General features: G+C 42.3%; 1 protein-coding gene and 1 long non-coding RNA gene across 6 annotated transcripts; both read left to right on the top strand.

The window, feature by feature from the left end:
• Positions 1-19,486: 19,486 nt before the first annotated feature.
• On the top strand, positions 19,487-101,711 carry LOC121862364 (BUB3-interacting and GLEBS motif-containing protein ZNF207-like). Of its 4 annotated transcripts, XM_042360608.1 has the most exons (8): positions 19,503-19,611; positions 33,734-33,860; positions 34,093-34,557; positions 45,808-46,014; positions 56,705-56,902; positions 57,061-57,430; positions 76,897-76,943; positions 94,492-101,711. In XM_042360608.1, exons 1-8 carry the CDS (start codon positions 19,571-19,573, stop codon positions 94,525-94,527), a joined length of 1,491 nt encoding a protein of 496 aa, XP_042216542.1. In that variant the 5' UTR covers positions 19,503-19,570; the 3' UTR covers positions 94,528-101,711. The 4 variants fall into 4 exon arrangements, with proteins under 4 accessions (XP_042216541.1, XP_042216542.1, XP_042216543.1 ...); XM_042360607.1 differs by lacking the exon at positions 76,897-76,943 and having other exon boundaries at positions 19,487-19,611; XM_042360609.1 differs by lacking the exon at positions 76,897-76,943 and having other exon boundaries at positions 19,504-19,611; positions 56,705-56,815.
• LOC121862365 lies at positions 82,361-83,072 on the top strand. 2 transcript variants are annotated; one of them, XR_006088217.1, is made up of 3 exons: positions 82,361-82,416; positions 82,485-82,513; positions 82,638-83,072. It is a non-coding gene; the product is annotated as an uncharacterized LOC121862365 (long non-coding RNA). The 2 variants fall into 2 exon arrangements; XR_006088216.1 differs by lacking the exon at positions 82,485-82,513.
• Positions 101,712-144,179: the final 42,468 nt, after the last annotated feature.

Here is a 144,179-nt window from a genome sequence, read left to right on the forward strand (position 1 = left end):
GTCCCACAAGTGATACATACTGGGCAGGTGTACGTACGACTCGGCCGCTGCGGGTGACAACTCCGTCTATTGACACAAAACCTGTGGGAGAATCAGGGGGAGAAAGAGGGTTTTGGATTAGAGGAGGTTGTACAGGCAATGGTTGTTGTGCTTCTGTCGCGGCAGGAGCAGCATCATCAGGGTCACTGGCTGGGTTGACTGGGTCAGGGGCAGGGGCCACATCAGGAGGAGGGGCCATGACAGCAGCAGGGTCTATGACAGCAGCAGGTTCCACGACAGGAGCAGGGTCCACAACAGCAGCAGGGTCCACGTCAGGAAGAGGGTCCATGACAGCAGCAGGGTCTATGACAGCAGCAGGTTCCACGACAGGAGCAGGTTCTACGACAGCAGCAGGGTCCACAACAGCAACAGGGTTCACGACAGCAGCAGGGTGCAGGACAGGAGCAGGGGGTACCTGAGGGTGAAAAGAGGGTGCCCAGAAATTTCGTGGGCGGGGTGTTGCTGCAGGTGGTAAATGCGGGTAGACTTGTGCAGGCGTAGTTTGTTAGGGGTGCTGCTGGGCCGGGGGCCCAACGGGTAAGGTGGCCGGTTTCACTCGGTCTATGCTGACGGTGTCCTGTCTGCCATTCCGGATAATCGTCAGGAATTTTGCTGAACGGGTAACAACCTGGAAGGGTCCATCGTAGGGGCGTTGTAGTGGGTTGCGGTGAGCATCATGCCTGACGAAAACATACTCGGCAGTGAGTAGTTCAGGAGAAATGTGTTCAGGGCGCCGAGGAGGCTGGTGTGGAGCAGTAGCTCTGAATGCAGAAACTGCTTGTCGTAGCTTTTGGAGTAAGTCGTGACGAACGGCAGGAGTGGATTGGTGGAGGTCAGGAGGGAGTAAGAAATCTCCTGGTTAGGCGAAGGGGCTCGCCTATGGTGAGATCTGCTGGGCTACAGTCCATGTCCTCCTCGTGTGAAGCACGGATACCGAGGAACAATAAGGATAGCGCATCCGTTCAGCTGTAGGGGTCATGCTGTGCCTTGAGTGCGTCCTTCAGCTGCCGGTAAAACCGCTCTACCATGCCGTTGGATTGAGGGTGGTATGCGGTAGTGCGTTGCTAGAAGTGCCAAGGAACTGTAGGAGGCTGTGCCAGAGGCTGGGCTCCTCGGTCAGTGATGACGGTTGCGGGGGGGGGGCCGAAGCGGGAAACCCAACCGGACATGAAGGCGCGGACGGCAGACTCTGCTGTAGCATTGGGCATGGGGATGGCTTCTGTCCACCTGGTGAAACGGTCGATGCAGGTGAAGATGTAGGTGCTACCGCAGGATGATGGAAGAGGTCCCACGATGTCGAGGTGCATTACTTGAAAACGTCCTTTGGGTATAGGGAAGGTTTGTAAGGGGGCCCGTGTGTGACGATGTATTTTGGAGGACTGGCTAGCCAGGCACTGGGCAGCCCATTTCTTAGTATCGGTCTTGATGCCGGGCCAGACGACACGTTGCGTGAGGAGGCGCTGGGAGGCCCGCACACCCGGGTGGCTGAGACCATGGATGCGGTCGAAAACAGTGCGGCGGTGGACGTGAGGCACGAACGGTCTAGACTTCCCACAGGATACGTCGCACCACAATTTTATGTTCGTGCCAGGAACAGGGAGTTCTTGGAGTGTGAGGCCTGAGGGAGATGTCTTGTATGCTGCCAGGTCTTCATCATTCTCTTGAGCCGCGGCGAGCTGCCCGTAATCAATGGGTGGGGATGAGGGAAGAATGTTGGATATACAACGAGAGAGGGCATCAGCGATCTCGTTGTGGCTGCCTTTAATGTATTGGACATCCGAGATGTAAGCCAAGTGGCACAGGACACAAGGTGTATGTGACTGGGAGGCTGAAGCAAAGGCGTGGACGAGGGTTTGTGATCAGTGAAGATGGTGAACTGACGGGCCTCGAGGAAGTGCTGGAAATGCTTGACAGCCAGGTATATGGCCAGAAGTTCTCGATCGAAGGCGCTGTACTTGAGTTGTGGTGGTTGAAGCCGTTGTGATAAGAATGCAACGGGCATGAGAATTCCGCTGATCTCCTGCTGTAAGATGGCGCTCACTGCAGTAGAAGAAGCGTCTGTTGTGAGAGTGGTCTGGGCGTTAGGTGCGGGGTGGGCCAGGAGGGAAAGGCGTGTGATGTGCTGTTTGATAGCGGTGAATGCAGTAACAGCCTCTTGAGTCCACACGAGAGGCTTGTGAGACGTCTTTGGGAGTCCCTTGAGAAGGTCGTAGAAGGGGACTAGGACGGTGGCAGCGTTGGCAATGAAGCGGTGGTAGTAGTTGACTAAACCCAGGAATTCTCGGAGTTTCTTCACCGTTTTTGGTTTGGGGAACTCCCTAATGGCAGTTATCTTCTGTGACAAGAAGGGCACGTTGGGGATTGTAGGGCGCGGTGCGTGAGTCAGGAACAGGCCCAGCAGCAGGCATGGAAGAGCAGAACTGTTCAATGGTGTCCATCCTGCAGTTCAAAGTTTGCAACAGGTCCCTGATATCTTGTGAGGTATTGCTCGGCTGAGGGGTGTTGACCCGGCTTACAAGTTCGGAGATAAGTACTGGTGTGGTTGTTGGGTTGTCCACGGTGGCAAGGCGCGCAGCAGCGCACTCGTTGAATATTCTGTCTGCCGCGGTTGCGTAGAGTTCTGGTGTCGTAGAGTAATCTACTGCGGACAGGGTGATGCGTACTTGTGTGGGGAGTTTTTGTGCATGAAGCTGGTGCAGGATAGAGTCGGGAAGTCTGTCTGTGTGCCGGGAGTTCAACCTACACATCTCCTCCCAGAGAAGTCCCGGAGTTGAGTTTCCAAGGGAGATAGAGGATAGGTTCTGCAGGAGACTGGGGTGGGTCCGTTGATAACGCGTCTTTAAGACATCCCGCAGGGTGGCGAATTTGTTGTTATCTGCTCGTCAGTAGCTTGTGAGCCGATGAGGGTTGCTTCCACATGAATTAACCAGTCCTCGACGTTGTGGCTGAAGGTCGGTAGAGATCCGTCCGTCCATTCTTGCGGAAGTGTGTCACACCTGTTGGGGAAAGATGAGGGATGGGTGCTTGTTCCGACCCCCTTCGGTGTTCATGATCTCCTGGGAGGGAGGTGAACAGTTGCAGTGGGCACTTCGGGACGAATACACCTTTTAGGGTGCAGGTCCTTAGGCCAGAACTAAAAAAAAACAAAAGAAAAATAGGAGAGTAGGCAAAAAAGCTTAAACCACGTTTGGAATATCGCACAATAGTTGCTCTCCGGCTGTGATGTGGGTCACTCACACCGCCAGTGGGGAGAACAGACTAATGCGTTATAAACCTTACAGTCGTGAGATGGTGTCGTCGTGGAGTAGCAAGTGATGTAGGTAGGGCGGTTGGCCTAGGCTGGTAGCAGACAGGGCGATCCTCACAGCTCCCCCTGGAGTAAGGCAGCAGAGGGGGTGTGGTGTTCACAGCTCCAGGGGTCACCAATTGTGGGGTTTTGAGATATTGGTTCACACTCAGGATGGGATGGAGAAAGGGAACTCACAATGTGCTCTCTGTATACATATTGTATTGGATGTACAATGCAGCTTGGTTCTTGTGAGTGGCAGCGTGGTTACAAGCATGGAGGAGAGAGAGCTGGTTGGTGAGGGGGCTCAGAGGAGGTATTGCTTGCTGCGGCTGTAGCTAGAAGAAGGGCAGGTCACGGCCAGGTGAGGTCTCATATAGCGGGGGTAGGCGTGGCTTGATAGTTGACCTGCGCTCTGTTAGGCGGCGCTGGTTGCCGACCTTAGACCACGAGACGTAGGTTGGGGAATTCGAAGAGGGGTCGGCTAGTCAGCAACAAACGGCAGTTGTAGTTGTAGGGGAGATATCCACTACACTGTCTAGGTGAGGTTGAGAAGGAATTAGACAGACTTGTGAGTGAGGGAATTATTGTGAAAACCGCCAAGAGCAATTGGGCTGCTCCTATAGTAATTGTACCTAAAGCTGATAAATCTGTTAGACTATGTGGTGATTATAAAGTTACCATTAATCAAGCTGTTGAGGACGAGCAATATCCCTTACCCACATCTCAAGACTTGTTAGCTGCATTAACAGGTGGAACCATTTTCACTATGTTAGACTTGTCCCAAGCATTTGCTCAGGTCTCTGTTGATGCTGAAAGTCAACAGTACCTTACCATCAACACTCATAAAGGATTGTATACGTTCAAAAGGTTGCCTTATGGAGTTAAAAGTGCACCAAAGTTATTTCAGTGCATCATGGACAAAATTCTTGTGGGTTTTCTCAATGTGTTATGTTTTCAGGATTATGTCCTTAATGTTGACAGTGACATCCACAATCATGTCAAAACCCTAGCCACAGTATTCGAAAGATTGTTAGCACACAATGTCAGGCTCAACAAGAGCAAATGTTCATTCCTAGCTAAAGAAGTAACTTATCTTGGCTACAAAGTGAATGCAGAAGGGCTGAGACCTATAAAAGACAAAATAAGAGCCATAGTAAATTTACCTGCTCCAAAAAAGTCAGTGAATTGAAAGCTTTCCTGGGTATGATACAGTATTATTTAAGATTCTTGAGTGGACTTTCATCAGTTTCAGCCCCTCTGCATGAACTGTTAAAGAAAGGGCTTCCATGGAAATGGAACAGTGCAACTCAGAAGTCATTTGAAGATTGTAAAGCTGCTCTGTCTTGTACTGATGCTTTGGTCCACTATGATACCAGTAGAACATTAAAGCTTGCTTGTGATGCATTAGGCTATGGATTAGGTGCTGTCATAAGTCACATAATGGATAACGGTGAAGAAAGACCCATTGCATATGCCTCGAGAACTCTTACCCAAAGCGAGAAAAATTATGCACAAATAGAGAAAGAGGCGTTGTCTATCATATTTGGAGTAAAGAAATTTCACTAGTATTTTTATGGTAGTAATTTTGTCTTAATAACTGATCACAAGCCTCTCTTGGCAATTTGGGGTCCTAAATCACCTGTTCCTACACTTGCTGCAGCAAGAATGCAGAGATGGGATTTAATATTGTCTGTATATGACTATGAGATACGGTACAGATGTTCAGGGATCATTCCAATGCAGATGCTTTGTCCAGGTTGCTATGTAGTGGATCAAAAGATGGAGTAGAGCCTAAGGTTTATGCTGTAATCATGTTAGCAGAAGATTTTCCAGTCACCTCCAGAATGATTGCTCATGAAACTAGGAAAGATGTTGTGTTAGGAAGAGTCCTGGAGTATACACTAAATGGATGGCCAGAGATTTGTCCATCCTTAGACTTTCAACCGTATCATTTAAGGAGATGTCAATTATCAGTAGAACAGGGATGTGTGCTGTGGGGTATGAGAGTGTTAATTCCACAGTGTTTTAGAGGGCAAAGTTTGAATGAACTGCATTTTGAACATCCAGGTATATGCGCTATGAAAGCATTTACCACAAGTTTTGTATGGTGGCCTAGACTGGATGGTGAAATAGAAATGATGGTACGTGAGTGCTCTGTTTGTCAGAATGTTAGGAGTATGCCACCCAGCACACCTTTGAAAACCTTCAAATGGCCTACCCGTCCCTTCCAAAGAGTACACATTGACTTCTGTGATAAGGGAACAGACAAATTTCTTGTATTAATTGACAGTAATTCAAAGTGGATTGATGTTAAGCACATGTACAGTACAAATGCTGGTAGCACCATTGATGAATTAAGATTAATATTTGCTGAACATAGAATACCAGAAGAGGTAGTATCTGACAATGGTCCTCCATTCCAATCATTAGAGTTTAAAAACTTCATGAGACTCAACGGTGTAAAGCATGTACTGACCCCACCCTATCATCCTGCCTCTAATGGTGCAGCTGAGAGATCAGTTAGAATTGTAAAGGAAGCACTTTCCAAGCAGGTAATTCAAGGAACTGTAGGAAAATCAATGAAACACAGACTAGCAAATTTCTTACTTAGTAACTGTAACTGTTCACCTCCCTCCCAGGAGATTGTGAACACCAAAGGGGGTTGGAGCAAGCACCCATCCCTCTGCCGAGTTTTCCCAGGAAAACCGTGATCGTGCGGGTCCACCTGGCAAGAGGGTAGCAATCCTCATCCTTACCCAATAAGTGTGACGCACTCTCACAAGAATGGATGAGAAACGAATCACTCTCCCAGTCTTTAATCAAAACATTGAAGACTGTCTAATCCACATAGAGGCAGCTCTCATCGGCTCAACAGATACAGACAAACAGAAGTACATCGCCCTGCTCTGTATCTTGCCCACAGAAGTCGTCACGCAAGTCTCAGAAACCATCATCAACCCTCCAGCTGACAACAAATTCGCAGCTCTACGAGATGCTCTCAAGAGGCAATACCAGCGGCCTGACACCAGTCTCCTGCAAGACCTAACCTGTCTCTCCCTCGGCAACTCAATGCCTCCACGTCTCTGGAACGAGATGCGGAGACTGAACTCCCGCCACACAGACAGGCTTCCTGATACTATTCTGCGCCAGCTTCACACCCAGAAGCTCCCTGCAGAAGTTTGTCTCGTCCTCTTGGCATTGGACTACTCTATTACCTCGGCGACCTATGCAGCCATGGCAGACAGAGTATTCCATGAATACACTGCTGTGCTCCATGCTGCCGCGAACAACTCGGCGGCCACACCGTCACTTTCCTCTGGTCTTGTCAACCTGATCAACGCTCCCCAGATGAGCAACACCTCACAAGATATGAGGGACCTGCTACAGTCCCTACACCGCAGGATGGACACCCTCGAGCAGCTCTGCTCCTCCAAGCCTGCAGCTGCTCTTGTTCCTGCCCCACGCACTGTGTCCTCCCGACCCCAATACCCCCATCCTGCCTCAGATGCCGTCGCCAGCCCCCAGCACAGTGTACCTACCTTCTGTTGGTACCATCAACATTTTGGTGCTAACGCTAGATGCTGTGAGGCTCTTTGCAACTACACGAGGAAGCGACATCGACGGGGATTGGTAGACGCCATAACCTCCAACACTATCAAGCAGCACATCACACGCCTTACTTCTGACCTTGACCATTTCACTCCTGCTGCCCATCACGACCTACTACAAACCCTACGACAGGCAGTTTCTGTATTCAAGGATAGTACCCCACACCAGCCTTCCCATCGCCCTGAACACATTCATCCCGCACCTCCTTCGCCAGTCTGCCCACCATTGCCACTTACAGCACCACCTCGCCCACAACATTTCTGGGTACCCTCTTTTCATCCTCAGGTACCTACTGCTCCTAACGTGGATCCTGCTTCTGATGAGGCTCCTGCAGCCGGCCCTATGGACCCAGACACCACATCCGGCCCCCCTTTGCACCACATTCCTCACCTGTTCAACCTTCTCTCCTCTACAACCCTCCTTCTCCCACAGATTCCGCGTCACTAGACAGAGTCGTCTCCCGTAGTGGCCAACTGATCCACACCCCCGCCCGTTATGTCTCACATGTGGGATACAACCTTGCCGATAACAAGTCTCCTGCAGCGCTTGGAGGGGAGGGGGAGTATTGTAGTGGATACTCTCCCCTACAACTGCTGACTGATCACTTGCCGTTCGCTTACCAGCCAATGAGCAGCGAGTTCCACAGACCAGGTCTCACTCCCAGACTTGCGTGTCAAACTGCTGACTGATCACTTGCCGTCCGATACCAGCCAATCAGGCGGCCCATTCGGTGGTTCCGGCTAGAGCTCCTGGAGCAGCCAGACCGGATTGGGATTGGAGGTGGTCCTACCTGCAGATATGGAAGGACACTGCAGGTTGCAAGTGTGAGCGGACCCCCGATCAGTGGACGCTTACCACCAACTCCCACTCTTGGACGTGGTCAGTTTCCGAGTGGCGCGCCCCCCGAACTGGGGTCCGCACTTGCTGGGAGAGGATAATTTCTAAGCTATCTGGGTGGTGGGTATCGTGTGATGACCCGGAGAAGGTGGTGAATGTGGTTTGTTTGGGCCTTTCGGGTTAGAGCGGCCGCTGGTGTTGTGTGTGCTTCTTGGAAGTTTTGAGTTCTGTTTCGGAGACTTTGTGTGACTTTGCAGTCGAGGAGATAGTGTTCAAGTGGGTTGGCTGCTGGCTCCTGACAGTAGGTGCATTCCATAACGTCATTTCCGATCATCTGCCAGGAGCACTTGTACCCTAGTCGTAGTCGATGAAGGCTAACTTGGGTTTGTCTTGGTGTTTTCTTGTCTGTGAAAGGTGGTTCCCCTTTTGTAGCCGCCAGGTACCATTTGGCTGATTGGGAACCAGCGTTGAATGCGTGAAGGAAGCTCTTTTTGATGTGGAGCTTGCTAGTCTTTCTGAGGTGATTCTTGATCTGTTGCACACTTGCTGGAACTTGAATGTGTACGCTACTAGAGCGTGTGGCTGCCTTGGCTGCTTCATCTGCCACGTCATTTCCCCCGATCCCTACATGACTGGGAAAAGAGTGTAAGACGATTCGGCGGTTTTGTCTTTGGAATTCCTGTAGCTGTGCGAGGATCGAGGTTATGATGTGGACGTTGTCTCTTGGTTGACTGTGTTGCAGCGCCTGCATGGCCGATTTCGAGTCCGTGTGAATTATGATGGACTTGTTGTGTTGTGTTGCAGCGTGTTGTAGGGCCTTTGAGATTGCTACCAGCTCTGTTTGTAGAGTGGAGCAGTCATTAGAAAGTCTCCATCGGAGGGTCTGACCTTGGGTGTAGAAGGCCGCTCCGGATGTATGATGTTTTGGATCCACCGAGCCGTCTGTGAAGTATGATGCTGCATCAGCCGGTGTCTCGGTGGCTATGGCTTCTAGAGTTATTTTTTTGAGGTCCTCCTTCTGGAGGTTGGCTTTACTATCGCCTAGGTCGGTAATTATGAATGTGGCTGGTGGAGGGCTCCATGGTGGAGGAACTACGTAACCATTGTCTCGTGTGTCTTGGTTGTTCTTGACGAGTGTTTCTGCTTGCAGGTGTCGGATGACCTCGCGTGCCTCGTGCGACCAGGTGGCCCCTCGCTCTCTGTGGTCGAGGTGGAGGGAGGCACTGATTCGCGTTTTGGCAGCTGTGGGCTTATCTGATCTACAGATTTTGGCGAGGAGACCGGCTGTCACCTGCTTGACTCGTACTGCCAGGGGTGGTAGTTCAGTTTCCATTTGCAAATTGCAAATTCTGGTCCACGTGGGTGCTCCGAGCATGGTTCTGAGAGCATTATTTTGGATAACTTCTAGCTTAGCTATCTGGTCTTGTCTTAGTCCAATGAGTGCTGGAGCACTGTAATCTACCAGCGATCTGATGGCGGCCGTGTAGTAGGCTTTGAGCACATGAAGGTTTGCCCCTGCGGTTGTGCTGGTGAGCGACCTCATTATATTGTGTCTGCTCTTCGTCCTGTGCCTGAGATACTCGAGTTGCGGCTTGAAAGTGAGTTTCTGGTCAAACCAGATTCCAAGACACTGGTGGGTGTTGGTCCAGACTACCGGCGTGTTTTGTATGGAGAGCATCTTGTCTGGTGTGTCTGTGCAGATGGCCATCGCTTTCGACTTGGCTGGATTTATCTTGAGTCCAAGTCTGTTGCACTCCTCTTCTATAAGTTGGAGTGCGTGTTGCGTGTTGGCTAGTCTGTTTGATCCTCTTACTATAAGCTGTAAGTCGTCTGCATAGCATAGGAGCTTGGCTGTTTGTCTGAAAGGAAGTTTGACAAGATTTTCCATCAGGACATTGAACAGCATTGGACTGAGGATGCCTCCTTGTGGGGTTCCGTTTTCATGGACCCTGTAGCTTGAGGTTGCTCCCTGAAAGCGTACTCGTGCTTGTCTCTGTGTGAGGTAGTTCTGGATCCACCCCAGCAACCTTCCTTTGACGCCTTTTTCAGCGAGCGTCGTTGTAATGGCCAGTGGATTTGCTAGTTCGAAGGCCTTCTCCAGGTCGAGGAAGACCACCATAGCTGGTTTGTAGTCCACTGTGCTGAGTATCTCGGCGATCTTGTTGCCTGTGCCGGTGTTCTCGGTGTAAGCAAAAATGTGAGGGTGTGGGCTGCCTACTTTCCACTTGAGTCGGTTGAGAGCCATTCTTTCTCCCGTCTTCGCTATGCATCTGAGAAGGGAGATGGGTCTCCGTTTGTGTGGTTCTCTGGGCTTCGGAATGGGCTGTATATCTGCCTTCTTCCATTCCGATGGAAGTCTTTGTGCTGTCCATGAAGCATTGATGACTTGTAGCAAAGCCTCGTGTCCGGCTTTTCCGGCATGGGAAAGCATGGAGTAGGTTATCCTGTCGGCCCCTGGTGCTGTGTCCTTGCTTCGTTTTAGCGACTTCTGGAGTTCTTGCTGGTTGAAAGGTCTGTCGGTGTCATCTTCACTGTTGCAGGCCTCTTCGATCATCTGGAGTCTGACCTGTCGCAGACGCCGTTGTGTCTCCTCCGCCTGTCTCGGGAGGTTTTTCGTTGCTGCTCGGTCAGAGAACAGTTTTGCAAGTCTCTCGGCTTCCTCTTCTGGGTTGGGATGGGTTGGTGGTGGTGGTGTTGTCTTCCCAAATGCCCTTTGGATCTGGGCCCACATTTTGCCAAGGGAGGTGTGCTCGTTCAGTTCGGAGCACCACTTGAGCCAGCTTACGTTTTTTATTTCTTCCTTCTCTCCCCTGGTCTCCTTAACTATGACTTGCAGGAGATATCTGTTTGTTTCCGTGGGATGTCTCCTGTAGTTTCTTCGGGCCATGTTCACTTTGTGGTTGAGTTCTTTCACCCTGGGACAGTAGTACCAGTAATCATTGTACTGTCTTGATGTGGGTTTTGTTTTTGGGATAGCCTCTTCTGCCGCTTGGTGAAACGCCTCGACCAATTGTTGGTGGAGAATTGTCTCTTCCACGGGTGCTGCGCCGGCCGGCTGTGATTTTTCGCGCCACTTAACCAGGTGTTTCTTAAAGAGTCCCCAGTCTACCTTTTGGGTATTGTATCTCCATCTCGGCAGGGGTGGAGTGAGGAGCTTGTTCACCTTCAACGTTGTTAGGGTGGCGAAGTGGTCGCTGGTCAGCGTGGGGTGTAGCTGCCAGGAGGCCGAAGGCTGTAGTGCACTGGAGACGAAGGTTAGATCTAGCCTTCCTCCCCTAATGTGGGTGGGCTCTCCGGTGTTCAGGAGGCAGATCTCGGGTGTGTCTTGAAAGGTGGTGTATAGGTGAAGGCCGTCTTCATTTGTGGGGCTTACCGAGCTTAGGAAGGGATGATGTCCGTTGAAATTCCCTCCTATGAGTGTGGCGTGGTCAGCGGCTGAAGCAAATAATTGAGTCACCTCCAGTGAGCCCCTTGGGTTCTTGTAGATGTTGTGAATAGTTAATTCCCGTTCTTGGAGGGTTACTTTGACGGCCTGTGTCTCGATGTTTTCCCCACATGGAAATTGCTGCATGACCTCGGAGGAGGGTATGCTTGACTTGACCAAGATCATACATCCTCTTGTTGACGCCTGCGTGAAATGCCTCCTGTATGTCTTGTAACCACTGAATTTGAAACAGTGGTGTTCTTGTAGAAGTGTTTCTTGTAGCAGTATAATGTCAAGCTTGTCCTTGGCTGCTGCTTCTTGCAGGAGGTGTTTCTTGTTTTTGATGCCCTGAGCATTCCATGTAAGGATGTTCAGGATGCTGATGTTTTCCACCACTGTTTCATCGGGGACTTCTGGTTGTCCTCAATGGAAATATTCAGGTCCGATTCCAACTGGTTCAGGTTCATATCTTCTTGTTCTGTAGTTTTTGCCTTCTGGGCTGTGGTTCGGTTCAGGGGAGTTGAAACATCCAATTTCTTTCTGGGGGCTGTCGGTATCTTTGGTTCTCTGGTGGCCTTTTTCGGTGTAGAGTGTACCTCGGCTGTCACTCGTGTGGGGACCAGCGTGGCTTCCTCCACTGAGGTGGCTGGAGCTGTGGCGACTTGCCCGAGGATGCCACCCATGAGTGTTTGGAGCTGTGTGGGTTGGATCTTGTGGCCCAGTAGTCCGGCTAGGCCCTCCACGAAGGTTGTCAGTACCTTGGCTAGGTCTGATACGTGTATCATTCCTTCTGGTGCCTTGGTGTGTGCTTCTTTTGTCTTTTTCGTGGTTGTCGTTGTCTGCTGCTTGGGTGGCTGAGGTGTGGCCGTAGTGAGGCCAGGAAACTGGGCTGCACTTTGGGTGTTGACCGGCTGAGGAGGTTGGCTTTGTTGTTTTGGCCTTTGGGTTCCCCACACGAAGGTACTTGGTGGGGCTGGTGTGCAGGCGGTGGGGGCCGGTCTTGCTGCTGGTCGGTTTGCCTGGACCCTCTTTGTCCTCTCGGAGCATCCAGGGTTCCAGGCGTGGTGTTTGCCCCCGCAGTTGGCACACTTGGGGGCAATTTTTTCTCCATTTTTCAACTTGGTGAGGCAGGAGTGTGTGCCGTGCTTCTGTGCGCAGACTGCGCAGATTTCCTTGTACGTGCACCTTGTCTGATGGTGCCCGTATTTCTGGCATCTGAAGCACCGCAGGGGCTCTGGGACGAAGGGCCTCACTTCGTAGATCCCCCAGGTTTTGAGGTCTATGGTGCTGGGGGGTGAACCGTAGTGCGTTATGAGCACTTGTTTTGTGGTGGCCGTCTTGTCGGACAGGGGAGAGCATCTCTCGGCTTTTAAGATCTTCGGGTGGTTCTCCAGGGGTTCGAGGGGTAGTTCCTTTGGGTACCGGAGGACTACCGACTTCATCAGTTTCTGGGCGGGGTCCAGCTTGGTTGATGCAACGGTGGTGGTGTTTTGCAGGTAAGTGTCGAGGGTGGTGGCGGAGTCCTTGTCTTTGGGGTGAATAATCATCTCCCCCTTTAGGTTGGGCCGCACTGAGAACTTGGCCAGTGGATTTAGTTTTTCCATCTCTGTGATGGCGGCATATGTCGTTTTCGTGTCCGTTTTCGAGATCCGGAATTTTGGCAGTGTCGTTGGGGGTGAGCTGGTGGTGGTGATGGGTGCCTTTTGGGCTGCTTGACGGCATTCGTTTCCCGAAAAAGCACGTCGGCGTTTTTTGTTTTCAACCTTCGTCCAGTTGTCGTCCTCGGTGGCGGTAACAGTGGTGGTGGAGTTGTTGAAGGCGGTGGCAGTGTTCTTGCTTTTCAGGGCTTCGTTGAAGGCGCGTAACTGGTCCGCTTTCTCTGTGCGGAGCCTGTCGTGGTTCGGGTCGTCAGGTTGGCGGTTCAGGCGGGGGTCGAGGTTAGGAGGACGTACGCACTCCATAACCGGTGGTTAAGTGTTTTTTTTTTTTTTTTTTTAGAGCCTACCTATTCCGGTTGAGTAAGTAGCAGAGGAATTTCAGCACTCCCCACAGGCAATGATGGCCGGGTGGTCGTAGAGTGGTTCCTGAGCTTCTCTCCCGGAGCCCCGTTGGGGAAACCTACTTCCTAGTGTATGTGACTGCTCACTTATAGACGTGAGCTAAGTGTGCCTATTGGGGAAGGATAAGGATTGCTACCCTCTTTCCAGGTGGACCCGCACGATCACGGTTTTCCTGGAAAGACTCGGCTGGGATGGGTTCTTGCTCCAACCCCCTTTCGTGTTCACAATCTCCTGGGAGGGAGGTGAACAGTTACAGGGGGGACCGCAGGACGAATACACTTTTGAGGGTGCAGGTCCCTAGGCCAGAGCGAAAAAGGGAAAAATAGCAGTAGAAGGAAAAGAGCTCAAACCACGTCGGGAATATCGCGCTATAGCTGCTCTTCAACTGGAGTGTGGGTCACTCACACCACCAGTGGTGAGGGCAAGCTAATGCTCGATAAACCGAAAACGCTTGTGAGTTGTTGTCGACGATGTCAGTGGTGGATGGTCCAGTCCAAGAAGATGGCCAACAATGGCACCAGAGAGAGGGCGGTCTTCACAGTTCCGGGTCCAGCAGGAGGTCTTGTTGAGAGGTCTTCGATCTCCACGGCCAGCCTGCCCTGTATTTATGTGATTCTGCCGGATCCGGAATCGAGGCACGCGTAGCGCAAGAACCAATCACGGGGGAGAACGCAAAAGATGTGAAACTCCCTGATCCTGGCGAGCTGTGGAAGGTCGGACCTCTTTCGGAGTTGCTACCCGTCAGTCCACATCTGAGAGTAGGTCGGTGGACCACGGACACAGACAAAAACCAAATACGTGCACCATGTGCTAACCAAATAAACGCAGTCGTGTAAAGCCACGGCACTATCTCTCCCACTACAAATCCCTTCCTAACCTCCTGCTCTTTCCTCTGTCATCTTCCCCGCTCTGACTTTCGCTACCAACAACTTTTGGAGCTTCTAAACTTGAACTTGAACCGCTACACCGTCTGCCCTAACACAGTGAAAAAATGCGCTGTCTGTGGCAGCCCACATTCCTCCACCGATTGGACCTGCCCCAAATGGAAGGAGGAATGCAGGATAGCCAAGGCTCGACTCGACAAGAAACTGAGCTACAAAGAGGCCCTCCTTGCTGTACGCTCCCAAGACAAGAAAAAACTAGAAGAAAAGAAAAATCAAGAAAAGAAAACCCAAGAAAAGAAAACACAAGAAAAGACACACGTCACAAAGAATCAAGAACACTACGAGGCCCCAGGAGCTGAAGCCCACGTGGTCAACCTCACCGTCTCCGACTTCTTCCACACCTATGAGGACATAAGACACGAGGAAGACGAAGAACAATACCCAAACATGAATGAATGGACACTTCAAGAGAGAAGGAGGAGGAGGAGGAGAGAAAGAAGAAAATCAACTTCAAGCTAACAAGAATACCAAGACAGAAGACCAAGATATTTCCTCCAAACAAGAAAACACCACACCCAATCAAGCCGACCAAATACTGAGAAACAATTGCCCAACCCAACACGCACCTGACGCTTGACCTGACGCTCACCTGACTCTGTCCTGCCACCTCCTCGCCACGTCCAGGCGAGTTGCTGCTGCCTCCAACTTAAATCCCCTCACGCAAGCAGTGTTTAGCCACGGCACCTTTCTCTCCTTCTAAAATTTACTTCAATCCTCCCTTTATCCTTCCCCTGAACCTCCTTCCCCCCTGTCACTAGCATTTAAGTCAAGTCAAGGCTGTACACTGATTGGCTGGTAAGCGGACGGCGGGGTCAGTCGGCAGTTGTAGGGGAGAGTATCCACTACATTACCACCCCGTTCCAGAATATGGGTCCAAATATCTAATACCTTGAGCAATTGTGTTTAGCAAGAGCGCCGATCAGTGGTGACGAGGATAAAAGAGAAAATTCCATACCCTTTCAGTTTAATTTTCAGCCTTTTATGTATACGCTGTTGAAAGCCTTGTCAAAATTTAGGTAAACTGTATACTGTATTGTCGATATTGCCACCCTGTTTTGGAATTTGAGTCCAAACATCCAGTACCTTGATTATAGTGTCAAGCAGGAGCCTCCTGGCATAAAACCGAACTGGCAGTTCTTTACCAGGGTTGTTTCTTAAACGTTCCATCATGCAGGGGCGGATCTAGGGGGGTTCGCACCCCTTTTCATTAGATAAGTCTAATACTTTTCTTTAGTGGGTTTTTTGTACAGTAAAAAGTAATTACACTACTATTGACTTCAGAGTATCTCCTAATATCAAGTGCACATGGCTTCAAAATGGCCTCAAAATACCTATGATATTGGTCAGATTAAAAAAACAAAAAAATCTGGCTGTGTGGGTTCGCTATGCTCTCCATGTCACCCCCCACCTCCTCTAGTAGGAGGCCATTATTAATAAGGTAAATAAACAAGTGGAAATGTGAAATGGAACTGACCACTACACTGACCTGGATTTTATATTTGGGAGATAACAGAACTTACGGATCAGCTTTGACTTATCTAGCCATTAGAAAGTTCGTGCGAAAAACTTGGTCAGATGTTAATGTGAGAAATAATTAATTAAACATTTTGGTAAATATATGAATGCAACTGGAATTCCCCCCCACCCTCGTATTCTCATTTTTAATGACGGTCCAAAGTGTCCTCGACTCCCCAGTAAATATCATGTTAATTTAAGTGTCCAGTTTCACAGGATAATGTCCGTTAACATAAAAATAATGCAAGAAATAACAGCGTGATATAGATGGATTACATTAGCCCCGCAGGCCTGCAGGGAGTAACACTATCAGGTAATTTGATGACAAGCAACACATGGAATTATTAGGTACATACACATTAAATGTAAATATACTTATATTCATGAAAATGTTTTAGGAACTGGGAAGAATGTTTCTTGTTCTTGAATGGTGATATACAAACAGGGATGGTCTGAAAAATGGCAAATGAAATTCAACACCAGCAAGTGCAGCATACTTAATATTAGAAGAACAAATACTGTCAATGTATACAGCCTTAACAACATCAACCTAGAGAAGTCGACTTGTGAAAGAGACCTAGGGGTACTTGTAAGCCCGGACCTACGGCCTAGAAAACAGTGCGTTAATGTTCGAAATAAGGCAAACAGAGTATTGGGTTTTATATCTAGAAGTGTAAGTAACAAGAGTGCAGAGGTCTTATTGCAACTATATCTTGCGCTAGTCAGGCCGCACCTCGATTATGCGGTTCAGTTCTGGTGCCCCTATTATAGAATGGATATAAATTCACTGGAGTCGGTGCAGCGAAGAATGACGAAAATGATTCCGGAACTTAGAAACCTTCCATATCAGGATAGGTTAAAGAAACTTAACTTGCATTCCCTAGAAAGACGAAGAGTGCGGGGAGATATGATAGAAGTATTCAAGTGGGTGAAAGGAATCAATAATAGTGATATAGATAAAGTTCTTATAATATCCGAGCAGGATAGGACTCGGAGCAACGGATTCAAGTTGGATAAGTTTAGGTTTAGGAGGGAGATAGGGAGGAACTGGTTCACAAATAGGGTGGTGGACGAGTGGAACAAGCTTAGCAACTTTGTAGTAAGTGCTGGAACTCTGGAAAGTTTCAAAAGGAGGCTAGATAGATTCATGGATGATAGAGAGTGGTAGTAACTCTCGACTAACTGTTACCTAGTTCAAGATAAGGCCAGGCCAAGGTGCAAATATTACAAGGGAAATTACAATGGGATGAGGGAAGAGATGAGGGGTATCAACTGGCCTGACTTATTAAGGTACAAGAACGCAGACGCTACGCTGAATATCATAACTAGTAAAATGACCCATTTGATCGATAAATATATACCCAAGACCAAACCCAGTGCTTCTAGGAATACGAGGGGATCCCTACACATGAACCATGCGGCGGTCGACAAAATTAAGAAGAAAACCCAGAAATTCAAGACGTGGGTTGGGTCAAACGATGAGCAAGACAGGAGGATGTATGCAAGAGCCAGAAACCAAGCAAAGATAGAGTGTAGGAGGGCTGAAAAGGAGTTCCAAAGGCTGGTTGCACGCGAGGTCAAGTCAAACCCAAAGGCGTTTTACCGCTATGCAAAGTCGAAATTGAAAACGCGAGTAGGAGTATCAGACCTGAGGCTTGAAGATGGTAGTTACGCAGATTCTGACCAGGATAAAGCTGAGGCATTGAACAGCTTCTTTTCCTCAGTGTTCACAAGAGAGGATGCAACTAACCTTCCTGCGTTTGAGGACAGACGGTTCGACACAGCACTGACCCACATTGTGTTCACAGAAGAGGGTATTAGAAATAAACTGTCCAGGCTAAAGGTCCATAAGAGTCCTGGACCTGACATGGTGCATCCTAGAGTGCTAAGGGAGCTGTGCAACGAGCTTGCAGAGCCCCTGAAGATTCTGTTTTGTAAATGCCTGGATGAACAAATGGTCCCCAGTGAATGGAAAGTGGCTTATGTGAGTCCTATCTTCAAGAAGGGCGATAGGCACTCCACGAACAACTATAGACCGGTGAGCCTGACCAGCATAATATGTAAAGTACTTGAGAGTATTATCAGAGATGCAGCGATGGAACATCTACTACGAAACAACCTTGTAAAAGATTGCCAACACGGTTTTATGCCGGGGCGCTCTTGCTTGACACAATTGCTCAAGGTATTGGATATTTGGACCCATATTCTAGAACGGGGTGGTAATATCGACAATATTTACCTAGATTTTGCCAAGGCTTTCGACAGTGTACCCCACGAAAGGCTGAAAATCAAACTGGAAGGGTACGGAATTCGGGGAAATGTCCTAGCGTGGATAGAAGACTTTCTACATGACCGCAAGCAATGTGTGGTGATTAATGGCACGAAATCGTCATCTGTACCTGTAACAAGTGGGGTACCGCAGGGTAGTGTATTGGGCCCGCTGTTGTTTGTTTGTTTCATAAATGATATGCCTGACGTTGTACACTCCTCCATACAAATGTTTGCCGATGACGCCAAGTTATTTCGGGAAATTAAGAACCAAGCGGACTGTGAAGAGCTGCAGAAGGACCTCTGTGGGCTCCAGGAATGGTCGAAGGAATGGCTGCTGAGATTCAATGTCACGAAGTGTAAGAGGATGCACCTGGGGCGTACCAACGGTAAGGAGGCGTACCATATGTCCCAACGGGATGAAGAAAATGTACTAGTTGAGACTGTGTGTGAGAAGGACCTAGGTGTGTATGTTGACAATGAGCTGAAGTTCTCGGGCCATTGTGAGAAGAAGGTAAATCAGGCAAATAAATTATTGGGTCTTATAAGAAGGTCGTTCAGATATCTAGACGGTCCGTCCCTCGTGACGATCTTCAGGAGTGAAGTGCTTCCCCATCTGGAGTACTGTCACCCCATCTGGTCCCCGAGATATGCTAGGGACTGTCAGTTGGTTGAAAATGTTCAAAGGAGGGCCACCAAGCTGGTGCCTGCACTTCGGCATCTCAGCTACCCTGCGAGATTGGAGCGCCTGAACTTGCCTAGCTTATACTACAGACGGGCAAGGGGGGACCTAGTTGAGGTTTATAAGCATCTCAGGGGGCACTACTCAGTTGAGTGTCCTTACTTGGAGCTGGCGGACGCTCGCCCCACAAGGGGTCACAGCTCAAGATTGAAGAAGCCGCAAGTCCGGAAAACCGTGAGGGCAAACTTTTTCGGAGTGAGGGTTGTAAACTCTTGGAACAATCTACCAGAAAGTGTTGTGACGGCACCGAGTGTGAGCTCTTTCAAGAGAAGACTTGACCAACACTGGAGCGGGTTCAGGTACATTCAGGAGCCGGTGCATGCCCAGTATTTGCCAACAGTGCGTGACAGAGACGTGACCGATCGCCCGGGCGGCTAGCGAGCCGACCTTTTGGTGAAGAATATAAAGGAAAAGAGTCGTGACCGATCGCCCAAGCGGCTAACAAGCCGATCAGTGGCGAAGAGGATAAAAGTAAAAAAAAAAGACAGGAGCTGCCATGCACAGGCCAACCGGCCTATTGCAGACTCCTTATTTTCTTATGTTCTTAATGTGGTGGATATATTGTTGTTGCTGTAACATTATTATTGCGCTTCTGCGCTTCAGCAATGAAGGTTTATAAGTGCGTAATAAGGTTAGTAATTACTCTATTTTAACAACAGTTAAAAAATTATGAGATAAGACTTGTGGTGGACATAATTATAAGCCAGGTTGGTTTCATATATGGCGCCGCGCTGGAGCTGCCATCTGGCGCTACACCCCGACGCATGCGTACTACAGGGGTTAGTACGACGCAGTCTGCCATATTGTTTTCCTGAGGATAATTGTGCGGTATACATATACAAAATGGGTCGTAAAAAGAAGAAGCAGACTAAACCTTGGTGTTGGTAAGTGAGTGTGTTGTTGTAATAGTTACTTTAAGAAGGTTAAAACAGCTACACTGAAGTGACGAAGGTAATAGCGCTATTCTCGGGATTACCAACCTCATCTTAGACGACTCTAGCCCGCGCGATCGATGGACTGATCACGCTAGTTTTGTATCGTAATTAGGCATTTTAACTTGTTTTGTTAAATTTAGGTTTGGTAATTTGCTTATAGTCATTTTATACTCATAAGTAAACGAGCCTACTTAGTGGGTTTTAAGTAAAGATTTTCGGTGTTGATGTAGACCCTGCTGGGTGTTGAGGGTTGATATGCTATTTTTATTCACATGATGTCCTCACGGCTCTAGCCTTTCATTCATTGGTGCATATCTTTACCACTTTATATTATGGTATATCCATAAAGCTGGAAAGCTTAGCAGTGTTCCTTTGGTACAGTAATATATTATGAAGACAACATGAAGTCTTTGCATCTCATTCCTTGAAACGACCTCAGAACTTATATACGTTGGAACTTTTTTATTATCTTTATCCAGGTCTTTCAGCTGTTAGTGAGGTTAATGTTAACATGATGTATTAAGATAAACAATTAGTTAGCTGACAGCTATGGAGAAAAAATGAAAGGTGTTGCAAACCTCACACAGCCATGGTATACCTTATACGAGGATTCTAATGTAAATAAGGGGGTAATGTGTGGTAAAGTTGCTCTCGTTTCTCATTTTAGTAGCACTGAAGCTTTCATAGCTAAAAGATATAGTAAAATTATATTTTTGGTCATCCCTATATTTAGATATTCAAACTAACTTAACTTAGTGTAACCTAACCAGAGGTCTCCCCCCTCCCCCCCACAGATTCCCCGGATGACCGAAACTAAAATAGGTAAAGGTGTAGATAACGGCTACCACTAGAAAGAATTATCCGAATTGGTTGAATTTATTTCTACATACTAATATATTAAACACAAAAATGGAAACGACAATGCATAGAACCTAATAGAGCCTGACCTAACATGACATACCCATAGGTTGGGTATGTTAGGACAGGTTTTATTATGTTCTATTTATTATCGTGTTAATTTATGTGTTGAACAACTTACCTTAATATTGAAGTTGATATACATCAGCAATGGCGAGGAGGGATTCGTGGAAGTGTTCACCATCATTTAGGAAACTTATCTTGAAGAGGGATTCAGCGAGGTAAACAACAAAAATGGCGCCGGGAGGAGAATTGTGAAGCTGGATAGAGTAAATAAAAAAATAAATTAAGTTAAAATCATAATAGAATGCTGTCGTTTCTTTTAATATGCTTAAAATCACCAAAACAATAAGTACAGGAAAAATAAAGAAAATCAACAAACAACTTCTGGTGGTAGCCATTATCTACACCTTTACCCTAAAATAAGGGTTAGGGTCATCTCGTACCCAAGACAATTCACGAGATAAGTCGTACCCAAGATTACTTGCACCCAATTCAAGAGATAATCCATACCTATTAGTATACTGTATATACCATGTATTTTAGCTTTATCTATGATTAAATTTTTTTTTTGTAAATATTGTACGAAAGTGCAGTGAAATAGAGAAATGTAACGCAGGCTTTAAAATGGTTGCATCTCAACATAAGTATGTTATTCCGTTACACAAACATTGCACTACTAGTACTTATTTCACACTGCTTTAGAATAACTTAATTGTAATTTACAGATTTCAGGCTAATAGATTTGGCAGTTTGAAGCTATAAACCGAGGGATGTAAATGTTTAAAATGGTCATAAGTCATTAAAATATAGACATGCATAAAAACATTGATTTCCAGCTCCAGCTTTTTGTAAATAAATCGGTTAGTGTACAGTATGTAATTCGGGTTTCCTCTGTGGCACCTCTTCCGGTATAATGAACTTGTTCTACGTAGTGACTGACATGTGACATCGTCGGGAATTTCTTCTGACATGAAATACAGTAGTAATAAGGATATAAAACAGCGAAGAGTGAGAATATTTGCCAAGACATTTTCAGAGTTGCTATTTTATCGTGAGTGCGCTCTAATTGGCTAAGTACTGTACTTTCTGTTAAAGATAGTTTAAAAAATCTTAGAGAGGGATGAAGTTAGGGCAATGGGGCGATAGTTGAGGGATTGGAATGGTCCCCCTTCTTCTGGAAGGGCTGAACCGAGACATGCTTCCAAGAAGAAGGAAAATTTTGGGTTTTGTGGCAAAAGTGAAAGAGGCGATCAAGCACAGGGTCTAGAACTTCAGAACACTCCTTCAGAACACGAGGAGGGGTATTCTGTCCAGTCCATGTTTCTTACTCACATCCAACCTGGATAACACACCAGTAACCCTACGAGTGGAGATTATAGGAAAGTGCATAGGTTCATTAGCAGGAGTAGAATGGATAGAGTTGGAATCGTCTAAGGTGGAGTTAGAGTTGGCTATAGAGTTATCAGGTCGGAAGAGAGGAGGAAAAGAGGGAGTGCAGAAGTTATTACAGATGTTTTTGGTTAAGGACCAGAAGGATTTACTAGAAGAAGAGTTAGTCAGGACACGGGTCTTTCTTTTTATAAAATTCCGCTTGGCCCTACGAAGAATAGCCTTGCAACAATTCCTATTAGTAATGAAAGAGGAGTGGGTAATAGGAGGAGATAGTTTCATAACTTGATACGCCCTATGTCTCTCGCTACATGTAAGAGAACAGGAGCGATCAAACCATGATTGTAAAGTGAAACTTTTGGTAGAAGATGGGATAAATGCACTCATACCTCCAAAGGTGGGCAGTTGCGCCGCACATTTTTCCAGAGAGTTGCGGAACTGGTTGTGGCACAACTTTTACGATCATTTTCAAGCGCAATGCGCAAATTTTTTTAGCAATAATTGAAAATTGGAATATGACCGCATAAACAAACGGGCATCCCTAGACCTGCGCATTACGAAAATTTCTGTTTCTGACGGAATGATTCAGCATACATCATGATATGGGTTGGGTAGCATATTTCTGAACTGTAAACCAGATGAGACCCCCCCCCCCCTCCGTCGCTCCCCTTCCTTCGCTGTAGTTGCCAGATTTTTTCACATAAACTCTAGTTTCTAGAGTTAATGTGAAAGATTAAATCTGGCAACTACAGCGAAGGAAGGGGAGGGAGGAATGATTCATATTATAACAAGTCAGGCAGTCAGTGGCACTGCAGTTAAGGCGTCAGTTTCTTGTTATTACTGGTATTATGGATTGTTTTGTGAAGAAGAGGAGTCTGTGGTCGGCAGCAGTGATCCTGCCGACCAGGACATGGACATGGAAGTTGAAGTGACTGAGACTGTTGACAGCCAGTCCACTGAGACTGAGGCCAGTGGCAGTGAGGCATTTTTTTTTAAATTTTGTAATAAAATATTGATGATATTAACTTTTTTGTATCAATTATATTTTGTTTTACTTGTAAATAGGCAAATTAACTTTTTTGTATCAATTATATTTTGTGTTACTTGTAAATAGGCAATTTTTTATTTTAGTACAAGGTATTTATTTATTTTTAAATTTTTTTAAGTTGCGGTTTGCGGCGAAACTTTTTGAAAATGGTTGCGATTGCGGCGAAACTATGTCAGCAGAGCCACGGTTGCGGTGCAAAAAAAAAAGTTGCGCGTGCCTACCTTTACATACCACCCTGTATAACCCAACAATGCTCTCAGCAAATACCGAGGCGTCTCGAGTGGAAAAGCAACATTCATCTCGAGGAAAGTCGGAGAAGAATTCTCGCAACGATTGCCAGTTTGCCCTCTGACAGTGTCACAGTTGGCATTAAGAGGGGGGTGGGGGAGGTGGTCGTGTCCAGTTTGATTTAATAGAAATAAGATTGTGATCCAAAGACCCTAAGGGGGCAGAAATTGAGTATGAATAATGTGAGGGGTTAGAGGTAAAACAAAGATCAAGATTGTTAGTAAGTTGATTGTGTCGATCAGGAATGAGTGTAGGGTGTTTAATTATTTGTTCCAGATCCTTAAGTAAGGAAAAAGAGAGTGCCTCAGCTCCACCTGGGTCATCCCTTGCAGAGCCAAGCCACGCTCTGTAATGTACAGTAGAAATCCAAAAATCTGGACTGCTTGGGGATTGGATCGGTCCGGATTTTCGGATTTTCCTGATTCTCAGGCAGTACTTTTAAAATTCAAATTTAAGGAGGAATAAAGAAGAGATGAACAGGTAAATTTTGATAGTTTATTCATTAGCAAATATAGCATGCTTCATTTATCAAAACGAGCAGTTTTAAAGATAAAGCTGTTAATTCTAGAATTTTATTCTTTGCGTTTTTTATATCATAAATTGTAGACTTTCCAATGTCGTATGTTTCCATTAGAACAGTATTGCTCACACCACGTTCTAGTTTCTTAATTATTTCAAGTGTGTCACTCAATTTCAACGTGTTCTTCTTCCTCTTCACACAACGAAGTTTATCTACTTTAGGAGCCATTATTATGGGCTTGTACAGTACTCTGTAAATGGAAACAGTAGGACTCAAAATTACATACGCTGTCACAGTTTGATTGCTCGTTTTAAAGTGGCGACCACATGGTCGCTTGTTGTTGCTGTGCAGCTGTGGCGGTCACGCATGTGCACATACACACAAAAGCCACAAAAGAGGTACAACCTGTATTGGTTTGACAGCTGACGCTCGTGGTCCCTCAGCACTTAGCAGCTATTTTTAGCTCACCTATGTGTCCGAAGTGGCCAATAATGTATGTATTTACTGATCTTAATACTGTACTTATTTGCTTAAAATAATTCATTTCGAATATTTTATTTGCATAATTTTTCACAAAAAAGTGCCTGGCAACAATCACCAGTGGGTCGCCAGTCTGTCTGGCTGTCTTTGTGTTTGGTAGAGCAAGTAATGCATAAAATAATAATAATTCTACAAATAAAAACATTTATGACATAATCATAGCATTGTTTTATAGTAATACTACACTACAATACAATTACACAACTTTTATCAATATTACTTTGATACAGCATGATAAAATGGACAAACAATGAAAATGAAACAAACAAAAGTAGGTAATTATGTTCAGGAAGCTTCCCTGTGGCCGAGCGTGTGGTGTGAGAGGCAAATAGTCACACTGGAACCTGATAACCCACGGTGGGCATTTAAACAGTGGCGGGAATAGGCGCCCATTCTGGAACGTCACCTGGGGCCTAAGGGTTAACACTGACCATTTGCAGATGCTGGCTGAGTCACACGTAGCCTCCCTCGAGCCTCACCATTGTTACCCAGCCCAGCTGGGGACTTCCCTTAGCAAAGTTCTCCCTGTAACTGATTAAAAAAAATGAAAGTTAAATTTTTCTACTGGAAATTACGAGTTGAAAAATAACCATTACCTAACTCCTGCTAAATTTTGCTGGCGCCTGAAGAAATGGTTACATTCATTCTGTGTTTTTTTCCTAATTATGATTTTGTTGTACTTTATGTACTGGGTATGTAGGATTGTGTGAGCATGTAACTGAATAAAAAAAATAAATATGGAGAAAGTTATGTTTATCTACCCAAAATTATGGTTCTTAACCTTCTTAGTATTCCTCTTGATTGAATTGTTCTTAAAGAAACCACTCCCAACAGAGTGGGCGGACTGGTCTCTCTCTAGTCGTAAGAATGTCTTACTTTGAGCATGATGAATAGGCATTTAAATAATAATAATAAATATACTGTACTGTACTTAATGTAGGTATGAAGAGTATAAAGAGTGATGGTGTTGTAGGATGTTGGTAGGACGTTAGCTTCCAACAAATGGCGGATTGGTCTTGCTCTAATCATTGAAGAATGTCTAATTTGCTCTCTAGATTAACTGTGGTCCTATTCTTCTTTGCTGGAGTGTTCATAGGCAGGGAGACATTTATAGAACGTTTAGGTTGAGCCATGACGACGAAAGTCAGCGGAAAAATTGAAGCTAATCCAAGCAAAGTTTTGTTGTGATTGGGCTGAGGGCCAATTGCAAGAACGGTTATGGGGTGTTCGACGCCATTTACGATGACCTTCTTGCCCTGGTCTTTTTCAGCAATATTGCCTTTAACACATGGAATTCTGCACTTTTCGAAGCTTTGGAGGAGTCTCGAAACAAGTTTTCTGGTGGGAATTGTTAGCTAGTGCTGTACTCAAAATATCGAAACTTCAAGATCTCTCCAGAGCTTCAAAAGGGTGGTATTCCTGAAACAAGATCAGGGCAAGAAGGTCATCGTAAACGGCGTCGTACACCCCACGACTGTTCTTGCAATTGGTCCTGAGTCGCGCGGCATGGGGACGCTACCCATGGATTGTAATGAACTTGACCGCTGGCCTGCTGGGACACTACCCATGGACTGTAATGGACTTGACTGCTTGCCCGTGCAAAGCATTTTTACCTGACAACGTTCGGCCAATTTTTCCTTTGATAGCCCGGCTCAACCTGCATTAGAGCAAATCTTAGCCCTGTGTTAAGCGATACCGATTAATATAAATAAAGTGTTTGGGTGCATCCTCGAGGGGGCAGTGTATACTACTGTTTATGCAATCTGGAAATACAGTGTAATACAAGGTCTGTCCGGAAAGTATCCAGCCATTTACTATTAAAAAAATATTGCTTACCTAGGACACTGGCACCTTAGTCCCCTTCAAAGTACTCCCCTTGGGACCTCACACACTTCTCCCAGCATCCCTTCCACTTTTCAAAACAGTCTGCAAAGTCCTCTTTCGGGATCTCCATCAGCTGTCTCGTCGCATTCTCCTTAATGTCGTCCACGGTCTGAAACCTCCTCCCTTTTGCATAATATGGACACGAAGTAGTACCTTAAGCTGTGTATTCATATATTACTCTATTAATTATGTATAATAAAGTATTACAGAACATGTATTAATCCTATGTAATATTTCCATTTATTATGCACCATGTTATGTATGTGAATTATCATATTTACATATTATGTATTCAGCTTGTGAATGCTGGCATCTGTACATGCCAGCGCGGAGTGATACAGAGAGTGGAGATCGCTAGTCCTTATGGTGTGGAAGCCGACTGTCTATTACTTCCTCTGTATTTATCTCCCGTACGAGAATAAGAACCGATTTTCAAGATAACAAGTGTTTGCGTATACCCTCCGTAGTGTAGAACATTTTGGGGGTATCAAAGACAAACATAAATGACGCAGTGAGATTTCTCAGTGAGATTCAGAGTGAATTCAGCCTTCCCGCCGGACTGTGTTAATGGCGTCTCGTCTTCAGCTTCGCCAAGGATTTACAGCCAGACTACAAGCCTCAGGACTTAGTGTTGTGAAGTGCTATGCTGTATACAGTGCTGTGCTGTGAAGTGAAGTGTTCGGTGAAGTGCTGTGTTGTGTATTTTAATCAGAATTGTCTGTGCAAACTGCAGTCAGATGACTGAGGGAGCTGCCCAGCAGTACATCCCTTCCTGTCTATAGTCATTGGGTAACTGAGCAGTGTGCATTAAGACAACTTTGGTTCAGTTGCGACTTGCACCCAGCTGCCTCTACGTCTGGCAGCGTACCAAGCCTCCCGGCAACGAGCCATACACACACACGCACTCACAGGCCCACTTTATATTAAATTCTTGCGTATTACTTTAGGCTTCTGTAATTCTGTGCATAGATTACGAGGGGTTGACCCGGTCTCTTGCACAGATAGAGTACAGAAGCTGTCAGCATGTCTCACAGGGATCAAAATGATACCCTGGACGATGGGGTTATGAGTTTAAGCTTGGGAGATCTCTCCCCACTCACACCCCACGCTCCCCACAGTGACAACGCCCAATCACCCACAGAATCTCCTCGTTCGTCGCGAGCAAGCTCTCCTGCGGTGCCTGCGTCCAAGGATCTCCTTCAACTGATAAAGTGGATGGAAACTTCTCGACGCCAGGACTATGTTGCAAGGAGAGAAGAGGAAGAAATTCGGTACAGAGAGTCTGAAAGACGATGCCACGAGGATGAACAAAGACGCAGAGAACTAGAAAATATACGTAGAAGTGAGGATGACCTGAGAAGGAGAGGATCAAGCCAGATTTGAAGCCTTGATTTCCCTGTTAGCCTCCTCACAACGATCTACTCTACAAGATTCTTCTGCTACTACTAATGCTGATACGACTAGAGGTACTGGTACCTCATCTCCCAAAGTCGGTTCAACAACACCTCAAAAGGCTGCAGCACAAACGCCTCCCTCTCTGAAGTCTGACGCTTCTTATCAGATATTTCGGGAATGGCGTCGACGTTGGCAAGACTATGCAACAATGGTTGACCTGTCAAGTTTACCACAGCCTAAACAGATGATACAGCTTCGTATGTGCCTGTCCTTGGAGACACAACGTACTCTCGAGCACACACTTCAAGTGCCTCCTACGACAACCCTGACAGTAGAGGCCGTGCTTGACAAGTTACAGGAACATTTTAAGGAACAGCGCAACGAAGCACTTAGAAGAAGAGAACTCCTCCAATGTAAGCAGCTTGATGGAGAATCTTTTGATGCATTTTTTGTAAGACTGAAAAGATGTTCAGAGGAAGTTGATGTTTGTCCTGGAAATTCTCAAGACAATCATTTTAACGGGTATTCGAGATGAAGAGCTAGTTCAGCGTCTCATTTTACTTGACCCCACTTCCTCCCTTCAAGATGTTGTTACAAAATGTCGAGCGTACGAGGCCGCCAGGTGTGCAACTTCAGCTTTATGTTACAACCTGACCAGGTGAGGGCGGTGTCTTCCTACAGAAAGGGTAAGAAGCAGCAAAGTAACCCCACCCCTCACCCTCCAGCTACACCTTCAGCAGCAGCTTTGTGTAACAGCTGCGCGAGACAGCATGATGCCTCCCAGTGCCCAGCTGCTCAAAGCGTGTGAAGAAGTTGCGACCGCCAGGGTCACTGGGCTTACACAGTCAAGTGCCCTGCTAGCAAAGTTCAGTGCAGACTTTGTGGTCGTGTGGGCCATTATGACAAATGTTGTCGTAAGAAGACACAGAGAGGACACCACCAAGGATCCAAGAAGTCATCCTCAGGTAGTGCTGGCACGCCCCCTCCTTCTGGCAAGCATCTAGGCGCTGTGTCCAGTCGTTCCTGCCGTCGTGTACATTGTTCCACAGACACGACGCCCCAGCACATCAGTGTCGTCATTTCTCACGGTAACTTGTCATCCAGTCTTCAGATGTTACCTGATACCGGTGCTGACGTCTCAGTAATTGGTCCAAAACACTTAGCAAGTTTGGGAATACCCCAGAGCAACCTACAGCCCCCTCCTCAGACAACGAAACTGACAGCTGATGGTTCCAAGATGGCTCCAGCTTTGGGATCTTTCTGGGCTACTCTTACCTTTGGTAAGCAGTCTTGCTCAGCCCGGATTGATGTTCATGATGGGATCCCGCCTCCTCTTCTATCATATGGCCATTGTCAAGAGTTGGCCATTATTTCCAAGGAATTCCCCAAACCTATTTTAAAGGTCACCCATGTCAACAGGTTGAAGGAACTCCCTATCTCTACTAACACGTCCCCTTCCGATGCAAGAGCTTACCTTCTCAAGGAGTCTGCTGACGTGTTGGTTACGAAGAAATCTTTAGGATCCACACCACTCAAGCTGATGTTGGGTCCACCTATGAAGATTCATCTTAAGGATGGTGCCACACCTTTTGCCATCCACACCCCTCGTTTGATTCCTCACGCCTACAAGGAGCTAGTTAGACAAGAGCTTGACTCCATGGTTGCTCAGGGAATCGTCAAGCCGGCCGGAGACGAACCTTCACCTTGGTGCCACCCTCTCGTCCCAGTCGCCAAATCTCGTGGTGGAGTACGGATCACCACCGATCTATCAAAACTTAACCAGCAAGTTTCCCGTCCAGCCCACTCTTCACCCACACCCTTCGCAGCTGTTCGAAATGTGGACCTGAAGGCGAAGTTTTTTACAACGATGGACGCCTTATGTGGTTATTGGCAGATCGAGTTGGCCGAAGAAGACCAGCATTTGACTACATTAATCACACCATATGAAAGGTATCAGTATTGCAGAGGCCCCATGGGATTTGCCTCTACGGGCGATGCATTCTGTCAACGTGGTGACGCGGCCGTTCCAGGAGTCACGAATTGTGTCAAGGTGGTTGATGATATTTTACTCCATGACGAAGACTACTGTGCCCACCTCTCCCGAATATATGAAGTTCTCACCAGATGTCGAAAGTACGGGATTACCCTCAACGCTGACAAGTTTGTAGTCGCTGCACCATCAGTGAACTTCTGTGGGTACACTCTCTCAGCATCAGGTATCGCAGCTGACCCGGAGAAATTAAGTGGAATCAGGGATTTTCCAACCCCTGCCAACCTGACAGACCTCTATTCTTTTTGGGGTCTGGTCAATCAGCTGGCTGAATTTTCACCTGACATCTCCGCCGCAGCCCAGCCGTTACGCCCCCTGCTGAGCCCCAGGAGAACATTCCTGTGGACCCCAGATCATCAAGAGGCCTTCCAGCGAGTCAAGCAGGCCCTCTTAAGTCCACCTGTCCTCGCCTGTTACGACCCAGCCCTACAAACCGTCCTCCAGACTGACGCCTCCAGACTCTACGGCGTTGGTTACGCCTTTCTGCAGGACCATGGTGGTGGACAACTCCGTTTAATTCAGTGTGGATCCCGGTTCCTGACGGACGCCGAGACCCGATATGCCACGATTGAGCTGGAGATGTTGGCTGTTGTCTGGGCGATGGCGAAGTGCCGCTTCTACCCGATAGGACTTCAGCACTTCACCCTCTTCACGGATCATCGCCCTCTTGTACCTATTATCAATCACTACTCTTTGGATGCAGTAGAGAATCCTCGCCTTCAACGTTTGAAAGAGAAGCTCTCGCCTTATCTCTTCACGGCTGTGTGGCGTGCGGGTAAGCTGCTGTGCATCCTGGATGCCCTGTCCCGCGCCCGTCAGTCGCCCCACCCCAAAGGACGAGATTTTGTGTTCTACAGCTGCTGCATCCCTCAAGTCAGTAGTCTCATTGAAGGCCGTCTTCACATCAGAAGAGTCTACAGCACCGGATGCAGACAAGACCCTTGAAGATCTCCGCACCGCAGCCCGGGCCGACCCTTCCTACATCCGGCTCGTCGACTGTGTGTCCCAGGGATTTCCATCTAACCGATACGACCTTCATGAATCGCTACTCCCGTACTGGAAGATACGCGAGAACCTCTATTGTGACGGAAACCTTGGCTTGTATGGCCCACGAGTAGTCATTCCTGCTGCCCTACGCTGCCGTACATTGACCCGCCTTCTCGACAGCCATCGAGGAGTGGAGGCCACCAAGCGACGGGCGAAGCAGACTGTCTTTTGGCCCGGAATCGACGCGGACATTGGAAGTACCGTGCGTGCCTGTGAGCCGTGCCAGATTCTGCAACCCAGCCAGCAACAGGAACCTTTAATGTGCGACGATATCCCTTCAAGACCCTTCGAGTCTGTGTCGGCCGACTTCTTTGCAGTGGCAGGGAAGTCCTTCCTCGTCATTGCCGACCGATTGTCTGGATGGCCTGTTGTCGTCCCCTGTGGTAGTGATACAACGGCTACTGGTACCATCCGGAATTTCAGACATTACTTCAGAGAAGTTGGTGTTCCCCTCCGCCTCAGGACTGATGGAGGACCCCAGTTCACCAGCCATGAGTTCCGGCACTTCATGGACCGTTGGGGAGTGCGTCATGTCGTGACCTCGCCCCACTACCCCCAGGCGAATGGACACGCTGAAGCCGCAGTCAAGACTGTTAAATACCTGATCCTTAAGGTGTCACCCTCAGGAAGTATTGACTGCGAGGACTTCGATCGAGGTTTGTTGGAGTTACGCAACACCCTGAACTTCACCGGACACTCCCCAGCCAAGGTTCTATATGGACATTAGCTCAGGTCTTGTGTTCCTGCCCACCCGAAGTCTTTTTCTCAAGAATGGCAAGCCAAGACTGAAGAATGTGACCGCCGTGCAGGAGAACGAGCCGCAGATGTCGCTGCTCGGTACGACTGTCATGCCCGCCCCTTTCCCAGGTTGAGTATCGGTCAGCAGGTCAGGATTCAAGATCCGGTATCTCACTGCTGGGACAAGGTTGGGGTTGTCATGGGTATTGGCCGGTCCAGGGACTACCAAGTGCGTCTTCCTAGTGGTAGAGTATGGTGGAGGAACTGTCGTTTCCTCCGACCTGTGGAGCTGCCTAGTGTTGACCCCTCCCCAGTAGAGTCCCCTAATGTTGATGTCTTTACAGTAAATCCATCCCCACTTTGTGTTTCTGCCCCGGTACTCCGCAGGTCCGAGCGACTCAGAAACAAAAGGTCCGCTCAAGATGAAACTATGAGCGTATAGCGGGGAGGGAGGTGTATAATATGGACACGAAGTACTACCTTAAGCTGTGTATTCTTATATTACTCTATTAATTATGTATAGTAAAGTATTACAGAACAAGTATTAATCCTATGTAATATTTCCATTTATTATGCACCATGTTATGTATGTGAATTACCATATTTACATATTATGTATTCAGCTTGTGAATGCTGGCATCTGTACATGCCAGCGCGGAGTGATACAGAGAGTTGAGATCGCTAGTCCTTATGGTGTGGAAGCCGACTGTCTATTAGTTCCTCTGTATATCTCCTGTACGAGAATAAGGACCTATTTTCAAGATCACAAGTGTTTGCGTATACCCTCCGTAGTGTAGAACATTTTGGGGGTATCAAAGACAAACATAGACAATTCAACGGCGATTTTAGCTTTGAGAAATGCCAGAAGTCGCAGGGAGCCAAATCTGGGCTGTAGGGGGGTTGAGAGACCTGGGTGATGCAATGTTTTGCCACAAAACCCTGCACGAGATGTGAAGAATGGGCAGGCGCGTTGTCATGATGAAGCTGCCAGTCACTACTTGCCCACAGCTGCGGTGGTTTCTTCTTACTGCATCCCTCAGCCTGCGAAAAATTTCGATGTAGTACTCCTTTGTTATTGTTTGGCTTGGACGAGATTAAGGAGAATGCGACGAGGCAGCTGACGGAGGTCCCGAAAGAGGACTTTGCAGACTGTTTTGAAAAGTGGAAGGGACGCTGGGAGAAGTGTGTGAGGTCCCAAGGGTAAGCAATATTTTTTTAATAGTATATGGCTGGATACTTTCCAGACAGACGTCGTACACCATTTCCTGGTCATTACCATTACAGGAGCTTCAAAGGTCCTGTAAAGTTATGGCCTCCAATACAATATGTGATGTCACAAGATGGCAGATATTTTATTTTGAGTATTTCTACAGAGCGGTCTTACAAGATCAAGGATCGACTTACACAGTGAACTGGGAAATGCAATATTGTAAATACAGTTCAGTACTTTTGAGTATCCAGGCCCTGAGCTGCTTCCATGTGGAAGTGAAGCAATTGACAAATTTTGTTGTCCAGCAACCAAAGGGCAATGCAGTACTGTACAGCATCTTTTTATTTATTGATATTATTTTTTATTTATTCATCATCTTTATTGGTACTGTTTGTTATTTTATCTTATTTCTCATAGTACAGTAGTTGGTAACTAGAGGAAATTAAGTTTTAGAGATGGTAACACTGTTAACTCTTAGGCCCTGGGTCAAGGTGCTACTGACAGTAAACACACACCCCCTCCCCCCGGTGCCCGCCCGCAGGAATAAATCTATAGAAAATCAACTTAAAACAAAACACCAGTGGCGGGAATAGGCGGACGTTCTGGAATGTCACCTGGGGCCTCAGGGTTAATAGTGTCAGCTGTTGCGGTGAACACAACCAAGACTCATTGGTGTTGTCTTGCTACAAATTATGTCAAATTAGACTTGGTGTTTCTCAAAGGTTAGGGTTGAATTACTGTATACGTTGATATAACAATGAGTAAAAAGGATTAGGTTCCAATACTTTGTTGTTCTATTTTATGATGCAGGCTTGGGGGGGACCGTGTGGTTCCACCCGATTCATTCCATAACAATAACCTTCAAAAGCCCTAGATATTTTGTTTTAATTAAATTTTTTCCCCATTACGGGACAATATTGTAAACATAAATATTTTGTTGGAATAAAGATCATGCAAACTTTCACTTCTAGTGGCTACTGCTTAGTTGCAACTTACTTTATATGCAAAAAATTTATGCTTTTCCTTATTTTACCCTCTTAGGTACTGCAATCGTGAATTTGATGACGAAAAGATTTTAATACAACATCAGAAAGCCAAGCACTTCAAATGTCATATATGTCACAAGAAACTATATACAGGTCCAGGTTTATCCATCCATTGTATGCAGGTAAGTTGTTTTATTGTAATCTTGCAAAAGTATTATAAAACCCTTTTATGTTGAAGTGGAAGTTGCATCTAATAATACCACAACTAAATAACAAAATTTTCTGGGAAACAATTATAGTATCAGAACTTTTGTGATTGGATTTTTTTAACTAGTAATTTAACATTCAGGTAATGCTTAGGTCAAGTCACTTTTATTGACTTATGCTAAAAAAAATTTTTCACTTATCGAACAGGTTCATAAGGAAACAATCGACAAAGTACCAAATGCCCTCCCAAATCGAAACAACATAGAAATAGAGATATATGGAATGGAAGGTATACCTGAGGAAGATCTTAAGGAACATGAAAGACAACGTGCAGGGAGAATGGGTCCTGGAGGCCGGCGGCAAGATGAAGAAGATGACGATGACTCCCAATCTAGTCTCCCTGGCCAGTCAAATCCACCACCCCCTGCTGTGCCTTCTCAGGGACCACCAGGACCCATGGGTCCCATGATGGGTCCAAATGGACCAATGATGCCAATGATGGGACACATGGGGCCAATGGGTCACATGCCTCCTTATATGGGTGGACCGGGTATGATGGGTGGCCCAATGGGGCCTTTAGGTCCCATGCCTCCACCTGGTGGACCTCCTGCCAACAACCCACCCAGCACATCTCAGCCACCTAATAAACCACTGTTCCCATCTGCTGCACAGGTATGTGTTGTTGATAGAGATCAGATGAATAAGGACTACATAAATATGATGGAAAAATGGATGGTGTAATATAAATCTTTTTAGCTTGAAGGTAAAAATTTATTGTCAGGTGTCATTGGTGTGGTATACATTGAGGAAGAAGCCTTACCTGGAAAACATTTATTAGTTTAGTGTATTATTGAACATTAACTTAACCCATTAAGTTCATAATACCTGTAAAGTTGGATTTTCATAAAAATGCAGTGCATTACCTTTTTGGATATTTCATGATGTTAGAATACCGCCAGCTCTAATCTGCTACTGAATTATCTGCAAACTTTTCACAAATTTACAGCGTGTACTACCTTACTACTTAGTGCTTAGAAAGACTGTCAATATACAATACAATTGGTAAAAGCTCTCCTATTTTGATATAGGTCTCTCAAGTGAAGAATTTGCCTGTTATTTTATTTCAAAATAAGATTTATAAAAAGATGTGGAGCACATGATAAGTTTGGAAGCGGGAAATGATAATGATTATGTAAAACAACATACAGAAAATTAAATTTATGGATTTTCAAAATCAAATTTTTCTGAATTATGGGCTGTGTTTATTTGGCTGGAGGCAAGAAGTAACATTGCAAAATAAGGACATTGATCTTTCCTATAGTAGTGGCTGAAATTAGGTTCTAATTTTCTTTTCTAATTGGTATAATGTGTGCAGGTCATATTCATATCCATAGAGGATGAAATTATTTGTATTGGTGCATTTGTTTATGCATTTGTTATAGTTATGGTATAAACTACGTTACAAAAAAATTTTCCAGGCATTTTATGGGCAGACTACAATTTGTAGTTGAAAGATCTAAAGCAGCGGTTCCTAAACACAGGGTCACGACCCCAAATGGGTTTGCATAGAAGTCATGCAGTTGCATAAGCTCTTAGGGTCGCTGGGCCCCCATAGCTCATGCGGTCGCTGGTGTTAAGGACTGAAGGGCAAGGCCGACAGGTGCTGTCTCGTAAAGTCAGGACCATAAATTATGGTCAAGGGATGAATGCAGTTACTCTCCTTGTGTCAGGTCAGGTTAGGCTTGCCCAGATGACACATTTTGCAACAGAAATTCACACTCCTACTTTTGAACTGTTCTCAGTTCATTCTCTACTTCCCACAGATCCAGACAATGAAAGCAACTTTGTTGAGGTGTCATGGTGTAATTTATTTTTTCTGTGGACATGAGAATATGTTTGGACTGGCCATTGTAAACAAACAGACGACACACAATGACTCTTCAGATTTTTCAGAGTTGTAATTCCAGTAAATAATTCATTTATATGTATACAAAGCACATAAATACATAATTTTATTGTCATATGATCTGTTTTTCAGTGTTTTACCCTGCATTTTCTCCCATCCTTCATGCCCTGCCCACTACAGGTGATTTATGATCGTAGATAGAGAAAAACTAATTACCAAAAAATACTGATAATTAAAATTAAAAGTTTTTGCTTCTTTTAAAATACTTTCTATAATGATAAGATCTGGAAAAAAAATTAACAAAATCGAACAGCCCCTTTTGGTGGTAGCGGTGTTTTCAGAAATTACCATTAATACCTGTACCCTTCTTACATGGGAAAACCTTGATAATTCGGCACATATGGGGCTCTGGCCTTGCCAAATTATCCCAAATTCTGACTTATCGAGCCCCCCTCCAGCCCCCATCTAAAATACAACACAAAAAAAATTGTTGGCTCATATATGTGGACATGTACAGTAATTATAAATTTTCACAAAATAACACTTACCATCACTGCAGGCAAAGAATGAAGCATTGTAGTAGGTGACACAGGTATGGCAGGTGATGGAGGGCAATGCTACATAAACCGTAGACAGTGCGGCATTTATATATGCTACTGTAATTTGGTCACTTATACAAAATAAAGGATAAATAAAAAAAAATGTATAAAAGTTTCACTACGTACAAGTCAAGTTTGAGTATGTAAATAAACATGTAACTTAAATCACACAGGATATTATAGTCCACCCTAGTAAAACTGTTAAAACTGTTTTCTTTATTACAGAGCAAAAGGGTAAAAATTAAAATACTTTGAGGCTTAGAAATAAAGAAAATCTAATATAAAACTATAAATAATAAAAAAAGAAGAGCTTAGGTGTTTGTGAGGTGAACGTATGTGAAGGCTACTTAGTCAGCTGTACTGCTTGGCTGACTCACCTGCTGCCATTTTATTACCTTAAAATTAATATCCTATTACAAAAGTAGCTACCCCAGCTGTGTTGAGTTAGTTGAGCTGCAGATCTATGCGGCATTCAGTGACTTGCCTCATAGTCAATATCTGCGACTGATGTCAGCATTTGGGTCGATGCTCTCGTAACCCTGAGGCAGAGCAAAGCAGACCTAAGCGGAGAGAAGGACAGTCAACATCTCAACCAGGCTGTAACATAACTTCTGGACTGCTGCTTCCATTCAGATAACACCTTTGCGAGTCTGGCATAGAAGCATCTTGCACTTTGTCCCATCCCACCAGAGGTTGTGACACCAGAGGAGTGAAGCTGCCCTGATCAACATTTAGAATTCTCTACCCTTATGCCCTGATCATGTCATTCTTGTTCTTCCTGTGTGCAGCATCAAGAGCTAGGTTACGGTGACATGCCGCCCAGGGATAAAAAATCCTTATGTCGAAGAAGGCTCACTGTCCCCGCATCTAGAATCCTCGAGCACTGACTTCCACACGGGCTTCGTTTGAAGTGTTTGAAGTCATGTGATGGAAATTCTCACCGTTCAATGGAAGGAGGGGCAGATTTACCGTGACATCATGACAAATTTCCTTCAACATATTTGCTGTGAGATCCCTTACTTCATCATGCCTCATGCATACAAAGCCCCCTTTCTTGCACACCATGGTGTGGTCGATGTTATAGGAAGAGCCACACAGTTCGAGGCACCCACCTCCTGCGCTATAGCTACTTTTTTTTTTTTTTTCAAATTCTCTGCCACTTGCAGGATCAGTTGCTGCAGTTTATCACTTTTGGTGTGCTGTCGTTCTGTCATAATGGACTGTCGAATCTTGTTTTATTCGTTAGTATCCACTTCACTTGTTGCATTCTGAGCTATTATGCGCTCTGTGAGGGCTGCCGTGAGCTTGACCGAGTTCTGATGTTTGGTGGCAGCAAGCTCCTCTGGATTGGTCAATCCCATTCCTCCCATTCTCTGTGGTAGTGCAAGGATTGACCTCTCTGCTGGGGTTAAGTGAAGGTGTTTCACTAATTTGGGAATGAAATTGGCGCTGATAGCTTCTTCCAGAGGGTGGAGGAGGGGACCAATATCAGGGATAGTGCCCATCAGGTAATGCCAGCGATGCTTGACTCCGTGGACGAATGCTGCAAAAGCCACATGTGGCTCTGTTTTAGCAATGTCTGACAGCTTGGATTTCCTTGACCCACTTATTTACATTTACCTCTCCCGTTACGTACTTGGTCTTGAAGTCCTTCGTGCTGATTACCGCACCTAGGTGTCTTTGGCTGTCTTTTGTTATTTTGACTTCACTTCCACCGAACACCTCCACTGCCCGTTCATAATGTTCAGGCTTCACAATGTGGAAGTACTTGCTGGCATTTGGGTGGTACCCTATTTGTGGACCACGTGGTGTTATCAGGTCCCACCACTTTTTGATGTTCTCCACTTTTCCTGCTCCTGTAAGGTCGTCAGCATAAGCCACTTGCTTGACCACAGTTGTTTAAAATTTTATTGTGTATTGGAGCACGGGTAGGCCTAGTCACCCTAGTGCTTACATTGCCATGGCAACAGGGTCCCCCTGCGTTGTTCCCTCAGTTTACTGTATGGTGGTATCTCCTCTTAGAGCCTTGGATCTTTGTTTTATAGAGGTCTGATGGGTTCCTATAGGTGTTTTCAACATACAGTATATTGCAAAGCTTGGACACTTGAGCTTGTGCAGTATAGCCTTGTGGTTGATTTTGTTGAATGTGTTGGAAGCATCAACCAGGAGAACTGCCTCACAATCACGCTACTCAAATATCTTTCTCATGTCGTGAATGGCAGCTTTCCCTTCAGCCTGGTGGCCAGCACATACTTGCAGGTTCCCTGCAGCTGCCCTGACATCATCATTTGCCACCTCCATTATGTATTTTCCAATGATCCGTCTCAGCACTTCCCCCACTCTTATAGGCAGGCCGTCAGAGCATGTACTGTAGGTGATGGCAGCACGAGTTTGCTAGCGTTCTTGCAAGGGCGGTGGTGGCATTGCAGAGATCACTTGCTACGGCACCAAACTTGTTAGTGCTGAGGATGACTCCAACTGTTAGCATCCAGGCCTGAAGGGCACCCTAGAACCTGATGCCTTCCTCTTCACTTGAAGGGGGATGTTTTTCCTTCAGTTGTTGTAATGTGTCTGTGTTTATTGGCTGAACACCACCGGAGGATTCCTCTGTGAGAGAGCTTACTGCCAAAAACACTTTCCCTCACACATCTTCTTTCCAAACTTTCTGGCAACATCATCGGTGTTTTGCTTTTCATCTCCTATGAATTTTAGTGTCTCCTGCAGTGTTCTTGCTTCACTTAGGAGATCATCAAGGGCCCCTTTCTGTCACATTGTCAATCTTCTCTTCATTGCTGCCACATTTTCATTGTACTTAGTCCTTGCATGTGTCCTCTGACAGAATAGATGGGGGTATTATTGCCAATACAGTATTTGAAGAGCTATTGGGGCAAAAAAGCTGTCTTGAGTGTACTCGATTATGAGGCAAGTCATCTCCTGAATCATATCTTCGGTGTCCGCACACTTGGGTGGTTCAAAAAGGTTAGCTGGCGACAAATTGACAACTTCTGAGTAAGTTTCTTTAACCCGTTTATCTGCATTTTCCATCGACATGCCATTCTTCTGTGGTGGCAGTCTGTCGTTCACCTCGTGGACATCTGCTTATGTTGGAGCAGAAATTATTCGCACTACATTTTCAGGCTGAGTAGACTCACTGCTATCATTCAGGATATCATCGGGCGGTGGTATCTGGGCGATATCCACGGTGTCCTCCTGTGACAGCTCCCTGCCCTGGGGATTCCGACAATTGTTCCCCTTTCTGCACCCCACACATTGGCAGTTGTTTCTCTCACATTCACAGCCTGTGCAATTTTGGTTCTAGCTAGCATGGATGCATCAAAACCAGTTGCCCGGCATAATGCTCCACACTTTGGGCAACGGTAATGACTGCCACTGACATCTGCTTTGGTCTCATACGAAGGAAACTAGTTCTTATGAGAAAAGGGCAGAGGGTGACAGGTTGGGCTGCAGTGTCCGGGTAGTAGGGACATACGTGCGCACATGGGTGTGTAGGCCATCCCTGGGGGATGAGGGCGGTGATCTACACAAAATCGGAATTATACACTGGGAGTAGGAGTTATCACACCTGACTCTTACTTGTATATCTATGGCAAGAATAATCACTATTTCTATGATTGCACTGATCTAAGTATACTAATAAAGACTTACTTGGTCGGGTGTAGAGGGTGGCTGGCACTGCCCGGGGTGTCTGTTACGTGTGGAAAATGGCATCAGGCATAGAATGGTTGGCCTACTGTCACTGACCTCAGGGGCAGGAGTCCCGAGACTACTACTACTACACCTGCTGCTTTTTTATTTTTTAAATGTGGCCTCCAGCCTCCCCCAATAGCCACACCTTTGCTGCCATTTTATTGTTTAAAATTAAATATCCTAACACGTAGTAGCTACCATAGCTATGTCGACTTAGTTGAGCCGCAGATCTATGCGGCATTCAGTGACTGTTGCCTCGTAGTCAATATCTGCAACTGTTGTCGGCTTTGGGGCTGATGCTCTCGTACCCCTGAGACAGAGCAAAGCAGACCTAAGCAGAGAGGAGGACAGTCAACATCTCAACCAGGCTGTAACATAACTTCTGGCTGCTGCTTCCATTCAGATAACACCTCCGAGAGTCTGGCATAGAAGCATCTTGCACTTGGTCCCATCCCACCAGAGGTTGTGAACACCAGAGGAGTGAAGCTGCTTTGATCAACATTCTGGATTCTCTCCCCATATGCCCAAAACTTGTCTTTCTCGTTCCTCCTGTGTGCGGCATCGAGAACTAGGTTACAGTAACACGAGGCAGTCTACTGTTGTCCACGTGGGTAACATGGCCAGCCCTGCGTAGATATTCATGGATAATGGTAGCCTCAATGCTTCTGCAGTTGGTGTCAGCAAGAATACTGGCATTTGTTTTACTTGTCTTCCCAGCGAACTCAGAGGTTGGAACGTAGATGATGTTGGCAAAAGCTTTCAAGTGCCTTGAGGTACCTCCTGTATGTGACCCATGTCTCACTGCCATATAGCAGGGTGGGGAGGACCACTGCTCAATATACGTGCAGATTTGTAGATAATTCCAGCTCTCTACAGCTGAAGACACGGTTTCGGAGTCTGCCAAACGCTTGATTTGCACATCTGATCCGATGTTGAATCTCTTCATCGATGTCTGTGGTGGTGGACAGGTGGGAGCCGAGATACTGATAGTGGGTAACATTAGAGAGGGCAGTACCGTTAAGCTGGTTGGATGGTGGAGGTGTGGCTGAGCCAGGGGCAGGATGAAAGAGAATCTGAGTCTTAATTACATTCACCTCAAGGCCGAAGTGCGCCTACGCATCTGCGTGGGTGTTCACTGTGAGCAACAAGGATGAGGTCGTCTGCATACTGCAGTTCAGTAATGGTACCACATTGAGATTCTGGGAGGAAGTTTTCTGCCTCAGGTATTAGTCTGTTTCGGAGGACTCGGGCGATAATCTTGCCAGCTATGGACAGCAGCGAGATACCACAGTTTGACCAGTCTTATTGACAACGGAAGCATCTTTTACGAGCTTGGGGGATTTCCTCCTTTTCCCATATATTCTCCAGGAGAGAGTGGAGACGGCTGGTAAGCTTTGTTATTTTTCACTTGTTTGATGGCGGTAGCTACCTCATCCAGGGATGGAGGATAGCTGGGGTGGGTCAGCTCTGGATGCTGAGGGACCTGCTGGGTAGTCAGGTCATCCACATCAGTGTTTCGGTTGAGCAATGAATGGTAGTGTTCTTTCCAGTGCTGAAGGATGCCTTCATCGTCCTTAATTATGAAGTTACAATCAGATGAGTGGAGGGGGGCTGCGCCATGAGTGATTGGCCCATAAAATGTTTTAGTGGAATTGAAAAATTCGCGCATCTTGTGTTGATCTGCAAATTTTTTTGTATTTCGTATGCTTTATTTTTCAACCAGTTTAGATTGTGAAGTTCGTGTGCTGGACCACCTCTTTCTTCTTGCGGAAGGTATCAGCTTCGGTTCGAGACTGGGGGTTGTTCTGCCAGTCAGTTAAAGCAGCACGTTTATCATCAACGAGTACATTGATTGCCGGGTCATTTTCATCAAACCAATCGTGGTGTATTCTTTCAATCTGGCTGAGGGTCTCGGCAGGTTTTTGTCATGACAGTGTCGAGAATATCCCATTTGGCATTGGGATTATAGATGTTTGCTGTTGGGTTGTTTATTAGCCCGTGGTCGAGCTGCTCTCTGAAAGTATGTGTTACTGTTGGATCCTCCAGACGCTTAGTGTTAAAACCTCTAATGGAGGCTTGCTGTCTTGGCCGTTCTGGGGTAACGTTAAGTGAGAGCTTGGCTCTGACGAGCCGATGATCAGTGTCGCAGTGGCCTGAGCCACGCATGGCTTGGGTGATGAGGACATCTCGGCGATCTCTTTCTCTGACAATGATGTAGTCAATGAGATGCCATTGTTTGGATCGTGGGTGTTGCCACGAACCCTTGAACTTGTTAGCCTGCCTAAACAAGGTATTGGTGATAGTGAGGTTGTGTGCAGCACACATGCTGAGGAGGAGTAGGCTGCTGGGATTACACTTGCCTAGTCCATTTCCTCCTTGTGGTTCCCTGCCATATATCAGCATCTCTGCCAACTCTGGCATTGAAATCACCAAGGAGCACAACCTTATCTTCTCTGGGGATAGAGGTTAGCACTTTGTCAAGGTTGGCATTAAAGGCCTCCTTGATGTCATCCTCTGCATCCAGTGTTGGGGCATATGCACTGATGAAAAAGGCATGACGGATTGATTCAGTGGGACTCAAAGCCTCATGAGGCGCTTGTTGATCCCAATAGGCATTTCAGTTAGCCTGTGTAGGATGCATTGGCAAATGGCAAAGCCAACTCCATAAGTGCGGTTTCTCTCTGCAGCAGGCTTACCCTTCCAGAAGAAGGTATAGCGAGACCCCCATTCTGTGAGTTGACCCTCGTCTAGGAGCCAGGACTCGCTAATGGCTGATATATCTTGTTATACCTAGCCAGCTCATTTGCAACAAGGGCGGTTCTTCTTTCAGGACGCTCATTTGTGCCAGTATCCAGAAGGGTGCTGACATTCCATGCAGTGACCATAAGAGGTTGCATGGTTTGTTTGTTTGTTTATCTGTGATTTTGATTGTGTTTTCTACCGCAAAAGGATGACCTTACTAAGTGCGGTTGCTCAGTCAGGGTGGTTCTTTAGGAAGACTATGTTTAGGGCACCTTTTCTAGTCCCCTCCCTATGTGGGGTGAGCAGAGTGGCTCCTCGAAAGGGCTGCTCAGTCGCACAGACAGGACCGGATTGTACTGCTGCCTAGATCCCAGTGCATAAACGACCATCTTATCTGTGTTGCCCATGTGCAGAGTTGTGACTAAAGACCTCTGGGAGTCATCTCTGCCTGTCCCCGTAGGTACGATGAACTGGATGATGGCTGTGTGTGAGTTGATTTATGTGGTGAGGCAGGAGCACAGGCTGCAACCACACATCTTGGCTCTCCTTTTCCTGATCCAGTGATGCAAGTGTTGCAATGACTGGGAAGAGGGAGAGTTGCAATGGACTGTCAATAGCCTAGTTTGTTGGGTTATGTCTTAGTAGCCTGTCCATTATGCATTGCCTTCGTCTGCCGGTGTAGTCGTTGGGTTCTTATGGTGGTCACCTCTACTGCCATTGGGGTCTTGTTGGAGCTCTATAAGCATGTCTGCCTGATGCGCGCGTGCACACACACACACACACACACACACACACACAGCAAAGATCACTTCCCATTGGCCACCTCGCACATAATGCAATGGCGAGGAGTGTACTGTACTTTAGCGGAGAGTCAGGGACACAAAGAAACTTTGTTCAGGACATGTCCAGAAAATTTGTTTATTTGTGTTAAAACTGGAAATAGATTGTGTTCCCCAGTTGTTGAATAGTATAAAAAATATATTGTTGCGGTATTAAATGTTAACCTCGGAATACCTGTACAGTACTGTATTTAGACTTTGTTTACAGTGAAATGAAATGGTGAATAGGAAAAAGATTTGTGTGTTAGAATTACAATTCTAACAAGTCTGAAATAATGATTAAAGAAAAAATAACATTATGGATTGAGCAGACAACTTTCCTCCAATCATACCTGCTGTCTTCAACATTACACTTCAGATTTTTTTGATAAACAGTTATTCAGAATTATAAAAAAAAATCAGAATCTATGTGTGCTGAGAACTGTAAATCCACCTTCAGTGTAGAACTCTCCAGTGGAAAAATCTTGAAGTTTACATGAAGTTCTTAGGCAAAATCAGTTTTTGTTTCCTGTGCTTGAATAAGTACAAACTATGCCCATGCCAGAACAAGTGTAACTAAGAATTGGCCATCAGCTGTTTTGTTGTTAAGTTAAAAGTACTTGGCATGTACACACAGTAAAAAAAAGTACCGCACAGATTATGAGTATAACAACATGACACAACGGATGAGGGATAGTGGATATGCGTGGGCTTGGTATACCTGTATAGCGCCTCGTAAGATAATTAATGTAATGGTGTTGGTGATATTATGTTGGTCCTGTGGGACATAACTACTGTGGTCCTACCATAGGTAAGTGGAAACCTTTGCCATACAGGCACTCAAACCAACCCTCCTGGCTCATCAGGTGATGTATGGATCATTACGGAAGTCAGCAGCCCCTCCCCGGGGGCGATACATTTTTTTTTACTGTGTGTACAAGCTGTGGCACAAGTGGGCTGGAGGTATGACAGTTGGGCAGGGGGCTCAAAAACAACTTGATGTGAGTGCAGGGGAGCCACTGCAGGTAATGTCCTTCGTGTGTGCTGGCAGAATTTTATTTAGTTGGGAAAGGAATTAATCATAAAGCTTCGTTATGCAACAATTTTGGGCATTCGTATAAAATGACCAAATTGTGTAAGAAAGTTCTTGATTCAGACATTCTGTATTTCACTTCAATTTTGTATGTAAGAAATTTGCAAAGTCAGATACTGTACACACTATATACTGTAAAAACATTAGATGTGGAAAAAATGCATGTTAAGGATTTTGATGGCTATAGTGGGAGTATTGTGTGGAAAATTATACACAGTACAGTTCTCCCCCCATGTATGCAGATTTTAATCGTGCGGAACCCAACTACACGCATCAATGCCATGCAACCCAAATTCCAAAATATATGACGGTCCCAAGTGCGCGGGCGTAAATTTCTGTGCGGCCTGGTCGAGCGAAGGAAGGAGAGAATAAGTGAGCAGAGGAGCTGGCTGTTGATTGGCTGCATGGTCACTACCATCCAATAAGAGACGAGGACATCACTTCCTGGCCATGGTGTCACCAACAACGTGGATGCCAGTCCCAGTCCTCCTCTCCTCAAGACACTACAGCAGCTTGCTTTTTCCTGTATTTTTGAGATGTTTTGGGTTGCTACAGCCAGGCAGAAGAGTGAAGTCGATGACCCTGACACGCAAGGAGATAATAGACTGGCTGGACGATGGGAAGAAAAGTTTTATTCTTATTAAAGGGCTTATTTCTGTTTTATTATTCACCTTAAATAACTATGGTACACATTTAACTGAGGGTAACTTCACTTTGAGGTTATGTGCAGAAAAAGTGCTTTGAAAGACCAGTTTTGGGTTCATGGTGTGTATCTAGAGGGGTCCCAGAACCAATTTTTTTTCCCCAGTAGTTTATAGTACCCAAGTACACGGTTCCCAAGTACGAGTCGCTTCGTTGGCACCAATTACCTGCATACCTGGGGGGAGCACTGTATATGAGAAAGATTGGGCATCAGGTAATAGCTGTTTGGGGATTTTTAGGAATCAATAATTTAGTTCTAGCAGGTTGTGTTAACATAATTTGTATTCACTCATTTCTTTGTATTGATGAATTTTTTAATTTATTTTAGCTGATATATTTATTCTTCTTCAACAGCATACCACAACCACCAGCAGTCAAATTGGTCCAGTCAAACCAGCATTTCCTGCATATAGTCAAGCAAATGGTCAATCCACTCCCAGCAGTCAGTCTTCAGCTGTTAGTGGTGGACTTCAAGACAAAGTGGAGTCTAAGAAACCTGCACTTATCACTACAGTGTCAGTTAACTCCCGTATCATACATCCAGAGGAGGACATATCTCTGGTATGTGGGGCAAGGGAGGAATCTTATCAACATCTCTTCTCACGGTGATGCTTACAATCTCTAATTAGCTAATTTAAGCTACAGTAGAGTATTTTGACTTCTTAGGGGTATAGTGTGTGTTTTGCTATGTACTAACTCCAGTAAATCAGGTAATAAAGATCTCTTTAAGTGATCGTTCAAAAAAAAAGTAATATACTATAATGTAAATGGAATCAAGGGCAGTGACTTTCTTACCTGATCTGTTATATGCTGCTGCCAGTGCACGTTATAATCAGTTGGTGATATACTCACTAATGCCTCAATTCATCTGTAGCACTTGAGTGAGAACGAGTTCTGTATTGGCATTGTTTGTCACATAGTAATGCCACTTTGGTCATGTTGGGGAATGCACTTATCTACTTATCTGACAACTAAAAAGTTAAAAGCCTTTCCCTAGTAATGGGTAGGGCAATGTTGTATATAATGGTGTGTGATCTTGATATATACAGTATATTATGTTCTTGGATATTTGCTTCTTGAAAGTCATTAAAAAATTGATTTCTCCATGCTCAAGGGTTTTGCTCACTTTGCTTCCCCATTTCTCAAGAAAGGTACTTTGAAAGAAGCTAAAGTTCAGGCCTTGCTTTCATTTTGGTTAAGTCAGAAATATGGCCATTACATTCCCTAGTGTTCAAGAATTCAGGCTTGTGTGAGGTATTCGCTGGGTGTATTTGTGCATTAGTATTATTATTATTATTATTTTTTTATGGTGGTGATTATGGTAATTTTAAGAATTATCTTTTTTCAGTATTTATGTCAGGTGGTATATAAGTTAGGAAAGAAATTGTGATATAAAAATTCTTAATACTTGGGATCATATTTCTGAAATTTTAAAGAAAATGGTGAACTTGAATTTGATGTACCAGCTTGATTACATCATATTCTTATCATTTAATCTCCAAAATTATTCCTGAAGATTTTTTGCTCTGGGCATTTTAAATATTGCAAGTCGTGTCACTATGATGTGTAGGAGTAAGACATTATTTTATGAGAAACCTCAGTCAAACTAAGCCAGATTTCAGCAAAAGTAGGAATTCAGCCTTTTCTTTATCAATTGACAGGACATCCAGCTTTGTCATGATTGGTACAATATTATGATTATAATTTTACTTCGGTGAAAGCTGCACTTTGAAATTTGGATTAGTTTTGATGGGTAAATTATTAGTGATAAATAGCAAATGCTTTAGATTAGTTTTAAGCAATTAAAGTGAAATATAGCTGGTGATATTTACAAAGAGGGTTACATGTTTTCAGCTTTGAGCATGTAGCACAGCTGTTTATATTGTATAGGGGGAGGAGGTCACAAGCTTATTTGAAACATAGTGTCAACAATAGATATTTGTTACATTTCAGTTTTTCATAGAGTATTTGAATTCCAGTTTACATAATTTGAAAAGTATGTCCATGATTTTTTTTTACAAGTTTGTGTTGGGTCATAAATTGAACATAATGTTCTGTAACTGATTCACAAATCATTAACCAAAGTGTCATCTTCGAATTGTTTGCAGGTATGAATTGGAATATCCAGTAAAAAGGAAATTCTTTTGTATTGGATACTTTATCTCCACTAACAAGGTCTGTAGGTTAGACTGTGAAATTTTCTTGCACATTTGTGCTTTTGATTTATTTTTTTACTAGCTAACATTACAGTACATTTAGCATATACAGTCATGTTCCGATTAACGTCCGACCGAACAACGTCCGATCGCATTTATGTCCGTCCCCAAAATAGCGCCTGCTGGACCACCACTCCACGACCCTGGCGGAGACACGATGATCCTCCCCATCCTGGTCAGATATTGTGTGTTAAAGGAATATGCCTCCTTACTTAGGCTTTATTTAACAGTTGCCTACAGGTGAAATGTTAACCTACATCTATTGAGGATAAAATCTTTCACCTATTAATTGACAATAACACATTTGCTGTAATCAGACATATCTAGTTACCTCAACAATTGAACCCCATGTTGCAATTGAGTTATTCTGTGGCATTACTAAGAATAACTAAGTCTCTGGTGCACTCTAAGATTAAGAGAAAAGCGGAGGACTCAGGTCCTGATGTGAGAGAAAAGCGGACTCGTATGATGAGGACCAAATAAAAAAAAAGCATACATGTTTTGTGGACTACAGTATTAAGCGTACCCTTTTCATCACTTTGTAATAAACCTAGCCATGCCTATGTGTGTTTATGATATTTACCATAACATTATATATATATATTTAGTGGGTCTAAATGGTCGTAAAATGGGAAACTTGGGGTTGGGTCTTGGTTGCCTGGAACCAATTAGAATAAATCCCATAGGTTCTGTACTTTCGTTATCGGCGGGATCCCAATTAGTAGCGATAACCAAGGGATGACTGTACTGTAATGTATATACTTGTGACACTGGCCAGTTGCTTCTGGTGTTATGGTACAGGGGTACCAAGTGACAGCACTAGGATCCCACTTCCCCTATCAAGGAATAAACAATTGAAATTGAAATTGAATTGCAAATATAGCTTGTTTATACAGGTATTCAAATAAATTACTATCTTACTTGTAAGTTATATTCACCCAGGTCGTTTGGGTGGCAAATTATGAGAAGAGCTTAGTCACTCTTAAGTAATGATAAATAAACCGCGCAGGCTTTCGAGCCAACTGTCAAATCTTATCTCAAATAAATAAAGACATTCTGTCACCTCACCTCTCCCACCCCGTTTCCCCCCTTCCACTCTCGGCTGGTTACCTCCCTCCCTCCCTCCCTCCCTCGTGTTCCCAGACAAAAGATTGGTGATTTCTTTGTTTATTTTATATAATATCTCAGACTAAAGTTAGGATAATATAATTTGCATTGCTGAAATCCTTGCAAGACAGAGATTAATTTAAATATAAGCATCATATATTTTGCTCAAGATATAAAAAATGTAGTACATTAGTGTACAGTACTGTAGTACATTTTATAAAAAGTTTTTCAACTAATTTTGGGTAGATTTACAAAAATTTCTTCATTTATTTTCATCCATTTACATGCACACACCATACTAAAAGAAATGTAAAAGAAATAATGACCTTAGTGCAAAGCTGGAGTGCACATGTACTAATTTGATTATGGTACTAAAATTGTTATGTCTAGTGCGAATTACAACATGTTTATATTAAAATAAATCAGTATCTTACAAGAATCCCAGCAATCTTAATTATATTCTCCCAGGTCATATCACTGGCATTTTAAAGTGAGTGAAGCTTAGTAGGACTGTTAAATAAACACACACAGACCTTCCCCTCAAACTTATCACCTCAACCCCCCACCCCTAATCTGCTCAGCTGGGGTTTATTTGGAGTTTACAGTTTTATCTTGTATAATATCTCAGACTAAAGTTAGGAGATTATAATTTGCATTGCTGGAATCCTTGCAAGACAGCCAATAATTTGAATATAAGCGTCATATATTTTGCTCAAGAGATAAAATTGTTGTACATTAGTGTACAGTACTGTAGTACATTTATAATATAAAATTTTTCAACTGCATTTTTGGGTAGATTTACATAAATTTCTTCATTTATTTTCATCCATTTGCATGCACACACCATACTAAAAGCATAAAAGAAATAAAAGACTTTAGTGCAAAGCTGGAGTGCACATGTACAGGTTGACCATCAAAAATCCGGCAACCGATAAACCCCGGAACCTTCAGTTTTCCGGCATGGATTTTTGTGGCGCATTTTCAAATATTTCTTTGTTTATTTAATGAAGATATATGTTTTAGCTCATAAAATTCATACAAATTACCCAGCCAGAATATAATTTACATTGCTGGAATTCTTACAATTTGATGATCATTTTGAATATAAACATCATAGATTTTCCATTAGACATACAAATTTTAGAGCTAATGTTTACTCTGAGTAAATATGTTATCTTTTGTGCAAAATATATGACATTTATATTCAAAATATTCCTGGTCTTACAAGGAATCAGCAATGTCAATTATATTATCTAACTTAGTCTGAGGTATTATTTATTACTAAAAAGGTAAATACAGTCAATCCTCGCCTTCTGGCGGTCCCATTCAGCGTTTCCACGTTCTGTGGTACCCTGCGAAACGAGAATGCTTACTTTCCGCGTGCGTGTACTTGCTACTTGGGAGGCGGTAGCGAGGCAAGTGTGTACAAGATCGCCCAGTCATCAAAACATTACGAGTTCTTCACCGCCACCCACCACAGCCGGCCCAAGTCAGTGATAGTGATAATTATAGTGAGGATATGGACTTATATGGACTTTGAGGTTTGACAAAGAGGCCCTGCAAGCCTCTGTGGTGGATAGTGATACAATTGATACAAGTGATACAGGTGAGGGCCAATAATCTGCCCTCTGCCTCGGAACAACCCCATCCCGTGTGCCCAGCCATCTTTTCTACAAATGTAAGTGTTAAAAAACCTAATATTATTGATATTTCTCTTAATTATTAATTGTGTGTGCATACCATCATAAAATTAAGAAGTTATTTTTACTACAACATAGGTATTGTGTCGAAAAGGTGGAGTTTGGGGGTCGGCCGGTCTCTATTTCAATTAATCCCATATGTTATGTTGTTCACTTTACGCGTTTCTCACTTCCTTGGGCCGCCGTGGGTTGAATTAACCGCGTAAAGTGAGGGTTCACTGTATTCTGGTTTTCCCACACATTTATCTGGTAGGGAGGGTTGGTGGGGGTGGGTGGGACGACCGACCATCTGGCAAGGTGTGAAGAATATTTTTTTTTCTTAACTGAAGATATTTGTTTTAGTTCATAAAATTCATACAAATTACCCGGCCAGAATATAATTTACATTGCTGGAATTCTTACAATTTGATGATCATTTTGAATATAAACATCATAGATTTTGCATTAGACATACAAATTTTAGATCTAATGTTTACTCTTGAGTAAATATGTTATGTTTTGTGCAAAATATATGACATTTATATTCAAAATGTTCCTGGTCTTACAAGGAATCCAGCAATGTCATTATATTATCCTAACTTTAGTCTGAGGTATTATTTCTTACTAAAAGTTAAAATTAGTTTTTCATAACATTCTCTGGTAGGGAGAAGGTGGGGGAGGTTGGGACCGACCGACCATCTGGCTGGTTTGGAAGAGGGGAGCAAGTTCGAGTACTTTGACAGATAGTGTAATGAAGAATATTTTTTTATTATTAACTGAAGATATTTGTTTTAGCTCAAAAATTCATACAAATTACTGGACCAGAATATAATTTACATTGCTGGAATTCTTACAATATGATGATCATTTTGAATATAAACATCATGGATTTTGCATTAGACATACAAATTTTAGATCTAATGTAATAATTTGGTTTACACAAAGCAAGTATTTTATCTTTTGTGCAAAATATATGAAATTTACATTCAAAATATTCCGACCTGCAAAGGAATCCAAATGTCAATTATATTATCTAACAGTCTGAGGTATTATTTATTACTAAGCGTTAAAATCTAGTGTTTCACAATCATTTCTCCAGAGGTAGGGGCCAGTGAGCTGGGAAGAGGATTAGAGTCTATTATATTTGAATGGACATTAACCTGGCGACTGTATTTCTCTTAAATATTAATTGTGTGAGCATACCATCATAAAATTTAGATGTTATTTTTACTACAACATAGGTATTGTGTCGGAAAAAGTGGAGTTTGGGGATCAGACAGTCTCTATTGGAATTAATCCCATATGTTATGTTGTTCCATTCATGATTTCACTTTCATGGTGCCTGTGAGTTCAATTGACAGCGTAAATGGGGTACTACTGTGTGTGTGTGTGTGTGTGTGTGTGTGTGTGTGTGTGTGTGTGTGTGTGTGTGTGTGTGTGTGTGTGTGTGTGTGTGTGTGTGTGTGTGTGTGTGTGTGTGTGTGTGTGTGTGTGTGTGTGTGTGTGTGTGTGTGTGTGTGTGTGTGTGTGTGTGTGTGTGTGTGTGTGTGTGTGTGTGTGTGTGTGTGTGTGTGTGTGTGTGTGTGTGTGTGTGTGTGTGTGTGTGTGTGTGTGTGTGTGTGTGTGTGTGTGTGTGTGTGTGTGTGTGTGTGTGTGTGTGTGTGTGTGTGTGTGTGTGTGTGTGTGTGTGTGTGTGTGTGTGTGTGTGTGTGTGTGTGTGTGTGTGTGTGTGTGTGTGTGTGTGTGTGTGTGTGTGTGTGTGTGTGTGTGTGTGTGTGTGTGTGTGTGTGTGTGTGTGTGTGTGTGTGTGTGTGTGTGTGTGTGTGTGTGTGTGTGTGTGTGTGTGTGTGTGTGTGTGTGTGTGTGTGTGTGTGTGTGTGTGTGTGTGTGTGTGTGTGTGTGTGTGTGTGTGTGTGTGTGTGTGTGTGTGTGTGTGTGTGTGTGTGTGTGTGTGTGTGTGTGTGTGTGTGTGTGTGTGTGTGTGTGTGTGTGTGTGTGTGTGTGTGTGTGTGTGTGTGTGTGTGTGTGTGTGTGTGTGTGTGTGTGTGTGTGTGTGTGTGTGTGTGTGTGTGTGTGTGTGTGTGTGTGTGTGTGTGTGTGTGTGTGTGTGTGTGTGTGTGTGTGTGTGTGTGTGTGTGTGTGTGTGTGTGTGTGTGTGTGTGTGTGTGTGTGTGTGTGTGTGTGTGTGTGTGTGTGTGTGTGTGTGTGTGTGTGTGTGTGTGTGTGTGTGTGTGTGTGTGTGTGTGTGTGTGTGTGTGTGTGTGTGTGTGTGTGTGTGTGTGTGTGTGTGTGTGTGTGTGTGTGTGTGTGTGTGTGTGTGTGTGTGTGTGTGTGTGTGTGTGTGTGTGTGTGTGTGTGTGTGTGTGTGTGTGTGTGTGTGTGTGTGTGTGTGTGTGTGTGTGTGTGTGTGTGTGTGTGTGTGTGTTATATACGGTATATATATATTTTTTTTTGGGGGGTGGGTGGGGGTTATCATGTTTTCCCATATATAGCCAGCGAATAGCGCTCGGGAAAGTTGTGTCTACAATTTCTGGTCATTCTTTGGGCTCCAAATGGAGGGAGTGACAGGCTCATTAATTAAATTTCAGGCAATCCAAAAGTGTTAAAGTGATCCCAGGTGACTATTAGGTGGTCACAATGATGCCAGGTTTCTCAAGCTATTCACTCCAACTGTCTCAGATGCACAAAATAATGTCGAGCACCACATTTGCTCATAGTATACACTGATGGCTCTGTTTCTTTTTCTGTGCTGTAAATCTTTTATATCCATTAAACTTGGAAAGATGATCAGCAAAATACGGCAAAGGGTTGATGGCATCTTTCTTTTGTTGGTATGTTCTCCAAATGTCTTTTCATTCCATAAATAATTGGGAAACTTAGTCAAGTTTAAGTAGATAATTATGATGAAATAGCATATTTTAACTACAGAAACTGATGCACACTGTTTTCTAAGCCATGAATTATATTTATAGGTGGTACTTTATGTCCCAAATTCATTGGAGAAATGTTCTACTTAATATTTTTCAGTTAACATTTTGATGAGGGGCTGCAACCTAAGACAATTGCATTTATACAATCAGTGAAAACAAATTTAATTAAAACTGGAATTCAAATTTTGATTTTTTTTAGAAATGTATATACTCCCCTCTCCCCCTTTTGTTTAATCCAACCACATTTTTTCATCCTTATACTTGTCATACAGTATATGTATTTTTTATGGAAGATTGTCACTACAACTGATACAATTCTTCAGTTATTTCCCACATTAATGGCCTGATTACTTTCAGTGGTAAAAAACTGGTGTGAGATATATATACAGTAGTGATAAGAATATGAATCCTTAGGTATTTGTAATTTTTATTTTGCATGTCATATTGATGAACGGTAGGTAGGATCAGTTATGGCTATGATCCTGGAGCTAACAAAAAAGTGCTTTAGTTTATTGACTCTATCTTTTAAGTAGTGTTTGGGGCCTCCTCCTATCAGTTAACACATTTGGCTCATGAATTGTTCATGTTCGTGGTGTAATGGTGAAGCATCAGTATTGTCCAAGTTATTGTGGTAAATACAACTTCTTTATATATATATATATATATATATATATATATATATATATATATATATATATATATATATATATATATTTATATACATATATATGAACATTATTGGAATTAGAGCAATGCAGTAACTATATTTCATATTTAAAGAAATACTCTTTATATGCAACAAAATGTGAACATAATTTTAGTTAAAAATGTTGTAATTTCCTCAATAACCTGGTTTAATTCAGAGAGAGGGAGAGAGTAGGGTGTTCTCCACTCTATATAAGATCTTTCCCTCTCTTTTGTCTCTCTCTCCTTGGGATTAACAGGTGATTTTGGGCTTTCAGCTGCTCGCAGACTGTCCACACACCCCAGCCAACACAACCAGATTTTTTCCTATTACAGTACTTAGCTTTTAGTATTGGGTAAATTATGGACTTAGGAAAATTTAAATGGAAGCAAACAGGAAAACTAGTTGGCAGGCATGATTGAATGTGCACAGTGCTGTTTATAATGCAAGAATTAGGTAGGATTCTGTGTTTTATTAATTTATTTTAACTGTACAGGTTTTTTTCTGGCACGAAGAACTTGCCTATAGTGGTGTTGTCAACCTTAATGCAGTTTTATATAACTGACATTTTGTTGATGAACAGTAGATAGTTGTTCTTAAAAAAATAGTAACTTGGTGAATCCTGATAATTTAATTGCAGATGATGATAAATATTTAAATTACAGTTATGATGTTATGATTATGAAGAGCTACTATTATTAGTACAGCATGTCCTTAAAATTCGCCGGGGTTAGGTTCTCAAAATGGCCGCAAATAGCCAAATCCACGAATAACATTTGCTAACCGGGGGGTTATATATTTTTACTCGTGCGCAAAGAAATGTATATTCCCTTTATGTGTTGTGTTTGCCCTTAGGACAATTATTTCTTTTACCTGTATTGTATATATGTGTGTTGTGTGTAGACACACACAACACACATACAATACTCTACAGGTAAAAGAAATTACTGTCTCTAGGATGAATGGCTCCCTGTCCCTGCCGCAAAAATGCCAGCAACCTTAAAACTACCCACAGACATTCTTGGGTACATCCAGGGTGTCATCCATGAAATAAAAATCTGCGAAGTGTCAGGGCATGCTGCATATGCATTAGTCTTAAATTCTTTTCAACTGAAGACAGTTAAATATTTTGCTAGTGTGCCTAGTTGTGAAGACAAACCACACAGTGGCTAGCAGTAATGTTCTGTTAAAATTAAAAAATAAAGTAAATTTAGATAAACTATTCAGGAATACTTTGGTAAAAAATGGTGTTCCTAACTTGATTAGAACTGATATTATAGACTGGTATAAACATTTCTTCCATTTTTTTTCCATAAAAGGATGGAGTCCTAATCAGTATATCATGTCAAAATATTCCGTTTAAGTATCTTTTAATGACAAAATCTTGTAGAGAATTTATTCAGGATCATATTGGTACCAAATTTATCTTTTGAACACAATTAGAACATGTTGTGGATAAAAGTTTATACACTTTCGTTAACCATAAATATTTTTTGCTTGTGACCATGGCCTAATGTAATGGGAGAGTAATATTCCCTTTGGACAATTATTTCTTTTACCTGTATTGTAAATATGTGTGTGTGTGTGCGTGTGTGCAAAACCCATACGTACAAATAAACAATAATGGGAAAATATTCTCACAAATAATCAGAAATAAATTTATTAATTATATGAGTGTCTACCCTCAAGTCCGTGCTTTATTAATAAAGTAATAAAGCACGGACTTGAGAGTAGACTCACATTTTTTATAAATATGTTTGATTGTATATATGTATTGTATTGCATATGTGTGTGTGTGTGTCTACACACACACACACATTTACAATACAAGTAAAGGAAATAACCATCTCTAGAATGAATGGCTTCCTGTCCCAGCCACGAAAATGCCAGCAACTTTAAAACTATCCACAGACATTCTTGGGTACATCTAGAGTGTCATCCACGAATAATAGAGGAATGCATTGTTATAATATATCCACAACTTTTATGGTTTCTTTCATAAATATACATTGCAGTGCTTAGCCTCACATTAGGAATATTTTTGAGATTTAAATTGAGATAGTAATAGAAGTACCCTTGATTTTAAGACCGTGAAATTATATTTCGCAAATTATCGTGACTCTACTGTATACTCCTGCAGTATAACTTTTGATTTAACTTGATTTATTGATTTTGTAATTATTTTCTTAAAAAAAGGTGCTATCTACTCTGATAATATAGAATCCGATGCCTTAGTATCGGAAATGGGTATCAGAATCAAAGGTAAGGTTCCTGCTTTAATTCTTAAGTGAAAAGGTAAGCTGTTGAATCCTTAGTTCTGTCTTTTCCAACTGTAAATTTATTTGGAAAAATAGTATAATCCAATTGCTATTATAGTGTAGAATTAGGTTAAATCAGGATCTGTTTGTCAATGGTTTCAGGTATTGTGGATTATAGGTATCATTAGTGAATGATGTGCACTTCTCTCTCCTAAGCTTAAATATTTTAAGTTTGGTAGGTAATGATTGGGATGGAGGGAACAAACTATATTGTGTTGTGTTGGCTGGTGGTGAGAGTGTGATGGCAGCGTGGTGGCAGCATGGGTTGTGGTGGGGCTGTATTGTGTTCACGTGTCTCCCTCTCACCCTCACGTAGGAAGAGAAGCGGGCAGGTATGCTTCGATACCAGCAGGCTCCTCGAGCCTCCCCGCAAAGGGCCCGGGCTCCTGCCCCGGCTCCACCCCCCCAGCGCGTGGAGTCTCCACCCGTGAGTACTGCACCTTCACGCCTCTCTCAACTTGTGCCTGCCTGCCTGGACCATTTCTACTCACCGGCGATGTGTTTAGACACACAGGTGCAACCCGCCTCTACTGTGTCATTGCCAGACCTGGATTATTCTATATACAATAGGATCAGCCACTTCACTACTGCTGTCAAGATCAACATTTGAAATCTTAAATCACACTTTAGCGGTAAGAGCTGAATAAATCATCACTATGTGTTTGTTTGCAGGAGGAGCGTCGAATGAAGATGGCGCGTTACAACAGCCAAGTTAATGCTGCTGCTGCAGCAATGGCTATGGGTGGGATGATTACCCATCATGCAGGGGTGCGGTCCGGTCACCCTGGTGTGGTGGTTGAGGCCCCCCCTATGGTGTCTTCCATAGGCCCCACCATGGTAACCACCATGTCTCCAGCTATGGTGCACGCAGGGCATATGGCTATACCAGTATCCCTACCAGCCATTATGCGGCCAAACATGCAGCCAATAATGACGCCTCAGCCCATGGTGTCAGCTGCTGTACCAGCTGTTCCTACAATGCCAACAGGCATGCCACCCCTCCCATTAGGAGGTATGAGACCACCCATAGGTCTACAACAAGGTAAGTAATCCTTTTTCTTCACCTGTACCTCACCCCCTATGTTGTCCCCTAAATATTGGTAAGTATGGCACGTTCCAGAAGACCTTGTTGACAGCTCATCATATAGTCCTCTCCAACTCCTAAATGTTTTATTTATCACTATGCCTATGAGTGCATCGATAATATTGTGGTTATACTGTACCTGTATTTACAGTGTGAAACATTGACACTGGTCAGTTTTTGTACAGAGTAATTATAATTGTTCAACAAATTCCTCGCTTGTAAAGGACTGCTCTATTAAAGTCACCCTGCTAAAATTTTGTCTCCTATTGTAAATCAATAAAAAGAATATTTTAAAGTAACTACAAGTCCATAATAACAATGAAAGTATCATATGGTTGTGCATATGGATACCAAATTTGTAAATAAAGCGGTTGGAAAGTTGTCAAAACTTCTTTTTTCGATAGGTCGGCAAAAGAGTTTAAGCCTGCTTAATTCCCTATTGTGTTGAGTATTACATTGAAAATTGTAAACTCAGTTGTAAATCTATATACAATATTCTGTACAGTGGAGCCACGATAATTTGCAGGTTAGGTACCAGAAGACAGTGAATTATGATATTGTGAATTACTATAGTTCAATTGATTTACATGGAAATAATGAGTTAGGCTCCATAGGTCAAAAAAATATTCACAAACTATTCCAAAACTACTTTAATTAACACAAAATAGCATACATAATACAAAAAAATACAGTACAGGGGTCCTCATTATCCAACTATTCATTATTCATGAATCCGCAGCTACGAGCCCAAATTATTGGAGAACTTAAGGTAAAAATTCCCCGAACCTACGAGGATTCTACGGATGAAATCCATCAGTCAAGAGCATAAGCATTTAAATTTCCCGCCCGCCTCCCATTCTCTCAAATTTCGTCCTTCTCGCCCGCGTCACGCATGTGCACTAACAGTCGCTCGCATCCCCAATCATTTGTTTTGAAAGTGCCCCAAGGATATTGGGGAATTTGTTGTGCCTTTGGTGACACTGCTTGAATTTTTTGTAGCAGCTTTTCCCAACTGAAGCAAGGTCCTTCTGGTGTAAGGCCACACCTCACAGAGATGATGAGATGGCAGTAGACAATCCACTTAGTCTTGCCTCTCTCTCATACTCCTCCCAACATCCACCTTCATCCGTCCAGTCAAGCCCAACATCTCTACTTTTGAAGGTAAGCTAATAAAAACCATTGATATGTTATTTATTTTTAAAACTTTTTAATAATGTCTCGATGAACCACTTTCACTGAAATGAGTATGCGAATGCGTGAGTGCACAGTTGCCCGACCTGATGGTTAGGTAAGCGGCGTCGCTTTAACACACCGACCCCAAGCAACTTTAAATACCTTAAATAAGTTATGAGGTTAAATTTCGTAAAATAATGTGTAATCAAATGTTTAACAATTGTTTCTAAGATATATAAGTGCTAAAAGATATAAAATTTAACTTTTTCAGTGTCACCTACAGTGAGATTGTCTCAATTAGACCCTATTCCTATAATTCTGAAGGGAATAAATTCACCTTTATCCGTGGAATCACTCCGATTTTTTCGGGTCCCTATTGAGCTCGGATAACGAGGACCTTCTGTAACACATACAGTACAGTAGATATTGTACAAAAATTAGTTTTATATAAACAGCTCCCTGCTCATAATCATCGTCTGTGTGACGCCAATACGTCAACATCGAGACAGGCACTGGCATGGGCTAGCTGGTCAGCTATTCATGTTTTGACGTAATCAAAGCACCGGGAATTTATTATGACAGTAACTAATCTGGGGTTCAGTGTGTTTTTGTTTTTCTGGAAAAATGAACCTAAATAATGTGGGAATTAGGGTGAAATTGCATACTGTCGTTTTAACGAAATGGAGGATGGAATTTTCTGCTCAGCCCAACCGTCTTACCTCCCATCTCTCCCACACAGAATTCAGTTCCCTCTCGTCATTTTTATTATATAGTTTCATATTACCTATTCTTTATTTCTAATTTGAAATGATATTTCTACAACTGTTATGGTTTCTTGTGTAAATAAACACTGTGGCAGCCCCCACTTATCCATGAATTTTGAATAATTGACTCCATAATTTAAAAAAAAGGTAATAGAAATATATACTGTATCCATGAATTTAAGAATGTGAATTTGTATTTGGGGAATTTTTGCACCTCCACTGTAGTGTACCTTACACATAGGTAGAAGCTTATAACCCAATATTTTTCTGAGGTAAATTATTAGACAATTGATTAGTTCAAGTAGGAATCTCATTGGATACAGAGAAATAATCTGCATTAAAAAGTATTGGCTACTTTGTTTCTTTATGTACTGATATTAAGAAACTGTTTTAATTAGTTACACTGGTAGTATTAAAACCCTGCAGCTGTATATTACATTGTGCGATGTTTATTAATGGGAACAGCATAGTCAATATGTCAGGGCACTACAGTTTGTCAGGTATGGACTTCATACTGAACAAAAAAATTTCAGATTCTACATTGTGCAGTTTATTTTACCATACTTTTGTAATATATTTTCAATTTGGTAGGAGAAATAGACTGATCCTGAAAATTTAATTTTGTGACCGAGTCAATGACAAACAAACTCTTGAATTGTACACATCAAATCTCTGGGTTACATCCCTGGCTTAACCATTGACATTTATGGATGGCATTAATTAAGCATTTACTACAGCTTTCCCATTACAGCCATGCTTCTGATAAAGGTATATTAATGGGAAGAGTTACCATTGAAGGCTAGTGAAGAGGTGATCTAGTCCATGTACCACAGTAGCCTGCACAACCACTCCACTCACAGTTTACCATTGGCTATATCGGAATTTTTGTTAACAACCTCATTCCTATCAAATTTAGTTATAAATCCTAAGGGAAATGGAAGGTTACAAGCATTCTTGTTACTGAATATCACATTGTGATATACAGGAACATTCCATAACTAGAATGTCAGAATGAAGGAGACTCATTATTTTTTAATTCGCCTTGGAAGGAAGTGGAAAAAGAAAGCTTTAAATGCTACTGTAACCTACACCCCAGAAAGAGAAGAAACATAACCTAACCCGCTCTCCACAATCTGCACGCTTACTCCCCGCAGGCGTAAAAAATTTGTATTCTATGTTTTTGACCTTATGATAATAATTTTCCTCCTTTTTTTTGTACATTCTCTATGAATTGTGTTTGCATGTAACAGTTAAAAAAAAAAGTTGAATAAAAATATGTACATATCCATTATCTACCAGAAATTACGAGTTAAAAAATAACGATAACACAGCTTGGCCTGGTAGGAGGAGAGTTAGGGGGTGTAGCTACAGGGATAATCAACTTGGTGATCTGCCAAGTCCATACACACATTCATTTCACACATACATACCTATGCTCTTCATATTTGTTATTTTATGGCAACATGTTTTTCAATACAGGTATTCCTCGACATACGACCGCCACAGTCGTATAAAATATTTTTCAAATTACGTATTTTCGAATCTCGACGTTGGTGATCGCGCTGTGTACTGACAAATTTTTTTTTGTAATTCCCTTTAAAATGGCTGGCAAGCGTAAATGGCTGGCAAGCGTAAAAGTGAGAGGTATTGTTGTGCTGAGAAGAAAAAGAGACACCCATTTTAGATTTTCTATGTATATTTTTAGCATTTTCGACTTGCAACTTACGACCTGGTCGTCGGTCCCTAACCCCGTCGTAAATCGAGAACTGACTGTATACAGTACAGGTGCACTCCATATAATGCAATAACATAAAAACAATATAAAAGAACAGTGTGTGTGAGTGAGTGTGCATGCATGCATGAGTGAGCATGTGTGTGTGTACAACATTTGTAATTGAGTGTAAGCATTTAAACTAGCATTCATCATTGCCATGTGAAGAATTCTAGAATACTTGGCAGTTTGGAAGTGCAGGTACAGGCATGAGTGATCGTTTCCCATGCATACGCCATGTGAACAGTCCAATTGAACTTCATTAATTTCTAAACCGCACGGAAAAAGAGAGAGAGAAAAGTGAAGTTTGCCTTACATTGAAATGTGAGAGCTGTGGCTAGCTCGCCCTGTTTGAAATACTGTAGGGTATCATCATTATTCATTTGCTTATAAGTGGGGTGTTCTTGGCGAATATCGAATAGGGGTGTTAAAATGTCTATTGCTGATAAGTGGGGTTGTAAATAACGAGGTATTCCTGTACAGTATTACCTCGCCAGTTGCCGGAGCTAGGTTCCTGAAAAACCCCGTTGTTGGCAAATCCATGTTTGGCAAGACTAAAGGCTTTTGGGTATTAGGGGATTAGGTTCCATGGCTGTAGATAACACTCATCAAAGCCAAACTAAGTTGCCTGTTCCTTTATTAAACAATACCTGTAGTGTACATTTAATTAAATATAAGTCAAAAGTATATAAAGTAGCTTAATATAAATTAAATAGTAATGTAAATTTTACAGTACAGTACAGGGTTATTTATCTTTGACAATGGTGGATGAGGAACAGGGAGCAGAGGTCCATAGCACTTCCCACTGATGCTATACTCTCCTCACACACTAGTCTATCAAGCACTTCAACTTCTTTTCTAATATCATTTTGTTCCTTACCCTTTTCACATTCTTCTCACCTTTAACACTAAATGAATGCTTAGGGCCTATAGTTAAGGGACAAGTCAATGTTATTACAGTAGAAAATAAGTGAGAGACTACAGAGCAGTACAGTACATTAGCATGCTATGAGATCACAACACTGAGAGGGTGTGGAGAGCAGTGGCGGGAGATGGGATGTTGCGCGGAAGGATACATTAAACCACGCTAATTTGCGGATACGTTAAACTAAATGCCGTGTTTGGTGAAAGGGTATACGAAGTGAAAACAATGGATACATGGAATCTGCAGTTTGTGAGTGTCTGCTGAGAATTCTTCACCAGATACACCAAAGTACAATAATTCTGCTTAAATCTAATGCGAGACAAAAGCACTTTTAAGAAAATCTTGTGTGTTCTTATACGGATCCCTGGGAGATCCTCTCAAACACTGGCAATATTGGCACTTCAAATCTGTGCAGACTGACCCAAAGGCGAAGTAAGACTGTCAAGGGATTATATAAATTTAAAGTGAGAGGTGGCCAACTTCATCCTACCCTGCAGATGGCTATTCACTCTGATTTCTTCCAATCCCCTTAAAGTTCTAAAAAGCCAATAGCATTTAGGGAAGAGTCCACTGACTCTTAATTAAAAAAAGGGACTTTAAAAAAAATGCACTCAAAGAAAGTTGCCAACAGAACATAAAAGAACCACCGTACCCTTGGACGCCTTGTATAATTTCTGAAATCCCCCAACAGTGGACTCATTGCTAAAAGAAGCATTAGACTCTTCCCTTAAAAGCTAATTTAAAAGAAATCCTTGTGGAAATCACAGGTTTAGGATCCAATCGTTACCCGATGGCAGGTGAAAGCTCCATAAAAAAGAATCTATCACCCTTAAACCTTGACCTCTTCCACACCCTCTTATAGATAACTGAGGATTTGCAGAGGTCATACTTCTCTGATACCAGTTCCCAGATTTTTTAGGAACTTAAGGCAAAGAAAGAACCAATGAATGAGCAAGCCCTAGACCAGGGGTTCCCAAGCATTTTCCAGTGTGACCCTATCTAGTGCTGTTGGCTATACAGTGCGACCCCAAGTCATTACATTATAAAGATTAGTAGAATAAATATGGACATATTTTTACATGTATTTAACTGTAAAAACAAATCAATAAAATAGATAACATAATTGAGGAGTGTAAAAGCAAACACTGGCAGAAACAGGTTATAACTCTCTCATGATTGTCATTTAATGTTTTTTACCCGGGGGTATAATTACGTGGTTAAGCAACATAAAATACAGTACAGTTTTCTTAGCTACAATTCTGTCATATTTCATATATGTAACGTGTGCATTATCATTTAATTAATCTTAATTCACGTTACATCAGTCTTAATTAATATGTATAATGTGTGCATTATCATTTAATAAATTTTCTGTTAACTGGGGGTATAATTATGTGGTTAAACAGCATACGCTACAACTGTGTCATATTTTATGACGTGTATATCATCATTTGATTAATTATCTATACCTGGGGGTATGAGGTTAAGCAACATAGCACGCAATAATTTTTTACACCAGAATGTTGAAAGCTCGATTTATAACAGTTGAATGTCTCTGATAAAGTAATCCCAAACTTTGCTGTCATCATAAATGCCAAAATTCACCCTTGCCCTTGCCTCATTTTCAGCCTATAATTCTGACATTTCGAGTGCAAAAGACTCGGTAAGCAACTAATTGAAATTTGCCATTTTCTGTGCGCATCCGTGGGAAGTAGAGTGAACCGAGCTGAGAACAGTTAAATGGTATACAATATATAGGAGTGTGGAAGTTATGTTGTGAAACATGTCACAGGGCGAGGAGAGTAACTGCATTAATCCCTTGACCATAATTTATGGACCCGACTTAATGAGACAGCACCTGTCGGCCTTGTCCTTCAGTCCTTGACACCTTGAGTAAAATGAAAGAAAAAATCACATGTGACCGCTGCAAGACCCAGGTGACCCCATGACCTCTATGCATCTTGCGACCCTGTTTTTGGGAACTGCTGCCCTAGACGATTGGAAAACAAAAGTGAAAGTGGGTCCCAAAGGCATGACTGCCAGTCAGGAATATTGTAGATACAGCACACTATACAGTAAAGCGTCAAATAATGACGGTAATGTGTCCTCCAATATTGCAGTGTAAGGGGAATCGTCATATCGTGAATCATTAATTACCATTAAAATAAAGCATTAATAATGAGATGCATTCCCTAATGTGACCTTTTCATATCTTTTGTGTGGCTTTTCACCCTCTTTTCCTCCCAAAACAATACAATTTCTGAAAAATGAAAACTATATTCTTTAAATAATGTTTATGAATGCTCCTTGTACAATATAAATCAATAAATAATAATAAGATCACACAAGAGGAGATAGACGTCATTGTTGTTGTCAGTGTGTAAACACTGACAATAATGTCAGTTATCCATCTGAAACTGAGGAAAATAAGACCCTGGTTGATGATGTAGTAAAATTAATGTAAACAAAAATGTATGTTTTAATTAATGCTGTTTAATGTACAGTAAAAGAAACCACTGATGTTAAAGAAAAAAAAAGTGATAGTCGAACAGCAATGTATACTTGCGCCCTCAAGGAAACATTGTGTCATTTATCTTATTAAGAATATGTACAAAAGATTCATTATTGTTTATTACTGAATATGTAGTTGATTGAATTAAGGTTTATGTATGTGAAATGAACAATGCAATTCATTAATAATATGTAGAATATTAAAACACACAAGAGGAGATGAGACAGCATCGTTTTCGTAAGTGTTTACAACCGCCGTGAGTCCGTAACAAAGGTTCTACATAAGAAACTCAAGAAAATAAGACCCTGGTTGTAGCTGTAGTAAAATTAATGTAAAAAATTAATATGTATGTTTTAAGTAAAGGTTATTTAATGTTAATAAATGGAACAATAGAAGTAGCTAACCATTATTGGTAAAGAAAAAACTAAATGGATTTGGGAACGCCAACGTGTGTAAGTGCGTACATGTGAAAACATCATAATTTCTCTGCATAAGAATATGAAAGCACCACTTATTACTGTTTATATATGTTTTAAATAATACTTACTAATGTAAAAAAAAAACTCTACTCACCAATGGTGGTAAAGTCTTAAACATAGGGACAGCCAATGAATGTTGTTGTGCTAGTTTTTACTCAGATGACGACGTCATCAGGTTCAACTCTGGCTGAAGTTGTAGCTTTCCTTGGAGATGTAAGTAGCTGTTGCTGAAACTGTTATTAAACCTGTAGTTGTTGCTGAAGCTGCTACCAATACTGAATTTGATGGTGTAGCTGAAGTTGATGGTTTAGACCTTCGAATAATAAAGCTGTCGAAAGAACCTTGCACAGCTGCTTTCTTTTCTGATTATACATCTTTATGTAGAGGTCTTATGAGTTTTTCACGTCCCTGTTAATTTTAATGTTTCGTTCTGTTATTGGATCCACTTCAGAAAATATGTTCATTGCTTGCTCCATATAATATCCACAAACCTCTCACCTTCTTCATATCGTTTTAACACATCTTGTTTCTTTGTTTCTCGACTAAGCTTATACATCTTCTTTTAGCTTTTGATCCAGCACTACCATCATTTGCTCTTTAGCTAATGTTAAATAGGGACACAAAAATGTTCTAAGAAACCTGAGAAAGTTTTTCTCCTTTTCCTGGTAAGGTGCGTGAAAACAAATGGCCGCCAGCTGCGACTGTTTATACTAGTGATGCTGGCGTCACCACTAACAAGCCCGGCAGCCTCCATGCACAAGGTTTTTTTTTTTTTTTTAATAATAATACATATCGGGATTTAGTTATTATTTATATGAAAGTGTAATTTTATTTTATTTTTAGTCTATTTCCGTTGTAAATATGAAGAAAATAATGGTGTAAATTGAATTGGGTCCTAAATTAACCAGGGTCTTAAATATGAATCGTCGTTAGTAGAACCGTCGTTATCGGAGGCTTTCCTGTACAAAGCCTTCGATATACAAGGAGACAGCATGGCCGGTACTACACTTCACCACATTCACTTCCCCAATTTGTAAATTTTGTACCCATTTACAGTTCGGTGAACTGGGAGTGCCCAGGAATTGAACTACAGTACCTATCCCTGAAACAGGAGGCGAGCGATGTATCCACTCGACCGCCGCGCTGCCCTGACCATTAGGCAAGAGTTAATTCTGTCCAATTGCTCCTGATCCAATAGAAAAGTTGAAAAGGGATCAACTTAGTTTAACCCCCACGCCCGGGCTTGGGTGACATGGCCGTACACCCCACTTGGGATAAATCGAGAAAAATCAAGTTTCCCACAAATAATTTTTAACCTTTATAAATGATAAAACAATAAAAAATAGTAAGAAAACTATACCCGAATATTGACCCTCTATAAACTTCCCTGTGGCCACAGTGGTGAGGGAGATAAAGGGACAGTGTTGTTTTGACAGCTGTTGCTCGTGGTCACTACGCACTTAGCGGTCATTTTATGCTTGCCTTTGTGTCCGGGATGGCCAGTAATGCATATATTTACTGATCATAATACTTGTTTCCTATAAATAATTCATAAAATATAATTCATTTTATTTGCATTATTTTTCATAAAAAGTGCTTGGTGACACACAGTCTGTCGACAGGTTGAGGGACGAATCTCCATGGCGACAGACTAATGCGTACTGACCGCACTGAGCCCACCCACGCTACCCTGAGTGTGGCGTGACCACCAAATAGTCAAGCTGAAACCTAATAACCCGCGCTGGGCATTCAAACAGTGGCATGAAAAGGTGTGCATTCCGGAGAGTCAACCGGGGTGTAAGGGTTAACACAAAAAGAAAAAAAATATAATTTGTGCACTATCCAGAACCTCCTTTCTAACATGAACTGTTGTCCATAAAAAAATGGACACTTTCAGCTGAATTTGAGGTTTGCCAGAGAAACCATCCATTGAAGTTGAGATCAGTCTCGTTATAAAAACTCATCAGTCAAATGGCCCAACAAAAAGTTTACATGAAATTAAGCAAGATATGATTTTCACAGTAACTGCTTTTTTTCAAAGGCAGCTACCATAGAAACAGTCTCCTTCGGCCCTAAGGGTTACTTTCTGGAAAGGTTCAACAAAACACCATCTTTGGGGAAGAGAGGAGGGATTAAGTAAAGAAGAGTTCTGTGCAATCTTGACTGCAAAGGAAAAAATCGGTCCTGTTGATCTCCACCTTGAACTGGTGACATGAAGGAGATGCCTGCCTCAACAATACCAAAATTTAATTCATTGTCAACTACTTTCTGAACTGTTTGACCTTAAAGAAAGTGTGCGAGAACTTTCTTTAACAATGGAATTAACAATTCATAGTATTGCTATGACTTCTCACAAGTGTTTTTGTACAACCTAATCCATTGGCCATTACACAACTCGACCAACAGCAACCTCTGACAGAAGTAAGAAGTCAAACACATGTATTATTCAAGCCCCCTCTGTATGCACCAACGCCTCCCAATATTTAAAAGTTGTCACACCCAATTATCACTCAGGCCAGAGGCTTGACAGGAGAGGATGTCTAATTGTCAATGGAGCACAGGAGAGTAAATTTTCCCTTTTGACTCCAATAATTAACGAGGAAATTTTATATCTTCGTTGACTAAATCCAGACCAAATCACCACATATTGTAATTTTGGAACCTGAACTCAAGTAGTCACGGGAACAGAGCTTTCCTCTCTTTAGACAAATGGAGTAGGTAACTGAGTTAGTCCCTTTCTGTAGAACATTATCAGAGATGCCATCACAAATATGCATTACTTAGAATTAAAACCATTCATTGGGCAACAGCTTAACCCTCTCGTGCATCATGCGTCATATTCATGATAAAACCAACTTCACGATGATGCAAATCGAGTCACCGAACTTTAAAAAATTCGCCAAATATTAAGTTTTCAACAGAATTGCGTCAAATTTTGATGGGTCATAGGAGCAAGTATGTTCTATCAAATAAACTAATTGGCAACTCTTGAGGCCCATAGGAAGGAGAGACCATAACGATAAATGCACAGTATTTTCTCAGCAGTCAGATTGTGAGTGTAAGCCGTGTCCAATTAAATTTCCATAACTGCTGGTTGCCTCAACTCCTGGGTTATAGTGCTTACCTTACCCTACTCCCTGAAATAATTTATTTTTAGTGTTAGTGAAGTGATGGTTGTGTAACGTAATATTTTTTTTTCATATTTACAGAGAATATGTTTAGTTTTCAAAAGTCGTTACTGTATCAGGCTATACAACCTCGTTATAGTGACAATGTCTCAAAAAAAAGTCTCTGAAAGAGGATGATTTTCTACTTACATGAATTTTATCAGTGCCATTCTCTTCATTATAGTGTTGGTTACAAGATGCAATAAAATTTATATCGATATTAAACATAGGCACAAAAATAATAAAAAATAAAATAAAAATTTTTTTTTTTCCATTTGCGTATCAGTTGTTTGCCGTTTTCTCAAAAACTATTGGTCATATCAGAAATCTATTTACTGCATTGGAAAGCTCATAAACTTCAGCTTCTGGCAGTGTATAGTACTTACACAGTTGGCTCAGACAATTTTGAGCTAGAAGGTTGCGTATTTTTTTTTCTCATGTTTATTAGAAGCGACGAAAAGTAGCTTACAGGAACTCCTTGACTTGCGACCACCCCAGTCGTACCAAAAAATTTTCAAATTACGTATTTTCGAGTCCCAACGTTAGTGATTGCGCTGTGTACTGAAAAATTTTTCGTTTGTAATTCCCTTTAAAATGGCAGGCAAGCTTAAAAGTTTTGTGGTGCCGAGAGGAAAAAGAGACACCCATTTTAGATTTTCTATGTATTATTTTCGCATTTTCGACTTACGGCCTGGATTTGGGTCCCTAACCCTGTATACGTACAGTGATATCCCCGTTAGCCGAAATAATTGGTGCAGAGCACTTCCGGGAATGAGAGATTTCCGGGTAACGAGACCATTCTCTCAAAGCCGGAAAAAATCCCTCATCCCCAGAATTTTCTTGAATTTTCCGGGTAATGGAAAAATTTTCTCGGAAGTTTCAGAAATTGTCCATTACTGTATTTTTCGGCTTAAAAGACGCACTTTTTATGACAAAAACATACCTCGAAAATTACCATGCGTCTTCCAGGATGCTAGTCGATGAGTTGTAGCAGAGGTTTTTGAAATCGGCCCCATACAAAGACTGTTACCTCATTACAGTACTTAACAATTACAAGTATTCTCTATACAGTACTATAAAACTATTGATTTAACTAATATTGTTGATATATTGTAAAAACAAATAATAAACCCTTGCTGCTGTGTGGTTTGCTTACAAATGGCAGTGGTGCGGCAGCGCCATCTATTGAGGAATTGCTAAAGGTTGTCTGCTGGTCTCAAATGCAGGAATGTTTGTTTCTTTATATGTAGGCTCTCATATTTGGACACCTATTTACAATAGGCTTTCATATTTGGATACCCATTTAGACTGTAAAAACCCCACAAAATTAAAATCTTCCAAATTTAAATGCACCTTCGTCATCCAAGTAAAAACACGCACACAACAACATTGGCTGTCCTTATGTTTCAACTTTATTACCACTGGTGGGTAGTTATTTTTTTTTAATTCAGAAAAATTAATTAAAATATATATGAACAGTAAATAAGTGTTGCTTTCATATTCTTATGAAGAGTAATGATGATATGTTTACACATGTGCTCACTTACATACGCGATCTCACTTTTTTTTTACCCTTAATTGTTAGCTGCTTCCATTGTTCCATTTATTAACATTAAATAACATTACTTAAAACAACCATACTAATTTTACTACAGCTACAACCAGGGTCTTATTTTCTTCAGTTTTATATGTAGAACCAATTAGTCACTGGTTTTGTAAACAACAAAAACAATGACGTGTTTTAATATTTTTCGTATTATTAATGAATTGTATTGTTCAGTTTGCACACATAAACAATAATTCAATCAAAAAGAAATTCAGAAACATTAATTAAAATATATATGAACAGTAAATAAGTGTTGCTTTCATATTCTTATGAAGAGTAATGATGATATGTTTACACATGTGCTCACTTACATACGCGATCTCACTTTTTTTTACCCTTAAGTGTTAGCTACTTCCATTGTCCCATTTATTAACATTAAATAACATTACTTAAAACAACCATATTAATTTTTTTACATTAATTTTAATACAGCTACAATGGAGGACTTATTTTTTTCAGTTTTATAATTATGTAGAACCAATCAGTCGCTGGTTTTGCAAAAAACGAGTTGTTTTTTTTTACTTTTATTTTGTTTTTCAATAAAGATTTTTTTTTTATATAGACGTTGATATACATGTTTACATTTGCTTGCCTTCTACTGTTGGAAAATATTTCCCGTCGTTTTCATACCGACAAAAACAAGAGAAAGAATGTAAACACTACAGCCCCTAAGATGTGGAGGTGACCAGGTGTATAAAATGAGTGCTGTATTAAAGATTTCACCTTCTTATACAAATTTTTTTTTAAATTGATGAAAATGACGACTGATAAGCAGTTCAAAGTGATGATATTCAAAGAGGTGTGTGTCTAATGGTAGACCCTGCTGCTATGTGACCAAGTCCCAGGTTGATGATCTGACTTTCTGCAGGGTCTCAATTGTTTCTCTTACTTTGACAACACAACATACATACAGGTATATTGTTTCTCACTCTTGATATTTTTTTTCATTTTTGTATTTCTTTATTATTATTATTATTATTGTTGTTATTATTATTATTATTATTATTATTATTATTATTATTATTATTATTATTATTATTATTATTATTATTATTATTACATTATTGCCCCCTAGGCCCCAATGTGGGTCAGTGACCTGTGCCCAGGTGGACTGAAACCCGTAATTTTTTTTTTTTAGAATTTCATTTCCAAAATCAGGGTGCGTCTTCCACGATGCAGTGTCTTCCAAGCCGAAAAATACGGTACTTCTTCTCTCGAACCCGGAAAAATATCCCTCATCCCCAGAATTTTACGGGTAATGGAAAATTTTTCTCAAAATTTCCAGAAAATGCGCCTGATTTTCATCTCTCAGAACCGGGGGGGAAAATCCCCCATCTCCGAAATTTTCCGGGTATCGGGAAAATTTCCTTAGAATTTTCCGGAAAATTTGCCCCTCGCAAAATCGTTCCCAAACCCAGAATTTTCCGGAAAATTCCAGCTTTGGGAATGATTTTCTGAGAAAATTTCAATTCCGGCTATCGGAGAGTTCCGGATTTGAGGGATCTTGGTTAACAGATATTACTGTACTTGTATTATTCTTCTTTGGGGGGGTTGGGGCTAATGTTGCAGAGCAATCAGTTATGAAGCCAAAGATATATGATTTATGCCAATAAAAACAAGTTCTGGGGGGAAATTGATAAAGCAAAGAAAATATTCGCCGTGCACTGTCTCGCCTTCCCTGGGGGCCTCAGAGATGTGATCTTGGAACTGGAAAACTTAAAACTTATCTCGTGTGCCGGAGGGTTAAATGTATAATGCACCTAGGTTGATAGTCTATAATATGGAACAGTCTTACTACATTTTGGAGCTTCTTGTGGGTTATCCCTGCAATTTATCTGAAAGTTGTCATCTGTAAGTCTCCTATACCTGTGGTGTAATGGTCAGCATCCTCGCCTCGCAAGCGAGCGGACCCGAGTTCAAACCTCGGGCAGGGAACCTGGATGTTAATCGATTTGCAGATCGTATTTCAGGGTAATATGAGTTGTCCAGTCTTTGACTATTCCGTGACACTGTGTCATGCATCTCGTTAACTTAGTGTGTGGTTGTTGTGTTGGCGACAACTTCTACACCTTAACAAATTCTTGCCTAGGAGGCACTTGGGCCGGCCATCCTCTATTTCAAGGGGCTTCCATTATACCTTAGAAATAGATAAATAAACTTGTTTTAATGATGCATTATGACAGTATTAGTGGAACAATTATGCACATGACAGCATATCAAATTTGCTGTACATGAGAAACAAATGGGGTGTTTTTGCAGAGTGAGAACACCAATAGAACTTTGGAAACGTGCCTGGAGATGACTACAGCTCCTCCCCGACTTATGGCCTACTCGACTTACGACCACCTGCACTTACGACCTGCCTCGGTTGTACCAAAATTTTGTCAAATTACTTATTTTCAAGTCCCAATGTCAGTACACAGACAAAATTTTCGTTTGTAATTCACTTTAAAATGGCTGGCAAGCTTAAAAGTGAGAGTTTTGTGGTGCTGAGAAGAAAAAGAGACCCATTTTAGATTTTCTATGTATTATTTAAGCATTTTCGACTTACGACCTGGATTTGGGTCCCTAACCCCGTCGTAAGTCGGGGAGGAGCTGTATTTTTAAGTTCTTCTTGGATACATTACCTGGGATGGGGCTTTGGGGCTAGCTTTAAGTGTTCAGGCCATAAGCATAAAACAGTCGTTGGTGGTAGGGAATAAGTCTTGACTTTTGATGTAAGCAACAACTGATGGATACAACATTTGCATGTCTTAGTTATATGGTATTAAGTCAAATTTTAGCAAGTGATCATTCATAATATCAAAACTTATTTGTACTTATTTATTAGACCCACTCCATCTACCCAAACAGAACTCCTGAAACATTTTCTTTGCCTTCACTGGTAAGCTTTGACAAAACACAGCACCTTCTGAAGTAACAAATTTATTACATGTGGGTCTATTGTCTTGTAGGGAGAATTCTAGTGAACCCTTAAACAACATGTGGAATAGGATTCCTGTTACACTAATTTTTGCATCAAAGTGAATATTTGCATTGCCAAAGCCAGATACTCATCCAATTATAAAGGAAATTATCCTCTATGAATACAGTGGTCCCTCGGTTAACAAACATAATTCGTTCCAGAAGGTCGTTCGTTAACCGAAATTTTTTTTAACCGAATCCATTGTTTCAATGGGATATTGGGTAATTGGTTCCAGCTCACCGAAAAGTACATACAAAGTAAAAAAAAGAAACAAAAATGCAGTAAAGTACACTTACTTTGAGGTGTTTATGTAGAAGGTTCTTGGTTGATGATGATGATGGGAATTAGAAGTGGGGGTGGAGGAGAAGGGAGAAGAGAAGGAAGTGGGGATGGAGGAGAAGTCACCTTTCAGGGATCCCATGCTTGATGCCGTCATTTCACCAATAAAATTTTAAGTTCACTTGGTGCAATTCAAGATTAGTTTCTTTAAATCAATACTGCACTGCGCTATATATTATCAATATGCCAAGACACCAGCAAAATAGATGCGCTCTCCACTGTTTTCGAAGCCCAACTGACGTCTTGTGATCGACTCACGCATTTGATGGGCGCACAACAAACTAGTTCCCTGTACTGCATATATTATCAGTATTTTAAATAAATGTTAAAATGGCTAATAATTTTGATATAAAACATGCAAAAATATTAAAGAGCACAACTTTATTGATATTTACTCCATTGGAAACGAATGTAAACATAGAACAGATAATTGAATCGACAGAGTAGCCCATCAACTGATCAGCTGATGCTCACAACAAAACTTGATTTTCGGAAGGATTTCGTTATCGAATTTTTGTTCGTTAACCGAATTGAAGATTCTTATGGAAGGTAATTCGTTAAGCAAACCGTTCGTTAACCGAGGGATCACTGTAGTCTGAGTAACTTTCAATTGTTTATTAGGTCTGCCCTTGACACTGAATTGAACAGGAAATTTTATCATTACAGGTTGACAACCCTTTATCCGAAAACCGAAAAGCTCTGAAAACCGAAAGTTTTTTTTTGTGGAGCAATATATATATACAGTCGACCCTCGTTAATTCGGACCCCTTTAATCCGGATTTCGGATAATTCGGACAAAATCTGAACAAACTTTTTTTTTTTTTTTTTTTAAAGATTTGTAGGAATATTACCTACGCGGACCTTAAGCTAAAATGCTGGTCCACCCACTGCTGGGATAAAACACCAGCGTCTTTTTGGTCAAATGTAACATCACCACTAGTGTGGGGGTGAGATGCAACTTTTAGCTTCAGACATGAAAAATATTTACCATTTACTGCCAGTAAACAATGGAAACGTAAAATTTGTACCAATTAGTAATGAAAAGTTGTGCAGTTCCTTCAGCAAATGAAGCTCACCAACTTACAATAGTAGTCTATGTTGAAGTTCTTAGCACAGGCTAACTTATCATATCATATATGGTATCACAGTTCTCATTGATCTACAAAAAATACCGGTAATAAAAACCTTTTTGATATTTCACACTTAATATAATACCCGGTAATCTACTTCAACCTCCTATTGTTTACAACGACGCATGACGCACCACCAGCTGTTGAGTATCAGCTACACGGTACACGTGTTTTTCGAATCGTTTTCAGTAAAAAAAATGTTACATCACACGTATATTTTACCTAAACTGCGCCTGAATCAATATATTCTTGGAAATAAATAGTAGTTTTGCTGAAACGTGATGTATTTCAATGTAAAATAAGATAGAATACATGATGCAAACAAAAGACTTTACCTAAGCTTCTGATGTTCTTGAGATGTTATTCGTTTTTTTAATAGATTTGGGTTAAAATACTGTTATATTACAATGGTATTCTATTCATACTGTGCTTGATATAATGCATTCACGGAAATGTAATATTTTTGCTGAAATTACGTACGTATTACAGTGGAAAGTGGGATAAAATCGTGACGAAAACAATGACTTTGAAATATAATGCAATATTAACCCCTAAATCGGTTAATTCGGACAATCGGCTAAAACGGACACCCTTCCCCCCTATTAGTCCGAATTAACGAGGGTCGACTGTATGTATATATATATATATATATATATATATATATATATATATATATATATGTATGTATGTATGTATGTATGTATGTATGTATGTATGTATGTATGTATGTATGTATGTATGTATGTATGTATGTATGTATGTATGTATGTATGTATGTATGTATGTATGTGTATGTATGTATGTATGTATGTATGTATGTGTATGTATGTATGTATGTATATATATATATATATATATATATATATATATATATATATATATATATATATATATATATATATATATATATATATATATATATATATATATATATATATATATATATAATCCCTGTAATTTTTTTTTTAACAGGATTAGCCCACCCAGGAATAGATCACTGACCCACATCGGGGCCTTGGGGGCAAAAATGTAATAGCAATACTAATTATAATAATAATAATTATAACAATAATAATTATTCATAGTAAATAAAAATTTTAATAAAAATACACTAAAATATAATAATAATGATGACAATAATAATAATAATAATAATAATAATAATAATAATAATAATACTGTATTAATAAAATAGTAATAATAATAATAATAATAAAGAAATACAAGAATGAAAAAAAAGATAAAAAGTGAGAAACATAACCTAGACCTATGAATTATTATTATTATAATTATTATAATTATTATTATTTTTTCACCCCCAGGCCCCAATGTGGGTCAGTGACTTGTGCCTGGATGGGCTAATAAACATAAAAAAAAAAAAAAACCATTCTGAAAACCTAAAAATTCCGAAATTCCGAAATGCCTCTGGGCCCCAAGGATTTCGGATAAGGGATTGTCAACCTGTATCACAATTGAATTGCTGTATTCTTGCAACATGATAAATAAATAAAGGTTGGAAGATGCCTTATAATGCTGGAATTGTGTGGTACACCTGAAATTTCTAACAGTTCATATAGTAAAAAGTAAATGTGTTGATTACCTCTGGTCGTTACTACAAAGCTGACAGGTTTATGACATTCGTTGATCAAGGGAGAAGGTTGGATTGTGGTTGTTACTGGAAAATCCAGTTTGGTAGAGCAAACTGTGGATGGTAGGGTTATGTAGGCTGCAGTAGCACCAAGATTTAATCATCTCTCAGCCATCAGTGGTAATTGTCACAATACTGTGTCCCTCTTTTGTAAGATGTGGTTGTAACAGAAGAGGGATATAAATTGTTCAATTAGTGCTGCCTGTCAGTAGTGTTTAAGACCCATAGCTTTTGTCCTGAGGATTGCGGTTTATGTCCATAGTACCCCTAGTGTGCCCTGCTAGGAATGGATACCTAATTTTTTTCAGTTGGGGAAGTGAAGATGGTCATGTACAGTCCCCTTCACTAGTGTGTTTATAGGAGCTCATCAGGTTTTGTGCAGTGTGGCAGAGTGATGTTTGTTTATTTTCGACAGAAGGAAACTTGCAATAGTAAACACACTATGGAACAAACTAAAACAATATTAAGACAAATGTCTCAATGTAATGATTTGTGGAATGTTTATATGACGAGCCCTTGTGAACGCACTAGTAAAGGGGACTACATTGCTAGCCAAACTGCCTCCTTGTATACAAAAAATGTAGTGTAGTTTAGTGTACAGAATGTTTTATCCACACTGCCCCTAATGGGCTATCAGGCTTGTAGAACTTGCATTCTCTGCTGATGAGCCATAAACTTAATGGCACAGTACTCAAGCCTCTGAAACCATTATCATCATTGCTTTATGGCCATTTTCCTCAGTTGCTTGGGTTAAGCTGCAGTTTCCTGATGGCAGCTCTCCATGCCACAGAGTCTCTTGCAAAATCTCTTAGTCAGGTTCCTAACTTTAATGTCATTTCTTAAGACCTTTCCTCGTGTCATTCTTGGCCAACCCATGACTCTCTTCTCCACATTTAGGCTCTTGCACCTCTTGACCCAATATAGTTTCCTCCATTCTGTCTACAGGCCCAAACCATCTCAACCTGCCTCTACACAGACCTTTGCCAATACAGGTACAGTACTCTCAATACCCAGTCGTCCTCTTAGCTCTGAACAGGGTATCCTGTCTTTCAGTGTCATGTTGCACATCCATCTCACCATTCTCATTTCAGCTTGCTCAGTCTACTTGCATCATCCTCTTTAACCAATGATAGTCATAGAAATTTGTAAATTTTTACTGGATTTTTTTTTTCACATTTAACACATTTATACATAAACCCTTTTGATAATCAAGGGCCTTGCTAGTTATTTATTTATTTTATTTATTTATTTATTTTTTTTAAATGAACTTACTGGAAAATCATGTATACCCCTTTCTCCCCCACCACTATTTTTTTTAGGTTCTCTTAAAGGTCATAAATGATTATCCTGCTCATCAATAACCTAATATTAGTCTTCAACCCTAGAACCCCCCCCCCCCCTTTTTTTTCTTTCTTTCTTTAAAGGTTACATACTTGCTGTCATCCTGTACCATTACTTAATGTACTGCCATTGTTTGAGTAATGACCTTTTAAATTATCACTCATAGCTATCATCTTGATGGATGACACTCAGTAACTCTGAGTTCAAGGTCCATGATCCATTCATTCAATGATTTTATTAATTCTAACCATATATATTCAATAGCACTTCACCTCATATTGTCATTATCCCTTGGAATATGTTGACATTTGGCAATGTTTTGTGAGAATAGTTCTAATAGTGGGTGCCTTCTCTTCCATCCCCATGATGAGACTTCCCGTGCTCATAAATGATTATCCTACCTGTGTATCTCTGTTCCCAGAATTCCTAGAAAATGAGTAAGTTTAACATGGGACAGGGTTCACATTATAAATTTTTGGTGTAAATTGTGCCAATATGACTGATTGTTGCTATGGTAACAGTTCATGTAAGGATAATAGGACTTCTGTGGAATTAAAAGAAATATGATGACCTACAAGTCTCTAGCAGTGACTATTAATGTGCAGTAACAGCATCACCTGTTCAATATTTACCCATGTCATGGTAATGGTTTATTAGCAGGATTTGCATCTGCTCCAGACTGTGCATATTAGCAGACTTGGACGTGCCCAGACTTGGAGCCAAATAAGTGGTTTTTCATGCCTATGTGCCCAGCAGACAAGTCAAATTTTGAGACCTGTGCCACCAGCCATTTCCACTGAGGATTGTTATTCAAATTCTCATTTGTTTTCCCTGACATACACTTCTGGAATGCAGTTTGCTAACCATTTTTTGCAATGATCACTTGAATGTTTGCTGATAAATCCTGGTGCAGGGATGGAGGGTGGAACACATCATCCCTTGTCCATTTTGAAACAGAAACATATCTTATCCATTCTCTCCACATGCCCAAACTGTCTTGGTCTACCTTACGTAAAATTTTACCAATACTCTCAATACCCAGCTGCCCTCTTAGCTCTAAACAGGGTATCCTGTCTTTCAGTGTCACATTGAACCTCCACTTCACCATCCTCATTTTAGCTTACTTGAGCCTTTGTACAGAGGTCTTCACTAAATGCTGTACTGATATACAAATTTCACATATACTGTACAGTAAAACTTCACTAAGGCAGACTAATTGGGGGGGGGGGGGTTGTCTGGGATAAGAGGTTGTCCACCTTAAAGCAAATTAACAAAATAAAAAATGCCATTTTAAACAAACCAATGTAGTACAACAATGCATCCAAATTATATGAAAGAAATTCATGTTTTTGAATCAAAATTAAATTAAAAAGTAATGTACACAAAGTACTGTACATTTGTGCCATTTGGTTGCCGGACAATGAAATTTGTCAATAAGACTCGATACTGTACTGTAGTTTCACTACTCACGGGAGACATCTGAAACCCCTCACTCATCCCTCTTCTTAACATATGTAGAAAGTTTATTCTCTTTTATGTTTTTTTTACTTTATGATAATTAATTATCTAATTTCTTTGATACATTCTTTATGTAAGATTGAGAGTGCATGTAAAATAGTAAAAAGAAAATTATATGTATCTACCCAAAATTAGCAGTAGAGAAATAACCATAACAGCTCACAGCTTGGCCCGGAGTGGTAGGGGGATGTGACTATAGTGATGAGTTTTGTGTTAATATCACAAATACAAAACTAACATAAAATACTGAACTAATCAAAATATAAAAAAATTTAAGGAATATTATCACTGATGTAAAGTAACGGCCTTCATGGTAAGTCAAAAGACTGAAGCAAACTTTCGAGTCTTTGTACCTCCTTTCCCAGCATTCATAAAGCATAAACATAAATAAAGATAAATGACTAAATTGTCAATTCTCAATAGACTTGGTGATACATCACATGACAGGTTTGGTAGGAATGTTGGATGTGATGGCACTCTGCATTTTGGATAACATTCCCTGTACAGCCGTACCACCTCTGCCATACTTCCACCAGCTACACCCAGTGACAGATTCATATCTGCATATTTGCCAAATGAATATTCCTCCATGTCCACTTCCATTTGCTCGCCCATCCCTGGTTGATACAGACGTGGGCAGCCAACCTAAAACTACCACCTCGCATCAGCTTGTTGTGTTCCCCTCCCTCCTCCGATCACCACCCTACCCTCCAAACCACCCACCATTACCCCTGCTCATTACATCATTTGGACATGTAACAGGTGATAACAATACAGTATCAGAGACTGCACACGTAATTAACATCATGTTATCATTTCCACTGTGAACATTACCACGTTGTGTAGGATATGAATGTGTTTCAATCTGTCCATTGGATGTTTCATTTACACCCCGTAGGTTTCATCACTTTCCTACCAAACCTGTCTTGTGCTGTAACTCCAAACCTATTGAGAGATGACAATTTAGTCCTTTAGTCATTTATGTCTCAGGAATACACCCCTTTTATTTATGAAAGGTATTCATGAAACACCCTGTATATACAGTATACTGTATTTGTTTTGGTGGTGCATACAATTTTTTAACAGGTTTTGGGTCGAAGGGTTTTGGGTTGGAACTCATTTCGGCTTTTAGCATGGGAACCTGTAGGGAAGTGGGTCTTATTTAGTAAGAGTTTACCTAACAAATACTTTTTCAAGAATTTCTGTTACTTGTTAGTGGGACCTTATTTCGTCATTGCTCATAATGACCCTAGATATCTCGCCCAGCTTGCTAATGTTCGTAAGGATACCAAGGCTAAATAAATTTTATGATTATGGGGTCCCCAAGTTATGCATTAGTTACGTCCCTGGACCCTGTTCATAAGTTGATTTGTTGGTAATTCAGAACCATGTTATTTTTGCAATAAAATATGAATGAAATCCATCCCTACCAGTAAAACCATAAAAAAATATTCCATAAACAAATATTGTAAAATTATTATTATTAGTAGTAGTAGTATTGCCTTGACCTCTGAGGATGGCTTTCTCATAGGAATGGATTGTTTGGAATACTGGTGGATGACCTACCGTATTTTGCGGCATATAAGACGCACCGGCTTATAGGACGCAGCCTAAATTTAACATGAAATATGTTGAGAAAAATAAAATTGGGGGAATTTTAATGTTAAAAAAAATTATTGCCACTTTATTTGTAAAAAGAAAACATTCATACCAAAACATGCCAGTATGTAGTATTGTAACTACCAAAACAAAACAAAAATAGTTGCCAGGTGGGTAGACCGTTGTTTGTTGAGCATTAGCCTGTAATTTACCGGTAAGCATTTTGTGCCTCAATGAAGGTTTGTTTTATTTTATATTGCAGTTACACGTTTATACAGGAAATATAACACTAGTTATTGGTGGTTATTGGTGGGAACTCTGTAAACATCTATGACAACGAGCGGTTTGCCTGACCGCTGTTGGTAGTTTCAAGAATTATTGCATTCATTTACTGAATATTCCGTGTTTATTTATTATTGTTTTAATTGTTCTCTTTGTTAAATGGAATTATTCTTGTAATATACCATTTATATTCATTCTGAAGTTGTTTGGATTCATAAACTAGGGGATACCGAGATCCCAAGCTGGACCCCAATCCTGACCTACACCATATTGGACGCAGGGTGATTTTGAGGGTCAAATTTTGAGAAAAATTTGCGTTCTATATGCCGCAAAATACGGTAATTACTAGGAGAGGGGGAAGATGGTGTTGGAGCACATTGCAATGGTATAGGTCTTCTGGTCCTTTCCACACTGTTGGCAGTCTTTTCATCTCCACATTATCACCCATTCTCTGTTAAATAATAATGGTATACTGCTTTGGGGCATATCCTTTTTTTTACATGCTCATGAACTCAGTCCTTGTCTTTAAGACTTGTGTTGATTGTAGACTGGTTCAACTGTAATGACCGGCCAAATTGGTCTGAAAGGTAAGAGTTTGACCCTTTTCGGGCTTTGGATCATCATTTTCACTATTACACTACCTGGTCATGTTGAGGGTTTGTCAAAAGGAGTCAGTGGGTACTGAGAAACACAATCAGAATGACGATCATCAGACTGTTTGTTGTTGTTGTTTTTGACGGGACTTGGAACTGCCAAGGTGGTAGAGACGCACCACAGAACAATGTATAGCACATTGTTTGTAAGTATGTTGAACTGGAGTTTATTATAAATATAATGGGATCACATTTATAACTCAAACATTCAAGTGCTCCTAATGAAACCATATTCTGTACTGTACAGTATACAGTATTACAGATACCTTTACTTATGATGAGCTCAAGTGGCCCATAGGTGCTCATTGTAACTCCTGCAATGATACCAGTTATTTCACACATGTTCATAATGACTCCTAGGGAATTACAGGTGCTAATATTGACCCCAAATGACTAATAGTTAATGAATCCAGATAGTCATTGACGTTATGAGACTCAAAGGATTTCTTAATGTTTCCAAGTGCATCATGCCAGCTCATAATGGTACTAAGGGCTTATAATGACCCCAAGTGACTAATGCAGGCATGGACAATTATTTTGGTTGGTGGGTCATATCATTTTCTTTGCAAAAATTTTAAATTTTACATGACAAGTGGCTTAAATTCATGTCATTCAGTTGAGTACTGCTCCAAGGTGGTCACTGTGTTGAGTACAGCTCCAAGGTGGTCACTGTGTTGAGTACAGCTCCAAGGTGGTCACTGTGTTGAGTACTGCTCCAAGGTGGTCACTGTGTTGAGTACTGCTCCAAGGTGGTCACTGTGTTGCGTACAGCTCCAAGGTGGTCACTGTGTTGAGTACTGCTCCAAGGTGGTCACTGTGTTGAGTACTGCTCCAAGGTGGTCACTGTTGAGTACTGCTCCATGGTGTCAAGGTGGTCACTGTGTTGCGTACAGCTCCAAGGTGGTCACTGTGTTGAGTACTGCTCCAAGGTGGTCACTGTGTTGAGTACTGCCCAAGGTGGTCACCGTGTTGAGTACAGCCTGGTGGGGTCACTGTGTTGAGTACTGTAAGGTGGGGGTCACTGTGTTGAGTACTGCTCCAAGGTGGTCATTGTGTTGAGTACAGCTCCAAGGTGGTCACTGTGTTGAAAGGTGGGGTCTGTGTTGACCCAGGTGGGGTCACTGTTGAGTACAGTCCAAGGTGGTCATTGTGTTGAGTACAGCTCCATGGTGGTCACTCACTGTATGAGCACTGCTCCAAGGTGGGTCACTGTGTTGAGTACTGCTCCAAGGTGGGGTCACTGTGTTGAGTACTGCTCCAAGGTGGGGTCACTGTGTTGAGTACTGCTCCAAGGTGGTCACTGTGTTGAGTACTGCTCCAAGGTGGTCACTGTGTTGAGTACTGCTCCAAGGTGGTCACTATGTTGAGTTCTGCTCCAAGGTGGTCACTATGTTGAGTACTGCTCCAAGGTGGTCACTGTGTTGAGTACAGCTCCAAGGTGGTCACTATGTTGAGTTCTGCTCCAAGGTGGTCACTATGTTGAGTACAGTGGTCCCCCCAAGTACGTGGATTTTAACTGCGCGGAACCCAACTATGCGCATCAATGCCATGCAACCCAAATTCAAAAGTATGCGGGGGTCCCAAGTACGTTGGCGTAAATTTGTTTGTGGCATGACCGAGTGAGGTACAGTGTTGCCGTAAATCCACACTTGTGGATGACGTCAAAATCCTACACATTTTTTCTGGGTGATGTCGATATATAGAAAATGTGTCGTTGGAGTACAGTACTGGTTATAAGTCACATAAAAGTGTAATATTATCGTTCATACCTCAGGAAGTACTGTATATCTAAATATGTACAATTGCCAGCAAAAGTCCTCCCACAACCCTGTGTAGGAACTTTTACTGACAAATCTACATAAGGCCTAGCAGATTATAGAAAAAAAGCATTTATACCTCATATTATTCATAGCTGTTTGTCAAATCATCGATTTGCCACAGTTCACTCAAAGGACAAATGACATATAATTTATTTTTTTTATGATAATATGGGGGAAAATAAACACCTCAATATATTTTTATTATAATATGGGGGAAAATAAACACCTCAATATATTTTTATTATAATATGGGGGAAAATAAACACCTCAATATATTTTTTAACGATTTATTTATGATTTACTGTAAAAATGTCCATAATCGAATGATGTGGAATTCATTCCACAGTGACATCACTGATATGGAATATGTCCGATAGGTCCACGGTCATGACCGATGCATGTTTGTTTTCCACACTAGCGACCAAAATTCCACAAAACAGGGAGGAAGGGAGGAGAGAGGGGAAGTGAGCAGAGGAGCTGGCTGTTGATTGGCTGAATGGTCACTAACAACCAATATGACAGCACTTCCTGGCCATGGTGTCACCAACAACGTGGACGCCAGTCCCAGTCCTCCTCTCCTCAAGACACTACAGCAGCTTGCTTTTTCCTGTATTTTTGAGATGTTTTGGGTTGCTACAGCCAGGCGGAAGAGTGAAGTCGATGACCCTGGCACGCAAGAAGATAATAGACTGGCTGGACGATGGGAAGAAAAGTTTTATTCTTATTTAAGGGCTTATTTCTGTTTTATTATTCACCTTAAATAACTATGGTACACATTTAACTGAGGGTAACTTACTTAGAGGTTGTGCAGAAAAAGTGCTTTGAAAGACCAGTTTTGGGTTCATGGTGTGTATCTAGAGGGGTCCCAGAATTTTTAATTTTGTTTTTACTCTCCAGTAGTTTATAGTACCCAAGTATACAGTTCATGGTTCTCAAGTATGGGCCACTTCGTTGGCACCAATTACCTGCGTACTTGAGAGGAGCGCTGTACTGCTCCAAGGTGGTCATCGTTCATCATAGATCTTATAGTTTTCATTTATTCTGCTTCACTATAGAATTTTTTTTTTTCTCATACAGTATGTATATTGATATGAACAACACAAACATCCTTTGATCATGAGCCTTTAATTTTGAGAATGCACATTTATTAGGAGAAATACAAAATGGAAGGTATCATTGACTTGAACTGCTCCTAAAGCAATAGATCACGGGCAAGTCAATAAGGCCAAGTTGAAGATTAACTAGGGTTTTGTCAATCTCAAATGAGAAAGGAGAGGCAACCAAGGTCATGTTATTTTAGATCATTTGGGAGACTTGGAATGATGAGTAAATTTGGCATTTTAAGTCAAGAATGTCAAAGAAGTTATTTGATTTTTTTGTCACAACCAATAATTTGCTACAAAGTTGTAACAACTGTTTGTTTCTAACCTAACAAAATTAAAATATTTTTGTCATAAATACCTTGGCACTGTAATACGTATATCTCATATACAAAAGTACATTTTACCTGGTTTTGGATTGTAAAACCTTGATAAATTGGACTTCAACATATTAGAATGTTTTTTTTTTCGGACTGAGAAATACCAAAAAAAAACAAGAAATGGGGAAGATTAATAAAAAAATCTTAAATAAACAGCACTTACTGAATACTGTACAGTGGTCTAATCAGATTTGCTATAGGCCTACTGAGAACTAAGACACTTGAGTATGTTAGCAGGCTGGGGCTGACCGGGTGTTGCCACATTTGTCAGGTTTATTTATTTATTGATTCAGTATTATATTCTCATATGATTGGCCTCTTATAGTTTATGGTTCATCATGATTAATATAACATTTTCAGCAATAGAGAAAAAATACAAAACTGCATGTAATTTGTAATATGATTTGAAAATAAAAGGATAAGCTGTATCAGAAGGTTATTTACTGAAGATGTGTTCGTGTGAGAGCTTTCTGCAGACTAGCTTACAACAGGGGTCACTACAACACACTGTATAGTATTTGATATGAAGATAGCTTACTAAAAACATTTACTACCTTTGAGTGTTATATGATGGCTCAATTTGGCTACTTATACACTTAGACAAATGATTAATGAATAAACCAGGGTATATGCAAATGAATAATACTTTACACTACAATATTATTTATTAAGTGGTGATAAATACGCTACAATAGTATTTATTAAGTGGTGATAAACACACTGCAATAGCATTTATTAAGTGATGATAAATACACAACTGTACTGTATTAATTTACTAAGTGTTGAAGACAGACTTTGTCATAAGCCGATCAGCTGTTTCCTCTTGTAAACAAATTACTCATTGTGTTCAGTATGGGATTCTTTTTTTCAGGAAAGTTGATTTTTTTAGGATAATATTTTATCAACTTGGTACGAAGTGATCTTAAATTATATGAGAAATGTGGTGAAACTGCATAAAGAAGTGTTAAAGGAATCTTGGGGAGAGAGAGAGGGGGGGGGAGCCACCCACCCATGCTACCCCCTTCCCCTCTGCCAGCTGCTCCCAGATTAACATAATAAACTAAGGAGTCTGCAATAGGCTGGTTGGCCTGTGCAGTGCATGGCAGCTCCTGTCAGGAATTACAACCACCCTCTATTGTCCATGAATCTATCTAGCCTCCTTTTAAACCCTTCCAGCGTCCCAGCACTTACTACAAAGTTGCTAGGCTTGTTCCACTCGTCTACCACCCTACTTCTTCATATCTCCCTCCTAAACCTAAACTTATCCAACTTAAATCCGTTATTACGAGTCCTATCCTGCTCGGATATTATCAGAACTTTATCTATATCTCCTTTATTGATTCCTTTCACCCACTTAAATATTTCTATCATATCTCCCTGCACTCTTCGTCTTTCTAGGGAATGCAAGTTTAGTTTCTTAAATCTATCTTGATAGGGAAGGTTTGTAAGTCCCAGAATCATTTTCGTCATTCTTCGCTGCACCGACTCTAGTGAATTGATATCCAATCTATATTAAGGGCACCAGAACTGAGCAGCATAATCGAGGTGTTGCCTGACTAGCTCAAGATATAATTGCAATATGACCTCTGCACTCTTATTACTTACACTCCTAGATATAAATCTAATACAGTACTCGGTTTGCCTTATTTCGAACATTAACGCACTGTTTTTTAGGCTGAAGGTCCGGGCTTACGAGTATCTCTAGGTCTCTTTTCACAAGTCAACTTTTCTAGTTCGATGTTGTTAAGGCTGTATACGTTTACAGTATTTGTTCTTCCAATATTAAGTACGCTGCACTTGTTGGTGTTGAATATCATTTGCCATTTTTCTGACCACTCCAGCAGTTTATTGAAATCCTCTTGTAGTGCATTTGCATCCTGCCCTGAATTAATCTGCCGCCCTATTTTGGTGTCATCCTCAAACTTGCTTATGTCACTGCTGATCCCAATATCTAGATCGTTTATGTAGTTTATGAACAAAAGTGGGCCCAGTACTGACCCCTTGGGAACCCCACTAGTAAGCAGCCCCACTCAGATTTAAAACCATCTACGCTGACCCACTGTGTTCTATCGGTTAGCCACAATTTTATCCAATTTAAAACTTTCCCCTCGATACCATGACACTTAACTTTTCTCAGAAGCCTCTGATGCGGTACTCTCAAATGCTTTGCTAAGTCTAAGTAAATAACATCGTAATTTTCGTCATTATCTACTACTTCGACGACTTTCCAAAAAAAGTCAGCAGATTTGTTAGACAAGATTTTCCCTTTGTAAATCCATGTTGAGAGTCGTAGATTAATTTGGTTTTCTCTAAATGCGATCGGATGCTATTTGCTATAATCGATTCAAGAAATTTCCCCACCACTGATGCTGATGCTCTGTCTCCCTTTTTGAATATGGGTACTACATTTGCCTGCCTCCACAAGTCTGGCACAACTCCCGTGTCTAATGATTTTGTAAATTTCATCTGGCCCTGGGGATTTTGTCTTTAATTTATCTATCTTCTTGAGAACATCCTCTTTTCTGATAGTGATATGCATTAGTTTCTCTTTTTCATTTCCCCTAAATGTCAGTTCCACCTCTGGCATTTCCTCTTGAATTTCTTCTGTGAAAACTGATAAGAAGTAGCTGTTTAATGCTTTGCTTATATCCTCACTATCATCGATCACTTCCCCTCTCTCTGACTTTAAAGGCTCCACTTTGTCCATGACCTTTGTCCTATATACAGTACTGTACTGGAAAAATCCTTTGCGATGCGATTCGCCTCGGATTCTCTTGCTTTCCTGATTTCGTAGTCCCTCTTTTGCCTTCCCTACATTTTTCTTAACATTCCAAGATAGTTCATCAAACCTATCTTTGAGATGCTTCTCCCCTCCCTTTAATTTCTTATAAATTCCTTTCTTTATTCCTATGTCATGTTTAAGTTTTTTGGTCATTCGCCTTGGCTCATTCTTATTTGACTTAATTTCTCTGTATGGTATATTTTGTTCCTGTGCTTTACGTACTATACTAGTGAATTTAGTATAGTCATGATCAACTGTTGTGTTACTGGTAACCTCACCCATTTCTACCAGAGACTGACCTGGCCATTCCCAGGTGACCTCACCTAGGTATTGTGTGTGTGTGTGTGTGTGTGTGTGTGTGTGTGTGTGTGTGTGTGTGTGTGTGTGTGTGTGTGTGTGTGTGTGTGTGTGTGTGTGTGTGTGTGTGTGTGTGTGTGTGTGTGTGTGTGTGTGTGTGTGTGTGTGTGTGTGTGTGTGTGTGTGTGTGTGTGTGTGTGTGTGTGTGTGTGTGTGTGTGTGTGTGTGTGTGTGTGTGTGTGTGTGTGTGTGTGTGTGTGTGTGTGTGTGTGTGTGTGTGTGTGGTGTGTGTGTGTGTGTGTGTGTGTGTGTGTGTGTGTGTGTGTGTGTGTGTGTGTGTGTGTGTGTGTGTGTGTGTGTGTGTGTGTGTGTGTGTGTGTGTGTGTGTGTGTGTGTGTGTGTGTGTGTGTGTGTGTGTGTGTGTGTGTGTGTGTGTGTGTGTGTGTGTGTGTGTGTGTGTGTGTGTGTGTGTGTGTGTGTGTGTGTGTGTGTGTGTGTGTGTGTGTGTGTGTGTGTGTGTGTGTGTGTGTGTGTGTGTGTGTGTGTGTGTGTGTGTGTGTGTGTGGTGTGTGTGTGTGTGTGTGTGTGTGTGTGTGTGTGTGTGTGTGTGTGTGTGTGTGTGTGTGTGTGTGTGTGTGTGTGTGTGTGTGTGTGTGTGTGTGTGTGTGTGTGTGTGTGTGTGTGTGTGTGTGTGTGTGTGTGTGTGTGTGTGTGTGTGTGTGTGTGTGTGTGTGTGTGTGTGTGTGTGTGTGTGTGTGTGTGTGTGTGTGTGTGTGTGTGTGTGTGTGTGTGTGTGTGTGTGTGTGTGTGTGTGTGTGTGTGTGTGTGTGTGTGTGTGTGTGTGTGTGTGTGTGTGTGTGTGTGTGTGTGTGTGTGTGTGTGTGTGTGTGTGTGTGTGTGTGTGTGTGTGTGTGTGTGTGTGTGTGTGTGTGTGTGTGTGTGTGTGTGTGTGTGTGTGTGTGTGTGTGTGTGTGTGTGTGTGTCCTGCTGACTTCGGTTGTGACCATTTTCCTTCAATGCATATATATATATATATATATATATATATATATATATATATATATATATATATATATATATATATATATATATATATATATATATATATATATATATATATATATATATATATATATATATATATATATACATATACATATACATACAAGTTAACCTCACTTTGCATCGGTTAATGTAACCCGGTCAGCGTAAAGTGAAGCGCGTAAAGTGAATAACATAACATATGGGATTGATTGAAATGGAGTCGGGCGATCCCAAACTCCACTTTTGTGACACACAACTATGTTGGAAAAATATTATCTTAACTTTATGATGGTATGCACACAATTAATAATTAAGAAAATATCAATAATATTAGGTTTTTAACACTTACATTAGTAGAAAAATGGCTGGGCACGCGGGGATGGAGGGTTGGTTCGAAACAGGGCAGGTTATTGGCCTCACCTGTATCACTATCCAACAGAGGCTTCACAGGGCCTCTATGTCAAACCCCTCAAAGTCCATATAAATTCCATATCCTCACCATAATTATCACTATCACTGACTTGGGCGGCTGTGGTGGGTGGCGGGTGTGAAGAACTTCGATTATGTTTGATGACTAGGTGACCTTGTCGCACCATGCTCGCTGCTTACACAACATGGCAGATGTGTGGGAGAGATGGCGGGAGGTTTGGATCAAAATGGCGTGGCTTGCCAGCCGCTCTCAGCGTAAAAGGGGTACGCACATGAGAATGTGAACATTCCTGTTTACGGCAGGGTACGCGTGCGTTGAAACGGAATGTGGGACGTAAAAGCGAGTGTTGACTGTATATATATATATATATATATATATATATATATATATATATATATATATATATATATATATATATATATATATATATATATATATATATATATATAATATATATAATATATATATATATATATATATATATATATATATATATATATATATATATATATATATATATATAATGTTTTATTTTATTTTTTAAGGTTGGAACTGTGGCCTGTTGGGTGGGTAACCTATAAACAAAAAAGTTAGGATAGGTTACGTGATGTGGCCTGTTGAGTCAAGTAACCTAACCTAATTTTTTGGAGTTAGGATGTGTCTGTTAGGTCAGGTAACCTAACCTATCCTATCCTAACTTTTTTTTTGTTATGTTGGGTTACCTGACCTAACAGGCCACGTACTAACCTAACTAAAAAAAAGTGATTTGCCCCAAACATAAATATCAGAATCATCTAAAACAGCAAAAACAAAAAAGTGAAAAAATATAATTTTCATGTGAATTGGTTAACAAAACGAGAAGATGCTGCGTGTTACCAAAACATCAAATTGGGACTTCAAAAAATTAGTAGTTTTTACAACTAATAAATCGCGAGATCGCGTTTATTTTTGGAATGCTTAATTCAAGTACTGTACTGTATATTCTTTCTTTACTCGATGAGATCTACTAAATGGTAAGAAAAAAAAACTTAAAAAGGTGATGGGTTGAGAACGACAACCCCCCCCCCCTCCTTTTTTTCTTTATAGTTGAGGAAAGCCTCCAAGCGGCCATTCAGTATTAACTTTTATTCTTCTAAGGCATCCACCAATAATAAAGTCTGGTCTGTCCAGTTGAGCTTCTTTTCTTTGGAAGTGGGGTTGAGGCTTCCATTTCCATGATGCTCAACTTGTCCGCTCCTTCAGTAACACGTGTATTTACAAGCAGCACAGCAAGGCCAAGCCACCGATCACTACCTTGGTTAATTAATCCTCCTTCAAACTGCACACATTAGATTTTTTGTTTTTTTCTCAAAATGTATATAAATGTAAATATTGAAATTAATCTTCATAATTTTATTGAGGTTATTCAGCCATAAGACCATTTTATATCAACTCCTGCTACCCTTAGCGCTGTTTAGCAGTACTTAACAAACAACTATTTGTGTGGTAAACGTTTGCTAGTTAAGCTTTGTGTATAACTTTAAAATTTTACTGCTTGCTAACAGTGATACGTCATTAGCAGAATAGTTTTGTGTATACCTGGTACGGGCCCTGATTTTCAACCCAGAGACTTCTGTTTCATATTTTTTTTATTGTTGATGTAATATTCCTTTAATAACCTTTTTATACTCTTAAAGACCTTAAATGTTGAAATGCAACTGAGTTTCTTTAAACAGTTCAGATAGGCAGCGTTACATCCACCTCATTTTTTTCCTCTTTTGCAGACTAAGTTCTGCCCCAATTAGTCTAATTTATTGAGGTTCTACTGTCCTTCATTCATGTGGCCTATGAAATTAGTGGCAATTCAGAATAAGATAGAGTTTTAGCATCATTTAGCTGTGAGAAATCCAAATCTTTTTGTTTCATGTCCCAAAACAAGTTAATCTTAGTTTTAAGTTATTCAAATAAAATTTAAAAAGTGGCATACCCATAGTGAAGAGGTTAGTAGAGATAGTGTATTAACCCCTTGTGTATGGGGAGGGGGGATTTCTCTGCTGAATAAAATCGTCTGGTAGCCAAATTAAATATCAAAAGTGGCTTCCCCATTGAAAAAGGGTGAGGCCACCTTACCCGAGCTCGTGTTATATAGAACTTCTATTGGGTGCAATAACTATTCCTCTGGCATTAATATTATCTGTTGGGGCAGAAAAATAGTTCCTCTCCGGTAAAGAATTTGGTGACCTGATAATGACTTTTGGTCTCGTACTGACCCAATGTTTAAATAAAAGGCATTACTGTACCTGTTAATTGGATTACCATCTCCCACACTACTCAAAGCTATGGCTTGTGTCAGGTCTTGGCCATCATATTTATTAAGTGCATTGAGCTGGAGCCAGATCTTGCTACTATGGCTGCCCAACTACCACTCCTGTAAAGGACACAATGAGAATGAATTATTTTTGGAATTAATTCCATACAAAACTTTTCCAATAAAAGATCAATGAACAAAATATTTTGGCATGATATATGAGTGGTTAAATCGAGAAAAAAATCAACATTTCCAAAAATAATTAAAAAATATATGGCGGGAAAATAGGCGGACTTTCTGGAACATCACCCGGGGCACGCTGGTCGGACATTCTGGAATGTCCGCCTATTTTCCCGCCTTTTTTTTTTGGTGTTGATTTTTTTCTCGATTTAACCCCGCGTGGGGGGTACTACTAGCAGCACCCTAACCTGGGCTTAAGGGTTAAAAAAAAAACGTAAGAAATGCTGATACCAGTCGGTAAAATTGGTACTGTACTAATTTAGAAACCATTTTTTACCAAAATAATTGTGGATAGGTTATCTAAAAGTTTGTTCAAATAAATATTCAGGGTATTTAAAAATAAATAAAAATATATGATACAGGTGAATGAGGCATGAATAGAGCTGTACTATGTCACGGCCAAGACATTGGAATCTTCCACCCTTTACTGGGGAAAGTTTTCCCGAGTCTAAACTATGCATCTCACACGGAGTTTTTTGTTTACGTAAGCACCTCTGTACAGGTACAATATATTGTAAATAAACAGAATTTTGAATACTACTACTGTACTGTGCTGTATATACTGTACTCACCAGCAGATGCTGTCGTCTTGAGCCTACAGTAGGCATACACTCTCCTCAGCTGAATGTAATATGTCACTGTAATCATTGGTAGTAGGCAGCTACCAAACAGGGAGGTACTACCGCCTGGGAAGATATTGGAAGCATAATGTGTTGTCTAATGGTAGACCCTGCTGCCACATGGCATCACAAAAATTTTGACCAAGTCCCAGGTTGCTGATCTGACTTTCTGCCCCATTTACACACAATTGCAGGGTCTCAATTGTTTCTCTTACTATTGACAACACAACTTACATAGGTATATTGTTTCTCACTTTTGATCTTTTTTTCGTTTTTGTATTTCGTTATGGTTCTTTATGATTATTATTATTATTTTTATTTTATTTTCAATTTTGTTTTTATTTTATTATAAATTTCATTTACTATGAATAATTATTATTCATAGTAAATAGCTGGGAGATGCATCGGTCTATTACAGGCATCCCATGATGTCACATGATACTCAAGTTACCCAAGTGGTTTTCCCACCCACACGGCTGGCATGTGGTGATGTAGCGGAGCATGGCGTAATTTCTCATAATTCTGAACATTTGTTCGCAGACCCGGAATCGAAATCACTTTTCTGGAGAAATTCTGGGCCAATTTCATTTCCAGTTATTGAATAGTTTTGGGGATCGGGGATTCTGGCTAACGAGGAGATAACTGTATAACACTGTACAGCACTTAATATGGCAGAGTATCCTACTTTGCCTGTTTTCTCTGCAGCAATACTTCACATCATCACTAATAATCAGCTTAGAAAGATATGCATTTTGCTGATTGTAAATACCAGTTGTCCAAGAACTATAAACGATAACCTAAATTTTGTCCATTCCTAAATTGTTAAAGCAGCCACATCTATAAAGAAAGCCAATAATGCAGGCAGGAACTGGTCACACTGTCTTGACATAGGTTTACATACCACTAATTTTCCTTTTCCCCTTTGTTTCCACCTTTTTTCAACTCCCCAGGTGCTTCTGTCTCTTCCAAATGTAAAGTGACACACAAAGCTATCAGAAGAACTAATAGTGAGGGCTATAACAGCAAAATTAGGAGTGGAAACACAATCTGAGTGGAACTGAAGCTGTAGACTCAGAGCTCATTGGCACAAGAAGTCAACCGAGTAAATGATTACATGTAGTTACCAGTGGAGGCAGGCTCACCCATGTAGCTAGGATTGAAAGTACACTTTCAAGCTAGCGCACGCAATCCACCGCTTCTCTTAAACAAGGGAATTTTCACGAAGTCCATGCAATATCAAAGAACATGGATAGATTTTTTGGAAAACAAGAAAATTCTGTTCGAATCATCATTGGCTTGCACTCATTGCATGGAGCGCCTCATATGATACCATCTGGTAACTGTTAATAGCCAGATAAAGTGTTACCTGCTATATTGTAACAAATGTTTTGAATGTGCAGGAACATATACTGGAGGCACAGTAATTCCATACTGTACTTGTAAACACATTACTGCAGCACATAGGACTAATTATCTTCTGTGCAATTCATAATAATTGCAGGCTCAAACTCTTACTCCATCCTTTTATTATACAGTACAGTACATAGTTTGTTACCAGCAAAAGTAAATTTGATTTTATTAAAAAAAAAATCACATTTTATAATATATATATATATAATATATATATATATAATATATATATAATATATATATATATATATATATATATATATATATATATATATATATATATATATATATATATATATATATATATATATATATATATATATATATATATATATATATATATATATAATGATTATTTAGCAATAAAAAATTAGATTTTATAATATAAAGTTATAAGGAAAATTTGAGGGTGTAAGTGACTTCTACAGGTGTCAGCGATGGTATTCTGTCTTAAGTGTGGTACAATTATTCTCTTACATTTGGTTAGTTTTCTCTTGATTTGCACAGTGGAATTAGATTAGTTACGACTGAAGCACGATTTGCACTTTTGTCCTTAAACAATTTAAATGCTATAATAGAACTCACCTTCCTGTTTTGGCTCAGTATCCTGTAATGTTCCTTAGAATGCTAGCTGTGTTTTATGTAATAAGAAAATGATGCTAATCCTATTAGTATGCCATGGGATGTTGTACAATTTTCTGGGATTGACTAATTTTGTTGTTGGTTAACTATTTCAGCTCTGCCTGGTCATGGGCAGATGGCCCCTGGGTTAGGTGCTCCACCAATGATGGGGGGCCCCATGATGGGAGGGCCTCACATGATCCCACGCTTCAGGTGACCACCTGGTCCCGGTATGTAGCCAGCAGGTAGGAAGCAACGGGATGGGCAGCAGCAGGTCGGCGCTGGTGAGGCAACATACGCATGCCTTCGTCATGACTGATAGTCAGCCTCCTCACCGACCCTCCCTCGCTCGCTCGCTAAGCACACTAGCGCAGTCAGTCAGTCACTAAGTTGGCCTGTGGGGCAAACCAACACACACCTGGGACTATCCAAGATGATTCTGCTGTCTACATTACCTGCATTAGGCAAGAATTCTCAAACACCACTCATGCAGAGACATAAGACACGTCCAATTTTCGGCAAAGTTGAGACAGGAACAGTTCAATTGAACGAGAGAGTAGGATTCAATTTGTATGTCATGAGTGATGTTTTTGTGTGAAGTCATAGGTTTTTATTTTAATAATCAAAAATTACAAATATGTTGACAAAACTAAACAATGAAATTGTAGTGGGTCCCTAAAACTTGTTGGTTTTCCATCACAGCTCGGTTAGTCCTGTGTGGACGAGCTAACATTGCATCACTTTGCAGCAAGCATCTGTTATCATCTGTTATTGACTTCTTTGTCTCTTATCATTGCTCTGATCAGTGTTGAAATGTTTATCCACAAGACTGTTGTTTGTGTGCCGCCCACGTGGAACTTAAGTTTGAGCAAGTGGTGCTTGTATACTTGCTTCTTGGGACCTACACTTGATTGTATGTATAATTACTCTGATCCAGCTCAAGTGTGCGAGAGGTGTATCCCCCAGGTGTTGCATCTGTGTTTCTCTGTTGGCTTAATCATATTCCAGGCCATTGTGATCATTTATGATTAATTTGCTGGAGATATAAGGCAATTGGATTAAGTGCAGATGTGGCTTGTGGAGTAAGGTCCTGGTGCTAACTTGGGCTGAGATGGGGGAAGCAGGCTCGACTGTTCTATTCTTGGAGCGTTCAAGCACTTGTATTATAGTGTTTTAGGTTTCATCATTCTTTTTGAGTGATAATTGTGTATTTGTGAATTTTCTCTTTAAGGTAAGAAACTGTTTAGTTGATAAGGTAAGAAGCTGTTTAGTTTAGAAATGGTAGTTCTTCACAAAGCACTGTTGGAATTTTATCCTACCTATACAGATGTTAACCACAGGTTAGTCCATTTATAAATTTTTTTTGCAAGTTGTACAAATGAATTTGTAAATTGTTGAAAGGGAGATCCCATTAGCAGCCGTAAGTACTTTTTTGTATTTATTATTGTCACATTATTGCTATGAGGATTTAGTGACTTAACTATCAGCTTTGTTAAAAATGATGATCACCTGTTTACTGTATGTTGTGAAATAAATACTAATTAAGTTGTCATTCTTGTATTAGTTGGTTTCAAGCTTTATATTTTGTTATAATGCATACAAAATAAGATTATTTTTTTTTATTTGGATGAAAGTAATGGATTTTTTGTATTACTACTTGAAAGGGTGGAAGGAGTGGAGCATACGAACATTGTGGAAATTCGCAACAGGTGAGCCCGAACGAGAGGACGCGAGGCTGGGGGAGATGAGAATTTGTATTTTTGGTTTCTCCATGGAGTAATGTAACGGTTGTACTAATGTAATTGTTTTGGTAGAGCAGGTCTCTTGTCTCAGGATTTCCTTGTTATTTTAATTAATATATCTAACAATTTTGTGGCATAAGCTTTAAAGATTTATATATTGGAGTACAAATTTAATTCTGGCCATTTTTCTCAACAATTTGTAGCCAGGATATTCTGAGGGAGTTGCTTTGTAAAACCAAAACCTTTGCTGTAGTATTGCTGTTAAGTCGTCACTCTTCAGTGTGCATGGAATTTTGTTACTTATCGTAATTCAGAATAACACAGGAACTGAATGGATTCTTAACCCTCACTGGGTTTGTGCATGTAAGCGGTCATATATTTTAAGGGTTTAGGAAAAACGTGTGGAGCTCCTAAAGTATGTTCATGGTTGGCCACAATTTTTTTTTACAAGGCCAGAGCGTGGTGAGGCTAACCAGCCAACTCTTGTTGGTACTCTTTTTCTTTGTTGAAAGGAATCACTAGTAATTTGTGTGTAGGTTAAATGCAGTTATTGGGGATTATCCAATTTTATTCCTAGATTGTTTTAATGGTTTTAGTTTTGTTAGTGCTTAAGATTTTTTTAGTCACAATTCATTATCCTTTTTGTGTTCATAATTTCAATTCAAACACAGCCTTCATTATGAGTAAAGTACCTGTAAGGTTTATTCCAAAAATAAATGCATTTCACATTAGGTTCACATGTCTTTATTTTACAAATACTACTGTAATTATAACTAAAGACTTAAAGATTTTTTTATTATTATTATTGTGTGGATCATGCAGTAGCCTCACTTTTTCACATTAGATCTACTGTGCTGCTGCAGATCCAATCACAGTACTGCACTCTATAACCATCTGTTTGTTTTTTCTCAGTACTGATTAAGTGAAAATAAGAATGCATTAGACATATTGGTGTTTTCTTCAGTTAGGTTGGTTAGCTATGCCATGCTCCCTCTTGATTAACTAACCAGTTGAGACATTCCAACGCACACGCCAGTGGTGAGACCAATTTCAGTTTTCCCAGCTTGCAGCCTCTCAGGAGCCCTGTTATGTCTCCGCATGGCGCAGCCCGCTCTTGATTAGCTTGTTGGTGATGGTGAATCTGGGAAGTGAGGCCACATTCTCAGTTTTGGGGCCGACGAGTGACTCTCACCAACCGCACTCACTATTGCTATGCTGATGCCTTTATTTGCCCTTAGGGAGTGTGTCTCTCCGAATGTAAGTATCTTGTGATCGAGTGAATGAGTTCTTTGTGTATGTGCATTGTGTTAAATTGCTGAATTTGTATCTTCTTGATATATCATGTAATCCACTTACAGATTGGCCCATGGCTATTCCATATGTTAGGAAGCTAATTTGTGTATATGTTTTGTAATATAATTTTTGAATTTTAATATAGTTTGTATCTGTCAGGGAAGGGTGGTAAATATTAGTGCAGTGAGTGTGGTTTGATGAGAATGACTCAGGCTGGCCATTTGCTCAGTAGCCCTAGAAGTCCCCAATATGAATGTGTTCAGTCTTCCAGCAGCCGCCAGGTAGGCTGAATTCACAGCACCAGGGGCTGTTGGGAGTCAGTCCCCCAACCGGACGTGGTTTGGTGATTCATTCACAGCCTGTCACGGTGCTGTTGGACCTCTCAGTCCCCAGCCCCCTGAATTTTGGGGGGCTTGGTGAATTCTCTCTCACACTACTACTCTGTGTCGTACTGTGTTAGGCATCACTGATGACCTAGGTTGGGCCCAACCTCACACCCAGCATATTGTCTGCTATTCAGCTTTTGTTGAGCAGGCAAGTGGGGGGCATGAGGTGTGGGATGCTACTCAACCCAGAAACCCCAGGAGTGTAGCTGCGGTGTTGAGAGGATAATCACCTGTCCTCCCCGGGCCACTCTTGTGACCACACCCTCCAGAACTGGTGCAAGAAAGGTACATATTTTGTTTGTTAATGGTGGTTGGGGAATGGCCAATCTTCAACATTTCTTCACTTGCTTTAAGAATGGTTTGAGCATGAGGGTCTAACTGGCAAACTTTGTAATGTAGAGTTTAGTAGATGAGAGCTCTTGCAATTTTACATCTAGTTTGTATGTTAGCACTGCAGTGCTCAAGCTTCTCTGTGAATTGGTAAGCTACTGTGAGCTATAGGAATATTTCAATGAGGTTCTGTAAGTATTAATGGAGCCTTGTTGTGTATAGCCTTCTAGCACAGAGTGCTTTCCATCACGCTTGCACCTAAATTCCAAAGATTTTACAATACACTTTTTTCCTCAGATCATTCTACTGCTTTTGTAATATATATATATATATATATATAAAACTCAGTAACTGTAAAATTATCATGGACTTGGGAGACATAATTACCTTACCTCTGACTACATCATGTTACCAAAGCTGATCGCACCCATCCTCCTTTTGCTGGAATAATCTCTTATCTCAAGCCATCTTTTGATAATAGTCTTCAATAACTGAAAAGGTAGCAGGAAATTTCATATATGGGTTATGTAGTTGAATTTTATGAAATTGTAACCTCTGGATATGAAATATATTTTCAACAATTTCCTCAATAATAACCTCTTTTCTATTAAGAAATGTTCTTTTAAGTAAAAAAAAAAAAAAAAAAACTTATTGAACTATGTTTCATCCATAATAGAATGGCGTTATTGGCAGAACTTTAAAAGCAGCGCATGTACCCAAGAAAAATATAAAATTTAATTGAAACAAGACACCCTTGAAGATTATGGTAGCCAGTAGATGCAGTAATTATTCCCACACACTTAAATTAGGGCAGCGGTAAATATTGTATGTAAAAAATAAATTAAAATAAAGAAAAAACCCTAAAATGGTTTGGAGGTGTTGTGGTAATTATGCTAAGCTTAATTTTACACTGGGTTTACATCCATCCTATAATAGCATTGATTTTTTTTTTATTATATGGTGTTGGAATTATGAAGTTTGAAGTTTACATCAGTAATTTTACCATACATCTGGTGGTACATAAGTAAACTTGTTAGACACCTTAAACGGCAAAAACATTTCGACTTGTCCTTTTTATACTTTGATTCCATGACTGAAACTTCAAAGTAAATTAAGAGAGCCCTCTTCTGTAGTCAGCCAGTCAACCAAGATTGAAATTTACTTGAAATCTATAAAGCCAACTTTGAAGTCTCAGTCCTTTAATTGTTTTGTTTTAAGCCTTTTCCTGCTGTAATGCAAAGTGAGCAGGATCAAGACCAAACACATATTCTTTCTTTATTACCTCTCATTCAGTCTATTTGCTGTGTTAGTAAAGTTACATTGAAGTTTTCCATAAACTTCTTATAAGGAAGAGATTCTAAATTTCAGACATGAGAGAAAAGTCATATCAGGAGTTTATTTTAAATAAATTATAGTACAGTAAAAGACAAAAACGTGTGTAGGAGCCAGACAATTGGCTGGTGTGCTCCAATTCTCCTAACCTATGCAGTAGGTACTTGGAAAATTTTATTTCTTCTATGCAGATCACATACAAACTCTGTTTAACTTGATCAGACTGAAATGTTTTTGCCAGAGAATGGAAGTGGTTCTTGTGCATATTAGCTGTATATAAAGGTGACACTACAGCCATGAGAGAAAATTACAAGTTTAACATTAGGTTTCCTTAAACACTATCATGATCACCATCTATTTAATTTAGATGATATACAGTATGCTGATTTTCGTAGATACATCTTTTCTTAATATTTGTTGACATCATTTATCTAAAAGAATCAGTCACTATAAACAGTATTGTTTAATTTTATTGCAAATTAATACTCTTTTTACACATGGCTCATGGGATGCAAAAGTCTCATTGATGGAAGTTTCAGAGAAGTATTTTCAAGTATAATTTGTTTGTAGCATTAACATATAATGCCTCGGGAAATATTGCATGTAGCATTAACATATAATGCCTCGGTAAATATTGCACGTAAATGCTGTGCATTCGATAATGAGAATATTTTTTAGTAGAAATTGCTGTAGACAAATAATTTACTCTTGTCAATCAATAATAAGAAATTATTTCATAGAAATATAAGACCCTATTTAAAATTTTCACCTGGGAAAACTTTGTTAGTGTTCAAAAACTTATAAATTTTATCTTATCTATATTGTACTGTACTTTGAACAAACAAAGCTTGACAATCAGAATTATGCATTGCAGATAGAAAGAGAGCTTACCAGTAGTCTTGACACTAATATAAAAAAGAAAAGAAAAAAAAAGATAGTTGTCCCAACTCTGAGTAACTTGAGCATAGTGCTTATACCCATTTATAACTAATCCCTTTCTATGTTGGCAAGAAAGATATTATGGTAGCATTATTTGAAATAATATGTATTGGTTAGTAAGATAAACCTTCAAGAATTGCTATTGGATTGAAACAATTCCTTCAAGATCCTGGAACTGTTTACTCATTCATTTTCATATAAGTGCTTGCTGCTATGAACCTTGAATGAATTAGTACAATAAACCAAGAATTAATTGAATTTTTACACTAAATGTTGATAATTCAGGAAAAGTGAAAATAATAACTTGGGTAAACATGCTCAAATGTTAGTGACTATTTATAAAGTAAATTATAACAGCATTGTTTTGGGAAAGTAGCCCATATATGAAGTAACAAATGAGATCTCTGTCTCATCAGTTTTATTTATCATTAAATAAAAAAAATGCTTGGGGAGATTACAAACCACCTTTTCTAATTCTTTCATTCATATTGTAGCTAAATAATTTTTTGAATACTTCAAAGGTACAACAGCTTTTAATAACATTAACAAGCACTTTTTCCTCTTCTAAATTAAATATTGCATAGTTCATAAATGTAAATTGTGAATTTGTTTTCATAAATTTGTAAAATATCAGCCAATTTCTTTGCGAAAGTAGATTCATGAGATAATAATCATCAGTGTACACACCAGTGTTTATTACCCTGCCAGATTGACCTGGAGGTGGAATCAAGCCCAAGTCATTGAGATCAAGTTGAAAGTGTTAACATTGTCATGATATCCCCATTTTAATAATTGCTTTAATACTAAAACTTTGGGATTCATTTATATTAGCTTGCAAGTACTGTACTGTATATTATTCAGTAGGTGTTACATATAATTTTACTTGTTAAAATCCCAATGCCTTTAGATATATAGTATATGTTTTTTCAGATACAGCAATGTTCTGTCTCTCAGTCTTTGTCAATTCCTCCTCTCCTTTATATCATAGAATGAAGCTCAGGAAATCTTCCCCAAAACACTATTACTTCACAATTATTTCTCACTTATGCATTAGTTAAGAAAGTAGGTGGTGTTTCCTTGTTTGTGTGTGTTTTACCTTCTGTCTTCTGCACCGTTGGCTGGGGTCCCGGACTGCTCCGGGGCTGTGGTGTTTGTGAGTATCATGATGATGGCAGATGGCGCACAGACCAGCACAGATGAGTTTTATATGTTTTTTTGTTTTATTATTGTATGCCCTATACAGCTGTATTTACAGCTCAACAGTTTAGATATTTTGTGAGGCTGCTGTATTAGTCCAATAAAATTTTCAGTGAATTCTAGCTTTTCTTATCCACTTCAATGAACATGGAAAGAATAAGTGTATGTGATTTATAGTACCTCCTTTCTTTTCAAGTGAGTAGTGGGTGATAGGGTAATAATTCCAGCCTACCTGACCATAGTAATGATGGCAATGGTTAATTGAAAACAGGCTAGCCAAAAGCTGGAAAGAAATACATATATACAGTACAGTAGACTCGTAACTTACGCAGGGGTTACGTTCCTGGGACCCCGCACAAAGTCAGAGACATTCTTAAAAATCTCCTAAATCACCCTTAAATCACTACCCTGTATATACTGTATACATGTACATATACACGAGAACTCATAAATCACGACTGTAATGTAATATCAACATCTGTAACAAGTGCATAACAGCATTAATAGAACACAGACATTATGTAGACAGATATGTGTTGTTGTTTTGAGATTATTCATCCCCTTCCCACGTCACAGTAGGAGGATCATCAATGTCAGATAACGATGAAGAGGAGGATGTGGGCAGCTTCAGGTCACTGAGAGAAGTTGAGGGCTTTGGCTGATCTGGTAATGATGTTGATGCTGAGGTTTTCTTAAAGAACATGGTGATGGGAAGCTGTCGTTTCGTAAGCTTTCTGGAACATATTCTTATACCGAGTCATAAGGCTTGTAAGACCTCACAAGAAGTTGATGTTTAATGCCTTCTCCACCTGGCTAGTCACTTCAGCAGTAAATGAGGCACTTTTAGACACGGTTTCACAAATTTCCCTCTCCCAAATGTTGATGGATTTCACGCTGGATTTATTCCGCCCTTACCTCCATGCCACAGCAGCGATCAACATGCCGCCTTTTATTAAGTCTAACACGGTTACTTTTTCTTCCAGGGTCATCACAGAGCTTTGTTTCTTCGCTGGAGGACCAGAGGCAGAGGTTGGCTTGTGTTTGGGCATTATGAACGAGAATGAGAAAGGTTTAAGCGCACTATATTGACAAACAAGAGGCAGCTGTTACTCGGCCGATACACGCGCGGCAACTGAGACAGACAGAGAGGTGGCGGGGTGGTGCGTTTGGCGGGCTTGCGACTCATTTTGAAAGTTTTGAGCTTGAAATTGTAACCTAACCCCCGGGGTAATCCGCGTAAGTTGCAAGTCTACTGTATAACATTTAGTAAAATGGAGGAAGGGAAAGGAAAAGTGGAGTGAATGCAGAAGTTCTTTATGAATCATTGATGATATTCACAAGGGTTAGAATGGAGATGTTCTTGTAGTATTCTTTGAGAGGCTGCATGGGTATGATGCATTTGTGGTGTCAAACAGCAGCTTCTAAGTAAAGAACCATATGTAGCAGACATATATATTGGCAATGATGGTGTTAAAATTATTGATGACCTCTTAAGCATGATTACTTAACCTCTTGAATAGGATGAGTTAATCCTTGAGTACAAACACTTAACCCCTTGAATACTGTGTGATGAAATAACCTCTAAGTTCTCCATCACACCTGTGTTGCTGTATAGTGACAAATTATTTTTGAAGACACAAGAAGGTAGAAATGGGTAGGAATACAGTTTCTATATAGGAGGGTACAGTAAACCCTCGGTATAACGGATGCTGTATACATCGGACTCCTTAAACTTATTTCGGCTGGTAAGTGTTTGGCAAACTCGTACTAAGGAGGATGTCGGCAAAAGAACCTTTTTACGTTTGAAGTTTACTCATTATTTAATGTTATAACTTTATAGTGTGAAAGTATAGAAGTGACTTTTGTGTATATTTATTCCTGTCTTGTTTTGGAATGTTGAGATTGTAAACATTTATTGAGAAGGATGGTAACTACCTGTGCATCGAACTGGTCACATTCTGAGCATCAGACGATGTATCAGTAAAACCAGAGTTGGACTATTTTGTAACAAACGTTTACCCAATATTTTGATGTAAATAACGTTTAAGAGGAATTGCATTATTATCAAAAATTTATATACAATAAGTTGGAATTTTTAGTCAACTCAAAAATAAATGAGAAGCGAGTTATACCATCTTCACAGTAAATTGAAGAATTTGATACTTGATTTGGGAAGTCAACATTTGATGATTTCGAACCAATTCACTCAAATTAAGCAATATCCAACTATCCATTCCTTATATCCAGTAGGGTATACCAGTGGCCGTTGCAACCAAAACATTGATTGGGTACCACTTGTAAATGGCGAATTAGTTTCCCCTAACCTAATTGACTATCCTGCCCCCCACCCCCCTTGTTTCAGCACAGACCAATGATTCTGCAGCAAATCTGCCAGCCACACCAGCTCCCAATCTTACCCAAGGTCAATAGGGGTCTTACCCATGCTTAGCTTGACTCATCGGACATAAGGCATGAGCTTCAGACTTGCTCAGGATTTTGTGAGGGGGTTTCGGATTTTGAGTGAATGGAAAAAGGCCACAACAAAATAGGTAACAGAAAAGTCAGTTTATCACTTGGTAAACATTCATATTTTATTTAATTAGGCATTCAGGGGCAGATCCAGGAATATCAAAGGGGGGGAAACATGGCGAGCATAGCAAGTCCACACAGCTGGGGGGTTTTGGGGAAGGCGCTGTTGTCTTCCCCCCCCATTTTTTTTATCTGACCATTATCATGGGCACTTGATATTAGGAGATATTCTGAAGTCAATAGTAATTACTTTTTCTCTGCCCCTGGCATTAATAAGTAAAGTATAAACCCAGAGCAGTTTAAGGTGGATGTTAATTGACAATAGTACATGATTTCCACAGGTATATAAAAACAAACTACTGTATTAAATACTTTAAACAACACAAAGTAATAAAACGTTTGTCATCATACTGCCTCCACAGCAACCACTGAATATTTTCACCTTGTGATAACGGTTTTGGTTTCACATTTATTGTTTTAAATAACTCTTAAGTGGCAGGGCTTGATGTAAACTCTAATTGCTGGTTTTTCTTTTATTGTCAAAGTAGTTTTATACACATATATCAAGACTTTTGAGTAAATAAATTATGAATTCTCTCCAGGAAGTGTAATGAATACACTTTGAGAGAACACTTAAGTTGCTTGTTCACCCCTGCAAAAGTTGTAATGATCTGATACTCTCTCCGAGCGTGTCTCCTCCTCCGGGCACCAGAGAGGAGAGAATATGACAAGGTGTGAAATGTTTTGATTTATCAGCTGACCTAGCTCGACCTCTGTGATAGTTACAAGTTCAGCCGTGAATAATCATCAACAACTGAGTCCTTAGTGAATAAGTTGGTGTTATTCATTTGAACGAATATTTATATCAAGCAAAAGTGCTGTTACACCGCTTGGCCACTACCAACAGAGTCCTCACAGTTTAAATTCTAGGTACAGTATATCGAACCATGTTACAATAAAGTGTGCTTTAGCTAAACTGTTGCCTCTTGCACATGCTTTTGTAATGCCTTCTGGAAAGTTTTCTTGGAAACTACTGTGTACCTAGAGGACATTTTCCTGTAACAAATTGTCAAAACAATCCAGGAACTGACAAATATGATGACAGGTATGGTGAAACCAGGTAGGATTACTCTGGAAGATAAATAAAAAGGAAAAGAATCCTGTAAGTCAGGAAACTGTGTTTCATTAATGTAAGACAAGTTTAAGCTTATCAAAGACAATATGAATGCTGCTGAAATTAATATAAGGGTAAAAATGGTATGGGTATCAGTTCAGAAGTAATGTTTGATACAAATGCAAGATGATGGTGAGTAGGCAAGGTTGTGATCGCATTACTGCTAATTTCACAATAGTCTGGTGCTATATGATAACCTTCCACTACTAAATGTTTACCTACATCCTGGCATATAAGTATCACACTGGTTTGGTTTGGAAAATAAAAATAGCACATTACGTATTTACATGGGCGTGAAACACTAACCTATGGGGTATTGGAGTGTATTCACATTGCTGTAGAGCTGTAGAAGCATTAGTTTGTATTATAGCTAGTTCATAAGTAGCTTCTGCAGCCCAAATGAAAGCGAAAGCATAAGCTGGACATACGTGTAAGTATGTTGACTTACAATAATTTAAGACCATGCTTAGTCACAGCAACTAACGAAAAATCTTCTGAAACCACTATTAGTTCAGTTTCTCTGTTAAGAACCAAAAGTTCGTCATTTGCCTTCAATGGAAACGGTTCCAAATGCCATGCATTAAACTTCTGTTGTGATTTTAGTGGAATGTGTATTAGTATTTCCTCATGCGTTAAAGATGCCTCTAATAAGGGGCAACAATATTCCACGTCATGCTCCTGAAAATAGGAATTAGCTGATAGTCAGTTTCAGCTATATGTAAAGCAGCAATAAGTTGACCAACTGGCAACAACTGTGCATCTACACGACCTAAACCTGCATTCACTAAATCAGCTATGACCCTATCACTGGTAACTGTGGAAGCTTGCACAGAGGCTTCAGCTGCATGCATATATTCTGTAAAGCAGAGTAGCCAATCTAGTGTAGGCACTGTCCATGTGAATCCCTGGACAACACGTGTTAGTTGCTTAGTTTCGTCAACAATAGCATTCAACTGAGAGTTCAGAGTTTGTACTACCTTGTAGGACTGTTCAATGGCCTTTTTCTGTTTCATAACCACTTTTGAAACTGTATTCATTTGTTGTCCCAGTTTAGCTACATCTTCGGCGGTTATCCTACCAAACAGGGTGTTGCTTATTAAACCAACAAAATTAAATAGACCACGTTTTTGACGCCGATGAGAATGTACCGTCTTGTTCAAGATTCTTCGAACACTGCTGGAGACAGCTGGCAACTCAAGGCTGTTTGTTTACTATAGTACGTAGTATAATATAATACAAAACAAAAGTCCTACCATTAAATTAAGTAACAGGGAACTAAGTAACCAATTACCGATCACTTTTACATTTACAGTATTCATAATTTTTACTACGTACTATAGTAAACAAACGGCCTTGAGTTGCCAGCTGTCTCCAGCAGTTTTAGAAGAATCTTGAACGAGACAGTACATTCTAATCGGCATCAAAAACGGGGCCTATTTAACTTGACAGTTACGACATCTACTAAAAGTACTTTGCTCAGTGGGGCAACTAAAGCTCCGGCTTTGATGATGTCTGTTGGGGTTGCAGCTGTTGCCACCGCGCTCCATGCTAACAGGAGTAGCGATATCCAAGCCATGCCTGAAAGGGGTGAGGATAATTAATGTTTTTTGTTTGCTGATCATAGTTTTTGACTATAAGTATTGTCTATTATTGTATCGTGCTGAGCAACTGTCGTAGTACTGTTTTATCAATATGTTAAATAAATGTTAAAAAGACTAATAATTTTGATATAAAAAATGCAAAAATATTGAGGAGCACAACTTCGTTGATATTTATTCTACTGGAAACAAATGTAACATAGAACAGATTATTGAATTGGCAGACTAGCCCATCAGCTGATCAGATGAAGCTCACAACAAAACGTGATGTTGGTAAGGATTTCGTTAATCAAAGTTGTTCGTTAACCGAAATGAAGATCCTTATGGGAGGTAATTTGTTAATCGAACCATTCGTTAACCAAGGGACCACAGTACGGCAGGCTCTCATATTTGGATACCCATTTAGACTGTAAAAACCTCGTGAAATTAAAATCGTCAAATTTAAATATAACTTCCTATGGAGAAAATTAATTTGAGTCTGGTACTTACGAGGTTTGGCTAAATTTTGCCTTATTTACCCTACTTTTTGGGCGAATTACAACCTGTAATAAAGCAACATCCTAATAAACCAACGAAAATAACACAGATAAAGTTAAATAAAAACTAAAAATAAAGTTAAATAAAAACTAAAAACAACACACAAAAAGTTTTTGTTCTATAGCTTCAGCTAGAGTTGAACCTAATGATTTGGCAACTTCGTCATCCGAGTAAAAACACACACAACAACACTGGCTGTCCTTATGTTTTCAACTTTACCACTGCTGGTGGGTAGAATTTTTTTTTTAAATTGAGAAACCTTACCTAAAATATATATATGAACAGTAAATAAGTGTTGCTTTCATATTCTTATGTAGAGTAATGACGATATGTTTTCACATGTGGACACTTATATACGCGATCTAATTTTTTTTCTTTACCATTAATGGTTATGTGGGGTTCAGGATGTTTGGTTCACACTCAGGATTGGATGGAGAAAGGAAACTCACAATGTGCTCTCTATATACATGTTGTATTGGATGTACAATGCAGCTTGGTGCTGGGAAGGCAGCATGGTTACAAGCGTGATGTAGAGAGAGCTGGTTGGTGAGGACGCTCAGAGAAGGACCGCTTGTGGGTCGCCATGCTCGCCAGCGGGAGAGAGGACCGCCAGGCAGGCGGAGGAGCGAGGACCGCCAGGCAGGCGGAGGTGTTGCTGGCTGGTTGGTGTAGGTAGAGAGAGAGATCACCACGAGGTCAGGTCTTAAATAGCGGGGGTAGGCGTGGCTTAGCAGTTGACCCCCGCTCCGTGGTGTATGGCGGCGCTGGTTGACCTAGACCACGAGGCATACACTTGGGAATTGGTGGGGTCGGCTAGGCAGCGACAAACAGCGTTTGTAGGGGAGAATTCCACTACAGTACTCCCCCTTCCCTCCAGGCGGTGTAGGAGACTTGTTGTCTGCAGAGTTGCTTAGCACATGCGAGGCAGAACGGGCGGTGCGTGCCTCATGTGAGACAACGGCGATGGCGTGATGAGCCGGTCGCTGGATACAACTGTCTAGATACACAATATCTGTGGGAGTAGAGAGGGAGAATAAGGGTGTGTGGAGGCGATGAATGTTGTGCTTCCCTCACGGCAGGTACAGAGTCGACAGATGCGCCTGCTGGGGTGTGTGGACCTGGGTCAGGAGCAGGGGCTGTGTCAGCAGCAGCGGATGAGGGCTCGTGACAGCAGCTGGGTCCACGACAGCAGCAGGGTGCAGGACATTAGCAGGGAGTACCTGCGGTGTAGAGACAGTAGCTGTAGAGCCGATGAGAGCTGCTTCTGGGTGGATAAGCCAGTCTTCCATGTTGCTTGAAGACTGGGAGCGTGATCAGTTTCTCCTCCATCCTGTGTGAGTGCGAATCTCCGGGGTCACCATTTGTGGGGTATGGGATGTTTTGGTTCACACTCAGGATTGGATGGAGAAAGGAAACTCACAATGTGCTCTCTATATACATGTTGTATTGGATGTACAATGCAGCTTGGTGCTGGGAAGGCAGCATGGTTACAAGCGTGATGTAGAGAGAGCTGGTTGGTGAGGACGCTCAGAGAAGGACCGCTTGTGGGTCGCCATGCTCGCCAGCGGGAGAGAGGACCGCCAGGCAGGCGGAGGAGCGAGGACCGCCAGGCAGGCGGAGGTGTTGCTGGCTGGTTGGTGTAGGTAGAGAGAGAGATCACCACGAGGTCAGGTCTTAAATAGCGGGGGTAGGCGTGGCTTAGCAGTTGACCCCCGCTCCGTGGTGTATGGCGGCGCTGGTTGACCTAGACCACGAGGCATACACTTGGGAATTGGTGGGGTCGGCTAGGCAGCGACAAACAGCGTTTGTAGGGGAGAATTCCACTACAGTTAGCTACTTTTATTAATCCATTTATTAATATTAAATAACATTAATTAAAACAATCATTAATTTTTTTACATTAATTTTACTACAGCTACAACCAGGGTCTTATTTCCTTCAGTTTTATTTGTAGAACCAGTCAGTCACTGGTTTTGTAAACATTAACGAAAACAATGCCGTCTCGTCTCCTCGTGTGTTTTAATATTGTACGTATTATTAATGAATTGTATTGTTCATTTTGCACACATAAACATTAATTCAATCAAAAAGAAATTAAGTAATAAACAATACTGAATCTTTTGTACACAAGAGAAATGTCGCTGTATACATGAAAGTGCACGTCTGAACGTTGGTGGGTCGCTCAAACCTGTCAAAATTCGAGTTTCCGCCGTCGAAATTTGAAATTGTGTTGTTGTTTTTTGTGTCCAAATAAAAAACGTCAAATTAAAAACTTGTGAAATTTGAGAACCTACTGTACAGTAGTAGGATATACAGGTACTTGACTGACATTAGGAGTTCCTACTAAGTTTCTGCCGACTTTTTTCATTCTACAGTATATACATGTACAGTACTATCTCTGTGACGTTTGTCGTTGGCTCAAGTACTTGGAATTTGTTTCCATGTTCTTTCGCTTTAATCAAGTATGGACCTGTAAATTTAGGCGAAAATTTTTGTGTGTGTTCCGTCCATTTTATCATTACTGCATCTCCTATTTCTAGAGTTACAGGCTTAGCATTTTTATGATGCTTGCACATCATTTCAGCACGTGAGGCTGCTAAAGGTTTTCATACTTTTCCATGGATGCTTGTGAAAACACTGATTTGCTTCTTGGCATAGTCATCCATGTTGTACACAGGCTGAGGGGTTCCTGCTAGTATATCACAGGGCAAGCATTTATTGGTACCATAAATAATGTAATATGGTGATTTTCCTGTAAAGCTATTGATAGATCCATTGATGGATGCTGCTTGTGGAAGCCAGTCCTCCCATGAACTGTGCATCGGATTCACCAGAGAGTATCAAGAATTTTATGATTTGTACGCTAGACCAACCCATTTAAGGATGGGTGGTATGCAGTTGTGAAGGTTTTGTGATGTCATATTGTTGACATATTGCTGTTAAGAGTTGATTCTTAAATTCTGCCCCAATAATATATGAGAGTATCACTCTAGGTGTAGAAAAGGGACAGATAAGATGAGTGACTAATGCATGAGTCACTGCTTCGGCAGACTTGTTCTGCAATGGTGCTAGTACCACGAATCTAGAGAAGTGGTCAACGCACACAAGTATGAAATTAGAGCCTTGATGGCTTTTTGGTAGTTGCAATAAATCGATTGCAACTGTATCCCATTTGTCATGGTCATGTTGACTGCTAGTCTGTTTAACTAATGATTCTTATTAAACTCCACAACCGCAAAACATGAGTGGGTTAGCAACCCCTGAGAAGAAGACGTGTTTTCCCCATAGACGCTTACACTTGTGTTTCCCTCCCAAGTTGGCCCGCCTTTGTGAAGACAGTTGCCAATGCGCTGCTTATTCCACTTTCTCCTGGGAAGCTCAATCTTGAATTAGTCTGTGTAAATCAACTCAAGTAATTTGCCAGACCTTTGTCAACTGAGGGTCATCCTTGAATGAGTAACCGCTAGTTTGTTTGCAATTACTGTCATTGCGTGAGTAGCGATCGCTGGCAACTCAGGGGTATATATACCCTGGGATCACTCAGGGCTAGCGTCCCCTGATGCCCTCTCTGCCGTTTGTCCTCGGGTATGTTTATGTGTAGCCATTCAGTTTGATTCAGTCAATTGTAGTGAATATCAGTGTTCATCAGTGTTCATGCTTTAACAGTTGAATTGTCATTCACCCAGTGTAAGAAGTACTATAATTTAAATATATCTGTCGTTCCCAGACAAGAGATTTGTTATGATTGTGTTGTTCATGCTTCGTCCCCTGACGCCCGCTCTGCCGCTTGTCCTCAGATCCAATTGTGACTCGTGGATCACTCATCAACTGCCCCGGATGCAGTAGATACCCAGCAGGGATCAATATATTAGACGATGTCACCGATGCGGCCTGATTAATATGCTCCACTGCCTCGTAGTGCCAGACCCCAGACTCGCCGTGTGTCTGGCTACCCCCGACCCCAGCAGCAGTCGTGAGCCCTAGTGTTCCACCTTGGGACACTCCCTGGAAGTTATATGTCCACAGAGTGTATTGTAATATGTATGTTGGGGATAATTAGTTGGAAATTATTATCCCATGTTGGGTAGTGGACCCAGGTATCTGCTGGTTTTAGTATCAACGTATATGTTGAGTAAAGTACTTTGTAATGTGTGGGAAGTAAAGTTGTCCACTTGGAACTTGGAGTAAAGTCTTGTAACTGTATTGAGATGTACCACTAGAAGAGGTGGGTGAAGTAGAAGTACCCACTTGGAGTGGCAGTAAAGTAATCTACAAGGAGTGCCATGTACTATGTATTGTGAGTAGGGCCCAGGAACTGGTCCTGCTAGGTAATGTAATGTAACACCAGTAAGGTTGTGTGCAGTAAGAGTGTAAGATCTGAGTAATTGCTGTTGAGTAAAAAGAAGAAAATAAGTAAATAAGCAAATAAGTAAAGAAGAAAGCACTGAGTCTACAATAAGCCCAGGAGTTGAGCCTGGTAGTTAAATGTTAATAATATCTCTTTTTTTCCCTTTGATAGAAGACTTTCTACATGACCGCAAGCAGTGTGTGGCGATTAATGGCACGAAATCGTCATTTGTACCTGTAACAAGTGGGGTACCACAGGGCAGTGTATTGGGTCCGCTGTTGTTTGTTTGTTTCATAAATGACATGGCTGACGTGTACACTCCTCCATACAAATGTTTGCCGATGATGGCAAGTTATTTCGGGAAATTAAGAACCAAGCAGACTATGAAGAGCTGCAGAAGGACCTCTGGGCTCCAGGAATGGTCGAAGAAATGGCTGCTGAGATTCAATGTCACGAAGTGTAAGAGGATGCACCTGGGGCATACCAACGGTAAGGAGGCGTATCATATGTCCCTAGGTGTGTATGTTGACAATGAGCTGAAGTTCTTGGGCCATTGTGAGAAGAAGGTAAATCAGGCAAATAAATTATTGGGTCTTATAAGAAGGTCGTTCAGATATCTAGACGGTCCGTCCCTCGTAACGATCTTCAGGAGTGAAGTGCTTCCCCATCTGGAGTACTGTCACCCCATCTGGTCCCCGAGACATGGATTGCCAGCTGCTGAAATAAACAAAGGAGGGCCACCAGACTGGTGCCTGCATCTCGGCACTCCAGCTAAATCAAGAGATTGGAGCGCCTGAACTTGCCTAGCTTATACTACAGACGGGCAAGGGGGGACCTAGTTGAGGTGTATAAGCATCTCAGGGGGCACTACTCAGTTGAGTGTCCTTACTTGGAGCTGGCGGACGCTCGCCCCACAAGGGGTCACAGCTCAAGATTGTAGAAGCCGCAAGTCCAGAAAACTGTGAGGGCAAACTTTTTCGGAGTGAGGGTTGTAAACTCTTGGAACAATCTATCAGAGAGTGTTGTGACGGCACCGAGTGTGAGCTCTTTCAAGAGAAGACTAGACCAACACTGGAGCGGGTTCAGGTACATTCAGGAGCCGGTGCATGCCCAGTATTTGCCAACAGTGCGTGACAGACGTAACCGATCGCCCGGGCAGCTAGCGAGCCGATCTTTTGGTGAAGAATATAAATGAAAAGAGACGTGACCGATCGCCCAAGCGGCTAACAAGCCGATCAGTGGCGAAGAAGATAAAAAAAAAAAAAAAAAAAAAAAAAAAATTCATATTAATAAATTTGTTCTTAGAGTATTTTAGGTGTATTCTTTTCTCCCACAGTATTTTACCTTAATTACTGTCCAAGTGACTTGATACCAGAATTACCATACCCATGTGCCTAGACCCTCGTCCATGCTACCAAAAGAATGTCCATGCTACCAAAAAGAACTAAGGTTAGGCTGTCATGATCATGATGACGGCTAACCTGAAAACCTTAAAGATTCATATTACGCTCAAACGTCCACAAAACCTTCTGAGTCCCCCAGTGGAAACGTCCCCTGTTTTCTCTGTTTCCTTGATGACGTCATCGATAGGCCGTCTTTTTTTAAAGGGAACGTTGAATATAATCCGCGGATTTCGTAGCAAGACGCTGTATGTTGGGACTTGCTGCCATCCAACCCTTTGTAATCAATTTAATTTTGCTTTTGATAGCTCAGCCAGAGCATTGTTAGTGAGGATAATAGTAGGGAATGAAACGGAGTTCATAGTCTCAGTTTCAACGTCAGAGTGTACAGTAAATTAATTCATCGAAATAGAAGTAGGTGGACTCCCTGACCTATTTTGAGTGAGGGTGCCGCGGGCATTTCAACCGTTAGTAAGTGCTCGCCCCTTCACCCATACAGGTAGGTCATTCCACTCTGTGTTGTAATTCGCCCTTCTTTACGTGATATGACCCAATTAATAGTTGATTGTGCAAGTGTTACAGTAACGTAGTTGATATGCTCTGAGTGAAGTAATATTTACGTCTTTAACGTCCCCTGAAACGTGATGTCGTTGTCACCGTTAGTAAGTGCTCGCCCCTTCACCCATACAGGTCCCCAATGCAGCCTAGGCCGTGTCTGTAGCATGGACGTTGTATCCACTATGTCTGGAGAGATGTCCGAGGTCCAGTAAGATCAGTTATCTTCGTGGGACCCGACCGTCAGGCACGTCAGTACTACCTATGGGCCCCATAGCTGGCCCATCTGACCCTAACGCTCGGCCTGCGAGGTGACCCAGGATCACCAAGCCACACACCACTACCAGCCCCATCATTGGTGGATGAGTGTCTAACTCAGTAGGGCTATTTGTGTGGTGGGGTTATTCCACTGGGATCTTCAGAGTTCGTTGGAAAGTACCCCATGGTGGCAGGACCCCAGGGCGGGTGCTTGAGTATCACTCCTGACGACTGAGTGTTGTAGTGGCAGTTGCCCCTGGTCTTAATGGTGCTAAGTTACTGTAAGAGTTTGTGTTATTGAGTATGTCCACCCAGTAGTGGTGTGAGTATGTTGAGCCTGAGGGCATAGTACCAGATTTCGTCTGTTGGTACATATATTCTTTCTCCTACCTCCATATTAATGTTTAAATAAATTTTGTATTTGCATATTGTGTCTATTATTTACCTACCGTTATTTCTTCCCCATTACTTGATACTATTGTAGTGGACGTCTCCCCTACAACTGCGTAGCTGCATCCCACCTGCTACGTCTCCCCTAGCAACCAAACTAGCGGCTCAAGGGGGGGGGGGGCGTCACCAGATCCCACCGTATCCTAGCAACTGAGTCAAAAGACCGGCTACTTCCTGGGTTTTCCCTACATGACTCACGGCTGCTGTGTATATAAGCTCTGTCTCTCCATTGAGATTCATTCTGGCCTCTCTACTTGAACACGCAACACCGCCTCCTCCGCCGCTGCCTGGTGGCCCTCGCTTCTCCTCCGCCTGCCTGGCGGTCCTCGCTCCCGCCAGCGAGCATGGCGACCCACCAGCTGTCCTTCTCTGAGCTTCCTCACCAACCAGCTCATATTCTGCTCTCGGTTCCTGAACACGAAACACCTCCTCCCAGCAAGCTCCTCTCTGTCCAGCTTTCATTCAACCAGGAGGCCAGCAACAGGCAACATCTTCTCTAACGAAGCTCCTGCACATCTACCTCCTTCAACACGCTACTCACCGAACGTGTCTACTGAGCAGCTCCTCACCACACGGCACCTCCAGCACCAGACTGTCTACCATATAACTTATATTATATAAGAAAACCACCTTAGAGTTTCCATCCATCCTGAGTGCTAGACAACATTATATCATGAAACCCTACAAATGGTGACTCCCGGAGATAAGCACTCACACAGGATGGAGGAGACACTGATCACGCTCCCAGTCTTCAAGCAGCATGGAAGACTGGCTTATCCACACAGAAGCAGCTCTGTTACTCTAAGCAGACACCAGCCCTCTTCCTGCCCTAAGCACCACATCCTGACGACCCCACACCTGTCCTGCCTCAGACGCTGACCCGGCCCAGCAGTAACCCCCCCTGCTGCCCCTGACGCGGCCTCTGTTCCTGAGTGACCCACACACCTCTTTTTCTCCCTCAGGTACTCCCTGCTAATGTCCTGCACCCTGCTGCTGTCGTGGACCCAGCTGCTGTCACGAGCCCTAATCCGCTTCTGCTGACGCAGCCCCTGCTCCTGACCCAGGCCCACACACACCCCAGCAGGCGCATCTGACGACTCTGTACCTGTCATGAGGGAAGCACAACATTCATCGCCTCCACACACCCTTTTCTCCCTCCCACAGATAGTATGTATATTGACAGTTGTGTCCAGCGACCGGCTCATTCACGCCATCGCTGTTGTCTCACATGAGGCATGCACCACCCGTTCTGCCTCACATGCTAAGCAACTCTACAGACAACAAGTCTCCTACACCGCCTGGAGGGAAGGGGGAGTATTGTAGTGACGTCTCTACCACTGTGTAGCTGCATCCCACCTGCCGTCTTACCTAGCAACCAAACTAGCGGCCCAAGGGGCGCTACCAGATGCCACCGTATCCCAGCAACTGAGTCAAAGACCGGCTACTTCTTGGGTTTTCCCTACATGACTCACGGCTGACTCACGGCTGCTGTATAAGCTCTGTCTCCATTGAGATTCATTCTGGCCTCTTCTTCTGAACACGCAACACCTCCTCCTCTCCGCTGCCTGACGGCCCTCGCTTCTCCTCGCCTGCCTGGCGGTTCCCGCCCGCCAGCGAGCATGGCGACCCACCCGTCCTTCTGAGTTTCCTCACCAACCAGCTCTTATTCTGCTCTCGGTTCCTGAACACGCAACACCTCCCAGCAAGCTCTCGCTGTCCAGCTTTCATCAACCAGGAGGCCAGCAACAGGCAACATCTCTAACGAAGCTCCTGCACATCTACTCCTTCAACACGCTACTCACCAAACGTGTCTACTGAGCAGCTCTCACCACACGGCACCTCCAGCACCAGACTGTCTACCATATAACTTATATTATACAAGAAAACCACCTTAGAGTTTCCATCCATCCTACACTATCATTACATATACTCGAGCCCTCTCTCGTCACGCTACCAATGGTTAAAAGTATTAGAGTAAAGAAAAATGTTATAAGAGGCATGGCCCTTATAAGGCAGTAACCAATGAAGTAAGTAAAGGAACTGAGTAAGAGCAAGAAGTAAGACAAGAGAAGTGTAAGATAAGGGTGTAGGTGTTGAAAACACGCAGCCTTACACATGGACGTTCCGGCGTCGGGTATTCTAAGATTGGAGCGGGATCCATCGTTGTTCCCTTGTGTTTTGCACAAGATAAACATTTAGCAATGTGATGCTCGATGTCGATCCTCATAGATTTCCAATAATATTTTTGTCTAATTTTTGTTAGACATCTATCTCGCCCTGGATGCCCAGCTTGGGGTGCATCATGGAAGAGGGTGAGAATGTTTTCCTTTAATGATGTAGGAATAACAACTTGAGAGATTGACTCTTGTTGTGTTTTCACTGAGCGATATAATATGTCACGCCGCAGCTCAAACTGTGAGAGTGGTAGAGGTAATCTGGGCAAATTTACCTCATCTCCCGATTCTAAGGCATATATAACCTTGGACCATAATGGATCCTGTAACTGTTCCGTCCTTAATTGTGACAGGGTGAACGTAGGTAGTGGCGTGACAGGAGCTATGTGTCTAGATAGCGAATCAGCTACCACGTTCGCATGGCTCGGCAAATACTTGAAGTCGGGTGCGAACTCCAGTATGATCAGATACCAGCGCGCTAAACGCCCTGATAAATTCTTCCCATTAAATAGTTCTGTCACGGCTACATGATCTGTGTGGACTGTGATCGGATATCCCAAAATGAGATCCCGAAAATGCTTGAGAGCCCACACTACAACTAATGCTTCTAAATGCGTAGCTGAATAACGTGTTTCTGCATCGTTGAGGGTGCGACTGGCGTATGCTACTACCCGCCATTTTCCTCGATAATTAATCAGTTTGCATGAGCACCGCCCCTAAACCTAGGCCCGAGGCATCAGTACACATGGTAAATGGTTTTGTGTAGTCCGGAAAGGCTAACACTGGAGCTTTCGTTAAGACGCTCTTTAGGGCATTAAAATTGTCCTCTTGTTCCTTATTCCATGTAAACTCCACATCCTTTTTGAGGAGTTTAGTGAGTGGTGATGCTAACTTGGCATAACCTTCAATGAAAGAACGGTAGTATCCTGATAATCCTAGGAAACTACGAAGTTGATCTACGTTCTTGGGATAAGGGAATTGTTTCACCGCCTTTACCTTGCAATCTATTGTGTGTATACCATTACCATCCACTATGTGACCAAGAAATTGGATTCTGGATTTGAGAAATTCACATTTGGAAAGTTTCACTTTCAATCCAGCTAGATGTAGCTTTGTGAAAACTTCTCGTAGCTTGTTTAGATGACTTTATAAATCTTTGCTTACTATGATAAGATCATCTAGATAGGCATAGACTGTGTTACCTATCATTCCAGCAAACAAGGTGTTTATCATTCTTTGGAATGCTAGCGGCGCATTTCTTAGACCAAATGGCATTCTTAAGAACTCGAAATGTCCCATAGGTGTGCTGAATGCAGTTATTTCGCAGGAATCCTCATGTAAGGTAATTTGCCAGTACCCGCTAAGTAAATCTAAGTTGCTGAAGACAGCGTTGTCTTTTCCTAGTGACTGTAGTAAGTCAGTTAGGACAGGCATTGGGAACCTGTCTGGTACAGCCGTTGGGGCGTCGAAATCTATGACTGGTCTCCATCCTCCATCATTCTTGGGAACTAAAAATAAAGGTGAGTTCCATGGTGATGCGGAAGGTTGGATCACCTTTTGGTCCACCATGTCATGTACTATTTGCTGGACTACCACTCTTCTGCTGTGGGGTAGCCTATATGCTGGGATGGAGATTGGGTTAGCTTCCGGTTTGAGTGGAATATGATGATTTGTCAACGTTGTTTTACCTAGGGGTTCTCCAGGTAATGCTATGATTTCCTTAAATTCGGCGAGTAATTCTAAAACATCACTTTTGCCTCGAGGATGATCGACTACTTTCACGTATGGCGCTATCAACGCTACTGTACTTTATCAACAATACATGATTTTTCATACGATTCCCCCGTGTTATACTGTTGCATAGTGCATGTGGCCAGCAGTCTAATTTCTCTTTGGTAGGCCTACATACACATACGTGCATGTAGGAGATCTCGCACAAAGGATGGAGGTGAGAAAGGAAACTCAAAATGGCGGCAGATATATATATATATATATATATATATATATATATATATATATATATATATATATATATATATATATATATATATATATATATATATATATATATATATATATATATATATATATATATATATATATATATATATATATATATATATATATATATATATATATATATATATATATATATATATATATATATATATATATATATATATATATATATATATATATATATATATATATATAAGTCATGCGCCGGTTAACGTGTGACCGAACAACGTCTGATCGTATATACGTCCGTGCATCCCCCCCCCAAAAAAAAACAAAAAAAAAACACGTGACGCCTGCTGGACCACCACTCCACGACCCCCTGACGGAGACACGATGATCCAACCCATATTGGTCAGATATTATGTGTTAAAGGAATATGCTTCCTTACTTAGGGTTTTTTTCAGCATTTGCCTACAGGTGAAATGTTAACCTACATCTATTGAGGATAAAATCTTTCACCTACAAATTGACAATAACACATTTGCTGTAATTAGACATATCTAGTTGCCTCAACAATTGCAACCCCAGTTGCAATTGGGGTTGCAATTTCAAATTCTGTGGCATTACTAAAAATAGTAACGTTTCTGGTGCATTCTAAGATTAAGAGAGAAAACGGAGGACTCAGGCGTCCTGATGTGAGAGAAAACGGACTCGTATGATGAGGACCAAAAAAAAAAGCATAGCTACATGTTTTGTGGACTACAGTATTGAGCGTACCCTTTTCATCACTGTAATAAACCCTAGCCATGCCTATGTGTGTTTATGATATTTACCATAACATTATATATATATATATATATATATATATTTAGTGGATCTAAATGGTCGTAAAATGGGAAACTTGGGGTTGGGTCTTGGGTGCCTGAACCAATTAGAATAAATCCCATAGGTTCTGTACTTTCGTTATCGGCGGGGTCCCAATTAGGCGCGATAACCAAGTGATGACTTAACTGTACTGTATATACTTGTGACACTGGCCAGTTGCTTCTGGTGTTATGGTACAGGGGTACCAAGTGACAGCACTAGCATCCCGCTTCCTCTATCAAGGAATAAACAATTAAATTTTAAATTGAAAAAAAAAATTCAAATAATGGGACCAAGCTAACCTAAATGGACTGTGGGGTTCAGGATGTTTGGTTCACACTCAGGATTGGATGGAGAAAGGAAACTCACAATGTGCTCTCTATATACATGTTGTATTGGATGTACAATGCAGCTTGGTGCTGGGAAGGCAGCATGGTTACAAGCGTGTTGTAGAGAGAGCTGGTTGGTGAGGACGCTCAGAGAAGGACAGCTTGTGGGTCGCCATGCTCGCCAGCGGGAGAGAGGACCGCCAGGCAGGCGGAGGAGGAGGAGGTGTTGCTGGCTGCGGCTGTGGGTAGAAAGAGGGAGAGATCACCACGAGGTCAGGTCTTAAATAGCGGGGGGTAGGCGTGGCTTAGCAGTTGACCCCCGCTCCGTGGTGTATGGCGGCGCTGGTTGACCTAGACCACGAGGCATACACTGGGGAATTGGTGGGGTCGGCTAGGCAGCGACAAACAGCGTTTGTAGGGGAGAATTCCACTACAATACTCCCCCTTCCCTCCAGGCTGTGTAGGAGACTTGTTGTCTGCAGGGTTGCATAGCACATGTGAGGCAGAACGGGCGGTGCGTGCCTCATGTGAGACAACGGCGATGGTGTGGATGAGCCGGTCGCTGGGGACAACTGTCTAGATACACAATATCTGTGGGAGTAGAGAGGGAGAATAAGTGTGTGTGGAGGCGATGAATGTTGTGCTTCCCTCACGGCAGGTACAGAGTCGCCAGATGCGCCTGCTGGGGTGTGTGGGCCTGGGTCAGGAGCAGGGGCTGTGTCAGCAGCTGGGTCCACACCAGCAGCAGGGTGCAGGACATTAGCAGGGAGTACCTGAGGGAGAAAAGAGGGGTGTGTGGGTCCGCACTCAGGAACAGAGGCCGCATCAGGGGCGGCAGGGGTTACTGCTGGGCCGGGGTCGGCGTCTGAGGCAGGACGGGTGTGCTGGGGTCGGTAGGACGTGGTGCTTAGGGCAGGAAGAGGAGCTGGTGTCTGCTTAGAGTAGCAGAGCTGCTCTAGGGTGTCTAACCTGCGGTGTAGAGACAGTAGCTGTAGAGCCGATGAGAGCTGCTTCTGGGTGGATAAGCCAGTCTTCCATGTTGCTTGAAGACTGGGAGCGTGATCAGTTTCTCCTCCATCCTGTGTGAGTGCGAATCTCTGGGGGTCACCATTTGTGGGGTTCAGGATGTTTGGTTCACACTCAGGATTGGATGGAGAAAGGAAACTCACAATGTGCTCTCTATATACATGTTGTATTGGATGTACAATGCAGCTTGGTGCTGGGAAGGCAGCATGGTTACAAGCGTGATGTAGAGAGAGCTGGTTGGTGAGGACGCTCAGAGAAGGACAGCTTGTGGGTCGCCATGCTCGCCGGCGGGAGAGAGGACCGCCGGGCAGGCGGAGGAGGAGGAGGTGTTGCTGGCTGCGGCTGTGGGTAGAAAGAGGGAGAGATCACCACGAGGTCAGGTCTTAAATAGCGGGGGGTAGGCGTGGCTTAGCAGTTGACCCCCGCTCCGTGGTGTATGGCGGCGCTGGTTGACCTAGACCACGAGGCATACACTGGGGAATTGGTGGGGTCGGCTAGGCAGCGACAAACAGCGTTTGTAGGGGAGAATTCCACTACAGGACCTAGAGCGGGCACAGTCACGTATGCATCGCGTATTCTTATAGATTGTGCGGCCAGGCGTACGTTATCTAGTGTATTTAGTCAATATTGTACAGTAACAATGGACCTACGTGCAAACCTGTAATGTAGCCTACATGTACTAAATGACTACGGTACGAAAATTGTTATGTCTATTGAAAATATAGCTTGTTTATACAGGTATTCAAATAAATTACTTTCTTACAAGAATCCCTCCAATGTAAGTTATATTCACCCTGGTCGTTTGGGTGGCAAATTATGAGAAGAGCTTAGTCACTCTTAAGTAATGATAAATAAACACGCAGGCCTTCAGCGCCAACTGTCAAATCTTATCTCAAACAAATAAACAAACAAACTCCAGACATTCTGTCACCTCACCTCCCGCCCCCCAGATTTCCCACCACCCTCGTGTTCCAAGATAAAAGATTGGTGATTTCTTTATGTTTATTTTATATAATATCTCAGACTAAAGTTAGGATAATATAATTTGTATTGCTGAAATCCTTGCAAGACAGAGATTAATTTGAATATAAGCGTCATATATTTTGCTCAAGATATAAAAAATGAAGTACATTAGTGTACAATACTGTAGTACATTTTATAAAAAGGTTTTCAACTGTATTTTTGGGTAGATTTACATACTTTTATCCTCTTCGCCACTGATCGGCTTGTTAGCCGCTTGGGCGATCGGTCACGTCTCTGATTACTTTTCCTTTTCATTTATCTTCTTCACCAAAAGATCGGCTCGCCAGCCGCCCGGGCGATCGGTCACGTCTCTGTTACACACTGTTGGCAAATACTGGGCATGCACCGGCTCCTGAATGTATCTGAACCCGCTCCAGTGTTGGTCAAGTCTTGTCTTGAAAGAGCTCACACTCGGTGCCGTCACAACACTCTCTGGTAGATTGTTCCAAGAGTTTACAACCCTCACTCCAAAAAAGTTTGCCCTCACGGTTTTCTGGACTTGCGGCCTCTTCAATCTTTGAGCTGTGACCCCTTGTGGGGCGAGCGTCCGCCAGCTCCAAGTAAGGACACTCAACTGAGTAGTGCCCCTGAGATGCTTATACACCTTAACTAGGTCCCCCCTTGCCCGTCTGTAGTATAAGCTAGGCAAGTTCAGGCGCTCCAATCTCTCAGGGTAGCTGAGGTGCCGAAGTGCAGGCACCATTCTGGTGGCCCTCCTTTGAACATTTTCAACCAACTGACAGTCCCTAGCATATCTTGGGGACCAGATGGGGTGACAGTACTCCAGATGGGGAAGCAGTTCACTCCTGAAGATCGTTACGAGGGACGGACCGTCTAGATATCTGAACGACCTTCTTATAAGACCCAATAATTTATTTGCCTGATTTACCTTCTTCTCACAATGGCCCGAGAACTTCAGCTCCTTGTCAACATACACACCTAGGTCCTTCTCACACACAGTCTCAACTAGCGCAGTTTCTTCATCCCGTTGGGACATGTGATACGCCTCCTTACCGTTGGTACGCCCCAGGTGCATCCTCTTACACTTCGTGACATTGAATCTCGGCAGCCATTTCTTCGACCATTCCTGGAGCCCACAGAGATCCTTCTGCAACTCTTCACAGTCCGCTTGGTCCTTAATTTCCCGAAATAACTTGGCGTCATCGGCAAACATTTGTATGGAGGAGTGTACAACGTCAGGCATGTCATTTATGAAACAAACAAACAACAGCGGGCCCAATACACTGCCCTGTGGTATCCCAATTGTGACAAGTACAAATGACGATTTCGTACCATTAATCACCACACATTGCTTGCGGTCATGTAGAAAGTCTTCAATCCACGCTTGGACATTTCCCCGAATTCCGTACCCTTCCAGTTTGATTTTTAGCCTTTCGTGGGGTACACTGTCGAAGGCCTTGGCAAAATCTAGGTAAATATTGTCGATATTACCACCCCATTCCAGAATATGGGTCCAAATATCCAATACCTTGAGCAATTGTGTTAAGCAGGAGCACCCCGGCATAAAACCGTGTTGGCAATCTTTTACAAGGTTGTTTCGTATTGGATGTTCCATTGTGGCATCTCTGATTATACTCTCAAGTACTTTACATATTATGCTGGTCAGGCTCACCGGTCTATAGTTGTTCGTGGAGTGACGATCGCCCTTCTTGAAGATAGGATTCACATAACCCACTTTCCATTCACTGGGGACCATTTGTTTGTCCAGGCATTTACAAAACAGGATCTTCAGGGGCTCTGCAAGCTCGTTGCACAACTCTCTTAGCACTTTTGGATGCACCATGTCAGGTCCGGGACTCTTATGGACCTTTAGCCTGGACAGTTTATTTCTAATACCCTTTTCTGTGAACACAATGTGGGTCAGTGCTGTGTCGAACCGTCTGTCCTCAAACGCAGGAAGGTTAGTTGCATCCTCTCTTGTGAACACCGAGGAAAAGAAGCTGTTCAATGCCTCAGCTTTATCCTGGTCAGAATCTGCGTAACTACCATCCACCAGCCTCAGGTCTGATACTTCTACTCGCGTTTTCAATTTCGATTTTGCATAGCGGTAAAACGCCTTTGGGTTTGACTTGACCTCGCTTGCAACCAGCCTCTGGAACTCCTTTTCAGCCCTCCTACACTCTATCTTTGCTTGGTTTCTGGCTCTTGCATACATCCTCCTGTCTTGCTCATCGTTTGACCCAACCCACTTCTTGAATTTCTGGGTTTTCTTCTTAATTTTGTCGACCGCCGCATGGTTCATGTGTAGGGATCCCCTCGTATTCCTAGAAGCACTGGGTTTGGTTTTGGGTATATATTTATCGATCAAATGGGTCATTTTACTAGTTATGATATTCAGCGTAGTGTCTGCATTTTTGTACTTTAATATGTCAGCCGAGGTGATACCCCTCATCTCTTCCCTCATCCCATTGTAATTTCCCTTGTAATATTTGCACCTTGGCCTGGCCTTATCCTGAACTAGGTAACAGTTAAATCTGAATGACAACACTGTGTGCCAACTGGGGCAAGCTGTTCCAGTTTGGCCACCATACCCTCCTCGTTTGTTATGATGAGGTCAAGTGGCTTGGATGTTTGCTCCCCTCTGTAATGTGTCGAGCCTCTAACATGTTGGAACAGAAAATTATCTCTCAGAGTTTCTACAAAAAGAGTAGCAGGGTTATTCAAGTCATTCGGGGTGGACTCGTTTCTCCAGTCGATGTCGCCATAGTTAAAGTCACCTGTAACCGCCAAGCAGACGGTTAGAGGGTGAATAATACTTCTCACTTCGTACACGAACATTATAATTCGGTCAAACCTGTTGAATACAATTCATTTAGTATTTCAAATAAGTCATACATAGGCACTCTTACATAAATGTTTAATCCAATATATATGGCTATGTAATTAGTCTAATCTTAACACAAAAACAATGACACAGTCTACCTGTGTACACAATAAGTAATAGTTAAACTTACGTGTTGAAAGTCTAGAGAGAAGCCAGGGTAGGTGTTGACTCTAAGATATGGGTAGCTATACTGAAATGCCCACCCTATAGCCTGGCCCCTTGGCTGGTCAGCTATGGCTGAGTCAGGTGATTATAATTATACATAAACAAACTCCCTTCACACCCTCCAACCTCCTTCTGGGCCTCTCATCTTCAACCATCTCAACACTCTACATTGTGAGTTACAGCCTAACATAACATTTGTTTGTATGTCATCATAATTATGTACCGCTTGCGGTAACATCACCCATGATAAGGAGGTGGCTAGGGTTGAGCATCGCCGCGTTCCTTATTAAGGTTCTTAAGTTCCTTTGATTTAGTGGGTCACAATTTGGGGATCTGTAGATACACCCGACGATAAGTAAGTGCCCTCCCTTTAATTTAATTTTACACCACTTGGACTCTTCAAAAACATCCTGTACCCTCGCCTGGCTGGCTCTAAGGTCTTGCCTAGCGTAGATAACCACACCCCTCTTGCAAGTTTCTTGAGAAAGGTTCGTAAATGAGTCATATCCAGCAATACTGAACTCACATTCCTCTGGGTCGATTCTCCTGTTCTTGTACAACAGTCCTACAACACCTACAATATCTGGTTGGTGTACTCTTTGTAGTGTTTCAAACTCCTCTCTCTTATCAAGGAACGTGTCAGTATTAGTGTACATGACATTCAAGCCAGAATTTGTTCTCGGTAATGTCTCTGCTCTTAGTAATAAACCCGCTCCCCCCACATTCTCAGAAGCTGCAGCATTTGCTAAGTACACTGTATTTTGCAGGGTGTGATTAGAAATGTCATTGTTTACACGGCGCTCGCCTCCTCCTGTCCGGTAGGCTGAGCTGGTGCCGCCTCCCGGATTGGGGGTTGAGTGGGTAGAGGGTGCACTGCTGCCCCCTGGCCCTGTGTCGGTACACTTGTTTCCACTACCCTCCCCCTGAGTATAACCCATGTACACCTGTCCCCGTTCCTCCTCGACTCCTCCCTCTTCTGCTTCAAGTCCTGCAGGAGCTTCTTGTGCTGTTCCCTCTGCATTACCGTGCGGTCTGGGTGAATGAATACATCCGGAAATGCCTCGCTCCTTGCTAAGTTTTTTGCCTGCCGAATAACCTGCCATTTCTCCTCCTCACTCACTAGTGTGATCCTGAGGGGGCGAGGCTTAGCCCCCTGCTTTTGTCCCAGCCTCCTCACATCCTGAGGGGTTGATGGAATCTTCAGAACCTCTGTACAAATATTTTGAAACGGCATCTTATCGTGTGCTACCTTACTCACAGTTCCCTCTGCCTGGCTCTCTGGTACTCCAAAAACTATTACATTGTTCCTGCGCTGGAGACGTTCCTGGTGTTCCTCCTCTCCCCTAACAGTAGGTCCGTTAATTTTCATTTCTTCGACACATTTCTTCAAAGTCCCAAGCTGTTGTAGAACCTGTACTGATCCTGCATTACTCTCCGCCCCCTCCCGTGGTCCTCGTAATACGTCAGCATAACTCCTCTTAGCAATCACCTCCATTCTATCGGCTACTTCCTCAGCCTTGGCAAGGATCTCTTTCCCAACTTGCTCCAGTTTGGCAACCAGCAGGGCTCCAGCTTCATCTATTTTCGTCCCTAGAGAACTCGTTCCCTTATGGCTTGCAATCGCTTCATTCACCTTGACTATGGAGCCAGGGCAATACCAGAAACAGCCATTATGCTTTACGGCAGTTAGTAACTTCCTAAACTGTGCATTAGTCAGGCCTATATCCTCCATATCCGACGTCTCCCTGCAGTAATCACATATCAAACTCATGGTTGTTGTTATGGGGGTGGGGGGGGGGGAGGGGTGCAGACTGTGTATAGATCTACACCTATTTAAAAAAGTAAAGAGAGAAAAAGAACATTACTTAGCTACTCTCTGTTGCCTATAGAGTTGTCTTCTGCGACTGCGTACACTGTATCTCCCTGTGAATGGTGTATTGTAGGCACAGTTTCAGTCCTTGAGAAAGCACACAAACAATTTAAAATTTAAAGTCTCTGTGGCACCTATGACAGGAATAGACTGGCAATTGTCCTTACCAGCTTGATTGCCAATATGTATTCACTTTAAGTTATTTACAGTCTCTTCTGCGGTCACTGATGACACTATGAACCATAAATTTCTTCATTTATTTTCATCCATTTACATGCACACACCATACTAAAAGAAACGTAAAAGAATTAAATGACCTTAATGTAAAGCTGGAGTGCACATGTACTAATTTGATTACAGTACTAAAATTGTTAAGTCTAGTGCGAATTACATGTTTATATTCAAATAAATCAGTATCTTACAAGAATCCCAGCTATGTTAATTATATTCTCCTAGGTCATATCACTGGCATTTTAAAATGAGAGAAGCTTAGTAGGACTGTTAAATAAACACACACAGACCTTCCCCTCAAACATATCACCTCAAACCCCCCCACCCCCCCAACCCCTCGCTGGGTGGTGAGGCTGGCTCCGTCACCCCCCAGCCAGGCTTTTAGGCTTCCAGTTTTTATGTTATATAATATCTCAGACTAAAGTTAGATTATAATTTGCATTGCTGGAATCCTTGCAAGACAGCCAATAATTTGAATATAAACGTCATATATTTTGCTCAAGAGATAAAAAATGTTGTACATTAGTGTACAGTACTGTAGTACATTTTATAAAAAAGTTTTTTCAACTGTATTTTTGGGTAGATTTACATAGATTTCTTCATTTATTTTCATCCATTTACATGCACACACCATACTAAAAGAAACGTAATAGAAATAAATGACCTTAGTGCAAAGCTGGAGTGCACATGTACTAATTTGATTACGGTACTAAAATTGTTTTGTCTAGTGCAAATTATAGCATGTTTATATTCAAATTAATCAGTATGTTACAAGAATCCCAGCTATGTTAATTATATTCACCCAGGTCATTTCACTGGCTTTTTATAAGAGAGAAGCTTAGTCACCTAAGAACTGATAAATATACACGTTAGACCTGGGCCTGTGCCAACTGTCAAACGTACTACCTCCCCTCCCCCACGCCCTCGCTCGCTCCCACCTCTCTCCCCCATCTGCTTGCTGGAATCCTTGTAAAACAGTGAATAATTTTAATATAAACGTCATGTATTTTGCACAAGAGATAAAAATTAATCACCTGTATCACATTACAGTAGTGATTTAAGAGTAAAAGTGTATATGTACGTATATAGTATTCCACATACACGTAAGTATAAATAAAAGTTTATGTGATGATCGACAACGTCCATTTCGGTTAACGTCACGTTTCCAAGAACGTATCTAGGACGTTAACCGGCGCTGACTGTATATATATATATATATATATATATATATATATATATATATATATATATATATATATATATATATATATATATATATATATATATATATATATATATATATATATATATATATATATATATATATATATATATATATATATATATATATATATATATATATATATATATATATATATATATATATAAATATATATATATATATATATATATATATATATATATATATATATATATATATATATATATATATATATATATATATAGTGGACGTCTCCCCTACAACTACGTATCGCATTCCAATGTGCCGCCTCCCCTAGCAACCAAGCGAGAGCTGTCCCCAGATGTTACCGTATCTTAGCAACGGAACTAGTCACCGGCTACTTCTCGGGTTTTCCCACCATGACTCATAGCGGCTGCTGCGGGGTATATAAGCTCTGTCTCTCCATTGAGATTCATTCTGACCATTCTTCTTGAACAAGCAACACCTCCTCTGCCGCTGCCTGGCGACCCTCGCCTCTCCTCCGCCTGCCTGGCGGTCCTCGCTCCCGCCAGCGAGCATGTCCTTCTCTGAGCTTCCTCACCAACCAACTCTCATTCTGCCCATTTTCCTGAACAAGCAACATCTCCTCCAGCAAGCTCCACGCTGTTAACATTTCACTCAACCAGGAATCCAGCAACAGGCAACATCTTCTCTAACGAAGCTCCTGCACATCTACCTCCTTCAACAAGCTACTCACCGCACGTCTCTACCAAGCAGCCCCTCACCACACGGCATCTCCAGCACCAGACTGTCTTCATATAACTTATATATATTATACAAGAAAACCACATTAGAGTTTCCTTCCATCCTGAGTGCTAGACATTAATTCCCGATACCTTACAATATATATATATATATATATATATATATATATATATATATATATATATATATATATATATATATATATATATATATATATATATATATATATATATATATATATATATATATATATATATATATATATATATATATATATATATATATATATATATATATATATATATATATATATATATATATATATATATATATATATATATATATATATATATATATATATATATATATATATATATATATATATATATATATATATATATATATATATATATATATATATATATGCAAGTAAATCACTGTAGGTGCGCGTATATGCTGAGCACCACAGTGAAAGAGTTGTAATTATTATTTCAGGGTGAGTACAGACTAGTCTGTACTCACCCCTGAAGAAATTACAAAGCGCTTGGGAACTGCTTTCTTCTTTCCTTGTTTATCAGTATATATATATATATATATATATATATATATATATATATATATATATATATATATATATATATATATATATATATGTATATATATATATATATATATCAGTCTGGTGCTGGGAAGTTGCTGCTTGGTAGAGGAGTTACTGTGGAGGCGTATCTTTAGAGGAGGTCTTCTCTGCTAAAGAGCGTGGTGTTGTCTGACCTTCAGTCAGTCAGAACACCGAGATAAGAGAGCCGTGGCTCTTGAGGTGAACAAGGAGATTTAGGGCAAGGTATAGTTAAGAAGTGGGAAGTACAGAAGGAGAATGATAGCAGGTGGGCTTTCCACCTTGCGGAGGCTGGTTTGTGTTTAACCAGTGACAGATGTCCCTCAATCCTCCAGGGGCAAGGGAGGTTAGATAAGCTAGGCTAAGCTGGTTTAAAGTGCCATCCTAGGGAATGTGCTGCTTTAGGATTTGTTGGAGAGTCCCTTCAGGTCCTTGTGTTGCTGAAGGGATGTTCCTCTTTATCTTTTGTGATTGGGGGTCCTGCCAGGTCCTTGAGTAACTGGCAGATAATCCCCATCTTTAGGGTTATGCATATGGTGTTGGTCTTTCTTGTTGGTTGTTTTGAGGGTCCTTCAGGTCCTTGTGTAGCTGAAGGGATGTTCCTCATCTTTAGTGATTGGATCCCACCAGGTCCTTGTTTGAACTGGCAGGATAGTCCCCATCTTTTCGATTATATGAGTGGTGTTATTCTCTCGCGTATAATGGTTCCGAGCTGATTGTGTTAATGTTGATGCTTCTTGGCCACCAGCTGTGTGATATATTGTTGTTTGCCTGCAATAGTTCCTGTAAAATAGGGTCTTGTGTTCGGTGTAGTTTGTCCCATACCGCTTTTGCTTGTTTGAGTGTTCTTATGTTATGTTCGATGTGTATGTCTCGTATTTTTTGAATGTATGGCAGCCTATGTTTTGCTGCTCTTCTTAGTGCTGCATTTTGGACTGCTTGCAGCTTTAGTTTGTTTGTTTTAGTTATTGTGTTAAGTGGAATTGGTGGGTATTCTATGTTTGTCTTTATTTTTACAAAATGTTTCTACTACTGAGGGTATCATAAAACACTTGTTATCTTGAAAAGCAGTTTATTTATAAATGCGGAGATAAATACAGAGGGAACAAATGGGCAGTGGCTCCTACACGATAAGACTAGCGATCTCAACTTCTTGTATCACTCTGCGCTGGCATGCACAGATGCCAGCGATTCTATTGAATACATAATATGTAAATATGATAATACATATACATAACATGGTGCATAATAAATGGAAACATTACATAGGATTAATACTTGTTCTGTAATACTTTACTATACATAATTAATAGAGTATATAAGAATACACAGCTTAAGGTACTACTTCACGTGTCCATGGCCATACACCTTCCTCCTATACGCTCACTTGTTTCATAGTTTCATCTTGACGGACCTTTTGTTTTCTAGTCATTTCGGACCTGGAGTACAGGCAGAAACACAAGGTGGGGATAGTTGCAGGCATCAACATTGAGGACTCTACTGGGGAAGAAGAGGTCAACGCTGAGGCTCCACAGGTCGGAGAGAGCAGCTGTTCCTCCACCATACTTTCACTAGGAAGGCCTTACTTGGTAGTCCCTGGACCGGCCAATACCCATGACAACTAACCTTGTCCCAGCGGTGAGATACCCGGATGCTTGAATCTGGCCTGCTGGCGATACTCAACCTGGGAAGGGGCGGGCATGATGTCATTACCCGACAGCGACATCTGCAGCTCGTTCTGCTGCACAACGGTCACATTCTTCAGTCTTGGCTTGCCATTCTTGAGAAAAAAGACTTCGGGTGGGCAGGAACACAAGACCTGAGATGATGTCCATATATAGAACCTGGGCTGGGGAACGTCGATTGAAATTCAGGTGTTCGTAACTCTAACAACAGCCTGTCGAAATCCCGCGTAGATATTTCTAGGGAGGTGACACCTTAAGGGATCAGGTGTTTGTAACGGTCTTGGCTGCGGCTTCAACGTGTCCATTCGCTACCAGGGGTAGTGGGGCGAGGTTACGACATGGCGGACTTCCCCAACAGTCCATGAAGTCCGGAGCTGCGTGGCTGGTGAACTGAGGTCCTCCATCAGTCCCTGAGTAGGAGGGGAACACCAACCTCTGAAGTAATGTCTGAAATTCGGATGGTAGCAGTAGCCGTTGTGTATCATACCACAGGGGACGACAACAGGCCATCCAGACAATCGGTCGGCAATGACGAGGAAGGACTTCCCCTGCCACTGCAAAGGAAGTCGGCCGACACAGACTTCGAAGGGTCTTGAAGTATCGTCGCTACATTAAAGGTTCCCTGTTGCTGGCTGGGTTGCAGAATCTGGCACGGCTCACAGGCCGCGGACGGTACTTGCAATGTCGATTCGGAGCCCAAATACAGTCCTGCTTCGCCCGTCGCTTGGTGGTCTCTCCACCCTGCGATGGCTGTCGTGTGAAGGCGGGTCAGGTATGGCGGCGTAGGGCGGTAGGAATGACTACTCTCGTGGACCATACCGAAGAGACAGGGTCTCCGTTGCAATAGAGGTCCTCGCGTATCTTCCAGTACGGGGTAGCGATTCATGAAGGTCATTATCGGTTAGATGGAAATCCCTGGGACACACAGTCGGCGAGCGGGATGTAGGAAGAGATTGGGCCTGAATGCGGTGTGGAGATCTTCAAGGGTCTTGTATCTGCATCGGTGCTGTGGGCCTCTTCTGATGTGAAGACGGCCTTCAATGGAACTACTGACTTGAGGGATCACGGCAGCTGTAGAACACAACATCTCATCCTCTGGGGTGGGCGACTGACAGGGGAAGCGCGGGACAGAGCATCGAGTTTTAACAGCTTACCCGCCGCGCCCACACAGCCGTGAAGTCAAATGAGATTCTCTCAAGCGTTGAAGGCGAGGATTCTCTACTGCATCGAAAAGAGTAGTGATTGATAATAGGTACAAGAGGGCGATGATCCGTGAAGAGGGTGAATTGCTGAAGTCCTATCAGGTAGAAGCGACACTTCGCTATCGCCCAGACAACAGCCAACATCTCCACCTCAATCGTGGCATATCGGGTCTCGGCGTCCGTCAGGAACCGGGATCCACACTGAATTAAGCGGAGTTGTCCACCGCCATGGTCCTGCAGAAGGGCGTAACCAACGCCGTTGAGTCTGGAGGCGTCAGTCTGGAGGACGGTGGGTAGGGCTGGATCGTAACAGGCGAGGACAGGTGGACTTAAGAGGGCCTGCTTGACTCGCTGGAAGGCCTCTTGATGATCTGGGGTCCACAGGAATGTCCTCCTGGGGCTCAGCAGGGGACCTAACGGCTGGGCCGCGGCGTAGATGTCAGGTGAAAATTCAGCCAGCTGATGACCAGACCCAAAAAAGAACGGAGGTCTGTCAGGTTGGCAGGGGTTGGAAAATCCCTGATTCCACTTAATTTCTCCGGGTCAGCTGCGATACCTGATGCTGAGAGAGTGTACCCACAGAAGTTCACTGATGGTGCGGCGACTACAAACTTGTCAGCGTTGAGGGTAATCCCGTACTTTCGACATCTGGTGAGAACTTCATATATTCGGGAGAGGTGGGTACAGTAGTCTTCGTCATGGAGTAAAATATCATCAACCACCTTGACACAATTCGTGACTCCTTGAAGGGCCGCGTCACCACGTTGACAGAATGCATCACCCGTAGCGGCAAATCCCATGGGGCCTCTGCAATACTGATATCTTCCATATGGTGTGATGAATGTAGTCAAATGCTGGTCTTCTTCGGCCAACTCGATCTGCCAATAACCACATAAGGCGTCCATCGTTGTAAAAAACTTTGCCTTCGGGTCCACATTTCGAACAGCTGCGAAGGGTGTGGGTGAAGGGTGGGCTGGACGGGAAACTTGCTGGTTAAGTTTTGATAGATCGGTGGTGATCCGTACTCCACCACGAGGTTTGGCGACGGGGACGAGAGGGTGGCACCAAGGTGAAGGTTCGTCTCCGGCCGGCTTGATGATTCCCTGAGCAACCATGAAGTCAAGCTCTTGTCTAACTAGCTCCTTGTAGGCGTGAGGAATCAAACGAGGGGTGTGGATGGCAAAAGGTGTGGCACCATCCTTAAGATGAATCTTCATAGGTGGACCCACCATCGGCTTGAGTGGTGTGGATCCTAAAGATTTCTTCGCAACCAACACGTCAGCAAACTCCTTGAGAAGGTAAGCTCTTGCATCAGAAGGGGACGTGTTAGTAGAGATAGGGAGTTCCTTCAACCTGTTGACATGGGTGACCTTTAAAATAGGTTTGGGGAATTCCTTGGAAATAATGGCCAACTCTTGACAATGGCCATATGATAAAAGCGGAGTCGGGATCCCATCATGAACATCAATCCGGGCTGAGCAAGACTGCTTACCAAAGGAAAGAGTAGCCCAGAAAGATCCCAAAGCTGGAGCCATCTTGGAACCATCAGCTGTCAGTTTCGTTGTCTGAGGAGGGGGCTGTAGGTTGCTCCGGGGTATTCCCAAACTTGCTAAGTGTTGTGGACCAATTACTGAGACGTCAGCACCGGTGTCAGGTAACATCTGAAGACTGGATGACAAGTTACCGTGAGAAATGACGACACTGATGTGCTGGGGCGTCGTGTCTGTGGAACAATGTACACGACGGCAGGAACGACTGGGCACAGCGTCTTGATGCTTGCCAGAAGGAGGGGGCGTGCCAGCACTACCTGAGGATGACTTCTTGGATCCTTGGTGGTGTCCTTTCTGTGTCTTCTTACAACAACATTTGTCATAATGGCCAACACGACCACAAAGTCTGCACTGAACTTTGCTAGCAGGGCACTTGACTGTGTAAGCCCAGTAACCCTGACGGTCGCAACTTCTGCACACGCTTTGAGCAGCTGGGCACTGGGAGGCATCATGCTGTCTCGTGCAGCTGTTACACAAAGCTGCTGCTGAAGGTGTAGCTGGAGGGTGAGGGGTGAGGTTACCTTGCTGCTTCTTACCCTTTCTGTAGGAAGACACCGCCCTCACCTGGTCAGGTTGTGAACGTAAAGCTGAAGTCGTACACCTGGCGGCCTCGTACACTCGACATTTTGTAACAACATCTTGAAGGGGGGAGGTGGGGTCAAGTGAAATGAGACGCTGAACTAGCTCTTCATCTCGAATACCCGTTAAAATGATTGTCTTGAGTTGTGTCTCCTCACAAACTTGAGAATTTCCAGGACAAACATCAACTTCCTCTGAATATCTTTTCAGTCTTACAAAAAATGCATCAAAAGATTCTCCATCAAGCTGCTTACATTGGAGGAGTTCTCTTCTTCTAAGTGCTTCGTTGCACTGTCCCTTAAAATGTTCCTGTAACTTGTCAAGCACGGCCTCTACAGTCAGAGTTGTCGTAGGAGGCACTTGAAGTGTGTGCTCGAGAGTACGTTGTGTCTCTAAGGACAAGCACATACGAAGCTGTATCATCTATTTAGGCTGTGGTAAGCTTGACAGGTCAACCATTGTTGCATAGTCTTGCCAACGTCGACGCCATTCCCGAAATATCTGATAAGAAGCGTCAGACTTCAGAGAGGGAGGCGTTTGTGCTGCAGCCTTTTGAGGAATTGTTGAACCGACTTTGGGAGATGAGGTACCAGTACCTCTAGTCGTATCAGCATTAGTAGTAGCAGAAGAATCTTGTAGAGTAGATCGTTGTGGGGAGGCTAACAGGAAAATCAAGGCTTCAAATCTGGCTTGATCCTCTCTTCTTCTCAGGTCATCCTCACTTCTATGTATATCTTCTAGTTCTCTGCATCTTTGTTCATCTTCGTGGCGTCGTCTTTCAGACTCTCTGTACCGAATTTCTTCTTCTTCTCTCCTTGCAACATAGTCCTGGCGTCGAGAAGTTTCCATCCACTTAATCAGTTGAAGGAGATCCTTAGACGCAGGCACCGCAGGAGAGCTTGCTCCCGACGAACGAGGAGATTCTGTGGGTGATTGGGCGTTGCGAAAGTGGGGAGCTTGGAGCGTTAGTGAGGGTGGGGAGAGATCTCCCAAACTTAAACTCATAACCCCATCGTCCAGGGTATCATTTTGATCCCTGTGAGACATGCTGACAGCTTCTGTACTCTATCTGTGCAAGAGACCGGGTCAACCCCTCGTAATCTATGCACAGAATTACAGAAGTTTAAAGTAATACACAGGAATTTAATATAAAGTGGGCCTGTGAGTGCGTGTGTGTGTATGGCTCGTTGCTGGGAGGCTTGGCGCGCTGCCAGACGTAGAGGCAGCTCAGCGCAAGTCGCAACTGAACTGAGGTTGTCTTACTGCTCTCTGCTCAGTTACTCAATGACCATGAGCAGGAGGGGATGTGCTGCTGGGCAGCTCCCTCAGTCATCTGACTGCAGTTTGCACAGACAATTCTGATTAAAATACACAATACAGCACTTTACAGAACACTTCACTTCACAGCACACCACTTTACACAGCATAGCACTTCACAACACTGTAAGTCCTGAGGCTTGTAGTCTTGCTGTAAATTCTTGGTGAAGCTGAAGATGAGACGCCATTAACAACACAGTCCAGCAGGAAGGCTGAATTCACTCTGAATCTCACTGAGAAATCTCACTGCACCATCTATATTTGTCTTTGATACCCCCAAAATGTTCTACACTACTGAGGGTATATGCAAACACTTGTTATCTTGAAAATAGGTTCTTATTCTCGTACGGGAGATAAATACAGAGGAACAAATAGACAGTGGCTTCCACACCATAAGGACTAGCGATCTCAACTCTTTGTATCACTCCGCACTGGCATGCACCTGATGCTAGCGTTCACAAGCTGAATACATAATATGTAAATATGATAATACATATACATAACATGGTGCATAATAAATGGAAACATTACATAGGATTAATACTTGTTCTGTAATACTTTACTATACATAATTAATAGAGTAATATAAGAATACACAGCTTAAGGTCCATATTATACAGGTATTCAAGGTGTGGTCTGACGAGTGATTTGTATAGATGTAGTTGTGTTTTGGTGTTTAATTTTCTAAAGCGACGGAGTTTGGTTAGTTGTAATTTGGCTTTCATCAATCTTTCTCTAATGTGTTGGTGTATACCGTTTCTGGTGATTTTGAGTCCCAGTGTTTTTCCACTTTCTGCATACGATAACTGTTGATTATGATTGGGTATGGATTTATTTTTGCAATGTATATAATCTTTAGTTTTTGGATGTTGGTTTGGATTTTCCATTTTCTCTCATATTTGTTAATTGCTTCAATTTCTCTTCCTGTTCTTATGGCCATCATTTGTTTAGATCTCCCTGGATATTGTATTATTTGCGTGATATCGTCTGCGTATGCTATGTAGTCCTACTGCCTTGGGTCTGGTATGTCTGCTGTGTATGTTGTGTACAGTGTGGGTGAATTGTTGCTGCCCTGTGGGACTCCACTGTGTATGCTTAGTTATCTATAATGAGTTTGGCTTGTCTGTTGTCTTAAGAAGTGCAGAGAAGGGTTGTCATGTTTTTTGGCATGTCAAGTTGAATTATTTTATATTTGAGGCCTTCATGCCACACTTTATCGAAAGCTTTTGATACATCTCTGAGAACGACATTGCACTGGTTTTTATTGCTGAGGGCGTTAGCTATTGTTTCGTAAATTAGTGCAATAGCTGTGTTTGTGCCTAGGTTCTTTCGGAATCCATGTTATCTGGTGTTATATTTGTTTTCCTGTTGTAGATAGTTTCTGAGTGCTGTTGACTATTTTTTTTAGTATTTTGCCTGGTGTTTCTAATAGGGATATAGGTCTGCAATTTTCCGGCCTTGTTAGGTTTTTCCGGGTTTGGGTATTGTGAGATTGTGAAATGGAGTACTATCGTACGATATGTTTTCCCATGTGTTGAGGTGGGAGCTTGTCTGTGGCAGCGTGCCAGTCACCATCTGACGCTAGAGTAGTAAAGTCTGCAAGGAACCTGGTCTATTATTCAAACCTCTCACATGGCGCAGTGAGTAGGATGCCAGGGCCCAACACCCCATAACAGCACCTGACAAGAACACCAACATGGCCCCGACACGTCCACGATTCTCGACGCCCTCAAGGGGACGCCAGGGCATCTCTACACCGGCAGGGAACACCAGGCGCGCCCAGCAGCAGACCATGAGTGCATTGATGGCTCAGATGGCGTCTTTAGCTACTGGCGGCCACTGTCATGCTTCTACACCGGTCATGAAGCCCTCAGCAGCAGTCGCTCCAGAGAAGCGTGAGGCAGAAATGCCAGCAGCGGCGTTTAGGACATGGAGGCGGTCCATGGAGTCGTGTGTGCTGTTGAACGGATGGTCGCAACTGGTGGCCACACTCCACATTCGCCTGAACTGCGTCCCTGCACTCCAAAGGGTGATTGACTCGAGATATCCCAGCAGTCAGTGGAAGCAGCTCTTGCCCAAGGAAGCCCTGGACGCCATCAGTGGAGTGGTTCTTCAGTCGTCAAACCAAGCTGTGAAATGGAACAAGTTTTTCAATAGGAAACAAGGTGAAGAGGAGCCCATGAAAAGGTATTTTCAATGATGCTTCACAGAGGCAGTGGAGTGTGAATTTAAATGTCCCACCTGTGATAACGATCTCTCTGAGTACATGCTATTACGTAAAGTTATGATGGGCCTGAGTAACCCAGTGTTGAAAAGGGAAATTTTCCAGGGATACTCGAGTTATAATAGTGTTGAAGTGCTTAGAAACAAGTGTACGTTATTTGAGGCAGCAGTGAGAGATGCTGGTGTAGTGTGTCGTAGGTCTGGCCAGGCAGTGGTGGGAACAGCCACGGAGGCAGCGGTGGTTGATGACGTCGTCACTGGTGAGCCTGAGGTAGCTGCCGCCCGACCTGGACACCCCAGCCCCACGCACTGTGGGAACTGCGGCGTGACACATGCCTCAGGCAAAAGCAACTGCCCTGCAAGTGGGGCCACATGTCGCAATTGCTCTAAGGTTGGTCACTTCAAAAGGTGTTGTAGGAGTAAGACAGTCCTAAGTGCTTCTGTGGATGTGTCAGGTGCTGTCACAGTGGCAACAGCCCATCTATCCCGCCACCCCAGGTTACAAGTGTCCGTGACCCAGGCTGGGGGCAATTCCCCCGCCACCCCTGTGTTGGCTGTGGCTGACACGGGTGCTATGGTGTGTGTGGCAGGGGCATCCCTGCTCCGGGACATCGGTTTGTGCCCGGGGCAACTTCGGGCCCGTAATGGCCTGAGGGGCGTGGCGAACAAACAGCTAAAGTGTCTGGGGTTCGCCCCTGCCGCCTCAGTGTGGGCGAGGGGTCCACCGTCCAGGAGGTCTACTTTGTGCAGACAGCCAAGGCCCTCTACCTGTCAATGGAGGCCTGCAAGTGCCTCAACTTGGTGCCTGTCGACTTCCTGCTCCATAGGCGTGCTGTGGCTGCCTTGGGCGATGGAGGGGGCAGCACACTGCCGACCACCTACCTCCGAACCCTTTACCTGAGAACAGTCGTGTCCCTCCTAGGCCCAGTTGGAGGAGGACGTCAGGAGAGGCGTCATCCAGCCAGTACCTGCTGGTGAGGCTACGGAGTGGTGTGCCAGGATGGTCGTGGTGGCCAAGAAAAACGGTCAACCCAGGCGCACTGTAGACTTCCAACACCTCAATGAAAGCTGTCTGAGGGAGACGCACCACATACCTGCACCATTCGACATGGTGTCTGGGGTGCCAGTGCACTCATTCAAAACCGTCGCCGACGCCTTCTGGGGATTTCATCAGGTGGAGTTCGAGGAAGATAGTAGACGCCTGACCACATTCATCATGCCGTGGGGCCGTTTTCGATACTGCAGGACGCCCATGGGACATTGTTCAGCGTCAGATGCCTACACCAAGAGGTTTGATGACACCATTCAGGATGTGCCCCGCAAGTACAAGTGCGTGGATGACACTCCTCTATAACTCAGTGTGAAGGAGGCGTTCTGGCCCACCTACGATTTTTTGAAGACCTGCGCTCGCACAGGTATCTCACTGAAACCAAAAAAGTTCTTGTTTTGCAGGAGAGAAGCAGAGTTTCTGGGTTTCCTCCTGGGGTGGGACCTCTACCAGCCCACTGCCCAACGTCTGTCAGCCACCAAGGACTTCCCCATGCCTGACCAGCCATCAATCACTGACATCAGGTCCTGGCAAGGCCTGGTTAACCAGTTGGCTCCCTTCCTTGCCAAGCAGGTGTATTGGGACGACCAGCTGCGGCTCAAGTTTCGCCAGGCCCAGGACACCATCTGTCAGTTGGCCAGGGACGGCTTGGTGTACTACAACAATTCCAGGCCTACGGCAGCTGTCACGGATTGGAGCAGGGAGGGCATCGGCTTCGTCGTCCTGACATGTAGTAGGAACAAAAAATTATCTCTCAGAGTTTCTACAAAAAGAGTAGCAAGGTTATTCAATTCATTTGGGGTGAACTCTTTTCTCCAGTCGATGTCGCCATAGTTAAAGTCCCCCATGATAAGGCGGTGGCTAGGGTTGAGCATCGCCGCATTGTGTATTAAGGCTCTTAAGTTCCTTTGCTTTAGTGGGCCACAGTTTGGGGATCTGTAGATACACCCGATGATAAGTAAGTTCCCTCCCTTTAATTTAATTTTACACCACTTGGACTCTTCAAAAACATCCTCTCCCGGTACCCTCGCCTGGCTGGCTCTAAGGTCATGCCTAGCATAGATAACCACACCCCTCTTGCAAGATTTTTGAGAAAGGTTCGTAAATGAGTCATATCCAGCAATACTGAACTCACATTCCTCTGGGTCGATTCTCCTGCTCTTGTACAACAGTTCGACAACTCCCACAATATCTGGTTGGTGTACTTTCAGTAATGTTTCAAACTCCTCTCTCTTATCAAGAAACGTGTCAGTATTAGTGTACATAACATTCAAGCCAGAATTTGTTCTCGGTAACGTCTCTGCTCTTAGTAGTAACCCTTCCCTCTGCCCCCCCTCCCCCCATTCTCAGAAGTTGCAGCATTTGCTAAGTACACTGTATTTTGCAGGGTGTGGCTAGAAATGTCATTGTTTACATGGCGCTCGCCTCCTCCTGTATGGTAGGCGGAAGGGTCCGACTAAGTACCCAAATGTACCCAAATGTAGCCGCAATGAAGTCAAATGATGGTCCTACAAGAATAAATCGGACTGCCAATCACTTCTCGACTGGTATTTGGTGTCACGAAGTCACAAAAAATTGGTAAACTTAATTTAATCTGAGTTAATAGATCGAGTGCATGTACCTAACCAAACCAAACCAAACCAAACCAAACCAAACCAAACCAAACCAAATCAAACCAAATCAAACCAAACCAAACCAAACCAAACCAAACCAAACCAAATCAAACCAAATCAAACCAAACCAAACCAAACCAAACCAAACCAAACCAAACCAAACCAAACCAAACCAAACCAAACCAAACCAAACCAAACCAAACCAAACCAAACCAAATCAAACCAAACCTAACCTAACCTAACACAACTCACATTAAATTAAGTTTACCAATTTTTTGTGACTTTATGACACCAAATAATAATCGAGAAGTGATTGGCAGTCCAATTTATTCATGTAGGACCATTATTTGACTTCATTGCGGCTACATTTGGGTACATTTGGGTAATTAGTTGGACCGTAGGCCGGAGCAGGTGCCACCTCCCGGGTGGGGGGTAGAGCGAGTGAAGGGTGCGCTGCTGCCCCCTGGCCCTGTGTCGGCACACTTGCTTCCACTACCCTCCCCCTGAATATAACCCATGTACACCCATCCCCGCTCCTCCTTGACTCCTCCTTCTTCTGCTTCAAGTCCTGCAGGAGCTTCTTGTGCTGTTCCCTCTGCATTACCGTGCGATCTGGGTGAATGAATACACCCCGAGATGCCTCGCTCCTTGCCAAGTTTTTTGCCTGCCGAATAACCCCCCATTTCTCCTCCTCACTCACTAGTGTGATCCTGAGGTGGCGAGCCTTATCCCCCTGCTTTTGTCCTAGCCTCCTCACATCCTGAGGGGTGATGGCATCTTCAGAACCTCTGTACAAATATTCTGAAACTGCATCTCGTTGTATGTTACCTTACTGTTGTGGTGGATGCAATCCTAGACAAGGTTCTTGAAACTCCAATAGCACGAGCAGTAGGTATATTCAATAAGTTGTACAAGACTTGGTGTGATAGCCGACCGATACAGAAGCGAGCACAAGGGACCCCGGACCGTAGGTAGGCCGGAGCCGATCTGAGGGAAATTAGCTAGCTAGGCAAGGAGAGTTGCTAGACATTACTAGGACAATAAATGAGGTCTTCTAGTTACTTGACTAGCGTGGTACAGACATAGTATATCGGGACATAGTAAGTGGACATAGGCATTAGACATAAGCATAGATATCAGACATGCTATTATAATATGTAGTAATACAGACATGTGAATAAATGGTACAATGAATGGTAACAGAGTCTTGGCTTCAGGCGTGTTCACATATCTATACACCTCCCTCCCCCTTTACGCTCGTAGTGCAATCTCGAGCGGCTACGGACTCTTTTTCCATGAGTCTGGGGGAGCGGCGAGGGACAATGGGAGGATCAACTGACGACCTTCGTTCCTGGTCTGGGCAAGGGGACACAGGGGACGGGGAGGAAGGTTGGTCACTAGAGGATGGCACTGGGCAGAGATGGCGTCTGTTTCGCCACCACACACGACCACTGGGGAGGCGGACTTGGTACGAACGAGACTCGCCACGGCCCATGACGACCTGACCTTGTCCCAGCGGTGTGACGTCGGGTCCTGGATTCGTACTTGCTGGCCGACGGTCAACCTGGGGAGGGGGCGGGCGTGGGCGTCATAGTGGCTTGTCACTTGGGCCATCCGGGCAGCCTCACGGCGGTCACACTCGTCCGCCTTGATCTGCCATTCATCTAAGAAGGACTGGGGGTGGGCAGGCACACAAGTACGAAGGGGGCGGCCATACAACACCTGGGCAGGAGAGCGTCCGGCAGGGGTAGGGGTGTTACGGAGTTCCAGTAGGCCCCTGTCGAACTCCTCGCAGTCCAGGTTCCCCGTCGGTGCTGTCTTGAGGATGAGGTATTTTACGGACTTTACCGCTGCCTCGGCGTGGCCATTCGCCTGCGGGTAATGAGGGGAGGTGACGATGTGGTGGACGCCCCAGCGTTCGGCGAAGCTCTTGAACTCGTGGCTATTGAACGGGGGCCCACCGTCGGTTCGGAGGCGGAGAGGCACTCCGACTTCCCGGAAGAAGCAACAAAACATCCGGATGACCCTGGAAGAGGTGGTGTCCCGACCACAGGGAACTACCACGGGCCATCCAGAGAGCCTGTCGGCGACCACCAGGAAAGACTTTCCGGCCACATTAAAGAAGTCGGCGGACACGGACTCAAAGGGCCGCTTTGGGAGGTCATTGCACAGGTACGGCTCTTGTTGCTGGCTGGGCTGGAGTTGCTGGCAAGGCTCACAGGCCTCAACCGTGCTCTTAATATCGGCGTCAATACCAGGCCAGAAGACGGTCTGACGGGCTCTGCGCCTGGTGGCTTCAACGCCGCGGTGGCTGTCATGGAGGCGGGATAAGGTGCGCCGGCGGAGGGCAGCGGGAACGACGATCCTGGGGCCGTACAACACCAGCTCTCCGTCCGCATAGAGGCTATCCCTTAGCTTCCAGAAGGGGAGGGCGGAGGCGTGAATGTCGTAGCGGTTGGTGGGGAATCCAGCGGAGACGTAGTCGAGGAGTTGGACGTATGCCGGGTCTTGAGCGGCGGCGATGCGAAGCTCCTGGAGGGTCCTATCGTCTTCGATGGAGGGCGTCGTCGTCGTCTTGTCAGCAAGAGAAGTGGCTGTGTGTGTCACTAAAGACCGAACGTGAGCCGCGGCCGTGGTACAGTCGACTTCATCTTCAGGTGTGGGGCGACTAACAGGGGCTCGGGAGAGGGCGTCTGGTATGCACAGAAGCTTCCCGGCGCGCCACACAGCTGTAAAGACGTAAGGGGCGGTCTTCTCTTTGAGACGTTGGAGGCGAGGATTTTCGATGGCGTCCAACGTGTAGTGATTGAGGATGGGTATGAGCGGGCGATGGTCCGTCATGAGGGTGAAATGCCCAAGGCCGAACAGGTAAAGGCGGCACTTGGCCATAGCCCAGGCGACTGCCAGCATCTCTAGTTCGATGGTGGCGTATCTGGTCTCCGTGTCCGTCAAAAACCTGGAGCCACACTGAACTAAGCGCAGTCTACCCTGGCCGTGGTCTTGAAGGAGGGCATATCCGAGGCCGTATAGACGGGAGGCGTCGGTCTGGAGGACCACTGGTAAGGACGGGTCGAAGGGTGCCAAGGCTGGTGGTGACAGCAACGCCTTCTTAACATTCCTGAACGCTAGGTCGTGGTCAGGAGTCCAGAGGAAAGAGCGCTTGGGGCTCATGAGGGGGCGTAGAGGTTGGGCTGATGTGGCGATTTTAGGGGAGAAGTCGGCCAGCTGATTTACCAGGCCCATAAATGAGCGAAGGTCGGTCAGGTTCGCTGGAGTAGGGAAGTCCCTGATGGCCTTGACCTTCTCATCAGCTGAGATCCCCTCTGGCGAGATGTTGTAGCCGCAGTAGTTAACTTGGGAGGCGGCGACCACAAATTTATCTTTGTTCAGGGTGATACCATGGGCACGACATCTTGTGAGCATCAGATGAACTCGGTTCAAGTGGGCCGGGAGATCATCGTCGAAG

The sequence above is a fragment of the Homarus americanus genome, unplaced genomic scaffold (assembly GCF_018991925.1).
Source record: "Homarus americanus isolate GMGI-L3 unplaced genomic scaffold, GMGI_Hamer_2.0 scaffold31037, whole genome shotgun sequence".
Lineage (NCBI taxonomy): Eukaryota > Metazoa > Arthropoda > Malacostraca > Decapoda > Nephropidae > Homarus > Homarus americanus.

Bases quoted from the DNA above. Each gene is read 5' to 3' on its own strand.
- LOC121862364 (XM_042360607.1), top strand. From the start codon at position 19,571: ATGGGTCGTAAAAAGAAGAAGCAGACTAAACCTTGGTGTTG. The intron at 34,558-45,807 runs GTATGTGTTGTT...CTTCTTCAACAG, and splicing joins TGTTCCCATCTGCTGCACAG to CATACCACAACCACCAGCAG. The intron at 46,015-56,704 runs GTATGTGGGGCA...ACCCTCACGTAG, and splicing joins CAGAGGAGGACATATCTCTG to GAAGAGAAGCGGGCAGGTAT.